The 144,179-nt window shown below is 39.3% G+C and overlaps 1 long non-coding RNA gene across 9 annotated transcripts; it reads right to left on the reverse strand.

Annotated features, from left to right (window-relative positions):
- Nucleotides 1–12,820: 12,820 nt before the first annotated feature.
- Nucleotides 12,821–88,084, reverse strand: LOC115802468 (uncharacterized). Of its 9 annotated transcripts, XR_016388670.1 has the most exons (6): nt 87,436–88,079; nt 79,888–80,058; nt 77,076–78,262; nt 69,629–75,629; nt 35,964–39,893; nt 12,821–33,441 (listed from the first exon to the last, which is right to left on the reverse strand). It is a non-coding gene; the product is annotated as an uncharacterized LOC115802468 (long non-coding RNA). The 9 variants fall into 9 exon arrangements; XR_016388671.1 differs by lacking the exon at nt 35,964–39,893 and having other exon boundaries at nt 87,436–88,072; XR_016388672.1 differs by lacking the exons at nt 12,821–33,441; nt 35,964–39,893 and having other exon boundaries at nt 54,992–71,028; nt 75,518–75,629; nt 87,436–88,072.
- Nucleotides 88,085–144,179: the final 56,095 nt, after the last annotated feature.

A 144,179-nucleotide genomic window follows, 5' to 3' on the forward strand; every position in this document is an offset into this window, starting at 1 on the left:
CTTGTTTTCTCATTATAACGTTTACAGACAAAATACTGTCCATGAGTAACCTCAACCTGGAAACAAGCTAGCAGTTTGTCAAAGGGAAAGGGATAATTGAACCAGGTATACTTATACAACAGAGTATTACTCAGTAATAAAAAGGGACAAACTTCTGAGCACCAAAAACCAAGGTGGACAAACTGCTACAGCCTCAATTGCCAAGGCAGTGGCCCTCAGTGCACAAAAGGAAAAGCCTCAGCCCACACCAAGCTCCAGCTCAATCCCATTTGCCAAGGCAGTGGCCACGCCCCAGTCCATGTCCACATGATCTCCTGTCCTCCTGCCAAAGCCACTGGATACAAGTAGTCTGCATAAGGATGTGCCTACAGAAGAACATGCCTTCAAGATCAAGAGAAGTAATGGTTTTGCCTAATTCATAGAGATAACACAGAAAATCAAACAAAATGGTAAGACAGAGGAATATGTTCCAAATAATACCACAGGGGGGAAAATAAAACTTAATGAATTGGACATAAAATAAAGAGTTCTAAACAATGGTCCAAAAAATGCTTTCCAAACTGAGGAAAAGAATACAGAAACACAGTGAGAACTTCAACACTAAATTAAAAAATATAGAAAAGAACTGATCAGAGCTGAAGAATACAATAACTGAAATAAAAAATACACCAGAGAGAATCAACATCAGACTAGGTGGCATAGAAGAATGCATAAGTGTCCTGAAAGACAAAATATTGGAAATCACCCAATCAGAACAGCAAACAGAAAAAAGAATTTCAAGAAAATGAGGATAGAGAAAGGGCTTTCTGAGACACCATCACACATACTAACACTCACATTACAGGAGTCCCAGAAGAAGACAGTGAGAAAGGGGAAGAAAGCATATTTGATGAAATAATGGCTGAAAATTTCCCCAACCTAGGGAAGGAAACAGATATCCAGGAAGAAGAAGCACAGAGAATTCCAAACAAATAAACCCAAAGAGGTCCACACCAAGACATATCAAAATTAAAATGAAAAAAAAAATTAGAGAAAAATGTATAGGCAGCAAGAGAAAAGCAAAGAGTTACAAACAAAGTAACCCTCATAAGATTGTCAGCTGATTTTTCAGCAGAAATTTTGTAAGCCAGAAGGGAGGTGCACAATATATATAAAGTGCTGAAAGAAAAAAAAAAAAACTACAACCAAAAATACTCTACTTGGTAAGGTTATCATTCAGAATTAAAGGAGAGGTAAAGAGTTTCCCAGACAAGCAAAATCTAAAACAATTCATCACCATCAAACTAACCTTACATGAAATGTTAAAGGGTCACTTTTCAGTGAAAAACAAAAGGTTTTAATAAGAAATAAGAAAATATATGAAGGAAAAAAATCTCACTGGTAAAGGCAAACATATAGTAAACTCAGTGGATCAACCACTTAAAAATCTAATATCAAGGTTAAAAGACAAAAGTCATAAAACCAACTCTATAATAAGTAGTTAAGGGATACACAAAGGGTATAAAATATGATGTCAAAACATAAAATGTCATGGGGTTAGTAAAAATGTAGAGCTTTTAGAATTTGTTCAAACATAAAAGCTGTCAGTTTAAAACAAAAATATATATATATTATATATATACACTAATATATACATATATTAAGTTGATATATATGCTCTATGATAACCAAAAACCAGAAGCCTACATAGAACACAGAAAACAAAGAAAAAGGAACCTAAACGTAACACAAAAGAAAATTCTCAAACCACAAGGGTAGTGACTAAAAGAGGAAGAAAAGAACAGAGAAGAACTACAAAAACAATAAGAAAACAAGTAATAAAATGGTAGTATGTACATACCTATCAATAATCATTTTAAATGTCAATGGACTAAATGCCCTATCAAAAGACATAAAGTGCTGAATGGATTAAAAGAAAAAAAAATGCCTGTCCACTACCTACAGCTGATTCACTTCAGAACTAAAAACACAGGAAGACTGAAAGTAAAGGGAAGGAAAAAGATTCTACATTAATGGAAACAAAAAGCTGAGTGGCGATACTCTTATAAGACAAGTATACTTTAAAGCAGACTATAAAAGAAGACAAGAAGGGCATTACATAATGACAAGTGGGTCAATCTAAGAAGAGCATTCATTGACATATATATACCTAACATAGGAGCACCTAAATATATAAAGTAAATATTAACATGGATAAAGAGAAAAATTGACAGTAATACAATAATAGTAGGGGACTGTAATATGCCACTTACATCAAAAGATAGGTCATCCAGACAAAATCAATAAGGAAACATTGGTCATAAATGATGTGCTAGCCTAGATAGAGTTCATAGATGTCCACAGAATGTTCCATCCTGGAACAGCAGAATAAGAATACACATTCTTTCCAGGTGCACATGGAACATTCCCCAGGAGAGATCACATGCTAGGCCACAAAAGAAGTTTCAGTAAATTTAAGAAGGATGAAATCATATCAAGCATCTTTTCCCACCAAAATGGTATGAAACTAGAAATCAATTATAGGAAGAAAATTGGAAAAAAAACACAAACATGTGGAGACTAAACCAGATGCTACTAAAAAAATAATGGATCAATAAATAAATCAAATAAGAAATTTAAAAATACCTTGAAATGAATGAAAATAAAAAGGCAACTTTCTAAAATCTATGGGATAGAGAAAAAGCAGTTCAAAGAGGGAAATTCATAGTGATACGGAACTATCTCAAGAAACAAGAAAAATTTCAAATTAACAGTCTGACTTTACACCTAAAGGAATTAGAAAAAGAAGAACAAAGCCCAAAGTTAGTAGAAAAAGCAAATAATAATGATCATAGCAAAAATAAATGAACTATAGATTTAAAATAAGATCAATGAAACTAAGAGCATGTTTTTTAAAAAGATAGACAAAATTGCTAAATCTTCATCCAGACTCATGAAGGAAAAAGGAGAGAGGACTGAAATTAGTAAAATTAAAAATAGAAGAGGAGAAGTTACAATGATATCACAGAAATATAAACAATCATAACAGAATACTGCAAAAATTGTATGCTAAGGAAATTGTACAACCTAGAAGAAATGGATAAATTCCTAGAAACATAAAATCTTCCAAGACTGAATCAGAAAAAATAGAAAACCTGAAAAAACCAATTACTAGTAATGAAATCAAATCAGTATTAAAAAAAAAAGCTCCCCCTCAAAAAAGTCCCAGGACTAGATATCTTCACAGGTGAATTCCACGAAACACTTAAAAAAGAATTAATATCTATCTTTCTGAAGTTATTCCAAAATATTGAAGAGGAAAAGATACTTTCAAACTCATTGTATGAGGCAGCATTGCCCTGATACCAAAACTAGACAGCTATAAAGAAGAATGAATTGTTGCCATTTGTGACAACATGTATGGACTTAGAGGGTATCATACTAAGTGAAATAAGTCTGATAGAGAAAGACAAATACTGTATGTTTTCATTTACATGTGGAATCTAAAAAACAAATAAAATGAACAACTATAACAAAACAGAAACTGACTCACAGATACAAATATTCCAGAGCAGATGGGGGTGGGGGAATGGGTGAAATAGGTGAAGGAGATTAAGGGGTACTAACTACCAATTATAAAATAAATAAGTCACAGGGATGTAATGTACAGCACAGTGAATATACTCAATAATACTGTAATGACTTTTATGGTGCATAAGCTATAAAAATATCTAATCACTATGTATACCTGAAACTATTATAATGTTGTAAGTCAACTGTACATCAATAAAAAAATTTCTACCTAGTGTATGATTCCATACATATGAATGGAATCTAGAAAAGGCAAACTTATAGGAACAGAAAGAAGGTCAGTTGTTGCTAGATACTGTAAATTGGGAGAGGAGATGCTAATAGAAGGATAATATAAAGGGATTTGTAGAACAGTTCTGTATTGTACTGTAGGGGTGGAGAGATGGCTATATGAATTCAACATAATCCTTAGAACTTTATAGTTTAAAGAGTAAATTTTCCTGCAAGTGAAAAATAAAAAGTCTCCAAAAATCAGCCAGGAGTTTTGGGTAACCCAAGGTGGAATACAGAATGTGATTGTTGGATTGCACAGAGTGGAAAAAAACTAAGGAGAATGAAAACAAAATGCAAGTTGTTACTTGAATTGGATAAAATTACAAGAAAAACTGGGAAGATCCAAGTAAAGTCTGTAGTTTAGTCATTAGTAGTGTATTGATGTTAATTCCTTACTTTTAACATCTGCACCATGGTTATAAAATATGTCAGTAGTAGGGAAGCATATTGGAACTCTATGTACTATCTTTATATCTTTTTTATAAGCAAAATTATTTCAAAATAAAACATTAAAAATAATCAACTTTTTTGATAGAGTATGACTCCAGAAAATCTTTCTAAAACAAAATTATATAAATGATTTTTCAACAAGCATTTGTTTTGATACAGCTATCGACACTTCCATAAATGTATTTTAGAAATATCCACAAAATATTGGAAAAGGATTATTTTTCCACTTACACCTGTCATGAATTACGGTACAAAAATTATAAAGGTAATTTTAGGGGTTTTCTTAATGTTTAAAATATTTTCTATGATTTTCAGACAAAAATATTTTCTGTGATTTTTCAGACAAATTCATAAGCATATATTTCAGATAACGCATGCATCTCACTCTAGTCAGAGCATTAACTACATAATTTGAGTTTTACAATGATCACTTTCACTCCTCCTCCTGTGTACATTCTTGACATGAGTTTGTTTTGTGAAAAGTAATCTTATTGGTTCAAATGACTTGTGTTAATCTGCAAAACCAGCCCTAATTTTGTGCACTATGTCATAGCTTGAATATTTCATCTTGAAATATGAATTGCTTTCTACAACTTAATAGACAAGTGAGAGTGTTTCTGTCTGAAAACCAATAAGTTTCATGATGAAAGACAAGTTGTGTGTAAGAACTATTTGTCTCTTCACTAAGCTGAAGGAAAGCAAATTGATTTTCTTGGTCTTAATATGATTGGAAATTATAGCAGGATTATTAATTACTCTCTTAAATTCACGTGTGATCCTGTGGCAAGGGCTTTCTCTATATACTGATAGGGGTTATTTTCCATCACTTTTTTTTAACATTTGAAATTTAAAATTCTAGTTTTTCAGCACTGGTGCACGATGGTTCAACAAAAGAAAACGGAGGGGATGAAGAGAGAAAGAACACAATGTAAACTCTTAATCAAAATTACGGATTCTTATTAATAATAATACTAATAACTGACATTAATTTTAAACAAACATTAAATTTCTAGGTAGTGTTCTAACATACACATATTATCTCAATCATACCTCATAAAAACCATGTCAGGTAGGTTCTACAATCATTTCACCTTACAAATTGGAAATTTGAAGTATAAGATATTAAATAATTTGGCAAAGGGTAAATAGATGAAAGAAGCAGAACTTGGGTTCAGAACTGGGGATCCATGTTATAGGGATATAATATACCAATATAATAAACTAAGAATGTTATTTTCCATGAATATCATTCCTTTTTTCCTTAGTAATTCACCAAATTACTACTTCTAGTAGCTGACAGCTCTTTAGTATACAGGTAGGAATTTATAGTAGGGTATGTGGGAACATGGATCCCTGGTTCTGCATAATTATAGAAATAACTATAGAAAATATAGAAATTATATATATAATGCATATTATATTATAACATATAAATAATAGTTAACATAATAATATATCTAAAAATATGTGCTCAGTAATTATGTTGTTATTTTACATATTACCAGAAGTTTGCATACCACCACTGGGAAAGACATTTTTAGGCATTGGGAAGCAATAGAACTATTTGAGTAAGATGTGAAAGGAATAAAGTTTTGTTTTGTGAAAAAATAAGTTGATGGTGTTTACCAAGAGAATTAAAAGGGGAGGAGAGCATAAAAAGACTGAACCAATAAGTAGGCTAATGAAGGATTCCAACTTTGATTGACAAAACCTTGAATTAGTGAGGCAGCAGGCAGAATGGAAAGGCTGAATGAATACACAAGACATGACTGATAAAGGATGCACATAACTTTGGACTGGAATATGATGGGAGAGGGCAGTGAAATTATGTTGCCCAGAATGATATTGAAATTCCAAGCCTAGAATAAGAAAAGGATGATATCTGTAACAAATACACAGTCCATTTGAGAGATCCAAGGGTACATGATGAAATATTTGATGACTGACTAAGATGGTATAAATAGGAAAAATGCAGGTAACAAAGCAAACCTGGGATAGTGACTTGGTAGCTACTCACTTGGAGGTGGGACTGTACTCCAAAAGTTATTCTGACACTTGTTAAAAAAAGGTAAGACAGATTTATTCAAGGTTATTACAATAGGGGAGAAAGATTGAACTTGCCTCTGAATACAGCAAATTCCCTAAATATGTTTAGGGAATTTATAGCTAATGAGTAGAGTGAGTGAGTCAGTGGATAGAAAATTACTAAGAGGAACTAAATAAGTATCAAGGATAGAAGGATTCTTGCTAAAGGCAGATCTTGACTTAGATATCAAGGGTAAGGAATGAGGGGGACTTCCCTGGCGATCCAGTGGTTGGGACTTTGCCTTCCAATGCAGGGGGTGTGGGTTCGATCCCTGGTCGGGGAACTAAGATCCCACATGCCTCGCGGCCAAAAAACCAAAACATAAAACAGAAGCAATATTGTAACAAATTCAATAAAGATTTTAAAAATGGTCCACATCAAAAAAAGTCTTAAAAAAAGAAAAGGGTAGGGGATGAGGAACTTGATTGGATATCAAAAGCAGGGTATTCTTCTTAAAATTACTTAGCAGAGGGCTTCCCAGGTGGCGCAGTGGTTGAGAGTCCGCCTGCCGATGCAGGGGACACGGGTTCATGCCCCGGTCCGGGAAGATCCCACATGCCACGGAGCGGCTGGGCCCGTGAGCCATGGCCGCTGAGCCTGCGCGTCCGGAGCCTGTGCTCTGCAATGGGAGAGGCCACAACAGTGAGAGGCCTGCGTACCAAAAAAAAAAAAAAATTACTTAGCAGTATTCTTTGCTAACACTAGCCTTAGAAGGCCAGGGGAAGAGAAGCAGGTCAAGGCTGAGACCCAGCCAAGAAAGCTCAAAAGAATGTAACAAAGTTTGGTCAAGAATGGAGTCTTTGTCAATATTTGAAGCCTTTGGAATGAATGAGTCTGCTATGGGAGATCATGTGCAAAAAAAAAGTGCCTATAAGAAGTCGAAATAAAGTAACATATACATAGAAAAATAATGCTTACATATTAGCAGATTTGGAGTAAAATGAGTTGACTGGTATAGAATCATCATGAATACTAAAGGAGAAATAGGTAATGATTAGCAGTACAAATTAATGAATAAGGCTTAGAACATCCCAATAAAGAATGAAGAAAAATAAAGCAAATTCAATATGAGATTTGAAACTTCAAGAGAAATGATTCAGTTTTAGTAAAGAAAGGCAGGTGCTAAAGTTAGAAATTGATCTGTGCACAACTCAATGCCAGATACAATAGGGAATACAATTTTCAATCCTATGATTTTGTATAATTAAGGTCCTTGGAAATCTTCTATCTTACATGTACTCTTTCCTTCTCCTGTCCCTCTTACATTTTCAATTGTAGACACATTTTGTGTTTTTTATGTTGTTTTCTCTGCCAGAATTTTTTCAGTTTCCTACCCTCATCCATACCCTCCCAGTGAGCCCCTACTCATCCTTTGAGATACAAGTCAAATATCAGCTTTTCTGTGACAGCTGTGCTGTTCCCTCATATAGTATTAACCTTTACCACCTCTACCATTTCCGAGGACACAGTTCACAGTCCAATTTTAACATTATTATTTATTGACTTTCTTAACTATCCTATTACTGTGAATTTTTCAAGAACTGACTCAGGAACATGCTTCCTTGATCATTTATAAAGATCATAAATAAAGATGACAGAGTTTGAATCAAATCAGCTACTCACTGAGTTTTTGGTGAATAAATAATACTGAAGAGCAAGTTGTGAAACAGACAGTAGTGGGTATCCCCTTTGCCTTAGTAACTGTCACTCTGGGAAAAGGAGATTTTGACTATCTGTGTTTTCCAGAGAAATATAAAACTTTCTTAAACCATCAGGTGGCTGGATAAACAGTAAAGGTTGGATAACTAAGGGAATGTCAATTTGGAACATATAACCATTAACCAATGGATCCCAATTATCCACAGATCATTAAATTTCATTTGTAGAAGCTAATTTATTCACATCATCTATTAAGTCATATCTCTTCTCACACATATAGGTCATAGTCAGAAAAATATATTCAGAATTGACAACTCAAGTAATAAGATATTTGGTGAAAGTTTATATCTTGTGGATATATGTATGCATAAACTGCTTATGATACAAAGGCTTTGGGGCACTTGAAATTTAAATTTTAGAGTTATAATAATATTAATTTTATGGTTCAATATTTATTAACAAGTTTTATTATGGAAGAGGAGTGTCACCCAAAAATGACCAAGATTTATTCAGACATTATATTATAGGAGGTAATAGTGATTCAGTCTTCCCTGGCTTTAGAATCTCAACATCAGATATAGGTGGGCACGTCTGGCTTACTACATCATCATATTACCTGGAAATTTTACTCTCTGAAGACGTTAAAAAGCTTATTAGAGATGACTTGAGGGACTTCCCTGGTGGTCCAGTGCTTAAGACTCCCGCTTCCACTGCAGGGGACACGGGTTTGATCCCTGGTTGGGGAACAAAGATCCCGCATGCCACGTGGTGGCCAAAAGAGAAAAAAATGAGAGACGATTTGAAAGTTAATTACCCAGTATGGGTTAAAATATATTTAGTTTTATTAAACTGTATATAGGTACACAAATTATACCTTATGCGTTTGTAGCAATAACATTATCTGACAATCACATTATCTGGCAATCTCTCTCACTATAGTCAAATCCTTAACTGAGAATAACTCTTTTTTCCCTTCCCAAAAAACTTGCTTCTCACTAACCACTGCTACACTGTTGAATCTCATGGAATCATCGCCTAATAATGCTCCTCAATAGAATGTATATTTCCTAAATACAGAGGTTTTGCATATTTTAGACACTTCTATAATATATCCCCAGCTTGCAGAATATTGCCCTACCAATGCTAGCTTCTCAATAAATACTGTTCCAATAAATATTTATTAAATAATTTACATCTTACCTCTGTTTATGGTTGATCATTTAGTTTATATTGACCCATTCTGTGCATTTGTTGATAAAATAATTATCAAGAATTCTCATTACTCTCAAATGATTCAGTAGGAAGTATTTAAAATAACATGTCCTAAACCCATACTTCTCTTGCTGTACTTCTCTTCCTTTTTACCAATGTACATACTGATGAAAATTCAGCAACTTTCTTCAGTAATATTCAGGTGAGAACAAGCTTTACCAAAGCACTGCAGAATGCCTTCCCTTGGGTCTTCTTCAGCACAGAGGTTTTGCATATCACCCAGCTTTAGCTGGAAGACAAAAACTCATAAATTAAGGAATGTTTTAAAGATCTGCCCCTACTCCTCAAAAGTCTTTTTATAGAGTGTTTTCCTCTGACTTACTGTCAAAATTCACTTCCACATGTTTTGGCTGCTATAGAAGAGTTAAGAACTGTGAATCCCTGGCTTGCTGGGGTTTTGCTACTGAACTGGGTCACAATTTTACTTTTTATTAGCATAATCTCCCGCCTCTTCAGAAAACTCTTTTGTATCTTAGCATAGAGCTCTCAACATGTCCATCTGCAAATGCTTCTCTGTCTTGGCTTTATCTGTCAGGACAATTCACTCAGTGGTTAATTGGCATTTGGTTTGGTTTGGTTTTTCTCCCAGTGTTGGATAATCTCCTTTAAGGCAGCAGTATTTTTCCTGTCCTTCTCTCCAAAAATGAAATGTATCATTTTGAATCCTAAATCTCAGTCCTCTTGCCTTAGGATGGTATTAGCAGCTTTTGTTTTGCAACACTGGAAACAAACATTGTCCCATATCAACGAGACAACCTCTGATCTTCCTCTGGTTTTTGTGGGAAAGGGTAGCTCATCCAAGTGATAGGCATCCACAGAAGGTGCAAATGAACAAACACTTCAGGAAAAAGTGAGCTTCTTTGAGATTAGAACATAATGCTGGCTTGCAGTGTATAGTGTTTGCAAGAGTGGTGGAGATGTCAAGTCTATTTGCAAATAGCTCTGCTACGCTTGTTTGTGTGTGAGAGGAGGAATCTGGGATGAGGGGTGATTCCTACCTAATATTCTGAAGTAAAATAAAACCCTAGATAACATGACTAGAAGCCTTGAATAAATTTCCCTGTACCCTAGCTTGGCAGGAGGTAAATGGTCCATTTCCCTCAAATCACCTTTAAACATCTAAATAATGACTGTTTTAAATTGAAACTGGAGAGTTCTTCCCAAATGTTAGAGACTGCTTAGTCTTTCTGGAATTGGTGTAGTCCCAGTAAAAGAAAAATTGTCACTAGTACCCCATCTGTTTTCCAAATGTCTACAATTGGATTATCTGCTACTCTCCCTGACAATTACTAAATTCGGGGTTGAATTTATTTAGTTTAGGAAAACGTGGCATTCTTGCTGAAGTTCATGGAACACTTTCATACCTCTCACACTTTTATTGGAGGGGAACCCTCCATTAACTTGAAAATTGTTATGTTTCTCTCTCAGCCATGTTCGCATTTTTAGGTATTTGAAATCATCTTTGTTTTATATGTTCACACAGTTTCATAAACTTACTTACAAACATGCCTACTCTTTGCCAATCCATATTCTGACCTGGTTCCTGATTAAACATTAGCATAACTCAATTCTTAACATGTTGGTATGCTAATCTTTAAGACTAAAATTTGTTCTAATATAGTAATATTTTATTGTAATCTATTATGTTAACTTGATATTAATTACAATTTAACCACTATTAAAATTTAAATTATAGTAGAGCACAATTTAGGAGTATTATTTACTCCTTCACATCCCTCAGCCTCACTGAGTCATATCTGTTATCCCTCTGGTATCCAACAGACACTCATTGAAGCAGCTCTGAGAAAGGTCCTGTTTGAAGACAGAAAGCACTAATCAATAGAAAGAAATTAGACATGCTGGAAAGGGCAGAGATGGTGTGCATATACAGAATTTCATCAAGGGTCAGGAAGAGAAACTAGAATACATTTTGAAATACAATGGGTATTCAAAAAGATATCGCAATTTTTTTTTTGGTATCCCCATTTTTTGCAGCTTAACGGAGCTGAGAAAACTGAGCTATGACGAAAGATAGGAATAGCATTTCAAAACCCTTGCATGAGGAGGACTGATATGTGAAGTTGGTCAAAGATAGCTATATGGACCCACTGAGTCAAAACTCTGTGTGTGTGTGTGTGTGTGCGTGCACGCGTGCACACGCACGTGTATGTGCGCCCGCTGGAGTAGATTGAGCACATAAATATCTTCACCAGGAACAATAAAAACGTCTGAATAAAATACTGGAAAACATGTTTGAAGAAATTAGAACAGGAAAAGGGCATTAACGGAAAACTGCTGAAATCCAAATAGGTTGGACTTTACTTTGTAATAATGTACAATTGTTAGATTCTTAACTTTGACAACTGTACTTTAGTAATATAAGATGATAATGTTAGAGGAAAACATGCAACTGTATTAAAGGTATATAGGGACTCTTTGTACTATCTTTGCAAATTTTCTGTAAATCTAAATTTTTTCCAAAGAAAAAGTTTATTTTAAAATAAAATGTACACCTGTATAAAGGTAAAAAGCAGAAGGTAGACATGTAAAAAAAATAGAATAGGAAAAGAGCTAAAAACCTTCTTAAAATTTTTTGATGAGAAAGCAATAGGGAGCAGGTGCCACCTCCAGGCGCTTTTGTGACATGAGTTCAGTTTCTATAAAGCACAAGACGGGCAAGATCTCATGGGGTAGTTAAAGTGATGTTTGGTGCACTGTAGAAGACAAAAGGGAAAGGGTGGGGGAGTGAGTGGGTTGACACTCAGCTTTCTTACAGAGCTGCCCCACTTGAACACTGTCCATGAGAGATGGAAACAGTGGGAGTGACTGTTAAGGTTCAAAATTATACAGACATAAGCTCTGCTGGCAATACCTATGTTCTAAAGCCCCAAGAAGACATATGAGAAACCGAACCTGTGCTACTGCTGTGTATGTGTCCCTTACTCTGGTGTCTTTTCCTCTAGCAAAATCAACCCTAAAGTAAAAGAGACCATCTCAATCTCCAATCACATGGAAAATAACTTGGACCAGCTGTGTTTGCTCACTTATGTTTATGCAGTAAGATGTAAGTTAGCCCACCCAAATCTTCCTCAGCAAGGGAATGGTTAAATAAAGTATGCTACATCCATACAATGAGTTCTATACAACAATTTACTAAAAATAGAGATGCAAGTTGATATTTATTGATATGGAGAAATATTCACAGTATATTACTGTGTGAAAAATGCAAAAGACTATGTATCTTATATATAATGCAAACAAATATATACATATAACATAAAGAAAAATCATGTACATATATATGAAAAAAAACTTGGAAGGAGGTACTATAAAAGGTTAATAGCACTTATCTCCAGATAAATGGGTGATTTTTACTTTCTTCTTTAAACTTTTAGTATTGTATACATTTTTAGAAATGGTATATCTTACTTCAGTAATTAGGAAAGAGTCAATTTATTTCCATTTTGAAACAAAATTGTAAGTTTTCTTTAAGTTAGACAATTTTTAGGTCACTTCAGATTCAGAGCTCATGTGATCTGGCAGTACTTCTGGTGATAGGACAGGAAAAGATGATGGTGATGAGTGATATGGGATTTTTCTCTCTGGATGATCCATGTGACATGCAGAGTTACTGTCCTCTGATGCCCACAAAGCTTTGTCTGACTTTTTGTAGGGAGCTGTAAAAAAATGTGAAGCAGCTGAAAAGGATAGAAAAGGAGATGTGCATGAATTTTAACAGAGGAGTTTTCTTTTCTGTGTTTGTCCATTCTCTTAGGAAAAGACCAAGACTACAGAGCCTTTCATTTTTCTCCAGGACAAGTGAAGTGGGAGCCTCCCATTAACAAGTTGGACATATTTATAGGAATACTGACTTATATGGGGAAATAAGCACTTCCAGGACCATGAGAAGCTGCCACTTTTCCAAGTCTGTCCCATCAGGAATATAGACTGATGTTATGGCTTGTTGATTTATGCTGGTACTTTTCCCTGGAGCCACAGCCAGACCCCGGCATGTGGGATTCCATTTATGGCCAAGTCACGGGCACTGTATACATTACTCAGATTTATATTAGAACATTATGGCTTTGGGATAGATAGGATAGATAGACAGATAGATAGATAGATAGATTGATAGATTGATTGATAGATAGATAGATGTTGGAATTAGAAAATAAAAACAAAAGTTCAATTATTTCTCTTAGGAAAAAATGACTTATTTTTTCCAAGCAAATAAATGAGCAGCTAGCATTTCAGTTTGTCTTGTTAGAGGGAAGTTTTGTGTTCCAAGATTATAGGGCAGTCATAAGTCTTCCTAACCCTGTGTCTAGACTCAGGGGAGAATATACAAATGGAGGAAATGCATAAAATTAGCAAGTGAAAGGAGAATTTGTAATACGGGAGAGTATACCCGAGAGCAACTGCTTGTGGGTTACATACTTATGTGAAAAGATAACAGACGTGGTGCTCATTAGGGAAGAGAATATAAAATACAATGTGAAGAGTTCATGCAGTAGAGAGGGCGTATGTGGGTCATTAACAATGACCCCTCTTAAGAAGACATTTAGAACCAAAATCCATTATACTTAGTAAAGTATATTTAAATTATACTTAGTAATATGTATTACTACTTATAATTTACATTATACTTAGTAAAGTATATTTACATTATACTTTCCTGGGTTAAGTGTTTCTTGATGTGATTCAGGAAAATGGAGGAAGTCTCTGTGCTACCCTATGGTGACAAATGGGCATTGATGGCAACAACCATACCAAGAAGAATGGAACTCTGGATTTAGCATCAGGGAAAGTTTACCACAGTAAAGACTACTCAACTCAGGTTTACCAGAGTTCACCTCTATCCTCTAGATGTTTGGTCCCAGATTCTTCATTTCTATGGAAAAATAATGGGATCCAATCTCTAGAGAGAGGTGTAAGAGTTGAAGGAATTCCTGGTGTAACTTCTTTAATTTTTTCTTTTAACTATAGTGGCAGCCTGGAAACTGATTCCCCAACTCAAATATCTCAAGTAGACATTTCATTCACCACACTTCAGTGGCCACCCACGCACAATGCTACATGTAAAACTTTATTGTTCAGCCAATGGTTATTGTTCCTGAAGCAATAGAAGTGAGATTGCCAAAAAGCACAAATTTAGTTAATGTTTCTGATTCTTGGTTGGTTTACAAGAGAAGAAATAAATCTAATAAACAAACATAATTTTAAATGTTCAGTATAAACACAAGCAAAGTAAGGCATCATCAAGGATGTATTATGTCTATTAAATGTTAAAATTTTAAATGGTGTTACATACAGGTGGTGAGAATACAGAAATGACTTCTCTTTTGCATCCTGCCATTGGTGCTGCGAGTAGAAACCATTTGACAACAGATAGTGAAATACATCACACATATTAAAGTGCTCTTATTTTTTGACCAAATAATTGCACTGCTGAAAATATTCCTTAAGAAGCTAAGAAATAGCCAGACATATGAAATTTTAAAAATAGATTTATGCTGATAAAAGTTGTCACAGTATTTAGCTTTGTGGTGTAGTGATGGATGGACAACAGGAGGTCTTTGAGGGTGTTGGAAATGTTCTATGTATTGACCTGGCTCCTGGTTAAATAGGTTTGTTTAATTTGTGAAATTTTGAGCCATGCACTCATAACATGTGTACTGCTCTGTAACCATGATACATTTCAGTAAAACATTTATTTCAAAATAAATTCTTCACAGTTTTTTAAAGTATAAAACTCCAGGCTCAGTTTATTCAACTGCACAGTTTGGGTCATGAGTATTATTATGAAATGTTCTAGAGATAATTTGACCAAACCCCACTGTAAAAGAGGAAAGATTCAGGTAGAGAACATCTCTAAGAACTAAACTCAAATCCAAGCCTCCATGTTTCTGAGCTTGTTCCACTTCAGCAGGACATATACTCAGTCAACAAGTTTTTATTATGTACCTATGATGGGACAGGCACTCTGCTACATGTTGGGCATACAATATCAACAAAATAAAACATCATCAACAAAAGAGAAGTCTGAGCTCTTGTAGAGCTTATATTCTAGTTGACATGTCAAAATACATTACTGAGTCCAAAAACCCAATGTGTTGTAATAGTGGAACTGATCTTTCTTCCCTTCCTTTATCCCCACTCTTTCCTGCTGGCCTGGGCCAAGGTCATGAGGGCTAGAGCTGGATCATTAATTTTATATGAAATAACATACCTGAGAATGGTGGAGGATAAGATAGAAACTAATTCTCTGATACCATGTTTCAACACATTAGACCTGGGTAACTACCTTTTGACATGTTTTACTTACTTGAAAGTGAAATAAAATTCTATCTTATATAGGACATTGCTCCTTTGGATTTTAGTCACTGATAGTTATAAATATTCAAACACAACAACTTTGTGAGAAATTGTACCATTTTTAAATGACATCCAAGGGCATCCAGAGAACCTGTTGGCCACTTAAAGTCCTATTTCCTATTGCAGAACTCAAAGGCACTTATAGCTACTATTCAGCCCATATACACAATGTGTTTATGTAGATCAACGCAAAGTTCAGTTCAAGGAAATAGATGAGAACATGCATACCCTATATCTCAGTCCTGACAAAGGATTGATGTTACCTTCTTTCCATATACATGTATATACACATGTATCAATGCTACAGCAGATGTAGAGAATCTGAATCAATCACAGGAGAGAAAATTCCTGTTTTCCCCCATTCATCCTAGTTATTTCTCTTCCTAAACCTGATATTGGTAAACATAATCTGATTATATCTGAAATATTTCACATCACAATCTATTCCATAATGAATACACCAAAACATAATCAGTTTAGTTGCTTACACTTAACCCAATTTATGCTTTCAACATTAAAAAAAGACACACATAAAAATGGTAGTATTTCACATTATAAGATGCTGTCTAAATTTCTTGCTCTCCGTTTTAAAATTGAACAGTAAAAGAATATGAGAAAGAAGTAGCCTGGGAACCAACTCGTATCTATTTTGAACTAATTTCAGACTCAAGAAAAAGCACATTTATTGAAAGCTAAGAAATCCAGATTTGTAATTAACTTTGGTTTGCTTTCTGTCACTGTTGACAAATCAGCATTGGCTATGTGTCTAAAAGCTGGTTATATGTTTATCTCAAAGAACTAATTTGCAAAGATGTTTCAGGCTTTCCTTTTCAAGAATGTCATGGTCCGTGATTAACTTTGCACTTTCTCATGATACATCCTTTCTTTGTATTTTAATTATATTAAATAACTGGACTCAAGGAGCAAAGTGCAAATTTAGAGAGAGCATTAGAAATACCCAGCAAATATAGCTTGTTTTCTGTTTATAAGAAGAGATTCATAATACTATGTGTAAAGATAATTCCTATTTACTTCTTTTTTTTTTTAACTAAAGAAGAAAGAAAGCAAACTTGCTGAGTGTAAAAGCTAATAAAGATAAAGATAAAACTTTGTTATGGACATTCATAGCCTTGGTCAGTTACCACCAGCACAGAGATAAATTTCTGCCATAGAAATTTCTCTGGCTGATTTCCAGGAACTGCTGCCCCCAAAATAAGGGCTAAAGATTAAAACCCAATGCCTCCAGGGCTGTTGGAAATCTAACTTTAAAAAGAGATGCAGTTTTAAATTCAATTTTCTCATCTGTGAAATGATGGAGTAGGACAAGATAATTGTAAGATTGTACTCTTTTGAGAGTATATTAATATATTTTGTTTAGGACAATAATCTAGAGGTGGGGAAAATATATATAATGAAATTTTCATCTAACTGGTAAGACATCTCAATTGTTTTCCTTTAGTAGCATGTTACTGCTCGGTTCATTTAAATAATACATAACTGAGAGAAGTCCAGTTAAAGATGGTAAGTTAATATGTTTTATTTCATTTCTCTCCAGCAAAAAACAATTAAGAGGACCAACTACATCTGTAAAGAAGCAACGATATAACCTCAATTCCCAAAACAACAAGAAAAGGGAAAAATTATTTATCGTCAATAAAACAAAGAAATAGCCTGAAATCCCAAGCAACAGCACAAAACTCTGGTGCACACTTTTCTATTGCTGTATGGTGAAATCTAGATCAAAATGAAAACAAAAAAGCACATTTAAAAGCCAACATATATCTCTACAGATCTTGATCAGAAAACAGCTTTCTCTATATTAAGTCCCACACACCTCTAAGATCTATTAAAATATCTTATCTTAATCAGAGTGACAAGGTACAAGAGTGTGAACAGGCTATGAAGAGGAGGAGATCACCTTGGTAGACTCAGTTCAACTCCATTAAATTTCAGGGAATGTCAACTGGAGGAGGAGACATGATGAAGTGTCATGGGCTCTGCTGTGGAGAATGAGAGTGCAGCCTCAGAATTTACATAAAACTTTGAAAGCCATATTAGAAAGAACAGTAAAATTTAATAAATGTGATTGAATACAGGTAAGAAAAAATAAAACAAAAAACAAGCATAAAGTAAGAACAGAACAAAATTATATAAAACACTATGAGACTGATATATGAATACTGAACATTCCTAATGAAATGTAAATATCACATGGAATATATTTTTAAAAATCAAAGCTATAGAAGATTTTGACATACAATCATAATTTTATTTGGATATTGAAAGACAATACTGTGTGTTCTAAAGAAAATTATTCAAAGTTTCAAAACAATGTAATCTGGTAATATAAAAAAGCAGAAAATAGTTGAAAATCAAGACAGGAAAGTCATGAATGGGAAAAAAATACAGCTTGGCATCAGACTTTTCCACAGCGATACAGTGTGGCAGAAAATATTGCCAAATGACCACAAATATATGTTAGTTCTTCTTGAAATTGAAAGTAAACTTTAATGATTACTAAATAAGGAAATTCAGCCAACCAAAAGATGACTCAAAGAACTTAGCAATGGAGAAGGTTTTGCAAAAGTAACTGGGAATAATGCACTTATTTAATTGTAAAGCTAAAACTAGACACTTTGTGAAATTATAAAATATAAATGTCATAAACACTTATAAATAATAAACCTGCAATTCAAACAATATATCTTGATTACATACACATATATTAAATATTTTAAAATTTAGATGTAGAGAAGGAATGTTGAATTAAATATAATATTATTTTTTTCCATTTTTAGTAGAAACTTACTAACATATGCCTACCTTTAAAAAATATAGCTGGAGGGCTTCCCTGGTAGTGCAGTGGTTGAGAGTCCACCTGCTGATGCAGGGGACACGGGTTCGTGCCCCGGTCCGGGAAGACCCCACATGCCGTGGAGCGGCTAGGCCCGTGAGCCATGGCTGCTGAGCCTGTGCTCCAAAACGGGAGAGACCACAACAGTGAGAGGTCCGCGTACCCCCCCCAAAAAAAAAAAAAATATATATATATATATATATATGGAAAAGTATAATTTCAAACCTTTGTATTTTATAACTATAATTTTATGATTATATCTCTCTTATTTAAAATATTTAGAAATTAGTTCTATTTCACTTTTCCTTTTTGAAAATTCAAATAAAGTATGTCATTTCAATAAAATAGTACCATATATACTATACTTTGAGTACCATATAGTATGAATGTGAATTTTGATGTTCTCAGTATTGTAAGACAGAAAAGTACTGTAATATAGTATCCTAAGGATCCTATGGAAACAAAGAAATAAGAAGTTAATACTTCCTGATTGTTCAAAAAATGCTTCTTGGAAAAGATAATAATATGAATCTTGAAAAAATAAAAGGGGTCATAATCCAGGGGTGTGGGGACATGAAAACATTTTATAAATTCTCACAAAGGGTAATATTTATATATTATGTAGAGGATATGAAAATACCACCATGCTCTATTTTGGTCACAAATAAAACAAACAGATAAACTCAAAAAGAGTCTTACTTGAGCTGCTAGTATCCTCCCACTTGAGCCATGGGACAGTGGAAGTGATGGCAGATGAGATTGAGATAGACCCATCTTCTCTTCCCTCTGGAGTTTCCTTTCATCAGCTTCCAACCCCCCCCCAAATTTGCACTGTAACGATCCCTTTCCTTTGGGGGAAACTTTGGGTCTGTTGGGGACCTGTCCTGGCTGTTGACAAAGAATCTCTCCCCCTACTCCAAACACACGCACCTGGCCTCCTCCACTCCGAAGTGAGCACGTCCCCGCCCCCTGGTGGCCAGGGCAGGGAGGGTGCAGCTGACCCTGCAAAGAAGGAGGTGGCCCCATGGAGAAGTCTGGACCATTGCTCAGGCTACCAAACTATCCCATGACCTCTGTACCCTTGTTTATAACTGCAGTCTCTTTTGTTTTTCTGGATGAGAAGGAAACAGAGTTGGAACTTAAATAACTATAATGAAAGGTGAATGGATTTTGAGCTTTCCCTGTGTCCTGTGGGCCCAGCTGAGCACTTTGCATGAAGATGCCCATGGTGGCCCTGGGCCTGAGCATTTGCCCACCTGCGGGGCTGACCATTGTCTGCCCTGAGCTTCCCTCCACTCGCTGAACGCACCACTAGGGCTGGGAGGGGCCTTTCAGAGTGCCTTAACATCTGTTGATCATTTTTTCCCGAGGAAAACTAGTTAAGAAAACCGAACCCTTCCCTCTCCTTTGTTTACCAGACGACTAATTTCAGAACCGCAGGTTGTCCTGTGAGCACTATCCTGGCTCATTCAGACCCTGTACCGAGAGACGAGCCACTCAGTATTTAGGAGATGTCTGCACCTTTGTTCCTAAATTTGACTATTAACAATACGCATATACTAAAAAACAAAAAACAAAAACGTGATGGAGCTACGTTCTATCAGTGTCTTTTCCAGAAGGAGAAAAGAGACTGGATTGCCTTGTAGTTCCCCCCACCCCACCCCCAATGGGGGGTAGCATGAGGCGCAGGAGGTCGCTGTGCTTGATTAACTTTGCATTTGGTGTGCTTGTCTTTCCCCTTGCACGTGGATGCAGTTGTGGACGAGGACCCCAGGTGTACAGCCTGCAGCTTCAGGGCCTCCTCCCCAGCTCCATCCCGGATGTCAGGGTGTTGGGTGACTGCAGGATTGGAGCTCCAGGAAGGTAAAAACCAGCTGCTGGGTTTTATTTCTCCCCCGTGAAAATTCATTCTTCAGTGTTTGTGTTTGGGTGTGGACAGGGGGAGGCTGGTCTGACAGAACCGGTAGGGAGGGGGACCTGGGAATCCTCACTGTGAGTACTGGTGTGCCCAGCCCTGACCTGTCCCCGCTTAATTGCTGGAAATGAAGATTTCTTCAACTGCATTAAAATATCTGGGTCAGTGACATTGCCACAGATGCTGGTATATTCTGCAGAAGCAGCACCCAAAAGACCTTTCAGCAGGCTTATGGGCCAGTCCTCTCCACTCTACCCTGGTTTTTCTACTATCTCTGGCTCAAGGGGATGTTAGTTCCTCACGTGCTTCAAGACTCCTCCCAGTCCGAGCTTCACTCAGTCGCCTGTATGACTATTCCAGCACTCTGGATAGTTCCCTTATCAGCATACCTTAATGCTCACAGTGTGTGTGACAGAGGATGCTCATTGCCTGTCCTCAAATTCATTCTCCCCTTCTTCCCAAATAACAGAATGTTGCCTTCCAGAATAATTATGATATATGGCAAAATTAGCACTGAGATATAAGCAATAGTTTCTTATGAAATTTCCAGGAAGTCTCTTTGGTGGGGAGGGCTACTCCCTTTTCATTATACCTGCTCCTAAAATTTCTGTGTCCAAAATGCTGAAGGATAGGCTGAGCCCAAGCATGGGTTTTGGACCCCAAGGTAACACATTAAGGATAGTATATAGCAAAAAGAAAGGAAACTTGGTAGCATTATGATTAGGGAACCACATTTCTAGCCCTGGATTGCCACAGCTCTCTTAGGAAAGAGAAACTCTAAAAGCCATTATGGAAGGGATTCTGTGAAGTGCAGCAGAACATAATCTTAAACATGGATATTTTACTGATGTTTATTTCAAAAGTCTTTCTATCCACATTAATTTAGAAATATTCTTTGTTAATAAGGAAATAGAAATTATAATATATAAATTTTATCAATTCTTATATGTCTCATATTTTCATATTCTTATAATGTATTTAAAAATTTTTTCAACTAAGAAAGACCCTTTAAAAATCAAAGTTGAGAAATATTTGACATCATGTTTTGGTAACTTATTGATTAAAACTCTTCATATCCTCCGTGTTGCATGTTCAGGCAGATGTAACCCAGATGTACAATAATTTTCTCAGGTTGACAGCCTTTGAGATCAGTACCAAGGTTAAGACAAACACATAGATGGCTGGGCTTCCACAATAAATCCAATTAAAGCAGGCATAGTATAACTGTATAATTCTGTTATACAGTTGATGGGATGGGAGAAGAGCCAGTGGTATCTAGAAAAGGATGATATGGCAAGGGATTTAGTGTTTCCTAAAAATGTCCAGATAAAGCTGCTCATTGAAGACTTTGTTACTCAATCCCCATCTTAGGTTTTCTCTTCCTCTGTCTTTATTATGCAGAGTATATTTTTCTATAAGAGACCTGGCACCACTATCAAAGTATTATATCAGCAAAGCCAATGTCTCCCTATAGAAATATATCTTCCAAGCTTTTAAGGTAATAATTATTGTCAGAAGGGTGATGAGTGATGTACTAAGTTAAATAATCAACGAAAGTTATGAGAAAGCATTCCATGTGTGTTATAGGATCTTTCTTCTTCCTAAAAAAATAGTAAGAGATATGGGATGCTCTAAGGAAAGGTCTTGTAAAGCTTTCCTAAGATTAAGAATGATTCAAATTTTCCTTTGTATATGTGGGAAACCTACATAAAACTCCTAAATGCTAAGTTCCCAGAAAGACTGCTGCTGGGAACTGTCCTTTTGAAACCTTTCCTACCTCATCACAGAGCCTATGAATATATACATATATATATATATTCCCCTTAAATCTATTGCTTTTTATAGCTTCCACCTTTAAAACTTTGAAGAGTGAGGCATAGTCCCTCTTAGTGCATCCCTATTTTATAGCCTTAACAATATTCGATTTGAATTTACTTTGCTAGTCACTATAGAAAAACAGATGGGGTAAAAAATGAGCTTAGGTAAGTTATAAAAGTTTATGTGCTCTTATATTATCTGAAACTTTCCCTAGGCTTTTATCTTTGGCTTCCTTGATTGATGGTAATTGCAGCTTCGTTGACTTCCCATTCTCTATTTTTGTTAATGGAATCACCATGCTCTGAGAAGTACAAGCTACATAGAGCAGCTCTGGAGGAAGAGATGCAGAGATGCCTTCGAGAGAAAAAGAGACAAAGCAGCAGCAAGGCAAGGGACCTGTCAGTGAAAAAGACTCCTTGAGTTGGAGGTGAATCCTCCAGTCCCAGTTTCCTGCTCACTCCCTGTTGACGAGAAAAGAACTGCCCAAGCAAGACCTTTCCAAACTCCTCAACCACAAATTCACAAGGAGAATAAAATTTTTGTTTTAAGCCATTAGGTTTGGGGACAGATTTTTACACAGAAATAGAAAATGAGAACAAGATGGTTACTTAACCTCTTGGTACACGTTTCCTCTACTGTAATATGTAGGTGGATAATAATACCTATATCATAATGTTATTGTATTAAATAAGATTCATAATATTGTACATGCACATATGGAGAGAGGGAAATAAAAGTTTGGGAGTTTTTAAAAAATCTGTTATATATGCCGACTATAACTATGATAATTTTGTTGCTATCATATTAAACATCCCATTAAAAAGACCAGTTTCCTCAGTGGTGTGATAATGAATGAAGTGATAATACAAACCTATTTACATTGACAGCCTACTGTAATTAACTTTGGAATTTGAGGCATTTCCAGACTGGTGAGCAGAGTTATGTGTGGTAAGTAATGACTTTTTTCAGTTTGTTCATTTTTTAATACTTAAAGAAGGAAAAGTTGAATCCAACTTGGTTTCGCAAGAAATTAAATTTTCATAATCATCTTAATATCCATAATTTATAAATTGTATTAATATTTTTAATTGTTTTATTTTTGTCAGGGTTAAAGAACCCTTCAGAAAGCTTCCTAATTTGTTTACTATTTCAAGTTGTTCATTCCTAATAACATGAGGGCATTAGAGACATAAACAAGAATTTCAAACAAATCAACTATCCAACTAAGGAATTAAACAGCCAGTGGGAAGCATAAGATTAAATATAACCAAAGTAAGAAAATAACTTGTTCTGATTGGTAAGAAAAAAGCCATTTTAAAAAATAGTAACAACAAAAATAATTTTATTAGTGCTTTTTTCACTTTATAGAAATAGTGGTAGTAAAATATGCAATGTATTTATGTTCCTTATAAAGCATTTAATATCTTAATTCAATTGTACTTTTCTTATTTGACATATAGATAAAAGAAGAATAGCATTTTAAATGTCAGGATAGGTAGGATCAGAAGATTAAACTAAGGTCTTTTTTGTGCAAAAGAATCTAGGCAGAGTTAACAGACTAGGACTGGAAATGGGGGAGGGAATTACACAAAGTGTTTAAAAAAATAGCTTGTTACAAGCTATAATATCAAAACCAGACTGGAGTTTAGAATAAATCTTCAGATGGCTATGTTGATGACTTAATGGTCAATGTGGTTGGATACACAATAGTTAACAATAATTCCAAAAGTTTCAAATTATTCTACCTAAATATTTATTTATCTGAATAATGTGTTCAATATGAATCACTTTGCCGTACACCTGAAAGTAACACAATATCGTAAATCAACTATACTCCAACATAAAATAAAAATTAAATAAAAAAATACATCCCCCAAAATAGTGACATAATATCTCAATATGCTTAGGGTAAGCTGTTAAAGTGAGAATATAATATTGATAGTATTACATGCAATAACATGGCAGTGATGCAGGGATGGAAATTTCCTCAAATGACTGAATATACTCATTAAGTCACAACCTGTGCAAACTGAATTCTCTATGTGTGGAACATTCTTGGCTCGGATATCCATATGACTTAAGCTACAACTTCATTGTGCCTCTGGTTCTCTTTATCAGGATAAACTAAGTTATTCGGTGGTAAAAATGAACCCACAAATTTTACTGCCTCAGTCTAGTAATGATACTTGATATGTGCAATCATTTTCTATTTCTAGTATTCATCACTTAATCCCATCTAACTATAATAGGAGAGTAATGGACTAATTGATTAACATTACTGTTTTTTATGTAATTTTCTTGTTTGCTGACCAAATATTCCATGATTTATTTTCTTCCACATTTAGAACACTCAATTTATTTCCAATGGAGATAAGCCAAAAGTCCAGTCAGGCATCAAATCCATACTGAAACTCAGGATCTAAGTGTTATGTGTGGTAATCTCTACATCCAGTCCACTTGAATTTCCTATATACCAAAAAATAATAAAATAAAATAAATCTTAAAAGAAGGCGGGATGTGGTATGTATGTGTGCATGAGAGAGAAAGAGAGAGAGAGAAGAATGGGAGATACCCAGCAATTACTCTAACAATTATGAGTGTCCCTTACCCTGGAAATGTGAACTGTTTCTTGATTAAGCATTAAGTTTGCTCCCTGGAATAATTACCCCTTCCACTGTTAATGTGGCCTCTTATACTTTCTTTCTTTTCCATTTATTAGCTTTGGTCATGTCTGATATGTGTTTGAGGAATATACTTTCCTTGGGAGCCACACAGTTTTCCCAGTCCTTTCCCTGCTTTAGAAAATTTGAGATCTCTAGGGTCATTTTTTCTTCTTTGCTAATAATCTCTTTCTTGTAATTTTTTACCATAGCTGTCAACAGCAACTGTTTCAGCTTATAGGGTTACCATAACAAAATCCACAGATTGGGTGGCTTAAACAACAGAAATTTATTTTCTCACCATTCTGGAGGCTAGAAGTCCAAGATTAAGGTGTCATCAGGTTTGATTTCTCCTGAGGCCTCTCTTCTTGTCTTGGAGATGGCTGCCTTCCCACTGGGTCCTCATATAGCTTTTTCTCGGTGCTCCAGCATCTCTGTTGTCTCTTTCTCTTCTTATAAGGACACCAGTCTTATTGAATTAGGACACCACCCTTATGACCTCACTTAACTTCAATTATCTCTTTAAAGTCCCTATCTCCAAATGCGAGTCACTTTGGTGATTAGGACTTCAACATAGGAATTTTAGGGGGACACAATTCAGTCTATAATGGCAACCAACATATACTACTATCATTCCATTTTTCAACCTCTTTGTCTAAAAATATAATTTTCTTGAGTACATGATCTGCCTCCCAAAGAATTTCAGGAGAGTTTCACTAGATATTTTGTATTTTAAAAAATTGATTGCCATCTTTCCAGCCTCTTATATTGAGTTCCTCAATAACATTGGTGACCTCTAAGATGCCACCATCCTTTGGGTAACAATTCCTGTATTGGTCTGTGTAGACTAGTTATATAATGGTAACAAATTGACACTCAAATCTCAATAAGTTAACACCACAAAATCTGTATCTCATTTATTTTACATGTTGTTATTTGGGGACTGGAGACTGAAGGGAGAGGTAGTGTGTCTAATGCACGCAGTCTCATGAAGGAACCACCACAAGAAAAGAATATGTATCTTCCTCAAATGGCATAGCAGAGGGAGACAGATACTAAAGAATTATGAGTAAGTTTTATACTACCTCAGCATAGAAGTGAGTTATTATGATTTCTACTCATATCTTATTAGCCAAAGATAGTCATACATCCTCCCATGTAAGGGAAACATAAGGTGGTGAATAAAATATTTGCAAAACATTAGTAATAAAATTTAAATCTTGGAAATCAAAAGAGTACTCCATGTCCTCCAATGTTATATTTGAGTATTGTTGTTTAACAAGCATACCTAGGAATTATTTGATTTCATAGGAGAATTTTTCTGTTTGACTTTATTTCCTATTTGATTAGAGCCAAAACTCAGTTATGTTCCACATTAACTTGTAGAGTTCCCTTCAGAAAAAAATAATCTCAATAGTGGTGTTTTACTGCCATATGGGATATTATTCAATGCTATCTAGCCTAAGAGTTTTTTTAACATTTATCATTTTCAAAAATATTTTTTGGAACCAACTTTAGCATCTTCCTGATTCCCCCTCTAATTGTGTTGGATAAAAATAATTGACATGTTATATGAGTCATGTTTTTATCATTTTTGTCAAGATACTTTGAAAGGATTTACTGTCTCTATTGAAACATTACCTGATTGGAGAGATATCCTCTAACACTGCAAATGTTTTACTTCTTTGCATAAAACTTATGCCATCTGACTGATCAGAATTTATATATACTGACTGGTCATCCTCTAATATAATAGATATACCATAAGAGTAGTGACTCTTCCTGTTTTCTAAAACTGTATATCCCTTGATTAGAAGAGCGTTTGTCATATAGGAGGTACTCAATAAATACTTGTGGTTTTAAGGAAATCATTCAGTAACTCAGAAGACAAGCCTATAATTTAAGCTTTGCTATATGAATTTTAGTGTAATACAGCAACAGCAGGTCTAAATTTCAATATCTTCTTTAATATCTTGAAAGTTGAATTTTTGAAAGTAAAAGAAATGAAAACAAAAGTTATCCATGTTCAATGGCCTAGGCAGACATGTATTTTACAATATCTCACAATACCATATACAGACTGTCCAGAAATGCTCCGAAGTTCACTAATGTAATATCTAAACATTAGCTTGACTAACTGATGACTCTTATCAAGATTGTTCAATGTGTGTTTCCTCACTTTCTAAGATTAGGTTTTTTTTAATATTGAAACTTTATGCTCTTAAGATTTATGACTTCATTAAAGTTTATCCAGGTTTTTAACTGAGAAAAGAGTATATAAAATTTATTGTAAAGATTGTCTCTTATATAGTTGGCTTTGACATGAGGTACTAATTTCTAAGCCTTTATCAACTCTACAAAATGAATTCTGTAGAACAATGTTTTACTTGCACAAACAGGCAACAAAGAACTCATTTCTCCAGCTGCCTTAACTTGTCCTCCTGCCACAATAAATCTTTGTGTTCTACAGGGACTCGTTTATCCCTTGCTCTTCTTCATTTATGTTGATACGCTTTCAAATTCATGCCGACCTGCTTAGAGTCTTGTTTTGAGGATGACACATTTCTTATTTTTGCTGAGAAGAGTGTAAGAAGGATTAATATAGTCCTGCATTCAAAATTAATGTAGTCACATGCCAAAAACTGGCTAGAGGTGCCCCTCAACTTTTCAGTAACCACTTATGAAACTTGGACACCATAATATTCACATAAATATTTCCAAGCAACGTAATATCCATGGGAGCTCATGAATTTAAAATTTTCTCAGCTATTTCTTTTAAGGAACTTATACTTTGTATTTATCTCCCTGACTTTCCTAATAATCATATTTCATGGTTGACAGGAAAACTGCCATGTTGCTCTATAAACACACTGATTTTCACTTTCACCTATGGCAAGTAAGGTAAATGTTTAAGATACTGCCAACTTTACATTATATAATGGATTTTCCATGGACAAAATGAAATTGGAAAGTTCTCAACTACTCAAACACATTGAAATAGGCAATTTTTTTTTTAGGGAAAAATTGAAGGGATACCCACTAGAAAATATCTTACAAGAAGTGGCTATTAAATTGAATTCAATTCACATATATATCAGTTTAATTCAACAAATAATTATTAGAATTTATGGTTTTATAACATTTACTTATACATTTTACATATTATATGGGATAATAATCCAAGGACCTTTCCATGACACACAATATCAGTCATGATATAAAGTTTACCCACCTCTCCAGTTTATTCTCCTTCTAATGACCTCATTTTATCTTGCTGTACTCCTCTTTAGAGCCCCTAAATAATCTGTCTTCTTTCATGTCGAAGACTTTTACATAATACTACTCTCTAAAGAGCATGCCTTCCCTCCATCTTTTATCTGATTCATACCTGTTTGATTTTCAGGACTCATCTGGGAAACTTTTATTCACTGTCCAGACTGAGTTAAGTGTTTTTCTTCTGTGCTCAATCATCACCATATACATGTCTTCATAGAAGGATTTTGTATGTCACATTGTAACTTGTTATCCCAGGTAGATTCTTCTATCCTTGAAAGCAGTGGCTGCACACTGTATTTAACACATTTCTTTATTCAGTATTTTGGGGACTCATTTTCTATGTGAAGTTCTTAAGTGGGAGAGAGATATTTGCAAGGCTGTATGAAAAAGTTCAACCCAAGCACCAAAAGATTCACCAAAGTTAATGACAAAGAATAGAACTAGAATAGAATATTTCCCATTTCATTGGTTAAAAAAAAAAAAGTTGCCTGCTTTTGGTAAAGATCCAATGACCATGAAAATGTGGAGCAATTCTTTACAATAAAATTTAAAGGAAGTTTAAATGGATGCAAATGACAGGGAAAAACTAGGGGGGGAATGATATGTGATATATTAAAAAAACAAGGTCATATGTTTATCCTTAAGCCAGCTTCTTTCACTATTGAGTTTAGTACTATATGGTTTGTGGTCGGAGCAAAAAGAATTTGGTTGCAATACAATCAAAAGTTGCAATCAGAGTTTAGTTTTGCTTTCCCATTTGTCTGATAAACTTAGTTTAGTAAACTAAGTTCACTATATTGTCTCTGCGAATCGGGGGATCATTAGTAAATTCTTGCCCCAGTTTAGGCATTTAAAAATGCTCGCAGAGAGTATGATTCAATGAACTGAATAAATGATTCAGATGATGAATTTTGTTCTTAACCTTCAAGATCATGCTGCCTTCCCACTAATCAAGGCTAAGTAAATCTTACTATATGTGAAGATTAAATTGTTGAGATTGGGTTTTAGGTACTGAAAACATATTGTCCCTACTGTAAGGTATGTGAAGTGGGTCTGTGAAGCCAGACCATGAATTAATAATAAATAGAAATGAGACAGGTGATGACCAGGATGAATGTCACATTCCCCTCAGCCTAACTAAACATTAGACAGGTTTCTTCCTGACTATAGGTCCCAACCTCCCTTTCCTTAGAGAATTTACTTTAGAAAACTTGCAAGTCTTTCTTTGCCTCTTTGAGATGTAAATCTTCTTTCAGCCTCCTGCCAGGGGTTTTACAACCCAGGAATGTCTTCATCCAGGACCTTGGAGTCACCCTTTGAAATGTAATTATTGAGAAAGATAGGGTCTCTGTCTTCCAATATCTACGGGGGCGGGGCGGGTGGGGGGTGGTGGAATAGAAACCTAACTTTGATAAGCACCAAGCACCAATTAGCAAACACAGATGGCCTACTCACATTGACCAACCCTCCTTTTTCTGTTAGGGAACCACAGCATTTAAAAATCCCCCTGCCTTTTGTGTCAGTGAGATTGAGCTTAATCTCTCTCTCCTATCGCAATAGTCTTAAATAAAGTCTTCCTTGCCTGTTTAATTTGTCTGGAACAATTTTTCTTTTACAGTGATGATATTTGCATTGCGTCTGTACTATCAATCTTCCAAACGCAGCTTCTTAATACGACGATAAATGTAGAATATCTTTTGCTGATTACACCACTGAAACACAAGTTTCAACTATAATGATCAATTATTTCTAATACTACATAAATTATAAAATCAGTATGCTCATTGTTATAAATTAATATATGCTTCCTGAAAAGAAATATCATAATCTAATGTTCTGCTAACACAGTCTATGATGACATTGAACGACCATGATGACAATTATATTGTAAGTTCATAGAGAGATATAACAAAATTTTAAATGACCTAAAATGAAACCCTTATCAAATACATATAGAAGGAAACCAATGAAAATTATTTAGAATTTACTATAGTCCAGATTCATGTAATTTTCTTAATTATACTTCAATGATATGAATTTGACATAAAAATGTTTAATAAGATATTAAATATGGCCTTGGATATTTTATAGACTATGACATTTTCTACAATGAAATCACTGGCTTTTGATAATCTGGAGCTTACTTGCAATGTTGCTTATTGCAATTCCTTTCCATTGGCAATATTTTCATTCAGTGTTTCCTGGAAAAATAAATCTCTCTGTAGTAACTTTCAGATTTCATATTACATTTCCCCCTATTTTTCCTCTCTATATTAAATATTTTGTTGAAATATAAGTTTGTATTACCTCAGAGGTATATTAATCACAACAAGAAAATTCTATTTTTATTTATCATACTATTATTTTAACTTCTTAGGAAAAAATATTTTGGAATGATTTCAATATTTATCCAATATAAACTAAGATTGTTGAGTATCAGGACCCTGAGAAACCTTACAAGTAATCAGTCTCAGATATTTGCCAACATTTACATATTGTTTTCCCCAAGAAACATTGTCAGATTCTCTGTTGAGAGTACATATACCCAAAACAGCAATACCAAGAGAAAATATAGGTTACAAAGACTAAAATTCTCTGTGCTCCTTTTCTAGTCACATTTAACCTTCCAAGTTATCTTCATCATCATATTGACCTTTTCAAAGGCACTTGCTCTTCCCCCTCTTATTTCACCTCTGCTAGGATTTTATTCACATCACTGTTCAATGATTTTTAATTTTCATTCTTTACTTTGGAACAGTCTCTTCACCCCTCTGACAGACATGTTCAAAAGTGTCTAAATGGATACACTTTTAACCTTTTATTGCTCTCAAGTGGATGTCCCATTTTCCTTCACCTCATGACCAAACCTCATGAAAAGAAGCCTAAGCACTCTGCCTCACTTCCCTGCCTCTTCCCATGTATCTCTATATGAGAATCCTTCCCTCTCACAACACTCTAATTAATACTTTATCTTTTAAAAAATGTACACCACAATCACTCTCTCGAAGGACACTAACATACTCTGAAATGTCAAATGCAATGCCTCTTTCACTGCCTATATCCTACCTGGGGAAGCTTGACAATTTGGGTCAAGGAATTAAATTTCTAATTCTCACATTTCCATTTCAAGGAAATAACCTCCTAATATTTTCCAAAGAGGGTACTAATTGCCAACATTGTTTGCTTCCCGTTGCTAGTCACCATTCACTTAATTCTGCTTTTTACACATTTTAACTCCTTAAATTTAATTGCCATATCATTCTTCTTCCTCTGCCAGTAATTTACAATGTAAATTTTATATTGTCTCATAGATATATATTCTTCTTGATATACAGAGGCTTCGTGTGTTTATTTTCTTCCTTTTCCCCCTTCACCAAAATAATATGCTATTGCTTAATTATAGTCCCTGTCAGGAACTTCAACCTTCTTCTTTCATGTTAGTAGATTTTATTGTACTTCTCCTAAATTACAAAATGAAAAGTTGGTTATTTCTCCAAATTTAGTTTCTTCAATTTGATATTTTTCATTAGATATAAGTGGTGGAAGTTTTCATTTTTATTCCAAAATGACACATTTGTGTAGAAACTGCTGCTAAAAATCAAGATATTATTATATAGGATAAACGTGTTTGAGTTATCTGTACTGTGGAGTCATAGCATCTCTGAGAAATTCCAATGTTTATCTACATTCTTCGAATGTGTTGCCCATTACCTTAATGCATCCTTTAACTCTCTCTGTGTCTGCAAGCTATCTTAAGGCTCCTAGTTCCATGGTTGCTTCAAGGTTTTACATGTGTAAATAGGTGAAATGCACATCTAAAATATTAACCTATGTTTTTGTGTATTTTTCATTCCCTAGAAACATTTTTTCTATTCCACTGTAAACTCTCAAGCTGGTAACTGCTTCAGGGTGTTACCTTAAAGGCTTATGGCAGACTAAAGGATTAGGCTGCATTCTTTCTAGCTGCTGTCTTTGAAAGAACCAAGTTCTTAACTTTAATTAGGAAGATTTTAAGAAATAAAGGATAAGACAAAGCATTTATGGACATAGAAAATATCTCTGAAGAAGCAAAATTACTCCTATATTTTCATTCTATTGGTGATAATCCAAAAAATAATTCCTCAGATTAGATACACAAGGATAAAAAAGTTTTTAGAGACTCCAGCATTATGTCTGGGTGATGAGACTGGGCAGCAGCACTGGAGGGAGAGCAGAACCTAAAGAGGAAGCTAGGTTGGCTTGCAAAAGAGTCTCTGCAAAATTACTCTATAGCAGCAGCAGGTTTTAGATGTTAATATTCCTAAAGATTGAGTCAACACATACACTAACAATAACACATGATTTTATAGACATACATACTCATCCCCTATTCCACTTCACTCCATTTCCCCAAACTTGACATGATCCAGACCAAGGAGTATCCCCCCAAAATAGGATTTACATTATCTTTAAAGTAGATAGAATGGAGGCAGGAATTGTGCCTAATCATAGACAACGAAGAAATTATCTTTATTTTAGTCTTTGGATGGAAATTCATTTATGCCACATGCTTACTTCCTTGAAAATATGACCTCTTTTTCTTAAGCTACTTCATCTCCATGATTCATAGAGTAAATATCTTAGGTATCTTTTAGGTAAACTTTGCAAAATCATTAAGAGGATCTTGACTCCATCTGATTTCAACTTAAATTTGAGCTGCAATTGTAAATGTGTGCATGTGTGCATATGTGTATAATCTCACTTTACTTTCAAGATAGCCATGTGAGGTACATATGAATGGTCCCGTGTGGCATGTACTGTAACCAAATCTCAGGGATTCTAAATGGTTTATACAAGTAGTAATTTTGGAGGGAGGATTCAACCCTGACTCTATAACAAAACACTCCATATGTTTCATTAAGTCTATGGCAGCACAAATACTTTAAATAATTCATGCATTTTAAAAAGTCAAGTTAACTGTGAAGACTTGTCCACTGCCTGAGGGCAGCAGCTGCCCCTCCTTCAACTGGATGGTGGTACACAGTTTGCATTTCCCATGAACTCTGTGTGAGCAAGCACAGCTGGTCAGCTGGCATCCTCAAGACTGATGTGTAATCCCCCAAGCAGCTGATGCCCATGCTTAGGCTACCTCCTTCCTCTTCCTGAAAGGTCACTGTTATCCATGCCTTGGAAAAAAGAGGGGCACAGCAAGTGTACAGCATCCTCTTCCTACAACACAATCCAGGAGAAGTCCCTGCGTGCGATGAAAGGAAAATGAAATTACACCAGGACAAGATACATGTGGGCTCCCAACCACAACAAGAAATCAAGAGAGGCTAAGGGCATTTCCCTAAGCCCTTTGCTCTACACGAATTATTTAGATTTCCTTTAGAAAAAGTTTCATTTTGTAGAGGATTACTTTTGACGTGTTATTTTTTCTTTCAACTAATTATAGTGGTAAGGGAAAAATCCATCATTAATAAGAATTCATATCATAAATTCTCTCAGCAGTAGTATTTTAATTGTTAATGTATCATAGCTAAAAGATTGTTAAGATACATCACAAGTGACCAGGAAATCCAAGGTGACAATTAAAATGCTTAGATAATTGTAATGCGTACACACACATACATATAAACACTTACAATCCCCCCGCCTCACACACATAAAACATTTAGAGCTGAAAAGAGCAAAACTGTCCCTAAAGCAGTTATTTATTAAAAGCAGAAGGTATGTCAAAGGCCAGTTGTAGCTTAACTGCCATTTTGGTGGAGTGATAAGCTGTTTTGCATGTGTGAAAACTGTTGCCTTTCAAATGTAATTATGCAGTTAAAGTTACAACAGATAAAATAACAGATATAAAACAACTGAATAAAAAAGGTCTGTTTCTTTATATGTTATGTAATATAATTCTTTTTCAGTATCTATATACCTAAAAATTAAAATATGAGACATAAATTTGATGATTACAATTCTCCTTTTGTTTTAATAAACTTTGAATTTTAACAAAGTTGTAGATTTACAGACAGATTTACAGAGTGTTTCTGTATACTCCTCACCTAGTTTACTCTTTTGTTAGCAGCTTTTATTACTAAGGAGAAGTTGTTAAAACTAACCAACGTTGGTACATTATTCTTAACTAAATTCTGAACTTCATTTGCTAGTTTGTCCATTAATGTCCCTTTTCTATATCCCTTCCAGGATACCACACTGCATTACAGGTAGTGTTTGGCAGGTTTTTCGACTATGAAGTTACTGGAAGCCACTACTCTATCCTCACACTCTACAAACCTTTGCATATTTTAGTCTTTGAAATCGAGTCACTGAGTACAGCCCGCACTAGCAGAGTGGGGGAGGATTTAGCACCACTGCCTGTAGGGGGATTGCCAACATCAATTTTTTGGAATACTTCTCTATGGAAGATTGATCTCTTCTCTCATATTTATTTATTTATTCAGTTATTTATATCAGTGTAGATTCATGGATATTTATTTTATACTTTGCGTTATAATTCACTTCACTATAAATGTTATTAAAAACAAATATTATTAATTTTGTTGCTCAAATTGTTTCACTCTTGGCCATTGGAAGCTCTTTCAGTTTTACTCTTGTGTCCCTTTCACATGTCCTTCCATTGTTCTTTAAATATCATGTCCATATTTTTTGCCACAATAAGATACTTTGATCTTATCTTGTATTTTCCCTGGTAAAGCCCTAAATCCAACCAGTATTCCAAGAAGCTTTGGCTCATTTTGTTAGAGAATGGTGTTTGAAACTAAGTTCTGGACATTGGTTTTACTCATGGCTGCCGGGATGTTCAGTCCTTTTTTCTTATCCTCATCAATTTTTTAATTAATGTAGTTGATCTATGATGGTAAATTATTGTTTTAATCTGAAACTGTAAATGGCAGAGGGTAATTAATATGTATTTAGAGACATTGAAAGTGGAAAGTGAATTTAAACTATTTTGTGCAATGGTCCAATTCATTTAATTATTACTTCACTTATAGTTAGTGTGAGGTTCTCCCCATCAAAAAAATATTGGACTCAAAATTAAAGTATGTAACTTCGAGTCTCAGATTCTGTTCTCTTGAAAACTACATCACTTGAGCAGCCAAAGAGTTACTGAGGGAATTACAGTTTATCCAGTTGAATATTTCTAGTTTATAAAGTGTTAAGTGTGGGTAGGAGAGGTTACTTGCACAGTCATGGCCACGGGCCAGGTTATTGCAAAAATGAGACTGGATTTTAGGCCATATAGGTTCTTATTTACTTTACTTGTCACAAAACAAAACAGCACCTAAATCCACTTTTCTGACATTATAGATGATGTTAACTCTACTGCCTACATTTTAGAGTTGTTTTAAGAACAAATATTGAATGAATAAAAATTCATATTAATGCAATATTCAACTATAAGATAATTACTCTCCTTATATCAAAACGTTGGTTTATACATCCAAAATGAATGAGAAAATTAAAATGCGTGGAGTGACAAATATGCTCCAAGGATTTTATATGCATCATTTAATCTACTTCAAGAAAGTGTGATTATCATCATTTTACAAATATGCAATTTTCAAGACAGAGATTTTAATTAACTTATGCAGGGTCATTCCTCTGGTAAGCTGCAGTAAACCAAACTCAGATTTTTCCCACTTCAAAACTTTCATTCTCTGCATTACTCCAAGATTCTCATTTCCTTTCTTTAGGATATGTGGTATAGAAAGAGCTTAATGGTAGTAATCTTTCTACTTTCAATAAACCACATCTTACTTTTTTATTGCTTATTCATCATATTTGCTCGTATTGTAGTTATTTATGAGCAAATTTCATCTCTCTTTGTCAATTATCTGCTCCTTACAGGCACTTCTTCATTATACTGAGGACATGGTAAGTGACTGTTGGAATAAATACATGTTCTTCCCTACAAAAAGAAAAGAAGCAAGTAAATTAAAGTGAAATAAAGTCCCAAGCTGACTTTTTTTGCTTAGTTAATTGTTCATGAAAACGTAGGAAATTTCTGATTTAGTGGATCCTTTGGCAAAGAAGGTTTAGATCACTTAAATGCTAATACAATTTTTAAAATGAACTCTCAGTTATTACTATGCATATTGTTTGAATCAGGATATTCTGGCTAAATACAGCTGAAAGCCAATTGAAGTTTGGTAAAATGATACTAACAGAAACCCCAGAACTGGGCAGTCTCGGGGCTCTGTGACACATCTGTGATGGCTTCAAGGACCTGGGTTCTTGCCTGCTCTGTTCATCACTCCCTTGAATTCCATCCCCAGGTTTGTCACCTAGTGTTTAAAAGATCACTGCATCAGCTTCAAGTTCTGGATCATCTCACATGATAATATTCAAGACAGTAAAAGGTGGTGGCAAAAACAAAGAGTTTTCTCCCTATATAGCTCTCCTTTTCATCAGGAAAATAATCGTTCTAAACATCTTTCAGTTGTCTTCCTCTTACATCTTATTGGTGAAAACTGGGTTTTTCTAAAACAATGACTAGTAAAAGGGAATATGATTAGCTGAAGTGGAACAGTTCACATCCAAGATTGGGCATACTGTTATACAAACAAAAGCAAAATCATGCTAGCAAGGAAGAAGGCATGATTGCTATGGGATAGTGATCCAACAATGCTTGCCACAAGTGTATCCAGGCTATAAATCCCATCTACATTGTCAAAGGATACAGCTGAGGCCAAGAAGCAAAGTGACAATTAGAGAGCTGGCGTGGCTATAGAAGTGAGCAGAGAGCTAAGTTCCAATATCCCAGGCTGTGGTCTGGCTTACCCAAGATACTAGTGTTCTCTGATAGGTTTGATGATGTTTCTCCTCAGGAAAATGGTGGCAACACCCCAGTTCTAGAGCAAGATTATGGTGATTGAGCAGTAGGTGACCCGAGTTAAAACACAACAACATTGTAAATCAACTATGCTTCAATTTTTAAAAAAAAAAGGAAAAGTGAGGGGAAAAAAACCCAACACGAATTTAGCCTGCAGCTGGACCTAAAGGTTGAAGAATGGACAGCTACAAAAAGAGGGATATTTAATTCTGGCCATCTATCAGGGCCCTACTCAAGAGTACTAGATGGACCCCATGTCCTCAACGAGCACCAACTAAATCTGAAAAAAAAATTCCTAGGTACTCACTGAATATGGGGACAAGATTATACAGCAGCATAGCTGGAAGACAGGTTACCAGATGTGAAGTCAGAGACACTGTGCTTTTAAGGCTTGTAAACTTGTAAATCACTGGGTTATCCTACTAATAAATGTGGAGAGCCTTTCTCCCCAAAATACATTCTTGGTTTTGATTTTCTCACGTATTGTGTGGGGTTGTGTTACTAAGCTGAATGGTTCTATTACCTGTAGTAAAACAAGGCTAGTCCCAAGAATAATGACACATTTCACAGAATAGTTATCTTACTTGGTATTAATGAATATTAGATACTATACACGTATATGAGCTTATTTATTCTGTCCAACAATTTGTGAGGTGGCTTTTACTATCTCTATTCTTTAATTGAAGAAAATGAGACCCAGAACATAAATAGTCCCAAGGTCAAACTGTAAGCAATGAGGCCCCTGTTCTGTTGAATTCCAAAGCCTGTGCTTTAACCCAGACACCATACACTTCGTATTTACAGCTTGTCAAGCTCTGATTTACAGGAGTTGTAGTTTCTTATTCTACTAGAACTTAATGGAATCTGCTAATGAATCTAATGGCTTAAAAACCAGACAGACCATGTGTTAGAGGACTGTAGAAGGCTGTGTAGATAGCTGCTGTCCTGTAAGGTCTAGCAAGCAGTTGACTTCACCCTACTTAGATACTCTCTAGAAAGATCATCTCAAAAACATGGAAGTTTTGCAAATTTCTGTGAGCAGAAAGAACAAACCTGAACTGTCATTTTGAGTGGAATTCAGAATTGTTCGGTAGAGCCCAAAATGAAATGTGTGTGTCTCATTTAAAGAAGGACCTGAAATATCATATTTAATCAGCACTTTTTAAGCAGATGGTTACAGTGCTAGGCAGAAAAGCATGTCTTAATTTATAGGTATCTTTCAGTAGAGAAAAATATACCTAAAATGTTAAATTATTTTTCTATATCAATTGTATGAATGTGAAATAGTTCCTGGGTACCAGTCTTATACTCCAAATTTGAAACACACAAAAGGGACAGAAAAAATTGAAAAGTGCTTAGAGAAAAGATGATCTCAGCTAAAGGTAGAATGGTAAATTTTGCAAAGCAGCATTTTAAACATGAATTTGTGAATGTGTCTACCAGAAATTCAAATTAGCTGTCCCATTTCATGAGTCTGCAAGTGTCAGGTTTCAGAGAAGCATATGTCAAATTTTGAAGAATGGAATGAACTAAAGAAATTGTAACTACACAAGAAATACTAAACTATTAATACATATGTGAAATATTTTATTACAATTCTAATTATCCATAAATTATTAAGTATAAGAACATAATTAAATGAAATAAAAAATATCCTATAGAAAACATTCATTATTTTCAAAAAGTTTGATATTTGCTATCCAAATATTTCATAAAAGAAGGAAAATTATTTTTAGGAATTGTTTATAATCCCTGGAAGTAAAAGTACCTATGAAATAATAGTATAAGTTTTTAAAATAATTTTACATGGAATTATTACAGGGAAGCAGCTTCTTCTCTTGACCTTGAAATGAAAGGCAATAATAATCAGAATAATAACTACATATTAAGTACTTTCTATGGGCTGGATGTTTTCTAAAGGAGATGATGAATTTCTTAAGTATATGACCTTTGTTCAGTAATGTTAGAGATTGTGTTAGTTATATATGATAACAATAGCTAGCTATTACTTATTAATTTAAGCATTTTAAACAGATTTTCTCTAATAACTAACACTATCCTTGTAAGTATTATTATTGAATCCACTTTATAGATTAGGAAATTGACATTTAATGGGATTGCAAAGTGTACCCAAACTAAGTAGTAGAGAATATGATTCCAGCATTCCACACCCTATAAATTAAACGATTAAGCCATATAGCTATTTATATCACTTGATTTGAAGATGAACCACTCAAAATCTAGGGTTAGACAGCTATCTGAGAGACAAATTTAAAGACAGGCTAAACCTGGTATATATTCACAGAGAGTTTTTAATTTATATTAAGACAAATATTTGTCATGAAATGAAATGCAGAAGTTTTATGAATTTATAGGCCAAAACAGAGTATTTAAAATAACAAAATGTGTGCTTTAACCCCCTATACACACTGTGGTAACAAATTAAATTTCTGCCATTATCAGAATAATTTTAGTAGCTGGTAGAAAGCTCAGGAAATGGTTATTAAAGCACTTCACCCCCCAAAATCTAACTTCACTTGTATCCTCATAGGGCCTAAAATCTCCATTCTAAGTCACTTTTTTAAGGCAGTGATGGTCATAATTAAAATTCAATTTAGCAAAAACAATATTTTAGATGGAATTGTATTTAGGACTATGGATCTAAAATACAGTGAACTTAGTAGTGCCCTAAGTTTAAGTCTGGGGATTCTTTATCCTATGTACATTCACTCACTTACCTGGTGATTTGATCCAGTCTCAAAGTTAAATATGAGAAATAGGCAGATGATCCCCAGATTTATATCTTTAGTCCAGATTTCTGCACTTAAATATAGATTCACAGCCAATGTGTAATTCTACATAGAAGGCAAAAGATGGCTCTAAATAAACAGGCACACAACTGATTTTCTGATCTTTCACCCCCCACCACCAATTTTCTTTTCTCACAGTGTTTCTCCATCTCACCTTTTGAAAACTTATACTCAGTATCTCAGACCAAAAGAACCCTGGAGGTTGGGTAAGGGTTACATTTAATTTCTTTCTCTCTTTCTCATACACAAACCACCCTTAGATATACATTCTATTTCTCCTCCAAATGAATCAGAATACTCCAACTTCATTTTCAATACATATCCAGAAACTGACTGCTTCTCCCTACTTCCACCATCTTCTGTCATCCTCATTAATATAATAGCATCCTATTCTATGTCCCTGACAGAAGAACCAGAGTAATGTTATTCAAGCATAAATCAGATTTTTTTTATCTGGTCAAATTCCTTCAATTGCTTTTCCCTTTGCTAAAAGCATAAGACAAAGTATACAAGTGGATCCTGTTGTATATTTTCTATCCCAGCCCTAGAATCAACCATTTCTGCAAAGAGCTGGCTCTTTTTAATAGAAAGCAAAATTTGAATGCTGCGTGTGTTCATTGCTACTACAGTGTCATTGCTTCTAGGCTTTCTCGGTAGACAGGGCTAGAAAATATCTGGATTCTAATATATCGTTAAATTAAGATATTATTAACATATATTTTAATTTTATATGTAGAGAGAGAGAGAGAGAGAGAGAGAGAGAGAGAGAGTAAACCATGTTTATACATGGGTACACATGAATCCTAGAGAATGACACAGGGAAATTAGTGAGTTTATAGCAGCAAAAGATATAGGAGCAGGCAAGGTTGATGTCTATTTATAATAATCTTGGGAAACCATGGGGTATTAAATGGATTTCTCATATCTGAGAGCAAAGAGTGGTATCTAGGTAGGAGGAAACCCATAACAATGTGGGATGTACCCTTTTAACACATATTAACCTTAAGAAAACTGACTGATTATGCTAACTTGGGAATGTTGCTCTGAATCTAGGCGACATACCCTTGCTAACACTTAACATGGTGAAATACTTTTTTCACTTGTTCATTACACTCCTTTTAAAGGCTCGTGAGATTGGGCCCTACCAAATAATTCAGAATAGTCAACTTCTTCTTAAAGTCACTTAGTAACCTTAACTCCATCTGCAAAGTACCTTCACGGAATTACCTACATTAGTGTTTGATGGAATAACCAGAGGATGGAAACGTGGGTGGGGAGGTGGGGGAAGGAGAGTCATTATCAATCTGCCTACCAAATATTTCAAATGACCCTATTCCAGTTCTGGTCAGAGATCATTGCCCCAAGCATTGACACCTGACAAAAAAGAGCAGCACATGTAAATAGTGATCAGCATCTTAAGACTTTTCATCTATCACCTGGTAATAAAACCTTAGCCAATAATCACCTATGTTTCATCCTTTCCAACAAAGTTTAAGTTGAATCTAATTGTGAGAAAACAAACAAACCATATGGAGAGCATTTTGACAAACAACTGGCTTGGACTCTTTAAAATTCATTATCATGGAAGAAAATGAAAATGGCTTGGTACTCATCTCAATTAAAGGAAACTAAAGAGACAAGCATTGATTAGAATGTTCTCTCTGTTCCATTAAAATACATTACGTGTGGGTGGGACAGATTGTCTCTTTGGTTCATAGTTCTTTGGATCAAGAGACTCATTTCACAGAAATATATCCATGTGAATGGGAGAAAAAGAGTATGGAATACAGGTATGCCCCACTCTTCTAAAGTTCAATTTATGCCACTTTACTTTTACAAAAGAACTACATTGGTATCTGTTTTCACTAATGGAAAGAAATCCAAAGAGGAGTTTAGCTTTTATGAAAAAAAGTTAATTGCTTTATAACCTCTGTTTTCAGAAAATAGTATTAATTTGGGAAGAATGCCTGATAATTATTGAAATTAAATTATTAAAATTATTTTAATTTTTGTATGTATCTACACCTCCTCAAATAATATTTTAACATTATAATTTTAAACCCTAAAATGAAATCTTTGTTATATATCATTAATTTTTAAATGACACTTTAAATCTCTGACTAACCTGTTAGTTGATATCTAGAATTTTCTAGAAGAGAATAGAGTTCAGTCTTCAAGCAGAGATACCCTATAAAATATTTTCCTGTTTATTTCATATTTATTAATTTCCCTTGAATATATTTCCACAAATGCATCTTAAGTATTTCCTACATCTTGAATATATCCTATCTGTCATAATATATTTTCAAACAAGAAATTTTGGTGGGGGCTTGAGATATTAATTCTCATATTTATTCTGAAATTTTTATCTATTCATTTAGACCCTGACTGTCTCTATTGCTATGTGAGCACTTCATTTGATATATTTAAAGTGAACATGAGAAGCAGAGAAAAATAGTTACAAATAAGTCAATATTTTGAACATGCCTTTTTTCTAATTTTAAATTACCCATCAACTAATGTATGACTTTAAGTCTGTATAACTTTAAACTTATATGATGTGGAATTTAGTAAAGAATCAGGACAAGCTGTATTTCTAGTTAATCAATTTCTACTATGCTGAAGAAGCAGAACTATTTCAAATGAAGTACCAGAAAAATTAAGTTATATTAAATCCCCTAATATTCCAAAAATCTAACGTACAATATTAAGTTCTTTTGGTCTCTCACCAAAGCTTTAAAAATATAACAATTCTTACTGTATTTAATTTCCTACTCTTCTATAAGGATACGTATTTATTCCAAATTCTGCCATTGTGTCTTTTTATTCTACGATGAATTTTCATAAATTAAGGAAGAGAATTTCACTACACACTTAGGTAAACACAATGCTGGTATTTAAAATCAGGCAACATTTGCATGAGTTAAGGTGAAAATTATCATGGTGATAATGAAGATGATAATAACGTTGATTCTGCTGCTGTTACTGCCATTTGTTACAGTTACTACTACTACTAATACTACTTTATCACTGCATTCTCTTCTTTTTTTTTTTTTTTTGCGGTACGCGGGCCTCTCACTGTCGTGGCCTCTCCCGTTGCGGAGCTCACGGACCCAGCCGCTGCGCGGCATGTGGGATCTTCTCGGACCGGGGCATGAACCAGCGTCCCCTGCGTTAGCAGGCGGACTCTCAACCACTGCGCCACCAGGGAAGCCCTGCATTCTCTTCTTAACTCTAAAATTGAACTTTGTATTAAAATCCCTAAATGGTAAAAATGAAACCAATACCAAAATGAAAGGAAAAAAGAGAAAAAGAAGAAATAAGGAAGGATAAAAGAGAAAAGAGGTACAGGGAGACAGAAGGAAGATGACTGTATCAGTGATAAACTGGGCTTAAGAAAACATTTATATAGACCTACAAGATGGCAGAGGAGTAAGACGTGAAGATCAACTCCCTCCCCACAAATACATCAAAAATACATCTACATGTGGAATAACTCCTACAGAACACCTACTGAACACTGGCAGAAGACCTCAGACTTCCAAAAAGGCAAGAAAATCCCCACATATGTGGGTAAGGCAAAAGAAAGAGAAACAAAAGAATAGGGATGGGACCTGCACCTATGGGAGGGAGCTGTGAAGGGGGAAACGTTTCCACACACAAGGAATCCCTCTCACTGGTAGGGAGCATGGTGGGGGAAGCTTTGGAGCTACAGAGGAGAGCGCAGCTACAGGGGTGCGGAGGGCAAAGCTGAGAGATTCCTGCATAGAGGAATGGTGCCAACCAGTACTCACCAACCTGAGACAGTTTTCTGCTCACCTGCTGGGGCAGGTGGGGATTGGAAGTTGAGGCTCGGGCTTCATAGGGCAGACCCCAAAGAGAGGACTGGGGTTGGCTTCATGAAGACAGCCTGAAGGGATCTAATGCACCACAGCTAGCTGGGAGGGAGTCCGGGAAAAGTCTGGATGTGCAGGAGAGGCAAGAGACCATTGTTGCGGGGTACACAAGGAGAGGGGCTTCCTGCTCTGTGTGCCCACAGGTGGCAGAGCACCACCTAAGCAAGCTCCAGAGATGGGCACAAGCAGTGGCTATCATCTCGGACCCCAGAGGCAGGCACAGACCGCTACTGCTGCGAATGCTGCCCCCAAAGATACTGTGCACAAACGCAGGTCACTACCCACACCTTGTGTGAGCCTGTGCAGCACACCACTGCCAGGGTCCTGTCGTCCAGGGTCAACTTCCCTGGGAGTTGAACATTGCAACGTCATGCTGGGCTCTGCCACCACAGGCATGCCCCACATTCCAATTGTGACTACCATACCCTTCCCTCTCCCTGGCCTGAGTGAGCAAGAGAGCCCTAATCAGCCACTGCTTTAACCCCCTCCTGTCTGGTTGGGAACAGACGCCTGAGGGTGGCCTACATGCAGAGGTGGGGCCAAAACCAATGCTGAACCCCAGGAGCTGTGCGAACAAAGAAGAGAAAGGGAAATCTCTCTGTGCAGCCTCAGGAACAGTGGGTTAAATCCCTGCAATCAGCTTGGTAAACACTGCATGTGTGTAATACCTGAATAGACAATCAGTGTTCCCAAAGTTGAGGCAGTGGACTTTGGGGGAAACTGTAGACTTGGGGTTTGCTTTCTGCATTTGATTTGTTTTCAGTTTTATGTTTAGTTTAGTTTTTAGTGTCTGTTTTCATATGTGGGTTTATTTATTGGTTTGGTTGCTCTCTTCCTTTTTTTTTTTTTTCTCTTTTTTCTGAGTGTGTGTGTGTGTTTCTTTCTGTGATTTTGCCATTTAATTTTGCTTTTACCATTTGTCTTGGGGTTCTGTCTGTTCGCTTTTTTTTTTTCATTTTGTGAGCGTGTGTGTATATGTTTCTTTGTGTGATTTTCTGTTTAGTCTTGCTTTTACCATTTCTCTCGGGGTTCAGTCTGTACTTTTTTTTTTTTCTTTTTGTGAGTGTGTATATGTATGTTTCTTTGTGTGACTTTCTCTGTTTAGTTTTGTTTTTACCATTTGTTTTGGAGTTCTTTCTGTTTGGTTTTATTTTATTTTATTTTTCCTTTTCTTCTATGCCTTGCATCTGACAGGGTCTTGGTACTCCGGCCGGGTGTTGGGCCTGAGCCAGTGAAGCGAGAGAGCCGAGTCCAGGACACCAGACAGACTCATGGATCACCAGAGACCTCACCAAGAGGTCTCTGGTGATTCACGTAATATTAATCGGTGAGGGGTCCCCAGAGATCTCCGTCTTAACACTAAGATGCAGCTCCACCCAATGGACAGCAAGCTCCAGTGCTGCATGCCCCATGCCAAACAACTAGCAAGACAGGAACACAACACCACCCATTAGCAGAGAGGCTGCCTAAAGTCATACTAAGTTCACAGACACCCCACAACACCACCAGACATGGCCCTGCCAACCAGAGGGACAAGATCCAGCCCAACCCACCAGAACATGGGCACCATTCCCCTCGCCAGGAAGCCTACACAAGCCACTGAACCAACCTCACCCACTGGGGGCAGACACCAGAAATAAGAGGAATGATGAATGTGCAGCCTTGCAAAAAGGAGACCCCAGGGCTTCCCTGGTGGTGCAGTGGTTGAGAGTCTGCCTGCCGATGCAGGAGGCATGGGTTCATGCCCCAGTCTGGGAAGATCCCACATGCCGCAGAGTGGCTGGGCCCATGAGCCATGGCCGCTGAGCCTGCACGTCCGGAGCCTGTGCTCCACAAGGGGAGAGGCCACAACAGTGAGAGGCCTGAATACCGCAAAAAAAAAAAAAAAAAAGGAGACCCCAAACACATTAAGTTAAACAAAATGAGAAGACAGAGAAATATGCAACAGATGAAGGAGCAAGGTAAAAACCCAACAGATCAAACAAATGAAGAGGAAATAGGCAGTCTACCTGAAAAAGAATTCAGAGTAATGATAGTAAAGATGATCCAAAATCTTGGAAATAGAACAGAAAATACAAGAAACATTTAACAAGGACATAGAAGAAATCAAGAGCAAACAAACAATGATGAACAACACAATAAGTGAAATTAAAAACACTGTAGAAGGAATCAATAGCAGAAAAAATGAGGCAGACGAATGGATAAGTGAGCTGGAAGATAGAATAGTGGAAATAGTGGAAATAAATGCAGAAGAGAAGAATAAACTAAAAAGAATGAAAAGAAATGAAGACAGTCTTAGAGGCCTATGACTCAACATTAAATGCACCAACATTCGAAGTATAAGGGTCCAAGAAGAAGAAGAGGAAAAGAAAGGGTCTGAGAAAATATAAGAAGAGATTATAGTCAAAAACTTCCCTAATATAGGAAAGAAAACAATCAAGTCCAGGAAGTGCAGAGAGTCCCATACAGGATAAACCCAAGGAGAAACATGCCAAGACACATATTAATCAAACTATCAAAAATTAAATACAAAGATAAAATATTAAAAGCAGCAAGGGAAAAGCAAAAAATAAACATACAAGAGAATCCCCATAAGCTTAACAGCTGATCTCTCAGCAGAAACTCTGCAAGACAGAAGGGAGTGGCAAGACATATTTAAAGTGATGAAAGGGAACCTACATCCTACAACCAAGATTACACTACCCAGCAAGGATCTCATTCAAATTCAACGGAGAAATTAAAACCTTTACAGACAAACAAGAGTGAAGAGAACTCAGCAACACCAAACCAGATTCACAACAAATGCTAAAGGAATTTCTCTAGGAGGGAAACACAAAAGAAGGAAAAGACCTACAATAACAAACCCAAAACAATTAAGAAAATGGTAATAAGAACATACATATCAATAATTACCTTAAATGTAAATGTATTAAGTTATCCAACCAAAACACACAGACTGGCTGGATGGGTACACAAAAAAGACCTGTATATATGCTGTCTACAAGAGACCCACTTCAGACCTAGGGACACACACAGACTGAAAGTGAGGGGATAGAAAAAGTTATTCCATGCAAATTCAAGTCAAAAGAAAGCTGGAGTAGCAATTCTCAGGCAAAATAGACTTTAATATAAAGACTATTACAAGAGACAAAGAAGGACACTACAAACTGATCAAGGGATCAATCCAAGAAGATAGAACAATTGTAAATATTTATGCAACCAACATAGGAGCACCTCAATACTTAAGGCAAATGTAACAGCCATAAAAGGGAAAATCAACAGTAACACAATAATAGTAGGGGACTTTAACACCTCACTTTCACCAATGGCCAGATCATCCAAAATGTAAATAAATAAGAAAACACAAGCTTCAAATGACACATTAAACAAGATGGACTTAAGTGATATTTATAGGGCATTCCAACCAAAACAACAGAGTGCACTTTCTTCTAAAGTACACATGGAACATTCCCCAGGATAGATCATATATTGGGTCACAAATCAAGCCTTGGTAAATTTAAGAAAACTGAAATTGTATCAAGTATCTTTTCCGACCACAACGCTATGAGACTAGATATCAATTACAGGAAAAAAACTGTAAAAAATACAAACACATGGAGACTAAACCATACGCTACTAAATAACCAAGAAATCACTGAAGAAGTCAGAGGTAATCAAAAAATACCTAGGGCTTCCCTGGTGGCACAGTGGTTGAGAGTCCACCTGCCGATGCAGGGGACATGGATTCGTGCCCAAGTCTGGGAAGATCCCACATGCTGTGGAGCGGCTGGGCCCATGAGCCATGGTCACTGAGCCTGCTCGTCTGGAGCCTGTGCTCCACAACGGAAGAGGCCACAACAGTAAGAGGCCCACATACAGCAAAAAAAAAAAAAAAAAAAAAAAAAAATACCTAGAGAAAAATGACAATGAAAACACAATGACAAAACCTATGGGATGCAGCAAAAGCAGTTCTAAGAGGGAAGTTTACATCAATGAAATCCTACCTCACGAAACAAGAAAAATCTCAAATAAACCCCCTCACCTTACACCTAAAACAATTAGAGAAAGAAGAACAAAAACCCCCAAAGTTAACAGAAGGAAGGAAATCATAAAGATCGGATCAGAAATAAATGAAAACTAAATGAAGGAAATAACAGCAAAGGTCAATAAAAGTAAAAACTGGTTCTTTGAGAAGATAAACAAAATTGGTAAACCATTAGCCAGACACATCAACAAAAGAAGGGGCAAGGCTCAAATCAACAGAAATAGAAATGAAAAAGGAGAAGTAACAACTGACCCCACAGAAATACAAAGGATCATGAGAGACTACTACAAGCAACTATATGCCGATGAAATGGACAACCTAGAAGAAATGGACAAATTCTTAGAAAAGTACAACCTTCCAAGACTGAACCAGGAAGCAATAGAAAATATAAACAGACAAATCATAAGCACTGAAACTGAAATTCTGATTAAAAGTCTTCCAACAAACAAAGGCTCAGGACCAGATGGCTTCACAGGTGAATTCTATCAAACATTTAGAGAAGAACTACCACCCATCCTTCTCAAACTCTTCCAAAATGTAGCAGAGGGGTAAACACTCCCAAACTCATTCTACAAGGCCACCATCACCCTATACCAAAACCAGACAAAGAAGTCACAAAGAAAGAAATCTACAGGTCAATATCACTGATGAACATAGATGCAAAAATCCTCAACAAAATACTAACAAATAGGATCCAAGCACATTGAAAGGATCATACAACATGTTTAAGTGGGGTTTATCCCAGGTATGATATTCTTCAAAATATGCAAATCAAGCAATGTGAAACACCATATTAACAAATTGAAGGAGAAAAACCATATGCTAATCAGAAAAGATGCAGAAAAATCTTTCAACAAAATTCACACCCATTTATGATAAAAACTCTCCAGAAACTGGCATAGAAGGAACCTACCTCAACATAATAAAGGCTATATATGAAAAACCCACAGCCAAAATCTTTCTCAATGGTGAAAAACTGAAACCATTTCCTCTAAGATGAGGAACAAAACAAGGGTGCCCACTCTCACCACTATTATCTGACATAATTTTGGAAATTTTAGCCACTGCAATCAGAGAAGAAAAAGAAATCCATATCAGAAAAGAAGAAGTAGGGCTTCCCTGGTGGCACAGTGGTTAAGAATCCTCCTGCCAATGCACTGGACATGGGTTCGAGCCCTGGTCAGGGAAGATCCCACATGCCATGGATCAGGTAGACCTATGCGCCACAAATACTGAGCCTGTGCTCAAGAGCCCTTGAGCCACAACTGCTGAGCCCATGTGCCACAACTACAGAAGCCCATGTGCCTAGAGCCTGTGCTCTGAAACAAGAGGGGCCACCACAGTGAGAAGCCTGTACGCTGCAACGAAAGAGTAGCCCCTGCTCCCTGCAACTAGAGAAAGCCTGCAAACAGCAATGAAAACCCAATGCAGCCAAAAATAAACAAATTAATTAATTTAAAAAAACAAAGTGAAACTCACTTTTTAGCAAATGACATGATACTGTACACAGAGAATTCTAAAGATGCTACCAGAAAACTAGTAGAGCTAATCAATGAATTTGGTAAAGCAGCAGGATACATATTAATGCACAAATTGCTTGCATTCCTATAACTAATAACAAAAAATCTTAAAGAGAAATTGAGGAAACACTCTCATTTACCATTGCAAGAAAAAGAATAAAATACCTAGGAATAAACCTACCTAAGGAGACAAAAGAACTCTATGCAGAAAAATATAAGTCACTGATGAAAGAAATCAAAGACAATACAAACAGATGGAGAGATATACCATGTTCTTGGATTGGAAGAATCAACATTGTGAAAATGACTGCACTACCCAAAGCAATCTACAGACTCAAGGCAATCCCTATCAATCTACCAATGGCATTTTTCACAGCACCAGAACAAAAAGTTTTACAGTTTGTATGAAAACACAAAAGGCCCCAAATAACCAAAGCAATCTTGAGAAAGAAAAATGGAGCTGGAGGAATCAGTCACCCTCACTTCAGACTATACTACAAAGCTACAGTGATCAAGACAGAGTCTGCAGTGTGTGTATCATTGGAAACTGAAAAAATTTTTGTTGGTTTTATTAACGTGATAGGTTTCTAGGGAGGGCCTACTAAATAACTATGTCTAGTTTCACAGTTACAAATAAATTACAATGTAACTTTGAATAAATTAAACTCAACATAAAGGAAGGATACTGATAGTTGCTACTACCCCTTCCTTGAGGGGCTCTTGTAAAGCACTGAATAAAGTAGCAGAGGTTTATATGCATGCATATATTTTCAATGATATTTGTACACACTTAAAAAGAACTCTACAGAATGCATTATAAAAACCTTGATGCTGTGTGTCCCTAGTTCCCAGCTCTCTCATTAAAACTATTTAAATGAACAAAATGTTATCTATTAGGATAGCTATCAGAGTACTCCAAATACTGCTGCTTGCAGTACCCTGTCCCAACCATTTGCCTTCCTCTTCCCATTAGTCCTTAATTCAGAAACCCCAGAGATTTGTTCATTAATTTATGAACATATTTCTTCATTCAGCCAAGAAAATTGATTGATCCCTTACGAAATTTCAGGCACCCTTCTTCAGTATGTTTTATAGGCATGTTCAGGAAACACAGCAGTGATTAACACAGATGAATATAGCCTCTCTCGAGCTGAGGGGAGAGACAAAAGTAAAGAAGCAAATATAAAATCATAAATATAAATACGTAAATAAAAATTGAATAAATGGGTAGAATAACTAGTATATCAGGTAAGTGCTGGAGAAAAACAGCAAGCAGGGAAGGGAGATGGAGATTGTTACCTGGTAGAAAGAGGCTGCGATCTGAAATTAAGTGATCACTGAGGGCTTTCTAGGGAAGATAAAATTTAAGAGGGAACCTAAGGCTGTGAGAGGGAGCAAGGTGCATATCTGGGAAGTGAGTAGTACAAGCAGAGGGAACAGTCAGATGGAAAGGCAATGAGGCAAGAGTGGGTTTGGAGTATCCAAGGAGCAGAAAGGATGTAAGTGTGTGGAAAACAGAGGGAGCAAAGTGGAGAGGAGAAGGAAACAGTCAAGAGGCCCAGATTTCTAGGGCTGTGGAGGCACTTTGAGGACTTTGCTTTTCCTGTGAAGAAGCCATTGAAGAGTCTAGAGTGACATGATCTGACTTACGTTTTAACAGGATCTCTCTGGATGTCATGATGATTAGAGACTGCAGGAGAATAAGGACAAGCCCCAGAAGACCAATAGTTGATTCAAAAAAGTGATTTACTCAAACATCGTCCCCCTCCTTAGTGAAGACGCAGAGCAGGGATCGGCAAATACTGGCCACAAATCAAATCAGGCTCTCAGCCTGGAACTGTGTGACTGAGAGCTAATAATGGTTCTCATGTTCAGAAAGTTTGTTGAAGAAGAAAGAGGAGGAGAAGTTACAGAAACTGTATGTGTCCCACAGAGCCTAAGATATTTAAAATCCAGAAAATGCTTTCCAACACCTGATGGAAGGCATCTGGCTGGTAGGAGGTCCTCAGCAAAATTTGGAAGAGGAATACATGAGTCAGTTAGTTCCTGAAAACACTGTAAAGTGATAGGTGTCAAGAAACATTTATGCCTTCACCCTTAACCTTCACAAATGATGCCATTTCCATTGAGCTACTGAAAAGTATAATCTGGCTCTCAAAACAATAAACCAGAAGGCATTTTCTCACATAAGCAAGGTCATAAACAACTGTCAGCTAAAGTTGAAATAGCAACAAATCAAATAATGACAAAAAACATTTTTATAGATTTTTAAAACTTACAAAGTATTTTCATGTCCATTATCTAATTTAATCCTCAAATCAACGCCATGAGATAGTTATTATTTTCCCATTAGAAATGAGCACATATTAAATGCTTAGTGATTGCTCAAGAAAAGCTGAAATCTTGAGTGTTACATCTATTAATGCCAAGGTTGGGTGTTTTCCCATGGGAACATTGGATGCTAAAATCACCAGGGATTTTCAGCTCATGATGGCAGACTAGGAAATATATTTACTTTCCGTTCCTCCTGAAACAATATTTAAATAAAACTGTAGAAATACCAAAAGTAATCAACCAATAAAAGCCAAGACATTGTGGAAGTCATCAACCACAGAAAGATTTCAACACATTAGAGAAGACAAACAATGAAATGGAGGGGCCATGAATAAAATAATGAAGAAAAGATTACCCTAAGTAGGGTCTGCACAAAGCCAGTCAGCTTTTGCTGAGCTCTGGTTATAGTAAAGGGCAGAGGAAAGAAGAGGGGCTGAAAACAAGGAGACAAAAGTAATTTTAGGAAAAACAGTTCATTTAATGAGCTCCAGGGAACAGTCAGCCTGCTGCCATACTCACTCATGTATTACAGTGGATTGTTGGTAAGCAAGACAAGAAAACAGGGAACAAACAAAGAAAAATCAAGACACTGTTTCTTACTGAACTCTTCTCAAATGAGATCAGGAAATTATGGTTCAATGCCATAGCTGTAAATCATTTCTGTTCCTGGAGAGGTGAGAAAGGGCTTATAATATTTACCCTTTTTTTTCAGACAGAATTTAGGTCTGAGCAAAAGCTTTTGTGTCCTCCAACCTCAAAGTTTATTGGGGATGGAAGTCCAAATTTGCTTTGACATACCATAAACAGAACCTCATGAGCAGAGGGTCAAACTACTTTTGGAATATATGAATTATGCCCAGTGTAATTTTAAATAGATTTTAAACAAAAATATATAAATTTTTACAGATCTATATGATTCTGGGTTCTGAAACTTCTACATGTTACATGCCTGATATATAACACACAATGTCAGTCCCAGGAGAGAGAAAACACTCCAATGAAGCAAGCCAAAGAAACAAGATTCGAACAAGGTAAAGTGATGTGTAGACCAAGAACAGGATTTTTCAATTCTTTCCTGTCATGCTGTAGCTTCCAGCTCATGAATAACAACACGTTTCCCTTGTCCTAGACACACAAGAGTATGTCTCCTCTCTGGGGCATAAGAAGCTCTAGAGTTACATATGTGTAGTAAAAAGTGGACCCAGCTGGCATACTCACAATGACCAAATTGTGTTGATCGTACTTTATTTTAAACCAATACATCGCTCCATGCTGAAGTTGCAATAAATGATATAGTTGCTTTCTAGACATGAATGAGATGCCTTACTGGATACACTCCAGGAAGGCCAGAGAAACTGGCTTCTAATCCATACAGAATAATTCATTGATGAATTCCTTTCAGGATAGCCCATGATTTATCTAGAATATAAGCTTTACATACCTGGATCCTTCAAACTAGACCAAAGGGAAAAATCTAGGCTGCAAGCCTCAATTAGAAATGTGGGATGGTGCTATGCTGACAACTGGTGGTCCCTGACCTATCTTCTGAGATTAGAACCCAGTGTGGTGGATGACCAATTCACACGTTGAACAAAAGAACACCTCCTGCAGGGAAGTGTATGTGTTCATTACAGGTATGGCACATAGGGATAAGTATCATAAGGACTTCAAGAAAAAAAGAAAAAGTAACACACGAAGCATATATGATAAGGAGGCACCAGAGTCCAGAGCACGAGCTCTGGAATCACACAGGCTTGCTTCAAATCCTGGCTAAGCCACTACCATCTATATACCCTGAAGAACAGTCGAAGGTTTAAATGTTGTTTTAACAAATTTCAAAAAACAAGTGAAGAAAGAACCTATCTGCCAGGAAGGGACATCGTGGGGTGCAGCATCCAGTCGGGTCAGGGCTCTGCATCCCCTGCTCAGAAACCTTCACCGCCTGGCTCATGGTGATGCTGGCAGCTCAGCAGTCATGGAGAAGATGCTCCTGTCTCCATGGCTCGCACACAAGCTGGGGAGGTCCACGGAGGAGGCGGGCCACAGCCTGGAAAGCTCTGGGTGCATCCTGCACTCACCTCTGAGTAGGCTCTGGTCTCTGGGCCCTGTTGCGGGGAAGGGCTGGCCGATACATACCCAGGGCTGAGGGCCCTGCAGAGCCGGTGCCCAGGCAGGGTGAGTTCTGGAGAAGAAGGCTTCCACAGTCCCCAACAGTCTCCACATGGTGTCCCATACGGTGCCAAACCCCTGCCACCCACAGCGAGAAGTCCCAGCTGCTAGAAAGTCCAGAAGGGCTCGGGCTCTTTGCCCTTGGGCCGGATTCCTCCAGGGGCTGGGATTGTGTGGGGCCCCCAGCCCACCCCCTGACCCGCCAGCCCTTGCTCTGTGACACGTACAATGGAATGTCAAGACCCAGGCTGAGCTGTCCAGTGTCCAGTGCGTGCTAGACCTCGAGAACAGTTAGAAGCTAGGGAGAAGTTCTCCCGCTTTCACTCTCTTTTCTCAGATCAGGCAGACAGCACATCTCACACTGAAGCTATGGACACCACACCTCCTTCCGAGGCTACTTTTTCCATTCTGCCCCTCTTTTCCCTTTCCATTCTGCCCCTCTTTTCCCCAGCCCCCCTTTTACGGCTTATGCCTGTATCGGTGTTTCAGCAGGCAGCAGCTCTGACACCAAAGATATGGACACCACAACTCCTTCCCAGGCTGTCATTTTCCAGTCTGCCCCATCTCCAAGTAGAACCACTACCTATTTCACACGGCTGTTCCTAGTTCTGGGAACACACAACTCACTTGTAGCAATGCCTCAGCCCATGCCTCGACTCATTTACCTGCAATGCTGGCCAACAGATAGACCAACGCTTCAAAGTTATGACAGAAAGTTGAGTAAGTTATACGCTTGGAATTGCATTTATTATTATTAACAAGCACAATTGTAATGCTTAGACTATAACAAGTAATATTCTAAGTGCTTAGCAAATATTAACTCACTTAATCCTCATAATGTCAACCTTATAGGTAGGGAATATTCATAATATTCACCTTTTTGGGGGGAAACTGAGGCCCAGAGGGGTTGAATAGCTTGCCTAATGCCACACAGTAAGTAGGGCACAGAAACCCAGCATGAAAACCAGACCGTCTAGACGTTCATCACTTTGCTGTGTCACCTTATTAGATGTTGTGGTTAGGGAAGGGACTAAACTGACAAGACTCTGAACTAGAGAGGGGAGAAATGAGAAAATGACTGATCCTAGAAACTAGAGAGGATTTCAGCTCAGAAATTTCTGGTGATGAGACCCGGAAGAACAAGAACTTGGTTGGAATATTAACTTGGGGTAGTATCTGAATCCATTGAGAAATGTTTTTTTTTTTTTTTTTTAATTTAGAAAGGCCAGTTGGATGAAGATTAATGAAAAAAAAAGGAGAAAGGAAAAGAGGAAGGTGCCTTAAGTGAGACATAACCACTTCCCTCTAAGTACTAGGGGTAGGGTCTGTGGGAAAGGATGGAGCTCTCTCTACAGGTTTGTCACCAGGATGAACAAGGAGAAACATGGCAACCATTGTACTGGTTTTGATGATCTCTCAAAATCAAGACTTCAGTTTCCAAGAACTACCTACGGTAGCATACCTACCATGTGCCAGACATGCCACCAAGTGTGTTTCCAGTCACACATTTTAATTGGAGAAATAGTTCCTATGAGGTACGCATTAGTTCCCTATGGCTGCTGTAAAAAATTACTACAAAAATGCTTGCTTCAAACAACACACACTCGTTCTTTTATGGTTCTGGAAGACAGACTTCCAAAACCAGTTTCTCTGGGCTGGAATCATGAGTTGACAAGGCCATCCATCCTCCTTCTAGAGGCTCTAAGGGAGAATCTGTTTCCTTGCCAGCATTCCTTGACTTCTGGCCACATCAATCCAACCCCAACTTCATCATCACATTCTCTTTGGAGTAAAAACTCCCTCTGCCTCTCTCTTACGAGAACACCAGTGGTTACATCTGGGTCCATCCAGGTAGTCCAGAAGAATCTCCCCATCTCAAAACCGTTACTTACATCCCATTGGCAAAGTCCCTTCTGCCATTTAAGGCGACATTCACAGTTCTGGGAATTAGAAGGTGGACATTTGGGGGCAATGGTATTATTCAGTCTACTACAAGGTAGATACTATTATCTTTCTCAGATGTAGAAAATGACGTTTAGGGAAGTAATTTGTCTCAGTCTACAATTTCCAGAGTAGAGATTTAAATTCTGCCACTGAGACTTTAGGACACACTCTAAACAACTTTAACCTGTGGCCTTAATTACTGCATACTCCTTGGTTAAGAGTCACACTTAGGTATCAAGACCCAACTGAATATAACACAAGTACTGTCTCCTCTTTCACTATGTTTGCCTGGTGTATTTATGAATCTTGCCCAGAGCAGAAGAGTTCAGAAAATTGTAATGCACGTTTACTTAGAGAAAGCATTTACTGTTTGATGTGCACGGAGTAAATGAAAGCTATTTAAAATAAAATAAAATATGCCACCAAATCATCAAGTGTCACACAGAGGTAACCCAGTGGGAGTCTTGAGGAGAATAAAATGATCTCCAATAGTGCAGATGAGAAAAGTTTCACTAAAGGCAGGTGTAGTTCAGCCAAGTCCTACAGCACAGAAGTAGGAATTTAGATATTACCAAATGGGAAAAAAGACATTTTAGGCATGGGAAAGAGTTTAATGCAGAATGGTTGAGAAATATGCATTAGACCTTTCTAAATCAAATGGCTTATTAAGTCAGTAAATCAGATTTAGTCAGTCAAACTAGCTTTAGCTGATTACTTATCCAGGGCATAGCTGTTCAGAGTCATTTTTGTCATAGAACAGTAAATAAAATTGTTGAACTATAGCTTTAGGCTTGCTAAGTGAAATAGATTGCTCTAGATGATTTTGAAGTGACTTACTTGGTACTATTCACGAAATTGGGGGTTAACACCTGCTTAAGACAACATAGAGAATTGATCTAAAATAGTACTTGAAGTAGTTACTGTGTAAAGTATCTGTTCAGTAGCTAATGGTAAATGGATGTTTATAATCCCCATTGGACAACCAACCTCTTTTTTTGCAAATGGTAACGTGAATTGCTGTTGCATAAACTATAGTAATGACCGCCTATCTAATTTGTTGTCCAAACCAGAAATCTTCTAACACAGGTCTCCTAATACAAATAAGCACGAAGGTAACACACACTGGGTGTCTCCCATGTGTGTGTGCATGCATCTATATCTCACTGAACCCCCATAACAGCCCCCAAAACAGGGACTCTGAGTGTCCCCATGCTGCTGGTGGAGAAACAGGCACAGGAAGGTTCAATAGTCTATCTACCTAAGATCACACAGAGGGTGGGAGAGCCCGTTTTTAAACCATCTGCCTCTAATTCCAGGTGCCAGGAGCCAGACTCAGCCTAAAGGCCTCTTCTGCTCGTCTGGAGGTGAAACCATGTGTAAGGATTAGTCAAATTCTGTCTTCACTCATCAAGGTAGCTTGAACACTTGCACATACTCCAAGTAGCATGTAGCATAAGCAATAAGATGTTTGCCCCGGGTATTGTCCAGGAACTTGGAATCAGCTGTGTCTAGTTAGGCTGAGCTGGTTAAGACTGCAGAGGACCACCGATCTTCCACCTGGGCAAGTGCCTTTTGACCTCCTGCCATCAGAGGGCCGAGAACTCCAGCCTGAGAATGTGCTGAGCCCCGTAGCCTAGTTACGCCAGCTCAGAACAATGAGGAGCACACCTTTTCCCAATCACCTTTCATCGTGCTCCCCATGCCTCATACTGCCCTGCTTCTTTATCCTTTATCCCACAGATACCCCAAGCCCCTTGCCTTTGGGGAGGCGGATTTGAGACCTATTGTCACGTCACTTCCTCACTTGGCTGCCTTGTGAATAAACCTCCTCTTTGCAGCAAATCTCAGCATGTCAGTGTTTTGGCTTGCTGCGCCTCAGACAAAGTGGTTGGGAGCAGTGGTACAGGTCCCTCGCCTGTGAGGGAAGCTGGTTCTTAGTAGTCACGTTGCGGATGTTTTCTCCTCCCGGGGGGCAGACGTCCTGCTCTTCCAGAAAGAAGGGAGAAAGGCAGGAGCTGGACCATTGCTCTCAGGGTCACCGTCACCTAGGAGCTCGTTAGAAGCACAGAATCCAGGCCCCACCCAGAACTACTGAATAACAGCCTGCATTTAACAAGATCCACAAGAGAGGCATACCCATATTAACGTTGGAGAGGCACCAAGTTGGAGTCCACGTAGCTCATCCCTAGGGTCATCCTCTTCTCCGCAGCTAATGAAAACGAAGCTAAGATTCCTCCTGAGCCTACTCTGCCTCAGTCACCTGGATATCACATGAGCTCATTTAATCCTCCCCAGAACCTGCAAATGAGACTGAGGGTCAGAGTGGTCAAGCACTCAAGGGTCCATAAAAGAACATGGCCAAGGCTCACTGGAGCCCAGGCCTCCAAAGAAGAAGGCCCCTGAGCAGAGCATGGCACCACAGCAGCGCAAACCATGGGCCTGGAGGGTAGGCGAGGGTCCCCACGCAGAGTTCACACCATTCGACAGATGCCCACAACAGACCACAAGGCAATATGAGAAGTAAGTTCTGATTGTGGAATCTTTGAATTTTAAGATTTAAAGAAAAAAATCTGTTTTTGGGGGCTGGTTAAAACAGTTCTACCATGGAGTAAAGAGAGGGCATCTCAAGGCCCCTTCTGAACTTAGAATTTAATGCCTATTTATTGAGAAACGCTCCGTGCATTTGCTCAGTCCTAAGTCAAGATGAAGTTCTCTGTGCCCTAGAAGCTTAGGTTCTAAAAAGGCCACAGAAATGGGTGAGACCTAAAAAATGTCAGAACAATGCAACGGCCTTAATCAGGCTATCTTTGCTTTGCTTTGCTTATAAGTCACTGACTTTAAACTGAATATGGTGTCATGCCTTTACTTTTCTTGAAGTTTTTTTTTTTAAAGATCATATAAAGATTTTCTTCCATGGTAAGACTTTCATATTGTATTTTTCTTAAAATGGAGTGTGGTACATTTACCCTCCATCAGATGATTGCTTATAACTCACCTTGCTTTATTAAGAATACCGCTAGAGGCTTCTATGCCCCTACTAAGAAAAATTTATTTTCAGGATCATTCAAACCAATGAAAATCCAAGTTTACAGAGCACAAGATAATGAAAATTCTCTCGACTGGCATCTTTTACTACTTTTAATCTGTTAACAGACCCTAAGTGTCTTAGATGAAAGGTACTGTAGCGGGAATTGCCATCGTTAGCAGCATTCCATACAGGGAACTGTTGATTCTTCCAATTTCTCAAAAATTTGGACACTTTGACTGCCTCTATAACATCTCTAGGGTGTGTGAAAGAAAAAAAAGAGGGCTGTACAATGTATTTCTCAAAATATACACAGAAATAGTTTGCACATACAAACAGGGAAACCTTATAAATAATGTATAGGGAGCAATGTAATGTCGATAACGGAACTACTCATTTCGAAAGACAACACTGTCACCAAGTGACCCCTCACCAAAACTGACTGGGAATTTTTAGGGGCCGCCAAACCAGAGGTGGAGATTTATAGGAACCTGGGATGTTTGAAAAATGGTTTTGGACGACCTCCTCGAGGAAGGCACCAAGCGCCATCCCAAATTGCAAAAATGGCTCCAGGTCGACTCCTTGTGTCCTCACTCTTTGCAATGTGACATTCCAACTTCTCCCATCAAGAGGCAGAGTTGATTTCCCCACCCTTGAAGTTAGGTGACTTGCCATGGCCAATAGGAGGCAGCAGAGACGATGGTGTGCCAGCTCAGAGCTAGGTCCCACGATGCTTCTACTCTCCCTCTCGGAGCCCTGCTACCCCCATGAGCACAAGCCCCAGTTACTAGCTGGGGCATAAGAGGTATGTGGCTGGCCCAGTCAGGCCCCCGGCCCGGCTACAGCCAGCCCCCAGCTGACCCCACAGGTGTAGCAGCAATTCCAGCCATGATAAGCAGGGTTGTGATGAAGAATTAAGAGCATAACAGTATGCTATAATTTATAAACCACTCTGTCAACCTACAACATTATTTTTCAAAAGCATTTTTGTTATTCTGAATCCCTGCGTGGACATATTGAAAACAGCACTCCAATGATTGTTGGAGAGCAAAGGATGCAATCTGAAATAGAGAGTAAAATATATTAGTTTATCCAGATTCACGTATTTGTATAAATTACTAGAAAATCGTCTGAAGAAAAACAGACATAAAAGAAGAAAACAGTCCAAAGAACACGGGTAAAGAAATATGTCTATTTAACACCAACTAGTACATCAAAACATGTAATGGAAAGTATATGTTTGGTTCTCTGCATAATGTTGTATAATTTTCATCACAAAAGCATTATTGATTTGTACATTCTTGGAAGAAAACAAAGCATTAAGATTATCTGCTGGTGTGAAAACTGGCCCCTATACACAGAGGGCAATGAGAGACTGAAGAAAGAGGCAGCCTGCCCCAGGCTAGTCAGTGGCAGTTTTAACAAGCAAGGGAACCTGCTTACAAGGCTTGCCTTTGTCAGCCGAAAGACGAATAGATCTCAGCACCCACCCGGCAGAATCTTGAGTTTACAGAGCGACCTTAACAGGGTTCAGTCACGTATACTGTCCACATGGTCTCAAGAACACATTACTCTCTCAAGGCTGAGTTTTAGAAAATGGTTCCCACTGTGGAAACGGTGGGCAGAATGTATATTCCAAGGTCAGGGGAGGGGGTTATGCCCTCTCAATGGCCTCCTCTGACATTTCAGCAAGGAAGGATGCCAGAGAAGAAAGCCTAGGGCAGAAACCACTCAACTTGTTATCACGAATGCCAGGGGAACCCAAGTAAGTGGATATACAACCCTGCGTAGGCCCTGGAAGTAGGAAGCATTTGGGGACTACACCTGGGCTGGTACTGACCCCCCTCCCCAAAGGGACAAGGAGAGCAGAAACCTGGATGGGGTCAAGAGAGAGAACAAAGAAAGGCAAGGCTGGATATGGAGCAACGTGTGGATCCTGGAGCATGTGTCTCAGAACTGCCGGGGCTCTGCAGATCAGCTGCATCCCCATTATCCTTGACCCTCATTGGTATAATTAACTCAGGGTGGGCGCATCCCGGCTGCCAAGTCACTTCCACCTGTCCATGGAGTTGACAGTTACTTGCTCACAGTGAACCAACCTCCGTGGGCCTAACAGCTACTGCAGGAGGCAGTAGTAGAGAACAAGGTGACGACAACCACCAGATACGAAGTAGGAAGAGACGCTCAGCGTTCTGACTGGGTGGATTGATGGTGTGGGGTTAAGTCTGCAGAGCTAAAGGGGCCAGATGTAGAAAAGGGAAGGGGAATCATGAGGATATGGTCAAGCCCCATCGTATGGATATTTCATCCATATGTTGTATGCAAATTCCATTAAATTTGCTCTGAATGAAAATGAGAGAAAAAAATTATCCTTTAAAACATGTCAGTGACTTTATTTACCATCTCATTTGATGAGCTCATAGTCCAGGTTAAGAGGGAAATGGGAGCTCTGAGTCTGTCATTTCTCAGGAAGTCTCAAGCTTCAGAGGACACTAATAGCCAAACTACCTCACCTTTTGCACTTTTCAAGCAACGTTATTCCTAAGTGCGAGTCACCCTCTTCATCGGGTTCTCCAAGAAACAGCAATCTCTCCCAATGAGATAGGAAAAATGGGCTACTTTGGTTTTTTGGAAAAATGGGCTACTTTGGTTTTTTGAGGCACAATATGTAGTTCTCCAAAATGGTACCTGCCTGGGGGATTTTTCAAGAAAATTAACCAGCAGTGGTGATTTGTTTGTCTTCACATAACGTATGACCCAGATGTGCTGAGAAATAAGAAAAGGACGAACGAATCAAGGACAGCTGATACAAGGAGGCAAGGGGCAACTTCCACAGCCTACGTGGAAAGCTACAGGAAGGGAACATCCAGCTGGTGGGAGCTGAAGACAGGGGCCAGTCCTCCTTGGGCTCGGGATGCCATCCTCTCTTCCTACATCTTCATGCTCTCCTTCTCTGTTGGCCCCTCCCAGCCAGATTAAAGAGCCACAAGGAAATGCCCTCCTCCATTCTATTCTCCTGTCATTCATCCACCCCACCCTTCTTTCCCTTTGCCATCAATTTCTTGACTTGCCCCCCAATGCTCCCTTCTCTTCTACACTGCGATCTGGTTTCTGTCCCGCTACTCTCATGAAACTGATCTCCTTGAAGCCCCTGATGATTTCTCTGTTGACAAGTCCAGGGGACTACTTCTCAATCCTTATCTATGTAACCGCCAAGCTGAGTTAGAACTTAAACAACGTCTCTGTCTTGAAAATCTCTTCCCTTGTCTTCTGCGCCACCCAACCCTCCTGACAGTTTCCTGTCTCTTGGTACCCTCCCAGTGTCTTGCTGAGCTGATCTTCCTTGGGGTAATTCTCGGGGCTGTGTATTAGGCTCTCTGCTCTTCATCCTCTATGCCATCTCTCTGAAGGACCTCATCCTCTCCCTTAGTTTCAATTACGAGCTAAGTCTGTCTCCATCTAAGACCACTCTCTGCACCTTTCAATCTATATATGACTTCCTGTAAAACGTCTCCATTTAAATGTCTCATAAGGCACCTCAAGTCCAACACGTCCATATTACTGAATGTCCACTCAGAAAAACACCCCGTGACAGGTTGTTCAATACGACAAATTTCATATGGTGATGAAACAGCTAAAAAGCCAAATGGGATGGTGAGACATCCCAGAGAGTCACAGCAGAGGAAATCACACCCACCCCACTGCTGGGCTGGGGGGCAAAGAAGGAAGTGGTGTTGCCACAGCTGTCAGGCAGGAGCTGGAGGCACAGAGGGAGTGGCTTCGTGGTGGGGCAGCCACTCAGAGCAAAGCGGCCACCAGCCCTGCTGCAGCTGCCCGAACAGAGAGCGGAAGGCAAGGGGAAAATATGTTGGCTTCTCCCATCCCCCTGCCCTCCAACCTCTGGCCAATGTTTTCCATTGGCTGAACGTACCTCGAAGAGTTGGCGAGGAGATCTGGTCGATGGGGTTTGCAGGATCAGCCCTGTGACACGGAGCAGAGCAGTGGAAAGGCAGGGAGCCGGTCTGAGGCAAACAGGCAAATTGCAGAGCGGTATCCACTTCTCCCTACCTCTCCTGTCCCACTGAGTGGAACCATCTTCACGCGCGACCTTTCTCTTCCCTCATCTCCCACATCTACCCATCCATGCTCTAAGTAGCTCATCCATTCCTCTCTCTTCCTCACAGTCACCGCCATCACTCACTATCGTTACTGCAGCAAGCACCGCTCTGCCTTCTCCTGTCTCCAGACTCCCTCTTCTAATCAGTCACTACACTCCAGCCAGAAGGATTTTTCTCAAATGCGTATCTTACGTCACTCTGCCGCTTCAAGTCCTACAATGGCTGGCCCGTTGTACTTAGGATCCAGTCCACATTCCATGGCAGGACTTCATCGTGTCTCCAGTCTCCCCTCCCCTGACATACTCCTCCACCCTCCACATTCCCACACCCTGAACCTCAGGCCCCTCAATTTCCTGGGGCACCTCTCAAGTCAGGGCATTCACACGTGCTATTCTCTGTCTTCACATAGCCCTCCCCTATCCCGCACCTCTTCTGAATTAACCCCTCCTGGTCCTCCTCACCTCTGTTCCCTTGCACCCAACACTTTCCCCGGTGGTAGGGTTATCAGATTTAACAAATAAACCACGCAAGTTTAACCGGGTGTCCTGTATTTTATCTGCAACCCTACCTGATAGGCACTTGTCCCAGAGTGTGACAATTGCATGTGGACATTTTAATTTCCCTACTAGCCTCCAAATCGCTTAAGGATAATGATCTTGTCAATACAATTCCCCATTTTGCTAACTAACTAGGTAAGGTTGAATGAATGGATCAGTGACTTGCGGATAGGAGTTTTACTTGAAATCGTATAGAACTAGACTTCAGCCCTAAACAGGAGAGATGATTAAGAGACTAAAGGGAGGCTAGTGACAATTATTCACCCAAGTGGAGGCTCCTAGGTTAGTTCTGGGCCAGCCTCTCAGGGTGTAAGAGAAGAACTTGGAGGTGGAAACTGTACACTAAAGGGAAATGACCAGAAGGTATGACTGGAAACGATTATTTAAAGCTTTCAGCCTGCACAAAGCTAACAGACTAACTTCAGCTGGTTTGGGGATTGCTCTGGCTCAGTTCTGAGTCCTTCACACAGCTGGAAAGTTTATGCTCCTGCTGCTGGGGTTAAAACAGTGGAAAAGGCCAGAAGGGTGATGCCAAGGATCATCGTACACTTTTTACCTTGCGATGGTTTCCTAATAGAAAGCTTAAATCTTGCTATTTTCAGACCCGGTACCCAAGGACAAGTACGCAACAAATATGAGAAAAGTGAGAAAGGTGGAAGAAAGGAAAATTAGAGCACACCATCTAAAGAGGCAGCCTCTACTGGCTGCAGACAAACCTCCATGCTGAAATGCAGGCCCAAATTTTCTCCCCCTTCAAGAAAAGACGGGAAACAAGATGTTAAGGCTTCAACTCATGATTTTTTTTTAACGTGCCCATTAAGTCAATAAGTATTAAATGGTTCAAAATGAACACAACTATAAGTTTATTACTCCGTGCGGGCTTCCAACACTGTACCGTGGAATCGACATGTGTCTCCAGGCTGAGATTCCCCTCAACTTGCAAACCTCAGGCAGATGCTGATTCAAATCCCAGAAGGCTCTAGTTGAATAGCAACGTCTGACCTGCTCTGCGGAATCTAGGGAACCATTTGCTAATTTGCTCTGGGGCGAAATCTTCTATCAATATCAATCAGGCATGAATGTAGATAATTTCCCCATGCTATCAATATAGTCATCTATATGTTTAGTCAACATTTATTGAATATTGCATAGGTAACGTTTGGTGGTCAGTAAACAGTGGAGAGAGGCCCAGAAAAAAAGGGGGTACACTCAGGCTTGAAATCCAGCAGGTACACGCCTCTGCTGCCATACCAGTTATTTATATACTTATCTACTACTTCCATCCTAGTTGGTTAAGTCTCTGCCCCAGCCCTAGCCCTGTGGGCCTCAGACGCCAGCAGTGGGCCACTCATCTGTGGCCACCTAGGGCAAGGTGGTGCTTTCCTGTAGTCATCCTCCTTTGGCCACTTGTAATTTTGCCCTCTTTAGGGTACCATACTGGTTGCTCAATATTTTGAGCATCACACACCAAGTCTCCTAAGAGAAAGTAAAGTGATAAATGTTCCCCCAAATGCTCATGTGGCTTTTGTCTCTCCCTAACCTCTTTTCTTGATTAACTCCTGCTCAACCATTCAGATCTCAACTCAAAGGTCACTTCCCATTTCGCCATCTGGACTGTGTCTCCCTGACATTTACTCTCACAGCTCTGTTCTTTCACTTCATATCTTGTATCCATTTGCTTATTTGTTTGTCTGCCTCCCTGATGAAGCTATAAGCTCCATAAGGGCAACAAAAATCAGAACTGATTTGGCAAACTGCACAGGCTTCTATATGGTTTACGTGGGATTGGCCACCTACCCAGCTCCAAGGATGGGTCCTATTGTATTCCAGCCAGTTAGCATGTCCCTTCCTCCAGGTCCTACTCATTGGCACAGGAACGAGAACCTGACCTAAGGCAGCCCAAGCAGAGTGAGGCTGGACACACTGGCGAGGAAAGCAGAGCTAAAGACCTGTTCTGAAGAGGCAATGTCACCAATGTGGTTATCATGAAGCATGACATGAAGGGGGACAAAGATGCAGAATTCCAGAAAGCTGGCTCCAAAGAATACACAACATGGGCCTCTGGAGTAAACCAGATCTGGGCTGGCCTTTGTCTTTGGACTGTTCAGTTACATCAAGCAATATTTTTTTTTTTTTTTTTTTTTGCTTTAGCCAGTTGGGACCAAGGTTTCTATGTATTGTGACCAACAAAATCCTAACTGATATATCTTGCCCCCGAAAACACAAGAACCTTGCTCATGGAAGACACCATATCTTGAACAATATGCCACTGGGAGAACTGGAGATGGCTTAATGGGGGAGGCGACTGGGTAACATCAGCCGGAGCCTTAATTTGAACATAGTTCTTTAGAAAATATGTTAGACTGCCCTCGATTTAAATTCATCAGAAATTCAGGAGTATTTTCCCCAGTGTGTTTTACAGCAGAATTGTTCCTACCTGAGGTTATTAACCTGCTCACCTGTCATTTCCTAAGAACTCCTAAAGATTTCTGCTTCAACCCCTGGACTTTCAACCTAAAGAACCTATGGTTTTAAACTGGGGAAAGGGAACAAGAAAGAATGATTCAGCCTCTAGCCGCTTTTTACTCTGCTGGATAACATCATTATTCTTTTCCCCCAGAATGACCTGTAACTTCCTACATTTCTTACGTTTCAACTTCAAGTTTCATTTCTCGGGATGCCTACAGCTTTTCACCTGGCTAGATGGAAGCCAAGATTGTACTTTTCTCTTCGGGGCTATTCTGCTGGGCTAGACTGGCCAGTTGTGGCTCCCGCAGCCTGTAGACCGGGGCCTGCATCCTTATCTCCCCTTCCCCTCTCTCTACGCGGTCAGCAGACTAGCATCCGTTCACTCACTTGAGGCATTCAAAGGTCAAGGTTTGCGCTCAGTGAGTATCATCCAGCTATCTGTGCGCCAGACAACAGTGACTATCCTTTGTCCTGGTATGAATGCAGTTGCTCACCGTTTTCCAAACACTTTCACACATATGTAAAGAAGAGTCTGGGAGCCCTCCAAGATTTTAAATTTTAGTTAAAAATGAAATTATATAGTAAGCTTTTGAAAAATTAAAACATCCACATATGTGAGATTGTACCTCTGCCTTTACTGTAGGCTGTTTGCGAAATTCAGGAAGCCCTGTCTTTCCATTCATGAAACAGATAGTCGTTGAGCACCTCCTAAGGGCAAGGCAGGATGCCAGGTGATGGAGGTGGAGAAACAGGGCTTGTTTCTTGCTCTGATGGGGAAGGCACGTAAGCAGACACCCTCGGCACAGGAAAACACAGAATGGAGGTGCTGTGATGGGATAAAAGGGTCACGCTTATAAGAACAAAGGAAAAGTGCATCCTTCCAATGCAGGAGACACAAACAAGGTCAGGAGGTTGGCAGGTGTCTTGAAGGAACGTCAGTCTTGCTGAGTGGGGGCAGAAACTCCAGGCTTACCCGACGTAGCATGGGCATATATGCTTGCCACATTCCAAGAACCAGAAACACAAGAAAGACGAAGCCAGACCAGACACCACAAAGCTGTGACCGTTGGGCTCAGAAGTCTGGGATTTTTATGAACCAAGGAGGAGCATGAAGGGGAAGTGATGGTCCAACTGGCTGTGCTGGTAGGGGCAGGTGGGGGCAGATGAGGCTGCTGAAATGATCCGCTGAGGGATGACAGAGCTGGCGGTGGCAATGGGAATGGAAATAAGTGGAGATTCAAGAGATCTGGGGCCGGTACAAACCACAGGGACTTGTAACCATCATATGAATGGATGAGGAAGGAGGCAAAATAGACTCTGAGCACTATTATATGTGAACACTCGGATGGCATCCATGGACTGGCCGGCTTTTGCTGTTGAAATATTTACTGTGTTTAAACAGTCACATCCTGCACTGAGCCCTTGTTTTAAGCTCTTCAAACATCACTGAGATAAGTGGGGGAGTTATTTCAATCCTCCATTTTACAGATGAGAGAACCAAGACTGGCAAGGTTTAGCCCTAAGCAGGAAACCCAACTAACCCAGCTAATTGGTGCAGAGCTGGGACGAAAGATCAGTATAGTCCTCATTACACAATCCAACGAAACACGAAGATAGCTCAAAACTGTCCTAGTGGCATGTTTCCAGCCTAAGTGGGACAAAGTTCATACAACTTTATACCGTGAGCTGTGTTGTAAGGTGGTTTGTTGATAATGTCCATTCCAAAAGCCAACGGAAAGGTACCAGTATGCTGAATCATTAAAAACATGGATGTGCAGAACTCAAGTCTTACACCTTTCTGAACAAAATACCCTTCACGGATGCTAGTTTTAGACTCAAGTTTTCCCAGCATAAAGTTTTAAAAAGAACAATCTGTCTAAAAAGCATGTAAAGAAATTCATTGACAAAGGTTTAGATGTTTTAGGACTTTAATGTCCTTCACACGGTCAACATAAAATACTGACAATGGATGAACAGTAGGGGAAAAGACTCTTCAGCAAAGATCTTCCCGAACTCAAGGCATTACTGGTCAAACACCAGAAAGAGAACAGTCACGTGAAGAAACAGTAAGGGAATTTAACACAGATTTTTAGTTTAACAGCATAACTGAAAAACAAAACCAACCAACCAACCAACCAACCAACCAACCAACCAACCATTCCTCTACCCACTGAAAGGAAAGTAAAAGTGAATCAGGGAGCTCCTAAATCTTGTGAAGCAGCTTAAAAAGGGAGAGGGGAGGGGTAATGGGAGGCACACAACTGTTGAGAACATAACACTCTAATGCACAAGGTCAGGGATCCTAACAAATTCTCAAAGCCTCAACATATACCAACAAGAACCGTATTATTAGAAATATAAAGGCACAGAGATATAAATGCATAGAGATATAAACTATTTGGTATTAAAAACAGACCTTGCTATATAAACATATAGTAAGTCACTTTTATCGCTTTATGAGAATAACCGTATAAAGAAAGTCCAGAAGACCCCACTGCTGTCATCTTGCAAAGGATCAAAATTCAGCACCTATAGGGCCCCACCCACCCTCCATGCTGTGTGTCTGTTTGTCTCTAAAAACAACAACCTGCAATTTGCATATACTTAAACCCACAGGCAGCTTTGAATATGAGATCTAGGCAGAAAAAGTAGTAGCAAAGAGAACAGTAGCTAGAATTTGGTAGAAAAGCAAGAGAAGACTTTTTAAAAGCTTCCAGTTCAAGTTAGAATTAAGGTTAAGTTTCAACAGCTTGGGATAGCTGTGGATGTTTTGCTGTTCTCTGGAAAAAGAAGAAAATCTATCATAAGTATGTTCATTCGAGAAAAATACTGTTTGTTTAGGTTTTTTTAGACATGCCCAAGTGACTTTCAATTTTGTACACTCTTCAAGGGCAGAGTGTATATTGGTTAGGATGTGCTCATAGCTGGTGCATCTCCAAAAAATGCTTCATGAAGGCTGGCAGCTTCTGACATCTTCGATGGTGACAGCCTTATGCAGAGAGGCCCGAATCCCTCCCATGGACCCAGAAGAACCACCGATGCAGCCGTTAAGAACAGGAACATCTGGTTGAGCATCAGGACGACCCTCCTTCCCGTCACCAGCTCCTGCGAGAGTCAAGGCACCTGAGGCCATCGTGTCCAACCTCCCACCTGAAAGCCCCCGCAGGTGTCCAGGAGCATCACACATCTCAGTCATTAGAAAATTCCTTTCCAACGCAGTGAAGGACCGACACGCTCACAGGTAACCTAGGTTAGTTCAACTCTTCGATGAGCCTGCCGTGCGGGGAGCAGGGAGCGGGCAGCTATTCTCATGCGTGAGAACGTACATTTTTCATGGAGCTGACAGATTTAACTACTGTCTCTGATGTTCGGGGGAGCAGCAGTGTCTGTTCTTACACTGAACAGGCTGTGCCAGCTGCACCAGAGATGGGATGGCACCCTTTGTGCTGTCAGAGCAGAGATTTTCAAAGGTAATTTTGACAAAAGCTCCTAGGAGCTGTGGCCCCCACCCCATGCTCCCGGCCGTGGAATCGCACTAAGGGGCCTGTAAGCAGCAGCAGGAGCACCCCTGTAACAAACGGTCTTTCCCAACTAGTTACAATAACTGCTACCCCAGGATGGGCAGGCTCCTAGATGTGTCTCCTTCAGCGTCTGAAAACTAAACCAATTCTCTGACAAGCTTCTGGATGGGACATGTACTCACCTATGCCCTTTCAGGGAGATCATATTGAGTTCAAGAGCTTTGTCGAGAAATCTTTTTTCTAAAGCATCATCTCCTTTGATGTTGCCAATGTGGAATGGAATATTCATCTTGCTTCTATTCTGGGGCTCCACTGGACATCTGAAAAACATGTTTCTTCTTCCAGCTATTTTTCTGCAATGTGCAACTTCCATTAACACAGCAACAGAAAAGTTTTAAAAACCATTTTCCAGATGCAAACAAGAGATTAAAAAAAAGATCTGTGACAGGACATTTATAATTTACTTAGGATGACCACTCTTGCACATGGAACAGTGAGTTAACATTCTCTTATACGACTCAGACTCAATTTCCAAGAGCCTCAGTTTCCTCATCTGAATATTAGGAATAATAATATCTCCATTTCATACTAGTTATGATAGTTCAGTGGTACAACATATATGAAGCTTCCAACCCATGGCAGCCACACAGCAATGTGAATGACCCTTTCTCTACAAGGCTGCAGAGAAAAAAAATAAGTTGGTCCGAATAGTGGTGGTAAGATTTAAAAATAATGAGCAGCAGCTTTCAAAGCACTTAAAACACTGTATTGTCCCAAGCTGTGTGACCTTGAACAAGTTACTAAATCTCTCTGTTGTGCCTCTCTGATGTGAGGACTAAATGGCCACAAATTCTCTGCAGCCCTCCCAGAAAGAGGTGGGGTCTTGTGCTCCTCGCCTTTTGAATCTGGGCTGGCCTTGTGGCCTTGCTTTGACCAAGAGACTGCAACAGGAGTGACGCTGTGCATCTTCCAAGCTGAGTCCTCAAGGGGCATGTGGCTTCTATACCTGCCCTCTTGAAACATCACTGCCATGTAAGCAAGCCCGAGATAGCCTGCTAGAAATAAAAGGCCCAGCCAACAACCAGTCAGCACCAGCTGCCAGACAGATGAAGGGGGTCATTTAGACTCTAGGTGGATCACCAGATGACTTTGATTGAATAAGTGATCTCAGATGAGACCAGCAGAAGAAACCACCCCGTTGAGCCCAGCCCCACCTGCTGACTGAAAAGAATCCTGAGCCAAGGAAATGGCTGTGGTTTTAAGTCCCTGTCATGAAGTGTTCTATGATGCAAAAGGAGATAACTGATGGAATTCAGATCAGCGTCTGGAACACATTCAATGCTATGTAAACATCTACTGAAGTCAATAAATTTGTCTTTTCATTCTCCGCACCTTGCACAGGGCTCATACAGACTCTCAAAAATGAATGAGTCAGGCTTCCCTGGTGGCGCAGTGGTTGGGGGTCCGCCGGCTGATGCAGGGGGCGCGGGTTCGTGCCCTGGTCCGGGAGGATCCCACATGCCACGGAGCGGCTGGGCCCATGGGCCGTGGCCGTTGGGTCTGCGCGTCCGGAGCCTGTGCTCTGCAACGGGAGAGACTGCGGCATTGAGGGGCCCGCGTACCACACACACACAAAAAATGAATGAGTCAAGTTTCATCTAGGATACGTTAGTATTTGACTTCAGTTTCTGATTTGGAAAGTGAGCAAGCCAAAATTATCTTCCACTGACAACCAAAGGAGACAAACAGAAGAAGAGCTGACATGCTATTCTGGATAACAAGGAAAATATGTAATAACTCTCTCCATTTTCTCAAACACATCCTATCTTATTCTTCCACTTCTAAACGGTGGGATTCATTAAAATTAAACAGCAAAGGGCTTCCCTAGTGGCGCAGTGGCTGAGAGTGCCTGCCAATGCAGGGGACATGGGTTCGTGCCCCGGTCCGAGAAGATCCCACATGCCGCGAAGCGGCTGGGCCCGTGAGCCATGGCTGCTGAGCCTGCACGTCCGTGGCCTGTGCTCCCCAATGGGAGAGGCCACAACAGTGAGAGGCCCGCGTAACGCAAATTAAATAAATAAATAAAAAAAAAATAAAAATTTAGTGTCTACCCTCTTTGATATTCTGCTGCCTCAGGCTCCCCAGGTGACAGTCCAATCATAGAGCTGGAGCAGCAAAAAGGACACATGATTTAAGGGGAAAAATATTAAAAGGGGGAAGACTTAGGAACCTGGATTTACAAAGAATCTGTATTTACAGTCATCCCCCGCACATTTATCCAACCTACTGTGAACGTAGATAGTATCATCACATCAACAGTGTCATAACAACTAGAAATTGAAGATTAAATGTGCACGGTGCCCGAGAGTGTCCCTGCTGTGGAGCTGAGGGAAGGAAGAAAAAGGTGAAGGGGAATCAGCTGCTCCCAACCTAGCAAGACGGCTGTGGAGGGAATTCAAATTCCACAGGACAAGCACTGTGGAAGCACACAGCTGAGCAAGTACCTCTGCCTGAGGGAAGATTGATGGTTTCAGACGAAGGGAGGTGGGAGGGGTCAGGACAGGGGGAGACAAAGGAATGGCATCTGGCAGACAGCTGTCTCTGCCAAGGCACAGGGGACAACAGCAAGTTCTCTGCAGCACCTGGGGTGCTGGGTGCCTGGCTGGGGGCAGGACTGCAGACAGCAGAGGGCCCTGTGGACACGCTCTCCTGGGAACTGGATCGATCGGATCCTGGAGCAACGAGGAGCAATCAGGTCTGCACAACAAGGAGTTGTGCCTTTTAGAAAAAGCACTAGGACATAGGGGCTGAAGGGTGGGGACACTGGGGGAGAGGCCTGCTGGAAAGCTCCCACAAAGAACTTTCTAGGTCAACAGAATTAGGGCTCGTGACCAAGACAGGGACACTGGGGAGTTTCAAGCTTGGGCAGTAAATGCAAATGCCAATAGGGACCCAACGGTCATATAAATGAGTATAACAGGCCCAACATGACAGACTCAGCACAAACTCCCTACGTTACCTGTTAACTGTGAGGGCCCTTTCTTTACTTCCACAGAGAAACAGTCTCCCTTTTGCTTGAAACATACGGCCCTCCCAGTCTGTTTCTCCCACTTTCAGAGACACGGGGATTATGAAATAAGACATCTGGCTTTAAATCATCTTCCCATGTTCCAGTAAGGGCTCAAATTGTGTGTTTTAAAACCTGTGAGCCACGCCGAGCACTGCCGTGGGCTGTGCTGGGCCACCGCTCCCAGGCGTTATCACTAAATCCCAGAGCAAGGGCAGTGCCTGTGGCCTGAATGAGTTGGGGGGCAGGGAGAAGGTGCCAGGCTGACAGAGCCCTACCAGGGGCCCGGGTGGGCGTGGAAGCAGCGGGTAATCCTGGGACTACAAAGCTTCCAGGACAGACTCTGAGCAGCGTTCCCCAGGGAGTCTATCAGGGAAGCTGATAAGGATGGTTGTGACTGGAAAAGCAGTGCCACAGTCAGTCCTAGAAATTTAGGAAATCCTGAATTAACAGGGCTACATGGGTTTCTTGACTCAACTTCCTAGAGCGTCTCAAGAGCTCCGGTGAATCGTGAACTCCCAAGAGGATAATTCATACAGGAACAGAGTTTTCCCCAAGTGCATGTGGCTGAAAAACCCACGGCATCTCTGGGATGAGTATTCTAGAATGCCCACTGAGAAACCCCGGGACTCCCCAAGGTAACAGAGGGTTGTGTGTGAGGGCAAAGGCACCACCTCAGCGCGAAACAGCATCTCACAAAGGTGGTGAGGGTTAGGAGGGCGCAAGAAAACTGCAGGCAGTTGGCAAGCGATGACAAGATGCTCATTTCAGTGGTGTCTGCTCCAAAAGACAAACCAGAAACAGGAAGGGCACGAAAAGTGCATCCTGTGGTGAGAGAAGCCCACAAAGGAGTCACTAGGCCTCTCCTGACTGCCTAACTTTTAAATAAAAAATTAACTCTAAATTTGCACACGATTAGGAAAACTAGAGTAAATATATAAAGATCTATTCCCTTCCATAGAGGTGGTTGCCATTAACAGCCTTTTGTGCATTTTCAGGATCAGATACACAAATGTGTATACGTGTATATATGCATGTTTCCATATGTACATATATACATATATAGTATTTACAAATACAAGCACTGTGGGTTTCTAAGTGGAATAATAGACATGTCCTTTTCTACACCTGCTCTTTTTCCTTTTAACCTGATGATATATCAGGTCATAATCCCAGTTTGCTCACAGACCTTCCCCGTTCTCCACACACACGTTACTCCATACCACGGATGGATCCTAATTTCCTTCACCAGACCCCTCCTGAAAGACATCCGGGTTGTCTCTAGATTTTCCCCATTACATAAGTATCCCTCATTGGACTTGCGGGTGCCTGATTTTATGCACACTTCTGTGCAAGGCAGAGTACTGGCAGAGGGCAGGTGCCTAGAAGTAAAAGTCTTTGGACAAAGAGCAAGAGAGTTTTGAACTTTGATGGACGCTGCAAACCTTGCTCCAAAATTGAACACATTTATTACACTTAACATAGGCAAAATGTGCTTGTTCCCTCGTCTACACCAGATGTTATCAGTCTTTAGAATTTCTGCCCATCAGATGGGAAGAAAATCCCATGATTTTAATCTGCATTTCCTAAAGAAGTTGGCCCCTCTTCATTTGTCTAGTAGTCAGCTGTACTTCTGAGTTGTTTGCTCATACAGGTAGAAACCAGCCCCTGCCTTTTTAAAATTTGGTTATCCTTTTTCATTTATTTGTGGGTTCTTCTCTATATCAACAGTAACCTTTATATGTTAATATACTACCAAACTTTTGTGTCTGTCATTTTGTTTTGTTTACGTCTTGAACTGTAGAAGAGTTTTAAATTTTCATGTAATTAAATATCTTTTACTTTATGGCTTCTGAGTTTTATGGCTTACTTAGGAAGGCTTCTGTACTCCCTGCACTTACACAGAAATTCTCTCCTGTATTTTATATTTGCTTCTTGCATTTAGTTGCATTTGCACCTTTTCGACTGACTAGAATTTGTGTATGCTGTGATGCAAATATCTAATTTCTGTTTAAATGAATTATCAATGCTTCAATCAGTCAATTAGACAAAAAGTCAAGTTAGACTGTAAAATTGTCTAAGTTAAAATACAATTCTCAAGTAAACAGGGACCAGTTTCTGGACTCTTCCACCAATCCGTCTTTCCCTCTGTCAGTGGCTTTATATGTTAATAGATCATATATTAACATTATATTTTATTAATGTTAACATATATGTTTAAAATGTTTCATCTATCCTTTTGCACTAACTTTTTCAGGTGAACACTGAACTGACTTCTAGATTTTTACTAATTTTTGTGACTATTGCAAATGGGATGTTTCCTTGCTTTTTAGTGTTATTTCTGGAGAATGGGAAAGTAACTGACTTTTACATATTTAGACACAACTGATCAAAATTCTGAACATGATCCTTTCTAGTTTTTCCACTGATTCCTGCATTTGGGAAAAAACAGTCATTATCGTCTGTGATTTTTGTTGTTTCCTTAGTAAAGGCCCTGGAACCGGCCTTCCCCCCGACTCTCCCGATGTTCTTTTCCTGCCTGATCCCACTTCCCCGCTGCGCCTGACCCTAACCTGTCTGCGCTGCTGTAAAACACTGTTTGTTCACAGGGTTGTGATGACAAAAAAGTGTATTCATATCTGTAAAGCACCAAGGGCTCTGCCTACTTGATTTTGGGGTTGTCACTAGACACATCACATGCTTCCCTCTCTTTCCTAAGGCCTGGACCCCACAAGAAAGGGAGAAAAGGTGACCTCATATCTGGATATGGATTTTGTCACTTCACGAGCTTTATCATATTAAAATTAATATCTAATACATATTAAACACTATGTGTTAGGAACATCCTAGGTGTGTTCCATAAGAACCACAAATAATATTAACAGCTAACCGTTAAGGAAATAATTAACCATTAAGTAATAACCATTAAGGCTGTTTTAATTTTAGCACACTGGATATATAAGGGGTATAAGTTCTAGTAGCATTTAAAAAAAGAAAGAGTTACCAATTCTAATAGTAGCTTTTCCTTTTCGACCACTTCCCAAAATTATAGTTCTCTTTTTCTGCCTAGCAGCTTTGCATGTTTCCTTCACCGATGGAGAAGTTATCTACTGGTACTGAGAAAGCAATGATAAATATGCCATTTAAGTTACAGGTAATTTAGGAGGGTTTGATCTTCATTGGAAATTAAGATATTTTAAGTTAATAAAAGGTCTTCAATATGCATTTCTAGGAAGCTAAATTAAAGCATCACACAACATTTTCAAAAACAGAAAAGCCATTTCATTTGACTAAAAACTTAGTTTTAAGATGGCAGAAAGTACCTTGATAATTTTCTTTTAAGAAGGAAAGAAAAACAAGCCATTAAAGAGTAATTCTTCTGAGAGAATTAAAACATATTATATACCTCTGACTTGGCACTCCTTCCATTCTGGAGACCTTTTTTGATAACTGTTTTCATCACAGAATGATTTAAAGTAAATTAAATTGAAATTAGAGTAATTATTTCCCAATGAGTGGCTAGTGCCATTTAAAACCAAAAGCCAACTAATTATTGCTTTTCCCATAAATTTAAGTATGAAATCTACATTATGTAATTATACACTTATCTCCCCCTTTGTGTATTCTAATTTCTTCCTCAGAAACCTGAGATGCCATCTTGCAGACTGCCTCCAGTGGCTACTATTTTGGCAGCAGCAAAGGTCAACTTTAAACATTTTGCATCTAAAGTGGCTTTGGATACCTTTGGATAAAAAGTACAGTCTGAGCACTGTCCAGACACTTAGATACCTAAAGGGCATCTAAGATAACAAACCAAAGTCCTGATATTCCCTCAAAAGCTGCTCCTCCCATCAGCCCCCTTCTTCTAAGTGGTACCACCCAGTTGCACACATAATCATCAACGACTTGTCTCCTTGTTACTATTCCCTTCATACCCCACATCTAATCTATCGGCAAGCCTTGTTAGATACACCCTCAAAACACAACCTGAATTCAACCACTTTTCACTTGCTGCAAAGTTCCAACCTAACCTAGGCCATAAACATCTCTTATTTGGACCCCTGTGATAGTCTCCTAACTGGTCTCCCTGTTTCTCTTCTTTATCCCCCCAAGTCTATTCTCTATACCAGGTCATCTTATTCAGATACTATTTGGATCATGCCTTTTTCCACTTCAAAACCTTCTACTCATATAGAATAATCCACATCTTTACTCTGGCCTGCAAGACTTTACAAGAGCAGACCCCTGGCTAGTTTCTTGACCTCATGTCATACCACATCTTCTTCACTCAGTACTCTGGCCATGTTGGCCTCCTTGCTTTTCCTTAAATACTCCACCCATCTACATGCCTGCATACGCATTGCCTCCTTGTCCTGGAATGTGCTTATTCCAGTTCTTCCATGGCTTGCTCCTCTCTTCATTCAGGTCTCCGTTCAAATGCCACTTCTCCAGTGAAGCTGTCCCCTAACAAACCTATTCAATGGAGTCCTACCTGCCCCCGCTCACTCTCTTTACATTAAGATATTTTTGCACCTCCTACTATCTAAAATTATATTACTTACCTGTTTACTCATTTCTATCTGAACTCCTTCACTAGAATGTAAGCTCCACGAGGGCAAGACTTTTGTGTGTCTGGTTCACTGCTTTATCCCTAGTGCCTAAACCTGTATCTGGCACACAGAAGATATTAAAAAAATTACTTGTGAATCTGACAAATGAATAAAGTACTCTTTGCAAGAATTCAGAGGTTGCACAAGAAAGAAATAATGCTCTTGGTGGAAGCAGGTTTAGTATCTAGGTCCACCTCTGTTCAGAGTAGGGATAAGAACAATTTACAAGTATAACTCACTTTAATTAGTAAATTACCTGCTAAAAACATAAGTGCAACACTAGAAAAGTACAGTTGACTCTTGAACAACATGGGTTTAAACCTCGCAGGTCCACTGACACACGGGTATTTTTCAACAAATATGTACTATCGTCCTACACGATCCAAGGTTGGTTGAATCCACAGATGCGGACTATAAACTTATACCCAGATTTTCAACTGCGTAGGGGTCGGCACCGCTAACCCCACGTTGTTCATGGGTCAACTGTATACAATGAGGAAAGTTAAACACATTAAGTTTTAAAAACTGTCAATACATGAACAAATTCTTTTTGTTTTGCTATGTGTTAATCAATTTTTAAAAAGTGACCACATACCAACAAGTGGATGTTTTCTTACATCCAGAAAGAGCAGAGTTCTGTTGGTTTCAAGGGCCTTTAGTAAAGCCTTTGCTCCTTCACTGGTGAGGCCACACTACTGCAGGTCAAGTGTTTTTGATGAAAGACAAAAGGTCACTTAGTAACTCTACAGATTTAACATATAGACAACTCTCATTTTCTCACGTGTGGAAGAGTCCTGCCCAAGACAATTCACCGCAGGTTTGTAATTTTGGGTATGGAAAAACAAAAGAAACGTATACGCACACACGTAATGCATAATCCAATTTAAAAACCTCTTCTTGGATGTGCAATGATAACCCTGGCTTTAGTACCAATAAATCATCCAACATATTTTACAATTACAGAACTGAAGAATAACTGTATATATAACCTGTGAGCAAAAAGCATCACAAAATGAACCTCAGTTCATAATTAGCAAGGGCGGCAGTGGCACGTAAACCTCACAAGCAAAACCTGGTGGAACTCAGAAATGCACTGCATTCTTTTGATCACGATCTTCAGCTCCAAATCACACTTGAAACTAGTTAAAAGGGGAAAACAAAATAGAAGAAATGTAATAACTGTTAGTTTTAGAGCAAAAAAGACAAGTCTAAGAGGATACAAATAATAACAAATTTAAACAATGTGTGAATAGAGAATACATACTAATAACAAATTCAAGCAATGTGTGAATAGAGAATACATACTAAAAACCTATCATGAAAGTATGATGGCCAAGAACTCTCGCGGTAAAAGGTCAGACAAAAACCAGAACAAATGATCATGACTTCTAGTAGTTCTGGGGCTGAACAACCTACTCATTTAAACAAAAGGGATCATCACAAAAGCACAGGTATTAAAAACTATTACATGAAAGGAAACTAACATGAGTCATTTATTTAAGTGTTGAGTGGACCATCACATTAAAATAACTGGAGTCTTTCAACACCTCATGACATACAGAAATAGCAAGTCAGACGTATGGATCTGACAGGATATGATACAGCCCCTACAAACTCTCACTACAGAAGAATGGACACACGGTGTAATTAACCAACTAGCCAAATGAATACAAACAGCCAGTAAACCTCACCAGGAAATCAAATGAATACAAAATAAAACAAAATGTGGTTATTCTCCTATCAGATTAAGCCAAGATTCTGTAAGAAAAGTCTTCAAAATGTCTATACCCTTTTGATACAACAACTCTCTTTCTAAGAATTTAACCAAAAGAAATAGTCAGAGATATAGGTAGGGATATATATCAGAGTACAATTTGTAACTGAAAAACTGGACAAAGCTTATACACAAGAAAGGATAAGCTATGTGCACTGTGGCATATTCATATAATGGAATACTGAACAATCACAAAAAATGATGCAGGAGATGCAAATTTACTGACTTGCTAAAATGCTCCTACTAAATTAACTGAAAAATGTTATAAGATTTGGAGTAATCCTACTTGCATAGAAAATGGAGAGGTACTCATTTTTGTAGTTTTATATTTTTTTACAAGTGCTGCAAGCCAGTGTTTGTGAGAGGCAGGCTTCACATCCACTGTTGGGGTATACTACAGATTGGCATAGCATTTCTGGATGGTAATTTGGCCATGTGTATCAAAAGTCTTAAAAATATGTCACACTCAGGTCATTCTACTTCTAGTTCCTTATTCTACAGAAGTAATCCCGATGGACACAGAGATGTATACACAATGTATTCACAATGTTTCTGACAGGGAAAAACAAACTGTCTAAATCTAATGGCAAAGAATTGATTAAACTATGGGACATCAATATGATGCTATACTACATGATACATCATTAAATGAAAAAAGCAGGAATATGAAATAGCAAGTATACTACAATTTTATTTTTGTAATCCCTAAGTGTACAAAATATATTCATAGAAAAAAAAAGACTGAAAGTATATACACCAAAATGAACAGTGATTATGTCTGGGTATTAAGATTATAGGTAATTGTTCTCTTGTAACTCTGCATTTTCTACAATGAATATATGCAACTCATAGAGAAAGTTGACAAGCAAAATAAAACCTATCAGAAAAATGAGGCTTTAAAAAAAATTCCTATCACAACAGTATCATGCCAAAAGCTAAGCATGTATCATATTAAAAATTCAATTATTTTCAATTTTAGAATTTACTTACAAGCCACAAATCCTCACTAAGAGATTCTGCAAAAGCACTTGCACCCATGTCACCAATGAGCATGTCGCAGTTCAGAGTGATGCGCCTCAAACCAGCCATACAGTCAAGATCAGGTCTCCTGGAATGAAGACTCTCAGCCCAGGTTTCCTCGTGCCTTCTGGTAGTCTGATACTTCAAAGATTTAATGGGACAAAATTAAGATGCTTCAATAAGGAAACAGGGTGTGCCTACTGAGTATGGCTTATTATGTCAGAGGTTTACACACACACGTATCAAGCATATGTGCCAGGAGAATCAAGCTGAGAAATTAAACAGTCAGTTCTGCTTCACGAGTCCAGTGACCCACATTCTAGTCCGTCAGTGATTAGATTCCAGTCACTGGATGACCTGTTTCTGAACAGTTATGTAAAGTTGGACAACTCAATTACAGTCAATGAATTATTTTCCTGATCTTCTAAGTCAGGGAATTGGTTCTAAATTCTATCATTGCTGAGGCTCTAAATGTCATCATTCTGTCCTCCACTGGTCTCCAAACACCTGACTGGGCAACCCATAAGAAAACTTTTTAATATGCATCTTATTTATTAACAAATTATATACACAAAGTTCTACACATATAATGTATGTACATTATAAACCACACAGATATTTTAAAAATGATACAAAGGCAAATAGGTTCTAATATTTTCTTTTCCTAAATCTAAGGCATTATTTTATTATTATTATTATTTTTAAATATTTATTTGGCCGTGCCGGATCTTTACTTGCGGCATGCCGGATCTTTTAGTTGTGGCATGCGGGCTCTTAGTTACAGCATGCATGTGGGATCTAGTTCCTTGAGCAGGGATCGAACCTGGGCCCCCTACATTGGGAGCGCAGAGTCTTAACTGTTGGACTGCCAGGGAAGTCCAAGGCATTATTTTAAAAACTATTACAAAATAGATCTCACATGTTACCTAGGGTATGCACACAAACTTTAGAGGCCTGGACTATGCAGAGCCAGTTTGATGTGCCTTGGGAAAATAATGGTTTGACATTTAACCACAAGTACTGTCTTAAAGACATTCAATTCTTTATATTCATAAAATAAATTATGGTAATAGGGAACACTGACTTTAAATGAAAAAAGTCTTATTACATTCTTGAAAAAATAAAAGACTCAAAGTGCCTTTGACACTCTAAAACGAAAATCATTAGTGTCATTTTTCTATTAACAATAACTTATAAAAGCTGCAAGCAGAAATAACAGCAATCACTTACACAGTGCTTATTATGTGCCAGGCACTATTTATACAAATTAGTTCATTTAAACCTCATAATGAGGCACAGAGATTAAGTGATTTGTCCATGGTCACTAGCTGTGAAATGGGAGAAAGGGAATTTGAACCTAGGCCATTTCGGCACCCAAGTTCTTGACTGTTTTCAACTGCAGGGGTCAATGCATTTGCCCTGTATAGGCTCAAAGAATTTTTCAATTTTTAAAATCTAAATTTAAACATTTCCAGCTTTGCGGGCTACACAGTTTCTGTTGCAACTACTCAACTAGGGTGAAAGTAGCCATGGCTACCATGTAAACAATGGGTGCGACTATGTTCCAAAAACACTTTCTAAACAATGGGTGCGACTATGTTCCAAAAAAACTTTCTAAACAATGGGTGCGACTATGTTCCAAAAACACTTTCTAAACAATGGGTGCGACTATGTTCCAAAAAAACTTTCTTTACCGGGCAACAGGCTGGATCTGGCCCACCAGCCATAGTTTACCTATCCCTGATCTGCACCATCAAACTATTAAAAAGGCTTCATGTCAAATTATTAAATACCTTTAGGCCTAAATACAGTCATTATAACCACTGTAAAGTTGGTAAGGCATTATTTTAAAAACTGTATTTACAAATTGCTGATGTAGTGATTTTATTAGTTTATAAACTACAGCAGCTAATAAACACTTGATTCATTTAAGTCCTGAAGACTATAATGGCATAGTTTTTTGACAGTATCACAATCAATGTTTTCAGTAACTAAAACTACATAAAAATATTATTATGTATTATATATTAAATCTCTTATTTCTAAAATTAAGTGGACTATCTTTACTAAATGGTAGAATCCCAAACTGAAAACTGGTCATATTCTTTCAACAAAACGAAAGCTGCATTCACAGGTATCAAAAGACAAAAATTAACTGCCATTTGTACCAATATATTAATGTGCTTCAATCACATATGTTTTCATGAAAGTTCAAACATAAAAACATCACCTTTAAGATCTTGGCCATGTGATCTGCTCCCTGCCATGTCAGATTACACCCCGTGACGTTTACTGTCTTAAGAGCGATAGAGTTCTTTACACCTTGACAAATAACAGAAAAAAACACACACACACACACACATACACAATAAGATGAAGAGCCTATACATTTGTCAACCTTGACTTATTTGCTTTTCTTGAGTCAATTGGAGGTTTATAGCCACATTCTTAAAATCATTAACTACAATCTTCCCAAACAGGCAATTGACGAACAGATGCATTCTAAAACTTGTCAGTAACAAAGTGTTATTCCAGTTAACAGCAGCAGTTTAATTCTATTTAGATACTAAAACTGAATACACTGAACACTGCAAACTTTATTCCCAACCACTCAGTAAAATACTACATACCTTTTCAGACATAGGAAAAAAAAGAAAAACCTAAAAAGCATAAGACTCTTCCTATTTCCATTTCCAATGATACATGCCAATCTTGATGATCAATCAGCAATGTAAATGTCAACTATAAACCCAGTATTTTATTAGGTGCTATGCAGTATACTAGAGCAATAGAAGAGAGAGAACCTCAAACCCTCTGTTCCCTCAAACTGAAGGCAGGCTTCCTGACCCCTCCAGACCACTACTGGACACAAGGAACACACACTAATATTTCAGGACCCCAACTTGCAGTCACCTGCTTTGTGATTACTTCCATGACACCCCCCCACTAACACCACTGAGTTTGCTGCTCTTACGGGACGTTACATATATTTCCTATTTTAACACATACCACAGTTTATTATAATTATGACTGCAGATACATGTTCTAACAATTTAAAGATCATCATGACTTTTTTGCTCTTTACATCTTGCTATTTCCCTTCCCATAATGTTTCTTGAAGAGAAACATTAAAATACAGACAAACACAAAAAACAGAAAATATACAAAATGTGTGGTTTGTGGCTTCACACAAACTTAAGTAAAATTAGTTCTGACAGTATCCAGCATGACAAACTTCCATGGTACAAATGAGAATGGTCCAAGGTTTGAGCAGGCACAGGAGACAATCCAGGCATGAACAACACCAAGAAAAGGTAGACAGGAAGTAACATGGTGTGTAGGAAATCACGAGACCAGTCTGATGGGAAGAGACTTAAACAAGACTGAAACTCACTTTCTAAACCTCCATCTCCAAGTGGACAACTCGCAACACACAGGTGCACCAAAGTGGCCGATTTATTCAATCCATTTAATGGGGAGAACAAGTTTAAAATTTTATTGGTTTAGTTTGCCCCAAAAACAACTATCAAATGTTGGCAGGACACAATGAAGGCTTACCTTTGTTAACATAGTTAAGTCTTTCTCTCTCACAACTACCCCACTTAACTCCAGTTCCTTAGCGCACACGACGCACTTACACAGCATTTAAGAGCTTTACACAACTAGAAGGTCACATCTTTATTTCTAATCGCAGGAACACGACTTCTGTAAACTTTATTTCTGTCACAACCTAAACCAAAATTATTGTAAAATGAGTGATTTAAACCATATATTTTATCATGATTAAAAAGCATCTAAAGGGCTTCCCTGGTGGCGCAGTGGTTGAGAGTCCGCCTGCCGACGCAGGGGACACAGGATCGTGCCCCGGTTCGGGAGGATCCCACATGCCACGGAGCGGCTGGGCCCGTGAGCCATGGCCGCTGAGCTTGTGCGTCCGGAGCCTGTGCTCCGCGGCGGGAGAGACCACAGCTGTGAAAGGCCCGCGTACCGCAAAAAAAAAAAAAAAAAAAAAGCATCTAAATAAAAAACAAAGCATCTATTCTGTGCTAAGGATTAGAAACGACTCCTGCCCTTAAAGCCTTCATTAAGGAGGAAGATATATAAAATCAAAATTTCAACCACATGAGATAAATAAACATAACTTTTATGCACAGAGGTTCCTATGGAGGCAAAAACTTATGTCTAAGTGACGGCTTCATGATAACCCTGAAGTACAATCTAGAAAGATGAGAGTATGCAGAGTTGGAGTACAATGTGCATTAACTGCACAGGGAGTATCTGTGCAAAGACACTCAAGCCTGACACCTGCTGGGCACATTAAATACTGCAGGTGGGGATGACTAAAGGCCAGGGGTCAAAGTGTGAGAAGAGACAGAAAAGAAAGTAGAGATGCTGGCCGAAGCAAGCCTGGGAGAGAGCATGGCTTGTATCCCACAGGTGATGAGGCCTGGGGCTACCACTGGCTCAGTAAGGGTGCCTCCGCTGATTAGAAAAAGGCACCCCGCTGCTGAAGGACCAATTAGATAAAGGGAGTGATCACAAAAAGCTCCCCTTCCTCAGGGCCAAAGAGCCCCATGAGGCTTGGCCGAGCACAGTTCAGACTACACGCCTCTGTGCAGAGCACACGCTGGGAGGCTAGTATGCACTAACTCTGTGTGGGCAAGCCATTAGCAGCATTATTTTAAGCGTATGTTTTTACGTTAGAAGATCACTTAAACTGAGTAGGCAGATAAACAGAGGAACGGAGTCCAGGGGCCGTGAAACCACCCAGGAGCTTCTGCCATAGTCCGGGCAAAATGTAATAGGGATGAAGAAGCAAATTTAGGAGGAGGCCAAAATCTACAAGCTAGCCCCACTGGATGCAAGACATAAAGGAAGTTCAGTGAAGGAACTCTGAAGAGAATGGGCTCAACAATAAATTTTTGTTACATTCAATGTAAAATATGTGGCAAAATTAAGTACAGTGGCCTTTCAGGTCCCTTCCAGCTGTAATTTCTTTTGATTTCTAACTTATTACTCTGCTTAAGTAAAGTCCCTTCAGAGGTACAGAACAGTTCCTACACCTGAATGGGATGCAAAGAATAATCTGACTTCTCTTCACCAAGGGGATGAGTGGAGCTGTCCTTGCAGAAGAGATAACAGATGGTGTGAACCCCAGATCCTAGAAAAAGTCCAGGCACACGGTAAGTATTCAGCTTTTTGAAAACAAATGAACAATCATTTCCTGTCCTAAATCTTCACACCCTTCCTCTGCTGGCTACTTTCTCTCAGCTTATAAACATCCTCAAATATACTCACTTAAGAGAGGCCCACGCACCGCGATGAAGAGTGGCCCCCACTTGCCGCAACTAGAGAAAGCCCTCGCACAGAAACGAACACCCAACACAGCCATAAATATATAAATAAAATTTTAAAAATAATATATATACATACACTCACTTAAAAAGCTCTCAGACCCATGATTCTTTGTATCGTCTTGTGGGTAACCTAAGTATCTCCCATGCCTTCAAACACCTGTCCTCCCAAAAAGCCCAGATCTGAAACTTGGGCCCAGACCCGTCTACCAGGCCCCTCTATATCACTAAAGATCAAGTAAGATCCTCTCCCCACCCTCAATCCCTTCCTACTGTGCTCTGTATCTCACAAAAAGATGCAGCTGTAAACTGTCACCCAAGCTTGCTGCCCTTCCTTTTCTAGCTGGTCACCAGGCCCCACCCATTCTCTCTCGGATCTCCAAAATGCAGTCCAACCTTTTATAACTTAAGTGGGACCTTTAGATTACAATTCACCCTGCACCCAATCAACTGCCTTCCACATGGAGGTCCGAATGAGCCTCTAAACCAGAAGTCCATCTTATTGTTTATTAGGGTTTCCCACAGCCTTCAGGATAAACATCCAAACTTCTGACAGGACAAACAAGGCCCCTTTATGTTTGTCCCCACTAGGTTACCAGTATCAATTCTCATTTCTTTCCCAAACCCTGAGTTACAGTCCTGTATATTAGTTTTGCCATATTTTCTTATATTTCTCAACCTTTGACACACTGCTCCCTCCTGCCACCCCAGGAGGTTCTACTATCCTTAGAAAGGATGGCACCTCCTCCAAGAAGCCTACCCTGAACTTTCCCTGTTAAGATTCTGTGCTCTGCAAAGGAGAAAGGTGGCGGGGAGGGATAAATTAGGAGTTTGGGATTAACATATACACACGGCTATATATAAAATATGTAATCAACAAGGACCTACTGCATAGCACAGGGAACTCTACTCCATATCCTATAATAACCTGCACGGGAAAAGAATCTGAAAAAGAATGGATATATGTATAACTGAATAACTTTGCTGTACACCTAAAACAAACACGATATTGTAAATCAACTATACTCTAATATAAAATAAAAATTAAATTAAAAAACAAAAAGATTCTGTGCTCTGCAGCACCAGAACTCACTTCTTCCAGAGCACTGACTACTGTGCTTGTGTTTACCTGCTGCCCAGTAGAAGGGGAGATTACCTAGAGCAGAAGCATCATCTCCAGCAGCCCTTGGTTCTAACAACTCATTCAAGTGCCAGGATACGTTACACACATAACCTGCTTAATTAATTGTAAGAACCCTCAGAAAGAGTGGTTTTTAATGTCATTTTACAAGTGTGGGGATTGCAGTTCAAAAGTAACCTGCACAGGCCACAGAGAGCATAAGCCCTGGAATTCAAACCCTAAGCTGCCTTCACACCGGTGCTCTTTCTACTATATGATATGACTATTGAAAAAAAGACTTTGGGGGGCCTCCCTGGTGGCGCAGTGGTTGATAATCTGCCTGACAATGCAGGGGACACGGGTTTGAGCCCTGGTCTGGGAAGATCCCACATGCCGCGGAGCAACTAGACCCGTGAGCCACAACTACTGAGCCTGCGCGTCTGGAGCTTGTGCTCCACAACAGGAGAGGCCGCGACAGTGAGAGTCCCGCGCACTGCGATGAAGAGTGGCCCCTGCTCGCCGCAACCAGAGAAAGCCCTCGCACAGAAACGAAGACCCAACGCACCTAAATAAATAAATAAAACGAATTTATAAAAAAAATATATATTTTTTATCCTGAGAACTGTTTTAATGGAAAGGAAATGAAGCTGGGATATATCAATTTCCTAATCGCTTTGGTCTGTACCAGGCAAAGTCATTCAACACACCAGGTAACATCTGTGCAACCATTAACGATGCTCCAAACTGTGCTAAGTGTTCTACATTGTAGAGTCTAGAAGCATTAACACAGTGCATCCTTGTAACCGCCACGGAGAGTGGGTCCTGTTAAGCCCATGCTACAGATGAGTACACTGAGACCTAGAAGCCTTAAGGCACTCGGCCGGGGTCACCGAGCTGGCAGGAGTCCTAGGCCGCACGCCCTGTCTAGTGCACGCACACCCGGGCACTGGGCACCGGTTCTAGTGCCCAGCCTCCACCTTGCACCATCTAAAACCCCGCTTCGCAGCACCCACACGACAGCCCCTGGAAGCGGGTACTACAAACCTGTCTCGCCCAGCTGTGGCTGGAAGAAGCTCTGGATACAGATCAAGGGCAGAGGGTGCTCAGGAGCGGCACCCAGTCAACCCCGTGGAAGCGGTCGGCGTTAAGTCCAGCAGGCCCTCCCGCAGGCAGAGGCACTGAGTCCTGCAGCGCGCACAGGTCTTCACAGCGCGGGAAGAAGTCAGCTGCTGTGTCGCAGCGCAGCTTCACCGAGTGATCACGGCCCGAGCGCGGCTTCGGGGACGCTGGCTGTGGACACGATGCCCACACCCGCCTGAGGTCCCCGGCTCGCCTCCCGGCCCCTCGGGCGCTCACCGCCCGGCGGCTGCGGCCCCGCAGCGTGCGCAGGACCCGCGTCGCAGCCAGACGACGTAGGGCCACAAGCCCCAGCTAGACCAGCCCCTCCATGCCGCGCTCCCGCGCCGGCTCCCGCGCCGGCTCCCGCGCCGCCTCCCGCGGCGAATCGCCGGCCCTTGGCGCCAGCCTCATAGCCCTCCGCGCGCGGGGATACTGTTCAAACCTGCGGGCGGCTCCGTGGGGGCGGGGCTCGAGGACGACTGCGCGCTCGCCGTGCTTCCGCACGCAGCCCCGCCTCACATGGGAACGCTGCCTGAGGAGCAGGGGCGGGAGCTTTGAGATTAGGGCAGCGCGAAAGGTAGGAGGTGTGGAGAATTTGGGATTTACAAAAAGCGTTTGCTGACTCATCCAGTGAGACATGGTTGTATCAACGCATTTTAAAAGTAGTAAAACTCCCAATAAATGTCTGTGCTCGCCCCGCCCAGGAGAGAGCGTGCACTCCGTGAGGGACACATGAGAGGCTGAGTGAACGTCTGCCTGTGGTCCCTTACCTGGTGCAAGGGTGTGTGAATTTCTGCGGAGAGCTCTTAATTTCTGTAGTTTCTGCTGACTTGACACGGTGGTTGGCAAATGGTGACGTATTCCATGCATTCACGACATGATCGTGGTTACTAATAATTACTTTGTTCTCTCTGTGCATGTCTGTGTCCTAATATTTTCTTTTTATAAAAACACCAGTCATATTGGAATAGAGCCCACCCATTTGACCTCATTTGACCTCAATTACCTATTTAAGGGCCTTATCTCCAAATACAGGCATATTACGAGGTATTGGGGGTTAAGACTTCCACATATTAACTTGAGCAGGACACAATTCAGCTGATAATAGAAGGTAAGAGTAATTTAAGCAAGTAACTATTTTTTAAAGTGAGTTCCTTAAAGATATGAATTTACTCAAGAAGAACAAGAAGAAGTTACATAACACTATATGTTATACAAAGATATTAAATTAATCATCATAACATCCTGTGAGATGGGCATCAAATTAGACTAAGCAAGATTAAGCAACTTATCCAGAATTGTATAGTTGGTACTTTCCAGAATTTAAACCAGACATTTTCCCAGTTCCATTCTACATTATATCTTCCTTTCATTATTTGAAATGAATTTTGAGTCTTCATTTTGCTTAGTTTCTGAAGTTATATGGGGATAGAATGGAGTTGGATATTTTCAGTGACATTCACACATAGGGAAGGAAATTGAGTCCAGAAGCTTCCGTGATGTTTCCATGGAGAACGCTAACAACAGAACCAGAAACACTGTTATCCTTTTGATTCAGTCATCTTTCGTAACACACCACAAGAATTAATTTTAAGAAGCCCAATGTTTTCCAAACTTCCACCAACGGGCTCTCTGGGGTCCTCTAATAATATCTAAGAGACTTCTTAGTTTCACATTCCAAGCCACTTAAGACCAGGAGTTCTGATTGTTCTTTGTGAGAAAATCAAGTGACAATCATAGCTCGTAATTTAGGATGGTTTCTTCAGGGCCCAGGCAAAACCTAATACACAGTAATAATCATTGTTAATTGCATCTTTGACAATGATTAATCGGGTATCAAAGAGTTCTATAAATTGGGAGAAATTATGATCAAAGAGAAACATAGGCCACAGATGCTCAATTATTTATGAGTTTAACTTTGGTTAAGCTAATTTTCCTTCTTCTAGACAATTTCCAATTCATCTCTGCAAAGAGACCAGAATAACCACCTTCCAATACAAGATGTATTGTGTTCCTTTAATTAAGAGCCTACAGTGACTTCGATATTCACTCCACAAAGTTTTGCTATGAGAGAAAAGGAGCCATTATATTTTGTCTTGAATTAGATATGCCACCGTACTTGACTTAGCTCATCTTACTGGAAGCACGTTGTGGGCAGATCCTACAGTCTTGTCTTATTACATCCTCTACAGAATAAAACCAAGGGAATCACACATAGTTACAGCTGGAAAAACACTTGTTCTGGGTTGATATTTTTAGCCTTTACCACCAAGACTTTATCACCAAGACCTATCTTTAGAGTCTCTAAACAGAAGACCTTCTTGCCTTCCGTTTTCACATTGACTAGGAATGTAAAGGGAAGAACTGAGAAGTAGCCGTAGTCTGCTAGCAGCCAACCCACATAACCCATCTACGGAGATACTGTTTCTTTCAAAAGATATAAACCTAAGAGGAAGTCCTAGAGTTTGTAACCATTATGCATAATAAAATTCCATGAAAACCTAGAAATCCAGATGCAGATCAGTAACATATTGGTTAAATAAGCTGTTATGTTCATGCAATGGACAAGTGTACAGACATTAAGAAGAACGAGATACTCTTTTCTATGAGCTTCTCTTTTCACTGAACTCATCAGTGCTGCAAAGACAATGTTACATAATACTTTTTCTTTAAAATTATATCAGGCATCTTCATCTTGTCCTGTATTTATTGCCAGTGTTACTAAAGTTTATCATTTACCTCTTTCTCTTTTAGATATATAATTTCGTCTTACTATGGAAGCATTCATCAATCCCTATTTTACTATTTCATTTAAATTAGAAATGAATATTGAATTTTATAAAATATCTTTGGGGGATATTTCAAGTGATTGTATAGTTTTGTTCCCTTTTGACCTTGTTATATGGTAAATTATATTTTGTTATTTTATATTATGCTATTTATTATATATGGTATTATGTTTACTAATTACATTTATTATATTATAATTACATTATAATTAAAGTAGCATTTTGTTTCAGATAGACAAAACAACCAGTGGGATAGGAAACATCTTAAAATTAGATGCAAGAGCATAAGGGATTTGAGATTAAAATAAAATGGACATTTTGGGTCAGTAGCAAAACTTATTCAACAAAAGTGGGAAAATATGGCTATCATTACTAAATTCTAGATACAGCAACTAGTTAAAAGTAAAAAAATAATGAAACTCTAAAAGTATCAGAAACCTGGTAGACTTGAAATAAATTATTCATGAGGCACACCTTACTAAGATTCAAAGAAAAAAGGATACATTTAATTATATAAGAATTAAAATTTTCCTCATGGCAGAATGCACTACAAAGGTCAGAAAACAAGCAAAAGAAATTGGGAAATATATTTAGAAATAGATATGCTTTCTTTACAACTTTTGAGAGAAGCACATGCTTTTTTCTCCTTTAACCTGTTATGTGGGTATTAATCTATAATGTAAGTGCATGGTTCCTTTCCTTCAACGTGTAATGTGAGATTTAATTTATATGGTAAGTGCATGCTTCCTTTCCTTTCATCTGTAGTGTGAGTGTCAGTATAGGGCACTGTTTCCAAGCGCAGACTTTGGATGTTCCTGTACTGGTCCCATCACTGACCATTCACAAAAACTTGCAAATGTTACTTTACTTTTCTGGGGGTTAGAGTCTTACCTAAGAAATGGAAGGAAAATAGAACCTTCCCCCAGGGATAATAGAAGGCTTAAAGGAGTAAATATGTAAGTGACTTAGCACAGTGCCTAGTACAAGAGAGATCAATATAAGTACTTATCAATTTTTTAAAGAGACAGATAAAAGAAATAAAATGTGGTGTTTTCAATCTATTGATATATATTCTTGACATTAAACTACCTTTTCATTCATTGGATGACCTAACTTGCTCATGCTTTTTCTTACTCTAGTGAACTTGGGTAGCTAATATCGTAGATCAAAATTTTTGCTTTTATACTTACAAGTAAATTTGACCTGTAAATTTCTTTTTCCTTACAGTCCTAATCTATTGTCAGTATTAGGATTATATAGACTTCATAAGATGAATAAAGGAGCATTCTTCCTTTGCTACTTTCTAGAAGTTTTTCTTTATTAATACTGATGTTATCTGTTTAATAGAAGTTTGATAGAATTCCCCATCCAAACGATCTGGGTGGGTCTGTTATTTTCTTGGTGAAAGATTGTAAACTATTGACTTAATTCCTTTACTGGTGAAAGAACTCCAGCTATATATTTCTTCTTGTGTCAGTTTTGGTAAACTCTAGGAGCCAGGAAATTGTCCACTTTACATAAATGTTCAAATTTACTGGCATTTCATATGTTCTCTGCTATAACATTGTCCTGATTCTTTCTGTGTATTATTTACTTTTGTTTTTGTTTTGCTTAATCAAAGTGTGTTTTTAAAATATTTTCAAAGAATATTTTTTGACTTACTAAATCACCTCAATTTTATACTTTTTTCTGTTTTATTAAGTTCTGCTCATATCTTTGTTATCTATTTTTTCTATGTTCTGAGGGTTTATTGTTTTGCTCTTCTGATGTCAATTAAAACACTTGGTTATTAATTTTAAGAAATCTTTTTAGTTATAAATAGTTGAACTTTTTCAAGATTCCAGCTTAGTTGTAAGTATCTAAGGGTCAGCTCCTCCACATTGTTGCTGGCCTAAGGCTTACTTCACCCTACAGCAATGTATATATTGACATTTTTTCCCCTTGACTTTCTGTGTTTTGCTACTTCACACTTTTCTTTGGAGAGAAGCCCTCTGAAATATCCTTTAGTTATTTTACAGCCAATAAGTCTTTAAAATATGTGTATTTTTTTAAGAGAAATGTACTTATATAATTAGGCAGAAAATCTGATTTGCCTTATTTTTAAAAACAGCATAATTTCACTCTTCTCCATGATTAATCTGCTGTTTTACACAACCTTTGAGTTTTTAGCTTTATCAATGACATGGACTTTAAAAATATTTTAAAGATCCTACCCAGTCTTTTAAAACATCCTTGTTCCTTTTTTCAGTTCTAGTTTTATGTATATTTTCTGCCTTGCACCTGATCATTCCAACATTCAATGGATGGCCTTGGGAATCTAATTCTGGTATTGATTGTTTTTGCTGATTCTCTCCCATTGTAGCTGATTTCTTCATTATTGTGTAAATTTAGATCATGAGCTCATGTTTAGCTAAACTTTTTCTGTGGGAAGGCTATAGGCCTGGGTTGAAGGTCTACCTCTCCAGAGAGTGTTTAGTTCTGTGTTTGGAATACCACCGATCTGGGAGCATTTTAAGGTAATTTCTTACCTTCTGTTTGCAAGACCACAAATAAATTTGCAACACAAACACGGTGAACACAGATCTGGGATTCAGAATTCTCAAGATTTCCTACCTGTTTCCTACCCAGAGCAGAGGCCAAGAGAATTTGGTCTTAGTCTCCCTTTGCCAGCAGATACATTTTTTACTGGCACACCCTTTCATTAAAGGTGAAGCTAGGGATAGATAGATTTAGTTCTAACTTCCCATCTAGTAGGGATGGAGCCTTATCTCCTGCCTCCCATGTGGTCATGGCCATTTTAACAACAAGTCTCTATGGCAGGTCAGGTGTGTCATTAAACTACGGCCTTTATTCCAAATCCAGACAGCTGCCTATTTTTTATGGCCTATGAGCTATGAATAATGTTCACATTTTAACTGGTAATATTTTAAATGGTTACTTAAGTACCTAAATAATATGCTCAATTTTGCCTCTTTGGTCCACAAAGCCTAAAATATTTGCCATTTGGCTCCATAAAAACAGGATTGCGAGCTTCTGTTCTAAGCTATCAAGATCTTCAATCCACTCTTAATATAGCTATAACTCTTACACATGTTCCCCCCCCTTCTTTCAGGGGTCCTGGAAATTTCTACTGCACACTTCAAAAATCAGACTTGCACTTAAAAATAAGTTGTTTACATTTAACCTAGCATACCTAACTCTTTTCTTTTAGGAGAGTTTTTCAAGTAGTTTTGCCCACCATATTCTTCAGAGCTTCATTAATAATCGCAAAAAATTAAAACAACTTAACATTCAACAAATGGGAATTGTTCATAACAATTACAGAAGCACATACAGTAGAAAACTATAATCTGTTATTGAAACAGTGAGACATAACTAGTTTTATTTTTCGAGAACTGTTTATTTAGGTCTCTTTTGTTTAAATAAGTCTATTTGTGTATATGTATGTATATAATCATGTATTTATATACACATACATTATTTATATGATATATTTATATAAATATGTGAAATACATACCTATACACATACCTTTTTTTTTTTTTCTTCTTTGCTGTACCCGGGCCTCTTACTGCTGTGGCCTCTCCCGTTGCGGAGCACAGGCTCCGGACGCGCAGGCTCAGCCGCCGTGGCTCACGGACCCAGCCGCTCCTCGGCATGTGGGATCTTCCCGGACCGGGGCACGAACCCGTGTCCACTGCATCGGCAGGGGGACTCTCAACCACCACGCCACCAGGGAAGCCCTACACATACCTTTGATTTATAAATTTATACATACACAGGAATATAATTATATATATCATATATTTATATACATTGAACTGAAAACGGGTAGTATACATATATATTGTGTATAAATGTGTGTATATGTGCATGTGTAGAAAAACAGGTTGAGCGATATGTAAGCATGATTTAGACAGGGTTCAAGATTTTAAAAGTAGTTATGTGTAGGTAGTGAGATTATGGCCCATTTGATTTAAATTATTGCATATTTTTACATCAATTGTTACGAACAGATTCCTCCATAAATAAAATTATAAATAGTTATACATACTTGTATGTGTAATGTATAATTAAAATATATATACTTTATATAAGTATTATATTTATATAATATACTTGTCTTATAATAATACATTATGTATTGTGTTATATAGAATACTTTAAATATAATGTAGTATATCAGATAATAATAATTATATATTTATATATTATGTAATTGTTTTATAATCAATATTGCATGATATATTATTATAGTGAACATATTAAACATATAAATATATTGCATTAGTCATATATTTTGTGTACAATATATGCTATGCAAAAATATATGTTAATATAAAACATAATTGTTATACACTAATTTAAACAGTAATATATTACATTTATACACCAATATAATATTTAATATTGGTATATGTATATTATATTTAATATATACATAGCTAATGGTCTTTAAAGCCATCTGCTACAAGAAGTAGAATGAGACCAGGAGTATGGCCAAAGCAAATTCTAAAACTATTAGATTATTTATATTCATTTATATGTCATTTTCCTGGAATCTGCGTCTGGCTATTAGAGAGCACACACAGCAAAATCACGATAAAGTGCCCAGGAGGACATGGGACCCTTTATTTACTGGGACCTCAAAGGAAACATAGTGCTACTCAGTCCCCCATCAAAGAGCTAAGAGCAAATCTTGAAGCACCCAGTAAAAGCCAATTCAAACAAAAAAACTTTTCCACTTAAACTTGAAAAAGTTAAGTTCCCAAGCGACCCCCTACATCAACCACCGGAGCTCATTTGGCAGTAAAAACAATAACATTCAGCAGACAACAAGAAATCTAAAACAATAGTTGTTTTAACAAAAAACAAATCCAACAGCTAATTAGTGTCTTTCCAAGGCAGTGGGAAGTGGACAGAAGACCTTATAGGAAAGATAAAAAGAAGAGGAAAAGGAAAATAAAAGTTTCCAGTTTGACAATCAAACTGTCTTCTACATCCATTTCATCCCAAGACCACCAAGCCAATGTGGAGGCTTTTTCCTCCTTCCCTTTTCTTTTCATGAGACTGATCACAACCAGCACTGCAGAGTCCATTAAATTAAGAAATGCTGTTGCATACATGTGTGAATGAGCTGTGAGTAAAGTACTGAAGTAGAGGAGACATAAATGGAAACGTCCTAATGAATGTCCATGTGGCTGAGCAGGAAGGTAACCTGTCATAGATGTGCTAAAGAAGAAGAGTTGGGTTTTATTTTATTTACTTTTCCCTGGACTCTGTTGAATGACTGTCATCGACAAGTTCAGGCTACTTTTTGCTGAGGATTAATGCACTGAGAGAGCTGAGAGAACACTGAATAGTAGAGCTGTCTTCTTCTTGACCAGTTCACCTTACTTTCCCAAACTCAAAGTCTTTCCCTATTTCTTTCTCCTTTTTATTGTAGTAAAATGAACATAACATAAAATTCACCATTTTGATCATTTTACAATTCACTGTACCATTCAGTGGAATATAGTAATGTCACAATGCTGTGAAACTGTCACCACTGCCTAGTTGCAAAACATTTTCATCACCCCAAAAGGAAACCTACAACCATTTTAAGCAGTCATTCCCTATTTCCGTCTCTTCCAAATCCCTGGCAACCACTAATGTATAATATTTTCCATGTGTATGGATTTGCCATTGCTGGACATTTCGTATAATTGGAACCATACAATATGTGGCCTTTCGTGTCTGATTTCTTTCACTTAGTTGCATCCATGATGTAACATGTATCAGTAATCCATTCACTTTTGTGGCTGAATTCCCTGATCCTGTTTTCTTCATACTGTTTGAATACAAACTTTAAAATATGTTGAGGGTGAAGCTCTGTTTTAATGGCACATCTATGAGGCCAATTCATTTAAAGAAGGTGAAAATGGAGATATTGTTGTGAAATGATAATCGTTGAGAAGCCTCAGCTAATTTGATAATGAAAAGTTTGGGAAATGTTGCAAAAAATTATTTGCTTTATAAAAGCCTTTTAAACAAGGATTCAGGAGATTGTCTTTTTCTTGAGGTAACTTAAATAGGTAGAAGAAAATAACTGTCCTTTAAAACAGATTTTAAAAGGATTCTATTTATTCTTAATAGACGAACGGGGGTACAGGTTGTTCATATCCAATATGGACTCCCTATCCAAACACTGTTTATCATTCTAGCCACCACTATCGAATTATATTTCTTGAGAGTAATGCAGCTTAATTCCTGCATATTACTTTTTAAAATTCATCTATCAAGTCCATTAATACAGTATAAACAAGAGAAGTTCATGTTTCAGTGCAGTTCAAATATCAGGTATAAAGAACCCCCCAGTAAGGAAAAGAATCCTATATCTTTTGCCAGAATGTGGTCAGCTCTGTGGTGTTTTGCTAGCCGAAAGACTCTTTTATTCTTAAGAAAATAGAGGTTGTCTAATAGGGATGAAAGGCAAAAAAATTTAAGTACTTGTTTGTGTTAAAAACAGTGCTAGGCTATCTCATACTCTATATCAGTCAAGGCTCACCATTTTACATATGTGAAAAGCGAAATTAAAAGTGTTTTAGTAACTTACTAAAAGGCATGCAACCACTAAGTTCAAGCAAGAATTCAATCCCAAACCTGTCACACTGAAGTTTGAGCTAATAGTGAGATTAATAAAAATAGCACTAAATTAAAAGTTCAGAGGTATTTTTTATTTCGTACTCTTTCACTAACCCTCTTTGGAGATAAATCATTTCATTTATATGGGCCTTAGTTTTCACAACTATAATAGTTGGAAGCTTGACTAGGTGACCTCTATGTAGTCTTCCAATTCTAAAATGTTCCATTAATTTGGATTCCTACAATAATTGCCATTGCAGTATATGCATGCTGCCACCAAGTAGCAGTAGAGAGTACTAGTTCCTTTTTTAACCCTAGTGGGGAGTGCATTTTGACATCAGACTTATCTGTGAATAGTACAACCTGTTAATATAACTATAAAATAACAGAATAATATGGTATTATTCCCTGTAAAGCAGAAGCTTTACATTTTCTATGAATCTTATCAGAATCACCTGTAGGTTTTTAAACATAGAGGAAATCCAGAACCCATTGAATGAGGATTTCCAGAGATGGAACTTGGGTATCTGGATGTTTGGGCTCCCATCATTTGTATATTTTATTTTATTTTATTTTTTGCCTATGTACAACATTTGTCACATCCTCTTGAATCTTTAGCAATTTCTGTTTGTTTTAAAAGTTTCAAATATTCCATAATCTTCTCCTACTTTTCATAAGGTGTATCTGTTATTTTTATTCACTCTTGTGCTTCTCATGGTTAAAACTTCTTTTTTTCATTTTTTGGGGGGGCCCTACCTCATGCCTTGCAGGATCTTAGTTCCCTGACCAGGGATTGAACCCCAGGCCCCCAGTAGTGAAAGCGCCAAGTCCTAACCACTGGACCACCAGGGAATTCCCAAGACTTCTTTTTTAAATGACTTTTTTTCCCACTCTAATTCATTCCTGGGATCAGTTTCATGTGGGAACATTAAACGAACCTTGCATTACTAGAATAAAGCCACTTTGATTGTGATATATTACTGTTTTACATACCATGGATACAGTTTGTGCTTTTGTTTACAAATTTTGCATACATGTTCAAAAGAGAAACTGGCCTATGATTCTATTCTTGTAATATTATTTTTAGTTTTGATCTGAAGCTTATGTTTGCCTTATAAAATTTTTGAGCAATATATTATTTTATGTTTCCTGGAAGGATTTTATGTAAGATTACCAATATTTCTTCCCTAAATATTTGGAAGAATTTACTTGGAAAGCCATTTATCCCTGGAAATCATTTTCTGTAAAGGTACTTCATTATACAAACAACTTTTTAAGTAGATATAGATTTTTTAGATGTTTCTTTTCTTGGGTTATTCTTGTTAGGTTGCATGTTTTAAGAATTTGTCATTTTGGATGAATTTTCAAATTTATAAATATAAAATTATAATTTTAACAGCTTTATTAGGATGTAATTTACATACCATAATTTAACTCTTTAATGTATACAATTTAGTGGTTCTTAGTGTAACCACTAAAAGATGTGTGTAACCATCACAACAATCCAACTTTAGATTTCTGTCCCCTCACAAAGAAACCCATTACACATTAACAATGTTTTTTGATTCTGTCAACCCTCTCAGCTCTAGGCAACCACTAATCTCCTTTCTGTCTCTACAGATTTGCTATTATGGGCATTTCATATAAATGTGACCATACAATATGTTATGTTTTGAGAGTGGCTGCTTTTCTTTACATAATGCTTTCATGGTTCATCCATGTTGTAACATGGATCAATATTTCATACCTTTTTATAGCTGAATGCTATTCTATTGTACGGATATTCCACATTTTGTTTATTCATTTGTCAGATTGACATTTGAATTTTTTCCACCTTTTGTTTTCAGAAATATGCTTCTATGAACATTCACGTACAAGCTTTTGTGCAGACATAAGTTTTTATTTCCCTTAGGTATATATTTAGTAGTGGAACTGCTGGATCATAGGGTAACTCTATGTTTAACATTTGCAGGAACTGTCAAGCTGTTTTGTAAAATGGCCACACATTTTGTAAAATGGCTCAGACTGTACTTTCTATCCAAAGGTATCCAAAGCCACCTTAGATGCAAAATGTTCAAAGTAGTCCTTTGCTGCTGCCAAAATCGTAGCCACTGGAGGCAGTCTGCAAGATGGCATCTTAGGTTTCTGAGGAAGAAATTAGAATACACAAAGGGGGAAATAAGTGTACAATTACATAATGTAGATTTCATATTTAATTTTATGGGAAAAGCAATAATTAGTTGGCTTTTGGTTTTAAATGGAAATAGCCACTCATTGGGAAATAATTATTCTAATTTCAATTTATTTTACTTTAAATCATTCTGTGATGAAAACAGTTATCAAAAAAGGTCTCCAGAATGGAAGGAGTGCCAAGTCAAAGGTATATCACATGTTTTAATTCTCTCGGAAGAATTTCTCTTTAATGGCTTGTTTTTCCTTCCTTCTTAAAAGAAAATTATCAAGCTACTTTCTGCCATCTTAAAACTAAGTTTTTAGTCAAATGAAATGGCTTTTCTGTTTTTGAAAATGTTCTGTGATGCTTTAATTTAGCTTCCCAGAAATGCAGATTGAAGACCTTTTATTAACTTAAAATATCTTAATTTCCAATGAAGATCAAACCCTCCTAAATTACCTGAAACTTAAATGGCATATTTATCATTTCTGTCTCAGTACCAGTGGATAACTTCTCCATCGGTGAAGGAACCATGCAAAGCTGCTAGACAGAAACAGAAAACTATAATTTTGGGAAGTGGTTGAAAAGGGAAAGCTACTATTAGAATTGGTAACTCTTCCTATTTTTTAATGCTACTAGAACTTATACCCCTGATATATCCGATGTGCTAAAATTAAAACAGCCTTAATGGTTATTCCTTAATGGTTAATTATTTCCTTAACAGTTAGCTGTCAATATTATTTGTGTTTCTTATGGAACGCATCTAGGATGTTCCTGACAAATAGTGTTTAATATGTATTAGATATTAATTTTAATCTGATAAAGTTCTTGAAGTGACAAAATCCATATCCAGATACGAGGTCACCTTTTCTCCCTTTCATGTGGGGTCCAGGCCTTAGGAAAGAGAAGGATGCATGTGATGTGTCTAGTGACAACCCCAGAATAAAATAAATTAGGCAGAGCCCTTGGCACTTTACAGATATGAATACATTTTATTGTCATCACAACCCTGTGAGCAGACAGTGTTTTACAGCAGCGCAGACAGGTTAGGGTCAGGTGCAGCGGGGAAGTGGGATCAGGCAGGAAAAGAACATGGGGAGAGTTGGGGGGAGGCCGGTTCCAGGGCCTTTACTAAGGAAACAACAAAAATCACAGATGATAATGACTGCTTTTTCCAAATGCAGGAATCAGTGAAAAAACTAGATATGATCATGTTCAGAATTTTGATCAGTTGTGTCTAAATATGTAAAAGTCAGTTACTTTCCCATTCTCCAGAAATAACACTAAAAAACAAGGAAAGATCCCATTTGCAATAGTCACAAAAATTAGTAAATGTCTAGAAGTCAGTTCAGTGTTCACCTGAAAAAGTTAGTGCAAAAGGATAGATGAAACATTTTAAACATATATGTTAACATTAATAAAATATAATGTTAACATATGATCTATTAACATATAAAGCCACTGACAGAGGGAAAGACAGATTAATGGAAAAGTCCAGAAACTGGTCCCTGTTTACTTGAGAATTGTATTTTAACTTAGACAATTTTACAGTCTAACTTGACTTTTTGTCTAATTGACTGATTGAAGCATTGATAATTCATTTAAACAGAAATTAGATATTTGCATCACAGCATACACAAATTCTAGTCAGTCGAAAAGGTGCAAATGCAACTAAATGCAAGAAGCAAATATAAAATACAGGAGAGAATTTCTGTGTAAGTGCAGGGAGTACAGAAGCCTTCCTAAGTAAGCCATAAAACTCAGAAGCCATAAAGTAAAAGATATTTAATTACATGAAAATTTAAAACAGTTCAAGACGTAAATAAAACAAAATGACAGACACAAAAGTTTGGTAGTATATTAACATATAAAGGTTACTGTTGATATAGAGAAGAACCCACAAATAAATGAAAAAGGATAATCAAATTTTAAAAAGGCAGGGGCTGGTTTCTACCTGTATGAGCAAACAACTCAGAAGAAGCACAGCTGGCTACTAGACAAATGAAGAGGGGCCAACTTCTTTAGGAAATGCAGATTAAAATCATGGGATTTTCTTCCCATCTGATGGGCAGAAATTCTAAAGACTGATAACATCTGGTGTAGACGAGGGAACAAGCACACTTTGCCTATGTTAAGTGTAATAAATGTGTTCAATTTTGGAGCGAGGTTTGCAGCGTCCATCAAAGTTCAAAACTCTCTTGCTCTTTGTCCAAAGACTTTTACTTCTAGGCACCTGCCCTCTGCCAGTACTCTGCCTTGCACAGAAGTGTGCATAAAATCAGGCACCCGCAAGTCCAATGAGGGATACTTATGTAATGGGGAAAATCTAGAGACAACCCGGATGTCTTTCAGGAGGGGTCTGATGAAGGAAATTAGGATCCATCCGTGGTATGGAGTAAGGTGTGTGTGGAGAACGGGGAAGGTCTGTGAGCAAACTGGGAAGATGACCTGATACGTCATCAGGTCAAAAGGAAAAAGAGCAAGTGTAGAAAAGGACATGTCTATTATTCCACTTAGAAACCCACAGTGTTTGTATTTGTAAATACTATATATGTATATATGTACATGTGGAAACACGCATATATACACGTATACACATTTGTGTATCTGATCCTGAAAATGTACAAAAGGCTGTTAATGGCAACCACCTCTATGGAAGGGAATAGATCTTTATATATTTACTCTAGTTTTCCTAATCGTGTGCAAATTTAGAGTTAATTTTTTATTTAAAAGTTAGGCAGTCAGGAGAGGCCTAGTGACTCCTTTGTGGGCTTCTCTCACCACAGGATGCACTTTTCGTGCCCTTTCTGTTTCTGGTTTGTCTTTTGGAGCAGACACCACTGAAACGAGCGTCTTGTCATCACTTGCCAACTGCCTGCAGTTTTCTTGCGCCATCCTAACCCTCACCACCTTTGTGAGATGCTGTTTCGCGCTGAGGTGGTGCCTTTGCCCTCACACACAACCCTCTGTTACCTTGGGGAGTCCCGGGGTTTCTCAGTGGGCATTCTAGAATACTCATCCCAGAGATGCAGTGGGTTTTTCAGCCACAAGCATTTGGGGAAAACGCTGTTCCTGTATGAATTATCGTCTCGGGAATTCACGATTCACCGGAGCTCTTGAGACGCTCTAGGAAGTTGAGTCAAGAAACACTTGTAGCCCTGTTAGTTCAGGATTTCCTAAATTTCTAGGACTGACTGTGGCACTGCTTTTCCAGTCACAACCATCCTTATCAGCTTCCCTGATAGACTCCCTGGGGAACGCTGCTCAGACTCTGGCCTGGAAGCTTTGTAGTCCCAGGATTACCCGCTGCTTCCACACCCACCCGGCCCCCTGGTAGGGCTCTGTCAGCCTGGCACCTTCTCCCTGCCCCCCAACTCATTCAGGCCACAAGCCCTGCCCTTGCTCTGGGATTTAGTGATAACTCCTGGGAGCGGTGGCCCAGCACAGCCTATGGCAGTGTTCGGTGTGGCTCACAGGGTTTAAAACACACAATTTGAGCCCTTACTGGAACATGGGAAGATGATTTAAAGCCAGATGTCTTATTTCATAATCCCCGTGTCTCTGAAAGTGGGAGAAACAGACTGGGAGGGCCGTATGTTTCAAGCAAAAGGGAGACTGTTTCTCTGTGGAAGTAAAGAAAGGGCCCTCACAGTTAACAGGTAACGTAGGGAGTTTGTGCTGAGTCTGTCATGTTGGGCCTGTTATACTCATTTATATGACCGTTGGGTCCCTATTGGCATTTGCATTTACTGCCCAAGCTTGAAACTCCCCAGTGTCCCTGTCTTGGTCACGAGCCCTAATTCTGTTGACCTAGAAAGTTCTTTGTGGGAGCTTTCCAGCAGGCCTCTCCCCCAGTGTCCCCACCCTTCAGCCCCTATGTCCTAGTGCTTTTACTAAAAGGCACAACTCCTTGTTGTGCAGACCTGATTGCTCCTCGTTGCTCCAAGATCCGATCGATCCAGTTCCCAGGAAAGCCTGTCCGCAGGGCCCTCTGCTGTCTGCAGTCCTGCCCCCAGCCAGGCACCCAGCACCCCAGGTGCTGCAGAGAACTTGCTGGTGTCACCCGTGCCTTGGCAGAGACAGCTCTCTGTCAGATGCCATTCCTTTGTCTCCCCCTGTCCTGACCCCTCCCACCTCCCTTCGTCTGAAACCATCAATCTTCCCTCAGGCAGAGGTAATTGCTCAGCTCTGTGCTTCCACAGTGCTTGTCCTTTGGAATTTGAATTCCCTCCACAGCCGTCTTGCTAGGTTGGGAGCAGCTGATTCCCCTTCACCTTTTTCTTCCTTCCCTCAGCTCCACAGCAGGGACACTCTCGGGCACCGTGCAAATTTAATCTTCAATTTCTAGTTGTTATGACACTGTTGCTGTGATGATACCATCTACGTTCACAGTAGGATGGGTAATTGTGCGGGGGATGACTGTAAATACAGATTCTTTGTAAATCCAGGTTCCTAATTCTTCCCTCTTTTAATATTTTTCCGCTTAAATCACGTGTCCTTTTTGTTGCTCCAGCTCTATGATTGGACTGTCACCTGGGGAGCCTGAGGCAGCAGAATATCAAAGAGGGTAGACACTAAATTTTTAATGTAAATGTTAACCAGGATACCTACTAGCTGTGAAAAGGGGGCCCCAGAATTCAGCCTCAAAGCCTATTACCAGATAGCTGGTTTCCCTGCTTGCGTCTCTTCTGTCTGTCGACGTGCACTTGACTCCTATTAACTTTAACAGGAATTATATGTGTGCCCTGAGGGGCGAGCATAGCTTTTAATGGGGGCTTCCTCACACTGCTTTTTTTGCTGATTACTTTTAATGAACCCCACCCTGTAGAAGTGGAATAATAAGACAGGATGTGCTTGAGAAAATGGAGAGAGTTATTACATATTTTCCTTGTAATCCAGAATAACATGTCAGCTCTTCTGTTTGTCTCCTTTGGTTGTCAGTGGAAGGTAATTTTGGCTTGCTCACTTTCCAAATCAGAAACTGAAGTCAAATACTAACGTATCCTAGATGAAACAAGACCCATTCATTTTTGAGAGTCTGTATGAGCCCTGTGCAAGGTGCGGAGAATGAAAAGACAAATTTATTGACTTCAGTAGATGTTTACATAGCATTGAATGTGTTCCAGACGCTGATCTGAATTCCATCAGTTATCTCCTTTTGCATCATAGAACACTTCATGACAGGGACTTAAAACCACAGCCATTTCCTTGACTCAGGATTCTTTTCAGTCAGCAGGTGGGGCTGGGCTCAGCGGGGTGGTTTCTTCTGCTGGTCTCATCTGAGATCACTTACTCAACCAAAGTCATCTGGTGATCCACCTAGAGTCTAAATGGCCACCCTCATCTGTCTGGCAGCTGGTGCTGGCTAGCTGTTGGCTGGGCCTATTATTTCCAGCAGGCTAGCTTGGGATTGCTTACATGGCAGTGATGTTTTAAGAGGGCAGGTATAGAAGCCACATGCCCCTTGAGGACTCAGCTTGGAAGATGCACAGCGTCACTCCTGTTGCAGTCTCTTGGTCAAAGCAAGGCCACAAGGCCAGCCCAGATTCAAAATGTGTGGAGTACAAGACCCCACCTCTTGCTGGGAGGGCTGCAGAGAATTTGTGGCCATTTAGTCCTCACATCAGAGAGGCACAACAGAGAGATTTAGTAACTTGTTCAAGGTCACACAGCTTGGGACAATATAGTGTTTTAAGTGCTTTGAAAGCTGCTGCTCATTATTTTTAAATCTTACCACCACCATTCGGACCAACTTATTTTTTTTCTCTGCAGCCTTGTAGAGAAAGGGTCATTCACATTGCTGTGTGGCTGTCATGGGTTGGAAGCTTCATATATGTTATACCACTGAACTGTCATAACTAGTATGAAATGGAGATATTATTATTATTCCTAATATTCAGATGAGGAAACTGAGGCTCTTGGAAATTAAGTATGAGTCGTATAAGAGAATGTTAACTCACTGTTCCATATGCAAGAGTGGTCTCCCTAAGTAAATTATAAATGTCCTGTCACAGATCTTTTTTTTAATCTCTTGTTTGCATCTGGAAAATGGCTTTTAAAACTTTTCTGTTGCTGTGTTAATGGAAGTTGCACATTGCAGAAAAATAGCTGGAAGAAGAAACATGTTTTTCAGATGTCCAGTGGAGCCCCAGAATAGAAGCAAGATGAATATTCCATTCCACATTGGCAACATCAAAGGAGATGATGCTTTAGAAAAAAGATTTCTCGACAAAGCTCTTGAACTCAATATGATCTCCCTGAAAGGGCATAGGTGAGTACATGTCCCATCCAGAAGCTTGTCAGAGAATTGGTTTAGTTTTCAGACGCTGAAGGAGACACATCTAGGAGCCTGCCCATCCTGGGGTAGCAGTTATTGTAACTAGTTGGGAAAGACCGTTTGTTACAGGGGTGCTCCTGCTGCTGCTTACAGGCCCCTTAGTGCGATTCCACGGCCGGGAGCATGGGGTGGGGGCCACAGCTCCTAGGAGCTTTTGTCAAAATTACCTTTGAAAATCTCTGCTCTGACAGCACAAAGGGTGCCATCCCATCTCTGGTGCAGCTGGCACAGCCTGTTCAGTGTAAGAACAGACACTGCTGCTCCCCCGAACATCAGAGACAGTAGTCAAATCTGTCAGCTCCATGAAAAATGTACGTTCTCACGCATGAGAATAGCTGCCCGCTCCCTGCTCCCCGCACGGCAGGCTCATCGAAGAGTTGAGCTAACCTAGGTTACCTGTGAGCGTGTCGGTCCTTCACTGCGTTGGAAAGGAATTTTCTAATGACTGAGATGTGTGACGCTCCTGGCCACCTGCGGGGGCTTTCAGGTGGGAGGCTGGACACGATGGCCTCAGGTGCCGTGACTCTCGCAGGAGCTGGTGACGGGAAGGAGGGTCGTCCTGATGCTCAACCAGATGTTCCTGTTCTTAACGGCTGCATCGGTGGTTCTTCTGGGTCCATGGGAGGGATTCGGGCCTCTCTGCATAAGGCTGTCACCATCGAAGATGTCAGAAGCTGCCAGCCTTCATCAAGCATTTTTTGGAGATGCACCAGCTATGAGCACATCCTAACCAATATACACTCTGCCCCTGAAGAGTGTACAAAATTGAAAGTCACTTGGACATGTCTTAAAAAAACTAAACAAACACAGTATTTTTCTCGAATGAACATACTTATGACAGATTTTCTTCTTTTTCCAGAGAACAGCAAAACATCCACAGCTATCCCAAGCTGCTGAAACTTAACCTTAATTCTAACTTGAACTGAAAGCTTTTAAAAAGTCTTCTCTTGCTTTTCTACCAAATTCTAGCAACTGTTCTCTTTGCTACAACTTTTTCTGCCTAGATCTCATATTCAAAGCTGCCTATGGGTTTAAGTATATGCAAATTGCAAGTTGTTGTTTTTAGAGACAGACACACAGCATGGAGGGTGGGTGGGGTCCTATAGGTGCTGAATTTTGATCCTTTGCAAGATGACAGCAGTGGGGTCTTCTGGACTTTCTTTATACGGTTATTCTCATAAAGCGATAAAAGTGACCTACTATATGTTTATATAGCAAGGTCTGTTTTTAATACCAAATAGTTTATATCTCTATGCATTTATATCTCTGTGCCTTTATATTTCTAATAATACGATTCTTGTTGGTATATGTTGAGACTTTGAGAATTTGTTAGGATCCCTGACCTTGTGCATTAGAGTGTTATGTTCTCAACAGTTGTGTGCCTCCCATTTCCCCTCCCCTCTCCCTTTTTAAGCTGCTTCACAAGATTTAGAAGCTCCCTGATTCACTTTTACTTTCCTTTCAGTGGGTAGAGGAATGGTTGGTTGGTTGGTTGGTTGGTTGGTTGGTTGGTTGGTTTTGTTTTTCAGTTATGCTGTTAAACTAAAAATCTGTGTTAAATTCCCTTACTGTTTCTTCACATGACTGTTCTCTTTCTGGTGTTTGACCAGTGATGCCGTGAGCTCAGGAAGATCTTTGCTGAAGAGTCTTTTCCCCTACTGTTCATCCATTGTCAGTGTTTTATGTTGACCGTGTGAATGACATTAAAGTCCTAAAACATCTAAACCTTTGTCAATGAATTTCTTTACATGTTTTTAGACAGATTGTTCTTTTAAAAAGTTTATGCTGGGAAAACTTGAGTCTAAAACTAGCATCCGTGAAGGGTATTTTGTTCAGAAAGGTGTAAGACTTGAGTTCTGCACATCCATGTTTTTAATGATTCAGCATACTGGTACCTTTCCGTTGGCTTTTGGAATGGACATTATCAACAAACCACCTTACAACACAGCTCACGGTATAAAGTTGTATGAACTTTGTCCCACTTAGGCTGGAAACATGCCACTAGGACAGTTTTGAGCTATCTTCGTGTTTCGTTGGATTGTGTAATGAGGACTATACTGATCTTTCGTCCCAGCTCTGCACCAATTAGTTGGGTTAGTTGGGTTTCCTGCTTAGGGCTAAACCTTGCCAGTCTTGGTTCTCTCATCTGTAAAATGAAGGATTGAAATAACTCCCCCACGTATCTCAGGGATGTTTGAAGAGCTTAAAACAAGGGCTCAGTGCAGGATGTGACTGTTTAAACACAGTAAATATTTCAACTGGCAAAAGCCGGCCAGTCCATGGATGCCATCCGAGTGTTCACATATAATAGTGCTCAGAGTCTATTTTGCCTCCTTCCTCATCCATTCATATGATGGTTACAAGTCCCTGTGGTTTGTACCGGCCCCAGATCTCTTGAATCTCCACTTATTTCCATTCCCATTGCCACCGCCAGCTCTGTCATCCCTCAGCGGATCATTTCAGCAGCCTCATCTGCCCCCACCTGCCCCTACCAGCACAGCCAGTTGGACCATCACTTCCCCTTCATGCTCCTCCTTGGTTCATAAAAATCCCAGACTTCTGAGCCCAACGGTCACAGCTTTGTGGTGTCTGGCCTGGCTTCGTCTTTCTTGTGTTTCTGGTTCTTGGAATGTGGCAAGCATATATGCCCATGCTACGTCGGGTAAGCCTGGAGTTTCTGCCCCCACTCAGCAAGACTGACGTTCCTTCAAGACACCTGCCAACCTCCTGACCTTGTTTGTGTCTCCTGCATTGGAAGGATGCACTTTTCCTTTGTTCTTATAAGCGTGACCCTTTTATCCCATCACAGCACCTCCATTCTGTGTCTTCCTGTGCCGAGGGTGTCTGCTTACGTGCCTTCCCCATCAGAGCAAGGAACAAGCCCTGTTTCTCCACCTCCATCACCTGGCATCCTGCCTTGCTCTTAGGAGGTGCTCAACGACTATCTGTTTCATGAATGGAAAGGCAGGGCTTCCTGAATTTCGCAAACAGCCTACAGTAAAGGCAGAGGTACAACCTCACATACGTGGATGTTTTAATTTTTCAAAAGCTTACTATATAATTTCATTTTTAACTAAAATTTAAAATCTTGGAGGGCTCCCAGACTCTTCTTTACATATGTGTGAAAGTGTTTGGAAAACGGTGAGCAACTGCATTCATACCAGGACAAAGGGTAGTCACTGTTGTCTGGAGCACAGATCGTTGGAAGATACTCACTGAGCGCAAACCTTGACCTTTGAATGTCTCAAGTGAGTGAACGGACGTCAGTCTGCTGACCACGTGGAGAGAGGGGAAGGGGAGATAAGGATGCAGGCCCCGGGTCTATAGGCTGCGGGAGCCACAACTGGCCAGTCTTTAAGTTTAAAAGCAAAGTGGACAGACAGGTGTCTTTCAGGCCTTGGGAAATCTGTGTAAACCTTGGTGGCCTCATGTTCCTTCTGATCCTCTGGAGTGTCTTCCTTCTTCTCCCAAACTGTTTTTGTTTATTTTTCTCTTTCAAAATTTGACAACACATAATCATGTTAATATCACCTAAGTGAGAAAAAACAGATTTGTTCCCACGTTGCTTATGTTTACCTGCACACACTGCTTCATCCCCAGCACTGTGGCTCTGTTCTTTGCCTGCACAAGAAACAAAATTGTTCTGTTCTATTCTAGTCTATGTTTATCTAAACATCTTATGCTGTCTCATCACAACTTAGCAGATGTTGGAAGGTTTGGCAGGCCCTTAGGTGAAGTATGTGATGTAACAAATAATTAGTCCCTTTTTTCCCCTTTAGAGCTTAAGGAGCCACTAAGACCCCATAAAATGGACAAGACCCATTGATAGATGTCCAGCTCTGCCTAAGGCCCTTACAGGTCTGGACTTGTATCACTCTGGGATTAATGTTTCTTGTATCATGTTCTTTGGAAGGAAAATAAAATGAGGAAGAATTTTCTCACATTTGGTCCGAATGAACATAATTAAAAAGTAAAATCCTACTGCATCTGCAAAGAAATCAATCACTTTACTTGCAAAGAAGATTCCCTGCCTCTGTTAGTAATTGGGCTCTTGGTAATTTAGAATCAGAATCCATGACAGCTTGTGATGAATTGGCTCCTTTTGGGCTAAAGAAGGTAAGAAGTTCTAATTACCCCTGGAGTATTCCAGAGTGGCTGGAAAAGCTTGATCAAAGAGATATTGGGAGAGATCTAGAAAAGCTAGTAGTGAGCAAAGATTCATTGAATTTCTTTTTAAGAATCTAAAGAATAAAATATTTCATTTGTTGTGACAAAAACAAGAGCCGGTGATATTTGAAATCCCAGAGCAAATTAGATTTTCTAAGAAAATAGGGAACTGGGCCTATGAGAAAAAGTTTACGTACCCAGAAGTCCTATAGTTAGGTTATAGAAATTGGCCTTGCTTACTTGTTAGCACATGGGAATACTGACAGCCTTGCGCCTCACTTGGGGAAAAGTACGGAATTCATACTTTGAGCGTTTAAATGTATAAGTAATTGGCGCTAAGTTTAAGGCAGTCCAAAATGTTTTATTCAAATGAAAGCATAATTTAAGTTAGTAGAAATGTACTCGGGGTCCTAATGAATGAATCTACTGACCCAATCCCTTTTGGTATCCTAGGCTTTGTTTCTCTTCAGATTGCCAACAATACCTGAAGAATAGGCTGGATTTTAGGTGGATGCATTTTATTTTGAATGGTGTGTGTTGATTTTATATATCTATATAGATGTAGATATATAGTTATAGATATAACTTCAAACTGAAAGAAAAGTTGCAAGATTAGTACAAAGAACTCTTGTATGTGCTTTACCTCGATTCACCAATTATTAATATTTAGCTTTATTTGCTTTGGCATTCACTATCTCTCCATATATACATGTTTTTTTCTCCTGAACCCCTTAAGGGTAAGGAGACATTGTGCCCTTTTCCCTGGAAATAGTGATTATTTCCTAAGTGAAACAACATTTTCTTACCAAACCACAGCACAGTGGTCTAAGTCAGAAATTTAACATTGATACTGTTCACTGATCTACCATCTATATTTAAATTTTGTCACTTATTCCAGTAACATCCTTAATGGCTAATTTTTTCAGGCCAGGAACCAGTGTACAATCATGCATTGCGCTTAGTTCTCATGTCACTTTGGTCTAAATATGAAATAATTCTTCAGCCTCTTTGTTCTTCATATTATTGAGAGTTTGTGGCGAGTATAGGCTGTTGTTGTGTAGAATGATCCTCATTCTGGGTTTGTCCTCTGTTTCCTCATGGTTGTTTCATGTTATGTGCTTTGGATGGGGTTCCACAGAGGTGATGGTGAGTCTCTCTGTGCATCCTTACCAGAGCCCCCTGATGGTCATCTGTCTCATTAGCATCTTGGTTAAGGTGGTGCCCACGAACTCTCTCCACTGTCAAGTTATTATTTGTCTCTTTTAGCTAATAAGTAATTTATGGAGAGATATTTTGAGACTCAAAATATTCTGTTCTTCATCAAACTTTTGAATTACATACTGGTCCATAGAACCAGCAATTCAGGTGGTTTTATTTGAGGAAGAAGGTGAAGTGATTCTTAATGCTTACTTTCCACTAGTAGTTTTACAAGCCACTCTTCTCTCTCCCAAAGGAAAAAAAATTCCTAAAATATAAGCAGCGGAGGTGTGCAGAACAGTTCAGTGACAAAAGGCAACCGTTGGAGGATATATATTCCAGGAGCTCTGAGAGTAACAAACATATTTTGACAATGTGAATAGTATGGGCAAGTGTGCTTTTTGGTGAATCAGGGAAGGAGGAAAAGAATCCCCTGATCATGATATAGGGACCAACTTGCACACTTTTCCTTCCCTGTCTAGTCAAGTTTGTTTATTTCTCAATAGTTGTAGAAGTACAGCACTTTGGCCACACAGACCTTTAATCTAATAACCAGATCATGAACCACATAGCCTGATTATGTTTTAAAAGATGTGATATATATAAAAACCTGAAGTTAAAGTTGTTTCTAATGACTCTAGCCCAGCAGAATAGCCCCGAAGAGAAAAGTAAAATCTTGGCTTCCATCTAGCCAGGTGAAAAGCTGTAGGCATCCCGAGAAATGAAACTTGAAGTTGAAACGTAAGAAATGTAGGAAGTTACAGGTCATTCTGGGGGAAAAGAATAATGATGCTATCCAGCAGAGTAAAAAGCGGCTAGAGGCTGAATCATTCTTTCTTGTTCCCTTTCCCCAGTTTAAAACCATAGGTTCTTTAGGTTGAAAGTCCAGGGGTTGAAGCAGAAATCTTTAGGAGTTCTTAGGAAATGACAGGTGAGCAGGTTAATAACCTCAGGTAGGAACAATTCTGCTGTAAAACACACTGGGGAAAATACTCCTGAATTTCTGATGAATTTAAATCGAGGGTAGTCTAACATATTTTCTAAAGAACTATGTTCAAATTAAGGCTCCGGCTGATGTTACCCAGTCGCCTCCCCCATTAAGCCATCTCCAGTTCTCCCAATGGCATATTGTTCAAGATATGGTGTCTTCCATGAGCAAGGTTCTTGTGTTTTCGGGGGCAAGATATATCAGTTAGGATTTTGTTGGTCACAATACATAGAAACCTTGGTCCCAACTGGCTAAAGCAAAAAAAAAAAAAAAAAATTATTGCTTAATGTAACTGAACAGTACAAAGACAAGCTCCAGCCCAGATCTGGTTTACTCCAGAAGCCCATGTTGTGTATTCTTTGGAGCCAGCTTTCTGGAATTCTGCGACTTTGTCCTCCTTCATGTCATGCTTCATGATAACCAGATTGGGGACATTGCCTCTTCAGAACAGGTCTTTAGCTCTGCTTTCCTCGCCAGAGTGTCCAGCCTCACTCTGCTTGGGCTGCCTTAGGTCAGGTTCTCGTTCCTATGCCAATGAGTAAGACCTGGAGGAAGGGACATGCTAGCTGGCTGGAATACAACAGGACCCATCCTTGGAGCTGGGTAGGTGGCCAATCCCACGTAAACCATATAGAAGCCTGTGCAGTTTGCCAAATCAGTTCTGACTTTTGTTGCCCTTATGGAGCTTATAGCTTCATCAGGGAGGCAGACAAACAAATAAGCAAATGGATACAAGATATGAAGTGAAAGAACAGAGCTGTGAGAGTAAATGTCAGGGAGACACAGTCCAGATGGCGAAATGGGAAGTGACCTTTGAGTTGAGATCTGAATGGTTGAGCAGGAGTTAATCAAGAAAAGAGGTTACGGAGAGACAAAAGCCACATGAGCATTTGGGGGAACATTTATCACTTTACTTTCTCTTAAGAGCATTGGTGTGTGATGCTCAAAATATTGAACAACTAGTATGGTACCCTAAAGAGGGCAAAATTACAAGTGGCCAAAGGAGGATGACTACAGGAAAGCACCACCTTGCCATAGGTGGCCACAGATGAGTGGCCCACTGCTGGCGTCTGAGGCCCACAGGGCTAGGGCTGGGGCAGAGACTGTTAACCAACTAGGATGGAAGTAGTAGATAAGTATATAAATAACTGGTATGGCAGCAGAGGCGTGTACCTGCTGGATTTCAAGCCTGAGTGTACCCCCTTTTTTTCTGGGCCTCTCTCCACTGTTTACTGACCACCAAACGTTACCTATGCAATATTCAATAAATGTTGACTAAACATATAGATGACTATATTGATAGCATGGGGAAATTATCTACATTCATGCCTGATTGATATTGATAGAAGATTTCGCCCCAGAGCAAATTAGCAAATGGTTCCCTAGATTCCGCAGAGCAGGTCAGACGTTGATTTTCAACTAGAGCCTTCTGGGATTTGAATCAGCATCTGCCTGAGGTTTGCAAGTTGAGGGGAATCTCAGCCTGGAGACACATGTCGATTCCACGGTACAGTGTTGGAAGCCCGCACGGAGTAATAAACTTATAGTTGTGTTCTTTTTGAACCATTTAATACTTATTGACTTAATGGGCACGTTAAAAAAAAATCATGAGATGAAGCCTTAACATCTTGTTTCCCGTCTTTTCTTGAAGGGGGAGAAAATTTGGGCCTGCATTTCAGCATGGAGGTGTGTCTGCAGCCAGTAGAGGCTGCCTCTTTAGATGGTGTGCTCTAATTTTCCTTTCTTCCACCTTTCTCACTTTTCTCATATTTGTTGCGTACTTGTCCTTGGGTACCAGGTCTGAAAATAGCAAGATTTAAGCTTTCTATTAGGAAACCATCGCAAGGTAAAAAGAGTACGATGATCCTTGGCATCACCCTTCTGGCCTTTTCCACTGTTTTAACCCCAGCAGCAGGAGTATAAACTTTCCAGCTGTGTGAAGGATGCATAACTGAGCCAGAGCAATCTCCAAACCAGCTGAAGTTAGTCTGTTAACTTTGTGCGGCTGAAAGCTTTAAATAATCATTTCCAGGCATACCTTCTGGTCATTTCCCTTTAGTGTACAGTTTCCACCTCCAAGTTCTTCTCTTACACCCTGAGAAGCTGGCCCAGAACTAACCTAGGAGCCTCCACTTGGGTGAGTAATTGTCATTAGCCTCCCTTTAGTCTCTTAAGCATCTCTCCTGTTTAGGGCTGAAGTCTAGTTCTATACGATTTCAAGTAAAACTCCTATCTGCAAGTCACTGATCCATTCATCCAACCTTATCTAGTTAGTTAGCAAAACGGGGAATCGTATTGACAAGATCATTATCCTTAAGCGATTTGGAGGCTAGTAGGGAAATTAAAATGTCCACATGCAATTGTCATACTCTGGGACAAGTGCCTATCTGGTAGGGTTGCAGATAAAATACAGGACACCCGGTTAAACTTGCATGGTTCATTTCTTAAATCTGATAACCCTACCACCGGGGAAAGTGTGGGGTGCAAGGGAACACAGGCGAGGTGGACAAGGGAAGTCTTCCTAGAAGCTCTGCCACTGAGGCCAAAACGAGAGGGGTTAACTCAGAAGAGGTGCAGGATAGGGGAGGGCTATGTGAAGACAGAGAATAGCACGTGTGAATGCCCTGACTTGAGAGGTGCCCCAGGAAATTGAGGGGCCTGAGGTTCAGGGTGTGGGAATGTGGAGGGTGGAGGAGTATGTCAGGGGAGGGGAGACTGGAGACACGATGAAGTCCTGCCATGGAATGTGGACTGGATCCTAAGTACAACGGGCCAGCCATTGTAGGACTTGAAGCGGCAGAGTGACGTAAGATACGCATTTGAGAAAAATCCTTCTGGCTGGAGTGTAGTGACTGATTAGAAGAGGGAGTCTGGAGACAGGAGAAGGCAGAGCGGTGCTTGCTGCAGTAACGATAGTGAGTGATGGCGGTGACTGTGAGGAAGAGAGAGGAATGGATGAGCTACTTAGAGGATGGATGGGTAGATGTGGGAGATGAGGGAAGAGAAAGGTCGTGCATGAAGATGGTTCCACTCAGTGGGACAGGAGAGGTAGGGAGAAGTGGATACCGCTCTGCAATTTGCCTGTTTGCCTCAGACCGGCTCCCTGCCTTTCCACTGCTCTGCTCCATGTCACAGGGCTGATCCTGCAAACCCCATCGACCAGATCTCCTCGCCAACTCTTCGAGGTACGTTCAGCCAATGGAAAACATTGGCCAGAAGTTGGAGGGCAGAGGGATGGGAGAAGCCAACGTATTTTTCCCTCGCCCTCCGCTCTCTGTTCGGGCAGCTGCAGCAGGGCTGGTGGCCGCTTTGCTCTGAGTGGCTGCCCCACCACGAAGCCACTCCCTCTGTGCTTCCAGCTCCTGCCTGACAGCTGTGGCAATACCACTTCCTTCTTTGCCCCCCAGCCCAGCAGTGGAGTGGGTGTGATTTCCTCTGCTGTGACTCTCTGGGATGTCTCACCATCCCATTTGGCCTTTTAGCTTTTTTATCACCATATGAAATTTGTCGTATTGAACAACCTGTCACGGGGTGTTTTTCTGAGTGGACATTCAGTAATATGGACGTGTTGGATTTGAGGTGCCTTATGGGACATTTAAATGGAGACGTTTTACAGGAAGTCATATATAGATTGAAAGGTGCAGAGAGTGGTCTTAGATGGAGACAGACTTTTCTGGTAATTGAAACTAGGGGAGAGGATGAGGTCCTTCAGGGAGATGGCATAGCGGATGAAGAGCAGAGAGCCTAATACAGAGCCCCGATAAATACCCCAAGGAAGATCAGCTCAGCAAGACACTGGTAAGGTGCCGAGACAGAGAAAATTGTCAGGAGGGTTGGGTGGCGCAGAGGCCAAGGGAAGAGATTTTCAAGACCGAGACGTTGTTTAAGATCTAGCTCAGCTTGGCAGTCACATAGATAAGGATTGAGAAGTAGTCCCCTGGACTTGTCAACAGAGAAATCATCAGGGGCTTCAAGGAGATCAGTTTCATGAGAGTAGTGGGGCAGACACCAGATCGCAGTGTACATGGGAGGGGAGCAATGGGGGGCAAGTCAAGAAATTGATGGCAAAGGAAAAGAAGGGAGGGGTAGATATAAGGAGAGGAGAATAGAATGGAGGAGGGCATTTCCTTGTGGCTTTTTAATCTGGCAGGGAGGGGCCAACAGGGAAGGAGACCGTGAAGATGTAAGAAGAGAGGATGGCATCCTGAGCCCAAGGAGGACTGGCCCCTGTCTTCAGCTCCCACCAGCTGGATGTTCCCTTTCTCTAGCTTTCCATGTAGGCTGTGGAAGTTGCCCCTTGCCTCCTTGGATCAGCTGCCCTTTATTTGTTCATCCTTTTCTTATTTCTCAGCACATCTTGGTCATACGTTAAGTGAAGGCAAACAAATCACCACCGCTGGTTAATTTTCTTGAAAAACCTCCCAGGCAGGTACCATTTTGGAGAACTACATATTGTGCCTCAAAAAGCCAAAGTAGCCCATTTTTCCTCTTACTGGAAGAGATTGCTGTTTCTTGGAGAACCCGATGAAGAGGGTGACTCGCACTTAGGAATAACGTTGCTTGAAAAGTGCAAAAGGAGAGGTAGTTTGGCTATGAGGGGCCTCTGAGACCTGAGACTTCCTGAGAGATGGCAGACTCAGAGCTCCCATTTCCCTCTGACCCTGGGCTATGAGCTCATCAAATGAGACGGCAAATAAAGTCACTGACATGGTTTAAAGCATAATTTTGTTCTCTCTTTTTCATTCAGAGCAAATTTAATGGAATTTGCATACAACATATGGATGAAATATCCATACGATGGGGCTTGAACATATCCTCATGATTCCCCTTCCCTTTTCTACATCTGGCCCCTTTAGCTCTGCAGACTTAACCCCACACCATCAATCCACCCAGTCGGTCCACCTAGCGTCTGTTCCTCCTTCACTTCTGGTCGTTGTCGTCACCTTGTTCTCCACTACCGCCTCCTGCAGTAGCTGTTAGGTCCAGGGAGGTTGGTTCACTGTGAGCAAGTAACTGTCAACTCCATGGACAGGTGGAAGTGACTTGGCAGCCGGGATGCGCCCACCCTGAGTTAATTATACCAATGAGGGTCAAGGAGAATGGGGATACAGCTGGTCTGCAGAGCCCCGGCAGTTCTGAGACACAAGCTCCTGCATCCACATGTTGCTCCATATCCAGCCTTGCCTTTCTTTGTTCTCTCTCTTGACTGCATCCATCTTTCTGCTCTCCTTGTCCCTTTGGGGAGGGGGGTCAGTACCAGCCCAGGTGTAGTCCCCAAATACTTCAAACTTCCAAGCCCTACGTAAGCTTGTATATCCAGTTGCTTGGGTTCCCCTGGCATTCGTGATAACAAGTTGAGTGGTTTCTGCCCTAGGCTCTCTTTTCTGGCATCCTTCCTTGCTGAAATGTCAGAGGAGGCCATTGAGAGGGCATAACTGCCAGTTGACCCAAGAGCTGGACCCGGGCAATCAGAGACTCCTCACCCCCTCCCCTGACCTTGGAATATACATTATACCCACCGTTCCCACAGTGGGAACCATTTTCAAGAACTCAACCTTGACAGAGTAATGTATTCTTGAAACCATGTGGACAGTATATGTGAGTATATACCTGTTAAGGTCTCTGTGTAAACTCAAGATCTTGGCGGGTGGGTGCTGAGATCTATTCGTCTTTCAGCTGACAAAGGCAAGCCTTGTAAGCAGGTTCCCTTGCTTGTTAAAACTGCCACTGACTAGTCTGGAGCGGGTTGCCTCTTTCTTCAGTCTCTCATTGCCCTCTGTGTATAGGGGTCAGTCTTCACACCAGCAGATAATCTTAATGCTTTGTTTTCTTCCAAGTATGTACAAATCAAATAATGCTTTTGTGATGAAAATTATACAACATTATACAGAGAACCAAACATATACTTTCCATTACATCTTTGATGTACTAGTTGGTGTTAAATTGACATATTTCTTCACCCGTGTTCTTTGGACTGATTTCTTCATTCATGTCTGTCTTTCTTCAGATGATTTTCTAGTAATTTATACAAATACGTGAATCTGGATAAACTAATATATTTTACTCTCCATTTCAGATTGCATCCTTTGCTCTCCAACAATCATTGGAGTGCTGTTTTCAATATGTCCATGCAGGGATTCAAAATAACAAAAATGCTTTTGAAAAATAATGTCGTAGGTTGACAGAGTGGTTTATAAATTATAGAATATGCTTATGCTCTTAATTCTTCATCACAACCCTGCTTATCATGGCTGGAATTGCTGCTACACCTGTGGGGTCAGCTGGGGGCTGGCTGTAGCCGGGCCGGGGGCCTGACTGGGCCAGCCACATACCTCCTATGCCCCAGCTAGTAACTGGGGCTTGTGCTCATGGGGGTAGCAGGGCTCCGAGAGGGAGAGTAGAAGCATCGTGGGACCTAGCTCTGAGCTGGCACACCATCGTCTCTGCTGCCTCCTATTGGCCATGGCAAGTCACCTAACTTCAAGGGTGGGGAAATCAACTCTGCCTCTTGATGGGAGAAGTTGGAATGTCACATTGCAAAGAGTGAGGACACAAGGAGTCGACCTGGAGCCATTTTTGCAATTTGGGATGGCGCTTGGTGCCTTCCTCAAGGAGGTCGTCCAAAACCATTTTTCAAACATCCCAGGTTCCTATAAATCTCCACCTCTGGTTTGGCGGCCCCTAAAAATTCCCAGTCAGTTTTGGTGAGGGGACACTTGGTGACAGTGTTGTCTTTCAAAATGTGTAGTTCTGTTATCGACATTACATTTCTCCCCATACATTATTTATAAGGTTTCCCTGTTTGTATGTGCAAACTATTTCTGTGTATATTTTGAGAAATACATTGTACAGGCCTCTTTTTTTTCTTTCACACACCCTACAGAGGTTATAGAGACAGTCAAAGTGTCCAAATTTTTGAGAAATTGGAACAATCAAGAGTTACCTGTATGGAATGCTGTTAACGATGGCAATTCCCGTTACAGTACCTTTCATCTGAGACACTTAGGGTCTGTTAACAGATTAAAAATAGTAAAAGATGCTGGTCGAGAGAATTTTCATTATCCTGCGCTCTGTAAACTTGGATTGTCATTGGTGTGAATGATCCTGAAAATGCATTTTTATTACTACATGCATCGAAGCCTCTAGCGGTATTCTTAATAAAGCAAGGTGAGTTATAAGCAATCTGAGTTATAAGCAATCATCTGATGGGGGGTAAATGTACCACAATCCATTTTAAGCAAAATTCAATATAAAATTCTTACCATGGAAGAAAATCTTTATATGATCTTTTTAAAAAAAAAACTTCAAGAAAAATAAAGACATGACACCATATTCAGTTTAAAGTCAGTGACTTATAAGCAAAGCAAAGTAAAGACAGTCTGATTAAGGCAGTTGCATTGTTCTGGAATTTTTTGGGTCTCACCCATTTCTGTGGGCTTTTTAGAACCTAAGCTTCTAGGGCACAGACAACTTCATCTTGACTTAGGACTGTGCAAATGCACAGAGCATTTCTCAATAAATAGGCATTAAATTCTAAGTCCAGAAGGGGCCTTGAGATGCCCTCTCTTTACTCCTTGGTAGAACTGTTTTAACCAGCCCCCAAAAACAGATTTTTTCCCTTAAATCTCAAAATTCAGAGATTCTACAATCAGAACTTACTTCTCATACTCCCTTGTGGTCTGCTGTGGGCATCTGTCGAATGGTGTGAACTCTGCGTGGGGACCCTCGTCTACACTCCAGGCCCACGGTTTGGGCTGCTGTGGTGCCATGCTGTGCTCAGGGGCCTTCTTCTTTGGAGGCCTGGGCTCCAGTGAGCCGTGGTCATGTTCTTTTATGGACCCTTGGGTGCTTGACCACTCTGACCCTCAGTCTCATTTGCAGGTTCTGGGGAGGATTAAATGAGCTCATGTAATATCCAGGTGACGGAGGTAGAGTAGGCTCGGGATGAATCTTTGCTTCATTTTCATTAGCTGCGGAGAAGACGATGACAGCTTGGTGCCTCTCCAACCTTAATATGGGTATGCCTCTCTTGTGGGTCTTGTTAAATGCAGGCTGGTATTCAGTAGTTCTGGGTGGGGCCTGGATTCTGTGCTTCTAACGAGCTCCTAGGTGATGGTGACCCTGAGAGCTATGGTCCAGCTCCTGCCTTTCTCCCTTCTTTCTGGAAGAGCAGGACGTCTGCCCCCCGGGAGGAGAAAACATCCGCAACGTGACTACTAGGAACCAGCTTCCCTCACAGGCAAGGGACCTGTACCACTGCTCCCAACCATTTTGTCTGAGACGCAGCAAGCCAAAACACTGAGATGCTGAGATTTGCTGCAAAGAGGAGGTTTATTCACAAGGCAGCCAAGTGAGGAAGTGACGTGACAATAGGTCTCAAATCCACCTCCCCAAAGGCAAGGGGCTTGGGGTATCTGTGGGATAAAGAGTAAAGAAACAGGGCAGTATGAGGCATGGGGAGCACGAGGAAAGGTGATTGGGAAAAGGTGTGCTCATCATTGTTCTGAGCTGGCGTAACTAGGCTGCGGGGCTCAGCACATTCTCAGGCTGGAGTTCTCGGCCCTCTGATGGCAGGAGGTCAAAAGGCACTTGCCCAGGTGGAAGATCGGTGGTCCTCTCCACTCTAAACCAGCTCAGCCTAACTAAACACAGCTGATTCCAAGTTCCTGGACAATCCTGGGGCAAACATCTTATTGCTTATGCTACATGCTACTTGGAGGACGTGCAAGTGTTCAAGCTACCTTGATGAGTGAAGACAGGATTTGACTAATTCTTACACATGGTTTCACCTCCATACGAGCAGAAGAGGCCTGTAGGCTGAATCTGGCACCTGGCACCTGTAATTGGAGGCAGATGGTTTTAAAATGGGCTCTCCCACCCTCTGTGTGATCTTAGGTAGATAGACTATTGAACCTTCCTGTGCCTGTTTCTCCACCAGCAGCATGGGGACACTCAGAGTCCCTGTTTTGGGGGCTGTTATGGGGGTTCAGTGAGATATAGATGCATGCACAGGCACATGTGAGACACCCAGTGTGTGTTACCTTCGTGTTTATTTTTATTAGGAGACCAGTTACCATTTGCAAAAAATCAGTTGTTTGTCCAATGGGGATTATAAACATCCGTTTACCATTAGCTACTGAACAGATACTTTACATAGTAACTACTTCAAGTATTATTTAAGATCAATTCTCTATGTTGTCTTAAGCAGGTGTTAACACCCAATTTTGTGAATACTACCAAGTAAGTCACTTCAAAATCATCTAGAGCAATCTATTTCACTTAGCAAGCCTAAAGCTATAGTTCAACAATTTAATTTACTGTTCTATGACAAAAATGACTCTGAACAGCTATGCCCTGGATAAGTAATCAGCTAAAGCTAGTTTGACTGACTAAATCTGATTTACTGGGTTAATAAGCAAGTTGATTTAGAAAGGTCTAATGCATATTTCTCATCCATTCTGCATTAAACTGTTTCCCATGTCTTAAATGTCTTTTTTCCCATTTGGTAATATCTAAATTCCTACTTCTGTGCTGTAGGGCTTGGCTGAACTATGCCTGCCTTTAGTGAAACTTTTCTCACCTGCACTATTGGAGATCATTTTAGTCTCCTCAAGACTCCCACTGGGTTACCTCTGTGTGACACTTGATGATTTGGTGGCATATTTTATTTTATTTTAAATAGCTTTCATTTACTCCGTGCACATCAAACAGTAAATGCTTTCTCTAAGTAAACGTGCATTACAATTTTCTGAACTCTTCTGCTCTGGGCAAGATTCATAAATACACCAGGAAAACATAGTGAAAGAGGAGACAGTACTTGTGTTATATTCAATTGGGTCTTGATACCTAAGTGTGACTCTTAACCAAGGATTATGCAGTAATTAAGGCCACAGGTTAAAGTTGTTTAGAGTGTGTCCTAAAGTCTCAGTGGCAGAATTTAAATCTCTACTCTGGAAATTGTAGACCTGAGACAAATTACTTCCCTAAACTTCATTTCCTACGTCTGAGAAAGATAATAGTATTTACCTTGTAGTAGACTGAATAATACCGTTGCCACCAAATGTCCACCTTCTAATCACCAGAACCTGTGAATGTCACCTTAAATGGCAGAAGGGACTTTGCCAATGGGATGAAAGTAAGGATTTTGAGATGGGGAGATTCTTCTGGACTACCTGGATGGACCCAGTTGTAACCACTGGTGTTCTCATAAGAGAGAGGCAGAGGGAGTTTTTACTCCAAAGAGAATGTGATGATGAAGTTGGGGTTGGATTGATGTGGCCAGAAGTCAAGGGATGCTGGCAAGGAAACAGATTCTCCCTTAGAGCCTCTAGAAGGAGGATGGATGGCCTTGTCAACTCCTGGTTCCAGCCTAGGGAAACTGGTTTTGGAACTCTGTCTTCCAGAACCATAAGAGAATAAGTGTGTTTTGTTTGAAGCAAGCACATTTGTAGTAATTTTTTATAGCAGCCATAGGGAACTAATGCGTACCTCATAGGAACTATTTCTCCAATTAAAATGTGTGACTGGAAACACACTTGGTGGCATGTCTGACACATGGTAGGTATGCTACCGTAGGTAGTCCTTGGAAACTGAAGCCTTGATTTTGAGGGATCATCAAAACCAGTACAATGGTTGCCATGTTTCTCCTTGTTCATCCTGGTGACAAACCTGTAGAGAGCGCTTCATCCTTTCCTACAGGACGCCCACCCCTAGTACTTAGAGGGAAGAGGTTATGTCTCACTTAAGGCACCTTCCTCTTTTCCTTTCTACTTTTTTTTCAATTAATCTTCATCCAAATGGCCTTTGTAAATTAAAAAAAAAAAAAAACAAAACCATTTCTCAATGGATTCAGATACTACCCCAAATTAATATTCCAACCAAGTTCTTGTTCTTCCGGGTCTCATCACCAGAAATTTCTGAGCTGAAATCCTCTCTAGTTTCTAGGATCAGTCATTTTCTCATTTCTCCCCTCTCTAGTTCAGAGTCTTGTCAGTTTAGTCCCTTCTCTAACCACAACATCTAATAAGGTGACACAGCAAAGTGATGAACGTCTAGACGGTCTGGTTCTCATGCTGGGTTTCTGCGCCCTACTTACTGTGTGGCATTAGACAAGCTATTCAACCCCTCTGCGCCTCAGTTTCCCCCAAAAAAGGTGAATATTATGAATATTACCTACCTATCGTGTTTCCATTTTGAGGATTAAGTGAGTTAATATTTGCTAAGCACTTAGAATATTACTTGTTATAGTCTAAGCACTACAATTGTGCTTGTTAATACTAATAAATGCAATTCCAAGCATATAACTTACTCAACTTTCTGTCATAACTTTGAAGTGTTGGTCTATCTGTTGGCCAGCATTGCAGGTAAATGAGTCGAGGCATGGGCTGAGGCATTGCTACAAGTGAGTGGTGTGTTCCCAGAACTAGGAACAGCCGTGTGAAATGGGTAGTGATTCTACTTGGAGATGGGGCAGACTGGAAAATGACAGCCTGGGAAGGAGTTGTGGTGTCCATATCTTTGGTGTCAGAGCTGCTGCCTGCTGAAGCACTGATACCGGTCTAAGCCGTAAATGGGGGGCTGGGGAAAAGAGGGGCAGAATGGAAAGGGAAAACAGGGGCAGAATAGAAAAAGATAGCCTGGGAAGGAGGTGTGGTGTCCATAGCTGCGGGGTTTGATGTGCTGCCTGCTGAAGCACCGATGACCCCCGAAGCCGTAAATGGGGGCCCGGGGAAAAGAGGGGCAGAATGGAAAGGGAAAACAGGGACAGAATGAAAAAAGGTAACCTTGGAAAGAGGTGTGGTGTCCATAGCCTCGGGGTGAGATGTGCTGCCTGCCTGATCTGAGAAAAGAGAGTGAAAGTGGGAGAACTTCTCCCTAGCTTCTAACTGTTCTCGAGGTCTAGCACACACTGGACACTGGACAGCTCAGCCTGGGTCTTGACATTCCACTGTACGTGTCACAGAGCAAGGGCAGGCAGGTCAGGGGGTGGGCTGGGGGCCCCATGCAAGCCCAGCCCCTGGAGAAACCGGCCCAAGGGCAAAGAGCCCGACCCCTTCTGGCCTTTCTAGCAGCTGGGATTTCTTGCTGTGGGTGGCAGGGGTTTGACACCGGATGGGCCACCATGCGGAGACTGTTGGGGACTGTGGAAGCCTTCTTCTCCAGAGCTCACCCTGCCTGGGCACTGGCTCTGCTGGCCCCTCAGCTCTGGGTATGTGTCGGCCAGCCCTTCCCTGCAACAGGGCCCAGAGACCAGAGCCTGCTGAGAGGTGAGTGCAGGAGGCACCCAGAGCTTTCCAGGCTGTGGCCCGCCTCCTCCATGGACCTCCCCAGCTTGTCTGTGAGCCATGGAGACAGGAGCATCTTCTCCAGGGCTGCTGAGCTGCTGGCATCACCATGAGCCAGGCAGTGAAGATTTTTGAGCAGGGGATGCAGAGCCCTAACCCAACTGGATGCTGCACCCCACGATGTCCCTTCCTGGCAGATAGGTTCTTTCTTCACTTATTTTTCAAAATTTGGTAAAACAACATTTAAACTTTCAACTGTTCTTCAGGGTATACAGATGGTAGTGGCTTAGCTGGGATTTGAAGCAAGCCTGTTTGATTCCAGAGCTCGTGCTCTGGACTCTGGTGCCTCCTTATCATATATGCTTCATGTGATACTTTTTCTTTTTTTCTTGAAGTCCTTATGATACTTAGCCCTATGTGCCAAACCTGTAATGAACAGATACACTGCCCTGCAGGAGGTGTTCTTTTGTTCAACGCGTGAATTGGTCATCCACCACACTGGGTTTTAATCTCAGAAGATAGGTCAGGGACCACCAGTTGTCAGCATAGCACCATCCCACATTTCTAATTGAGGCTTGCAGCCTAGAATTTTCCCTTTGGTCTAGTTTGAAGGATCCAGGTATGTAAAGCTTATATTCTAGATAAATCATGGGCTATCCTGAAAGGAATTCATCAATGAATTATTCTGTATGGATTAGAAGCCAGTTTCTCTGGCCTTCCTGGAGTATACCCAGTATGGCATCTCATTCATGTCTAGAAAGCAAGTATATCATTTATTGCAACTTCAGCATGGAGCAATGTATTGGTTTAAAATAAAGTTTGATCAACACAATTTGGTCATTGTGAGTATGCCGGCTGGGTCCACACTTTACTACACATATGTAACTCTAGAGCTTCTTATGCCCCGGAGAGGAGACATACTCTCGTGTGTCTAAGACAAGGGAAACATGTGTTGTTATTCAGGAGCTGGAAGCTACATCATGACAGGAAAGAATTGAAAAATCCTGTTCTTGGTCTACACATCACTTTACCTTGTTCGAACCTTGTTTCTTTGGCTTGCTTCATTGGAGTGTTTTCTCTCTCCTGGGACTGACATTTTGTGTTACATATCAGGCATGTAACATGTAGAAGTTTCAGAACCCAGAATCATATAGATCTGTAAAAATTTATATATTTTTGTTTAAAATCTGTTTAAAATAACACTGGGCATAATTCATATATTCCAAAAGTAGTTTGACCCTCTGCTCATGAGATTCTGTTTATGGTATGTCAAAGCAAATTTGGACTTCCATCCCCAATAAACTTTGAAGTTGGAGGACATAAAAGCTTTTGCTCAAACCTAAATTCTGTCTGAAAAAAAAGGGTAAATATTATAAGCCCTTTCTAACCTCTCCAGGAGCAGAAATGATTCACAACTATGGCATTGAACCATAAGTTCTTGATCTAATTTGAGAAGAGTTCAGTAAGAAACAATGTCTTGATTTTTGTTTCTTTTGTTTCTTCCTTGTTTTCTTGTCTTGCTTACCAATAATCCACTGTAATACATGAGTGAGTATGGCAGCAGGCTGACTGTTCCCTGGAGCTCATTAAATGAACTGTTTTTCCTAAAATGACTTTGTCTCCTTGTTTTCAGCCCCTCTTCTTTCCTCTGCCCTTTACTATAACCAGAGCTCAGCAAAAGCTGACTGGCTTTGTGCAGACCCTACTTAGGGTAATCTTTTCTTCATTATTTTATTCATGGCCCCTCCATTTCATTGTTTGCCTTCTCAAAATGTGTTGAAATCTTTCTGTGGTTGATGACTTCCACAATATCTTGGTTTTTATTGGTTGATTACTTTTGGTATTTCTACAGTTTTATTTAAATATTGTTTCAGGAGGACCAGAAAGTAAATATATTTCCTAGTCTGCCATCTTGAGCTGAAAATCCCTGGTGATTTTAGCATTCAATGTTCCCATGGGAAAACACCCATCCTTGGCATTAATAGAGGTAACACTCAAGATTTCAGCTTTTCTTGAGCAATCACTAAGCATTTAATATGTGCTCATTTCTAATGGGAAAATAATAACTATCTCATGGCATTGATTTGTGGATTAAATTAGATAATGAACATGAAAATGCTTTGTAAGGTTTAAAAATCTATAAAAATGTTTTTGTTATTATTTGATTTGTTGCTATTTCATCTTTAGCTGACAGTTGTTTATGACCTTGCTTATGTGAGAAAATGCCTTCTGGTTTATTGTTTTGAAAGCCAGATTATACTTTTCAATAGCTCAATGGAAATGGCATCATTTGTGAAGGTTAAGGGTGAAGGCATAAATGTTTCTTGACACCTATCACTTTACAGTGTTTTCAGGAACTAACTGACTCATGCATTCCTCTTCCAAATTTTGCTGAGGACCTCCTACCAGCCAGATGCCTTCCATCAGGTGTTGGAAAGCATTTTCTGGATTTTAAATATCTTAGGCTCTGTGGGCCATATTCAGTTTCTGTAACTTCTCCTCCTCTTTCTTCTTCAACAAACTTTCTGAACATGAGAATCATTAGTAGCTCACAGTCACACAGTTCCAGGCTTAGCGCCTGATTTGATTTGTGACCAGTATTTGCCAATCCCTGCTCTGCGTCCTCACTGAGGAGGAGGTGCATGTTTGAATAAATCACTTCTTTGAATCAATTATTGGTCTTCTGGGGCTTGTCCTTATTCTCCTGCAGTTTCTAATCGTCATGGCATCCAGAGAGATCCTGTTAAAACATAAGTCAGATTATGTCACTCTAGTCTCTTCAATGGCTTCTTCACAGGAAAAGCAAAGTCCTCAAAGTGCCTTCACAGCCCTAGAAATCTGGGCCTCTTGACTGTTTCCTTCTCTCTCCACTTTGCTCCCTCTGTTTTCCACACACTTACATCCTTTCTGCTCCTTGGATACTCCAAACCCACTCTTGCCTCATTGCCTTTCCAACTGACTGTTCCCCCTGCTTGTACTATTCACTTCCCAGATATGCACCTTGCTCCCTCTCACAGCCTTAGGTTCCCTCTTAAATTTTATCTTCCCTAGAAAGCCCTCAGTGATCACTTAGTTTCAGATCACAGCCTCCTTCTACCAGCTAACAATCTCCATCTCCCTTCCCTGCTTGCTGTTTTTCTCCAGCACTTACCTGATATACTAGTTATTCTACCCATTTATTCAATTTTTATTTACGTATTTATATTTATGATTTTATATTTGCTTCTTTACTTTTGTCTCTCCCCTCAGCTCGAGAGAGGCTATATTCATCTGTGTTAATCACTGCTGTGTTTCCTGAACATGCCTATAAAACATACTGAAGAAGGGTGCCTGAAATTTTGTAAGGGATCAATCAATTTTCTTTGCTGAATGAAGAAATATGTTCATAAATTAATGAACAAATCTCTCGGGTTTCTGAATTAAGGACTAATGGGAAGAAGAAGGCAAATTGTTGGAACAGGGTACTGCAAGAAGTAGTATTTGGAGTACTCTGATAGCTATCCTAATAGATAACATTTTGTTCATTTAAATAGTTTTAATGAGAGAGCTGGGAACTAGGGACACACAGCATCAAGGTTTTTATAATGCATTCTGTAGAGTTCTTTTTAAGTGTATGCAAATATCATTGAAAATATATGCATGCATATAAATCTCTGTTACTTTATTCAGTGCTTTATAAGAGCCCCTCAAGGAAGGGGTAGTAGCAACTATCAGTATCCTTCCTTTATGATGAGCTTAATTTATTCAAAGTTACATTGTAATTTATTTGTAACTGTGAAACTAGACTTAGTTATTTAGTAGACCCTCCCTAGAAACCTATGACGTTAATAAAACCAACAAAAATGTGTTCCGTTTCCAATGATACACACATTACAGACTCAATTATATGTCACCCATTTTAATGAAGGGAAGAAGTGATTTAACAAATACAGAGCAAACAGAATATGAAATTTTGTCCTCCATTAATATTAGTAATGGATAAAGTGGGCTCCAACGCCTTCAAGGTAGCTTGAGAACATCACCTCTGTGTCATGGGCAGGGGGATGCTCTGCCAGGATGTCTTTCTCTGTCACTGAGAAAATTTTCCATAATCTATAATGATACTTACTGAAACAGATATGGGGCATTTGGGTAATTAGGAATCCGTAGGCATATTTTTCCGGGAGCCTTGACTACAAAATGAAGATAGTAGATTTGGGCACTTTCAGCTACGAAGAAGTTGTTTGGGTATTCATCTTTATGCCGAATGAAGTAAGCTTATTTCATCTCTGTAGCTTCCCATATACCATTTTTCCACCTCTGTTTTGTGTTTGGAAAGACATTTAGAAATTAAAACTCAAGTTAAAAAGTGAGTGACGTGCTTCCCTGGTGGCCCAGTGGTTGAGAGTCCGCCTGCCGATGCAGGGGACACGGGTTCGAGTCCCGGTCCAAAAAGATCTCACATGCCGTGGAGCGGCTAGGCCCGTGAACCATGGCCGCTGAGCCTGCGCGTCCGGAGCCTGTGCTCCACAACGGGAGAGGCCACAACAGTGAGAGGCCCGCGTACCGCAAAAAAAACCCAAAACAAAACAAAAGTGAGTGACAACTTAAATGATATATGGAATATTTTGCTGGCCTACAAGTGCATGCAGAATTAAATATGACCCAGTTGAAATGTTAATTTTATTTTAATGTGTATATTGGGGTGGAGTCTTAAAGGTGCCAGAAAACAAGCATTCACCCATCCTGTTTGTAACTGCAGCACACAGACACCTTCAGTTACCGGTTCTGTTCATTCCACATAATCATCTTGAGAAAACATACGGTTTTTTATGTACCTGGTATATATCTTAATTAGTTTGAAGAATTTCCCAAATATCTGTTAATATGTAGCTCTCCAATTCCAATCTTGCCACGTCCTGTACCGGTGACACAGCACATAGGAGTTTTATTTCTCTTTCTTTCTCTGGGTTGTTCAGAACCCAACGAAAGAACAATGGAATGGCATCAAAGAGATCAGGGTTCTTGACTCAGATTTACCATAAAATAATACTGTCCTCTTGGGAAAACTATAGTTATTCTAGGCCCCTTTCCTTTTCTTTACTTTGACAGAGCTGCACTAGATGACCCCAAGTAACACTGCACTCTTTGCAATAGTAGCTTAGATGTTATTGGTTTTCTGAAGCAAATGAAGACAATGACACAGGAAACTGTGCAACATCTCTGTAACTATGTTTTCTTAGAGTTGCCTCCATTTTACAGATGATAAGATGGCTGAGCACAGAAGTAGATGTTTTGACCAGAGGTTCCAGAGTAGATGGAACTGAACCACAACTTTCCTTCTTTCCTGAAGCTCACTTAGCCAAAACATAGGTTTCTGAATATTAAGCTGTAAAGCATATTATCAGTATGCTTTAAAAGAAGTGGTTCTTCTAGGATTTCTAATTAATAGCAGGAGGTTTTGAAATTCTTAAAAGATCATCTAATTTTGTGAGATTTACAGCTCTATTTTCCTGTCAAGCAAGTTGTATTAGTGCCAGACAATCATCTGAGCTTCTGGATGCTTCTCTGAACCTCTTGAATTTTTCTTCTTGCTATCTGAAATTCATGCCAGATAAGCCTTTTTCTAGAGAGTATGTACAGTCCTGTCTGTTTTCATAGAAGAAAGCAATGCAGTGAGTCAGGACGGGGGTTAAGCCCTCATTCTCAGAGTGGTATTGAGTTCCTGGTGAAATACAATCATCATTTCCGCAGAATAGAAAAGCAATTATCTCAAGTTTTTAATGCCATTAACTATTTATACATTTACGTATAATACATATATTTATTGTACCTACGAGTTGTGTTCTCCTTGGGAAGTACAAAGCTATTTGAGACATAGGTTGTTCACAGTATTTGTTTTCCCACAAATACTGTGACCCTTTGAGCAGGAAGGTCTATATTTTACTAACATCTAGAACAAGCAGCTAACACGGTGTCTAAGATGTAGTCAATAAATATGAAATAGATAAATGAACACATATTTAAGGAAGGGCCAGGACAAGAACAAATAGAAAATTTTTGTTTTTAGGTCACAAAGCCACAACAGACATAAAAATGATACAGACAAGTACTACTCACTGTGCTATACACCTGAAACTGACACGACATTGTAAATCAACTATACTTCAATTAAAAAACAAACAAACAGACAACAACAACAAAAAAAACCCAAAGAGGTCATAGAAGTTCTTATGAGATTCCAGAAGAGAAGAGAAGCCAAATGAGGATGGGAGAGAAGGCTTTTCAATCAGTTCAGAGGAAAAGTCACAGAGGAACTAGCGTTTGATCTGAATTTGAGATTAAGATTAAGATGAATTAATCTTAATTAATTAAGATTGCAACATAGGGATATTACAGATGAACGTAATCACATAAACTTACTATACTGAAACTTGCAGAGGTTATGAGTGTTGTTCAAGATCCCAAAGCAAGTGCATTGTGGAATCAGAATTTTAAGTGAGGCCTAATGAACTAAAAACAAACGAACACAGAAACAAGCCCTTCCTGTGATACTACGTTGCCCTTGAAGTCGTTTTTCTGGTGGGTTGGTAGAAACTGGTTCCAGTGTTTCTTGCAGGAATGACGAGTTCTGTCCCCCCGCGGCCCCCGAGCCCCGAGTTGATCCTCAAAGTTTCCTTTAGAATGGACTTGCTAAAATGCAGACATGCAAGTATTCATGACGCCTGTGTCCAATCATTTCTCCTGCCATTACCTACTTCACTTCTGGATTATATGAACAATTCACTGTCTTCATTTATGCTTTTCCCTCCTCCAAGTATATCTTTCTCCCTATGGGACACCTGGGAAACCCACTTCATTTTACAAAACTCAATTTACATATTATGTCTTTTGTGCAGTCTTCTTTTTAGTGTTGTGATCACACGCTCCTTTTGCTACCCTTGCACTTCTGCATGCCTGATTGCTGCACTCGCTACACTGTATTGTGATTGTATTTTTTACATATCTCTGTGTTCTCCTGGGCAACGTTCCTTGGGGCCAGGGACTACCTTTTTTCATCTATTGATGTTGCCTTAGCATGTTACTTGTTGTGAAGTAGTTAGTAATAAAAATGAGATTTGATTAAATTAAAAATTGTTATGTATATATTACTTATTCTCACTTTACAGATGTAACAGGAAAAAGTATTAATGTTGGTGCTGAAAGTTCACTTCTAGTAAATGGTGGTGGTACTTGACTCTACTTATAATATTTTCCCACTATTTTATATCTTTCTACCTGATAGCTCTTCTTTATTTCCATCTATGTTTCTTTATTACTAAACCAAGAAAAACAGGTATGAGGGTAGGGCTAGGCCATACGTGGCTGGAATAGTAAAGAAATTGTGTGTGGTTTTCATGAGAAAATCCAGAAGCATACAGGTCTGCATGTTCCCTTTGAGGCATGTGGAGGGGTCTGTTTCTGATTCCTTTTACATTGTCAATGTGGATGATCATTTTTTACTGCTGGGGTGGTGGTGGTGGGGAGTGACAGAATGTCCCTTTCCTGCTCCTGATGTTTCAGTCCTGTCAAGAGAGCTCTTAGGGTCAGTTCAGCCCTGCTTCTTTACTGACTCTGCCCCAGGGTGATCAAGTGACTTATATAGAAAGCTTGAAAAGAATTAAGTGAGCATGCTTGCCTTGACTAATTCTGTCCTCCCCCTTGAGAGTGTGAGTGAGTGTCTTCTGTTTCTCTCATTCTGTGTATTGCTAGTTAGTAAATCTGCCCAATGCTGGGGTTCCGTTATGTGATCATCTTATTGGAACTGGATTCTCAAGCCAGGGCTATCAACAGTAACAGGAATATTCGGCCCTCCATTTTTTCGCTTTTATCTTATTTCCTAATTTATTCCAAACCAAATGGAATTAAGGCATTGTACTTCCTGGAAGGTAATTAAAAGACCCTAACACTTGGTGCATTACCTGGGAACACTGAGAAATAAAGAGAAAGGAGCAGACATTTTAGAGAGCAAAATGTCCATGTGGAAGATATTTTGTTACTGTCAAGGAAGGTAGTCTAGTGCCTTGGTTCTTAATGTATGGTGGGATGTTGAGACCTTTGACTGAAAATATTTAGGTTTGTACAGTAAACTGCTGAAGCCTAGAAAAGGTTTAATGCATGCTGTGTAAGTGTCCCGTGCTTGCTGGGAGACTAATAAACTTGGAGGCTTAACACAATAGAAATGTACTATCTCAGAGTTGTAGAGACCAGAAGTGTGATATCAAGGTGTCAGCAAGGCTGCTCTCCCTACAGATGCCCTAGGGGAGATTCTATCCCTTGCCTCTTTCAACTTCTGGTGGTTGCCATCTTCTTTGGCTTGAAGCCACATCACTCTGTTTTTGTCTCTGTCATCACATCACCCCCTTACCCCCTTTCTGTGTCTGTATCTTCTCTTTTGTCTGTTTCAAATGTCCCTCTGTCCTTCTTGTATAATAAGGACAATTCTCATCCTATTTAGGACCCATCCAGATAATATAGGACGGAAATCCCATCTCAAGATCCATAATGACATTTGCAAAACTTTTTTTTTTTCAAATGAGGTAACAGTCAAGGATTAGGACATGGATATATCATCTTGGGGGCCACCATCCAACCCACTATACCAGCCGTAAGATACTGTGATTTTGGCTGATGGCTGCAGCTTATGGTGTGGGAGAGTAGCTGTTTCTTTCCAGCCACTTAGGTAAAGATCTGACATAAAGAAAAGGGGCGTTAGGGAGTTGCAGGTGACTGAGCAATACCTGGAGCAGAATGAATAAGGCACCTGGAGGGTCTTTAGTATACAGAGACCTTTACCTGGCACTTGACTTGAGAGTGTGCAGGAGTTTACAGGGCAGGAAAGTCTCAGGCAGCCGTCCACCTTGCCTTACTCTTCAGGTACAGTTTTTCCCACGCAGGCTTGACTGAGACAAAGACTCAATTGTAAGGAAAACATGTTTTGTAGAACTTGTCGGCATTAACACATATGGTCTACCATAGGCTGAAGTGACTCCCTTTACATGTGGACCAAGCTGACACTGGATTTATCAATTATGTTGGAGAAAGAAATGTTCTCTTAAAGGCAGCCACCTTTGGTCTATGCAGTTCCATAGCAGGAGGCAGTGAAATTGGCCATGGCTGCCTAGGACTTTCAAATCTACTCATCAGAACTGGAGGTGTAATGTCACTTGACAGAACCCATAATCAGGTCAGTACTGCAGTGTGAACCACAAGGTCATCAGAGAGGAAGGATAACTCAAGAGTCCATGTGTGACAGATGCTCAGGGCTGTGCACTTCACGTGGCAAATTCATAGTGACAAATCAATATCAGGCTTCAAAGATTCCTCCTGGTTCGAAGTTCGCAGGTCAGAAATTTCAGTTAAATGGCATAGACTAATGGACATCCTAGTGAGGCTAAAACGAAAGAGACTTTATGTTTCTCTCAAATGCCATTGAGTTTCTGCTTTGTTCTTTGGTCAAGTTCTGTACTGGACTCTGGGCACAAAAATGTGCCTAGTTCCTCTCTTCTAGGAGTGGGGGATTGGCTTGCTTTTGAGATTGTTTTCAAATTTTGGGGATAGTGCTGTAAAATCAAATTGTATCTTAGTAACTCTTTGGACTCTTTAAAAGCATGGTTCATGAGAGACTTGATAAACTGATAAAACAGCCAAGTCCCTGAGAGACCCACACCCGTGTCAGTGACAGAAGTCCAAGCTACAGATACTGAAGGAGGCCTCAGTCCCATTCAGGCAATGAAAGCCCTGTCACTGAGAATGAACCAAATGTACATTTGGGAGGATGGTTTATGGACATTTAAGACTTTGGATTTTTAACCCACAGTAACAAGGAAACTTGATTTCACAATTGGGCTTTAATACTTTGGGACCTTAATTCATAAGAGCGTTTAATGTGTGCTCTTTTAATTTCTCTGTGAAGAATTTGATACAGGTGTACTTTCAGATTTGCAACATTTCTATGATTTCTGAATTGTATTACTGGATGCTTTCATGTATTTAATCTTAGTTTGTCATTTAACCTCATCAACTTTCTATGGTTAGCTGTGCTGTGGATGGCTGGTAGAACAAAAAGTTGTTTCTGATCATTGGATATGAGTAGCCCTGGAGTTAATTTAAATTAAGGCAATTTCTCACCCATATCAGAGACATCTGCGATGAAACTCTAAGTTGTCCACCAGCAGTTCCCGGAGGCCACTCAAATGAGTAGCCCCATAAGAGTGTGAGAAGGACTGTCCTGATAAAGGTCTTTTCTTTTTCCTGAAGGGGGAGCCACATTCCGTTAATTACAGGCTTAAAGGCATAGTTGAGTGGGTGAAGAGATTGAAAAAAACAGGGAAGCATTAGTGACAATTTCCCTTCTCGTTCCTAATGGTACCAGCATGTGAAGGGAATTTGAGTACTATAACTTTTAACCTCCCTGCTCTTATATTCACTGACACTGGCTAGGTGAGGTGACCTACTTGACTGGCAAAGTTGGGAAGAATAACCGGCCATGCTTTGCTAAGCTCTTCTTTCCTTCATCTTGGGAGTGAGTCTGGTGAAAGAGAGACAAAAGTTCTCTGCTCCACTGTGGACATGCCCCTTTCACATGGGATTTCCTGGAACCAACTTGCTGCAATAAAGTGGGTAAGTCTGGATAATTCTAGAATTCAGTTGACAGACTCACTTGGGTGTCTCATGAAGCCCCACTTTCCAACATGGGCTCTAACAGTAAAAAGTGACATAATGTGTGGGCTCCAGTGCAAAATGAAAATATAGTGCCTCTTGTTCAAACTGCAAAGAGAAGGTGTTGTTGAAAGTATTTGCACTGGGGTGCATAGTGTCCTCCCCAAATTCATGTTCACATGGAACCTGTGAATGTGCACACGTAAATTCTTTTTTCAGATAGAATCAAGATAAGATGACATCATACTAGATTAGGGTGAGCCCTAAATGGGTTCTATGGGTTGTTCTCTCTTCTCTTTTTCATATATGTCATCTTTTTCAGCAGAAGTGTTTGGCTAATATTGGGAAGTAACACGAGTAAGAAAGGGTATGATAAGATTCCTTGGACATTCTTGTTTCTTAAAAAGCAAACTGCTTTCTTTCTGTATTAGAAGTAAGTTCAGATTCAAATGGAAAGCATGGCCTCCTGGAGCTCTTAACATCTTCACTTAGTCTTGGATGTGACCAGTAGCACAGAATTCTGGTGGAACTCAGTAAGACTCCAAATGGGTACCAAATAAGCATGTCATGGAAAGCACACCATAAGCAGGGTGAAAACTAGATGTGAATGGGACAGCAGGAATGGTAGCAGACACACATATTGCACATGCCTCCTCTGCTCATGTGTATATTTTATTGTTCCATAAACTTTACTTACAAACGTAAGTTCAAAGATAAAATCATTAAGAATTTCAAGACAGCAATAGCAGAGCATGAAACCAAGCAAGCGTGGGGCCCTTCTGAGCATGGTTCATGCAGGACTTGATCAACTGGTAAAAGAGCCAAGGCTCTGAGATACCCACACCATGTCAGTGACAGAAGTCCAAGCTACAGATATTGAAGCAGCCCTCAATGCCACTCAGGCACTGAAAGGCCTGGCACTGAAAATGAACCAAAATGTAAATTTAGGAGGATAATTTATGGACTTTTAGGACTTTGGATTTTTAACCCACAATAACAAGAAAGCTTCATTTCAAAAGAAAGTGTGAGGTCTTCAAGTTTGCTTTGGTTGTTGAGGGTCCTTTGTGGTTACATATCAATTTTGAAGTCGTTTCTTCTATTTCTGCCAAAATAGGGGATTTTGATAGGCATTGCATTAAGTCTGTAGGTAACTTTGTGTAATATGGACATTTTAACAATAGTTCATGAACGTGGGATGTCTTTCCATTTATTTATGTTTTCCTTAATTTCTTTCAATAATGCTATAGTTTTCAGTGTACAAGTCTTTCATGTCTTTGGTTAAGCTTATTCCTAAGTATTTTATTCTTTTTGATGCTATTGTAAATGGAATTGTTCTCCTAATTTCTTTTTCGGATTGTTCATTGTTAATGTGCAGAAATGCAAGTGATGTGTATATGTTGATTTCATATTCTGCAAACAAACTTTGATAAGTTGTTTTATTAGTTCTAATAAATTTTTTGTGAAATGTTTAGCATTTTCTACATCTTTTTCAATACTTTCCCTTTCAGCCTAAGTGTATCCTTAAACCTAGGGAACATTTTGACCTCCATCTTAGGCTTCCATCTTAATTCTCAACTTCTTCAGAGTCTTAGCTGGTCAGTGTTCTCCTTATTGTTTGCCACTTTGGAGAATACAACAAAATGTTGCACTCAAGGTGAGACCTCTTTTCTCTTCCACCTCTGAACCTGAATATCACTTATTACTTACTTCATTCTCTTAGAACTTACCATTCGAAGTTTAAATGGTGATCTTTCTTAAAGGAAGTCAATATGCTCACCGAATTCAAGACCTCTGGTGAGTTGTGTCAACTGTGTAGGAATCATATTAACTTGTTGGCTGTTAACCCCCCTGGAAACATTTCTAAAGTGGTGTTTGAACTTGATATTTAGGTTTATTGGACACCGCATTAAAGAGTTTAACAGAGTAAGAGTAGGCTGGTCTTTCCTAAAGCAGACTTTATCCAAGGGTGACCTTGTAGCCACCTGCATCAGGCTCATCCTCATTGAGTCATTGAGTGCCCTCAACCCCCCTAAACTGTAAACTCCTTATAGACAAGAATTATGTTTTATAGCTCTTGTTCCCCTTCCCTATACCTAAACATGCCTGGAACAGAAGGTGCCTCTATGAACAGGTGTTGCTTTACTTTAAACTACATTTAGTACATGTATATGTTCATTTCCCTCTGGGAAAGAAGGCTACATTCCACAGGATTCAAATATCAAGCCTTTAAACTTCCTTGAACCCATAGATATATAAATAATTGCATAACTATCCTCCCTCTATACAATTCTAAGATGATCATATCAAAGTATGGTCATTAATATTTTTTTTGGTTTTTGTTTTTGCGGTACGCGGGCCTCTCACTGTTGTGGCCTCTCCCGTTGTGGAGCACAGGCTCCGGACGTGCAGGCTCAGCGGCCATGGCTCACAGGCCCAGCTGCTCCGCGGCATGTGGGATCTTCCCGGACCGGGGCACGAACCCGTGTCCCCTGCATCGGCAGGCGGACTCTCAACTACAGCGCTACCAGGGAAGCCCCCATTAATTGTTTTTAATTGCAAACAGATAATAAGCAAAGTGAAAGGAACTTCTTCCACCAAAGTTAAGGCCAAAGTTCAAAAAGTCATATTAATATGGGATTTGTTACTATTCTAAATAGTAAAGAACACTGACAAGAAATATCACAGTGCTGGTTGCTATTATCATCTTTTCATTTTCCATTACAGTTGTTTATATTATCTTCATGGGATATCACTGAAGTTATCAAGGTTTCTTAATAGTCAAATTAAAAAACAAAATCCCTTGAAATGCCAATACAAAGAAAAATGAGTCAGAACATGAGAAAATGTTTTAGACAAGTTGACAACATATATTCTTTGCTCATTTCTCTTTCTGAGAGAAGTTCCATCTTATTCACACCCACATGTACAATAGACTGAATAAAATACAACCCCATCACTCAATGGTGATAAAAAAAGGAAAGACAAGCTGGTTCCAGAAAATTCCCCTATTTATTCCTAGTACCTGGTTGCATCTGGCAAAAAAGAGCTTTTTGAAATATTCTCTAAATTTTTGTATTTTATTTTATAATAATTTGCTTATTTATCTCAATGTAAATATTAAAAACGCATGAGAAATATTTTAACATTTGGCATTTGACTATTTCTATCTATTTCCTTAATGTTTCCTTTGCGTCCTATGATGACCTTTTGGGATAGACAGCACATACCACTCTCATACTCCCCAGAGTCTACAGCCCCATACACATGCAAAATAGCTTGTGGGGATGTGTTAACATACACTTGGTTGAGGCAGGAAGGCTGTAGAGTACATAGTTTTTACACCTCAACATTTTAAGTGTTTTTGGAAAGTAACCCTAGTTTGAGTGCAAGTTCCATCGATTTATCAAATGCATTTCAGGTATACCTAGGTATGTCCAGTAAAATGGTAAGGCTATATTACTGGGAGACTATTTACATGAGCAAGTGAAAAGACATCGTGAAAGAATATATTATAACCAAGAGTCAGATATAGTACGTCAATCAAATAGAATGTAGATCCCAGAAACATATCCACACATATAAGGACAATTGATTATTCAACAGAGTTGCAAAGCCAATTTCGAGGAGAAAGGATAGTCTTCTTGACAAATGGTGCCGGAAGCATATAGCACATGGATATTGTGCAGAGATAGCCATATGCAAAAGTATGACCTTTGATCCCTACTTCACACCATATAAAGAATTAACTAAATGTAGATCAAAACATAACTCTCTAAAACGTGGACAAAATCTTTTTGACCTTGGGTTAAGCAAAGATTTCCTAGAGATGACACCAAAAACAAGATCCATAAAAGAAAAAAAAGTGATAAATTGGGTTTCATCTTTGGAAGCCATTATTAATAAAAGAAAAGCCACAGGATGGAAGAAAATATTTACAAATTATATACCTGAAAAAACTTGTGTCTCTAACACGTATATAACTCTCAAAACTCAGTAATTAGAAATTTTTTTTTAAATTAACAATATGGGTAAAAATATTTTAAAAGAGATCCTGCCAAGGAGGTGTACGGATGCAAATAAGCACATGAAGTTGCTCAATGTAATCAATTATTAGCTAAATGAAAATGAAAGCCCCAGGTGATATCACTACACTGCCTAAAATTAGAAAAGTCCAACCACACCAAGTATTGGTGAGGCAGTGTAGGAGCTGCAAGTCTTTTACACTGCTAGTGGGAAGGAAAATGGTGCAGTCACTTCAGTCAACAGTTTGGATGTTTCCTTATAAGTTGAACATACACCTACCATATGATCCAGCATTTCTGCACCTAGATATTTATGTAAGAAAAATGAAAGCATATGTTCATACAAAGACTTGTACATGGATCATCACAGCATCTTTATTTTTAATAGACAGAATTGTAACATCCTCGAGCACCCATCAACAGGCGAATGAATAAACCTACTGTGGTATACTCATACAGTGAAACACTACTCAGCAAAGCAAAGTGATCAACTGTTGATACCCACAAAAATATGAATTACTCTCAAAATAATTACATTGTGAGAAAGAAGCCAGATAAAAGAGTCCTCACTGTGTGAATCCATTTATATAAATTTCTAGAAAAATGCAAACACATCTCTAATGATAGAAAGCATATCAGTGGTCACTTGGGGATGTGGAGGGGTGGAATGTGAGGGGAAAAAGGGGCTTTATGAATGAGGCATAGAAACGCTTGCAAGTGAGGATATGATCCTTTTCTTGATTGTGTTGGCAGGTCCATGGGTATATGCATATTTCAGAACTTAAATTGTGTTCTTTAAGGATGTGCAGTGTACTGTGTGTCCATTCTATTTAACAGAGCCATTAAAAAAAGCCTAGGAACAGATGTTTGTCTCAACAAATAAATGTAGCAAAGAACAGAAAAGTCAAGTACAGTATGATCTCTGTCAGTTGAATTTTCCTATAGTTTATTTCCCTCAAAAAATATATCCGAGTCCTTAAAAGAGATGGGACTCTTAATAAAAGGTAAAAAAAAACCCGGCAAAGCCATCAGCAGGGTGAGCTCCAGCTACTTTTCAACTGTGCGACACTAGGTGCACGGTGCAGACATGCTAGGATGTTTGTTCTTCCTGCCCAGTATTTTAGAGAGGATATTAAACACCCCCATTAAATGCCTGCAAGTGATGGCCAGAGTGGAGTTTGGAGAATGATGTCTGTGATCTTTAGTATGGTTGTGCCTTTGTAAAGAGTCTCACTCAGAATTTCCAGGGCAATTTTGGAGTCAACTTTTTTTTGTTTTTTGGATGATATATATGTCTAACTCACCTCAAGAATATATCCACGTAGACTTGAAGTTAGGGACCAGCTGTTGTAAATTTGTGTGGTTATCTCCTGACCTAACCTTTTAGCTTCTTTTTGTTCCTTGATTGTAGTTAAGCTTCATCTTGCCTAGGGCCTTTGTATTTGCTGTTCCCATGTTTGGAAATATTATTTTCAGAAAAATTGTCCATAAATGATTCCTTTTTATTCTTTGATACTCATCTCTTAAAGATATTTTTTTCCTTGATTGTCCTACCAGCCTAACTTAGTCCCAATTTATCAGATTACCTTACTTCTTTCACAGAATAATAATAAAAACAAATATTATCTTTGGTGTCTCTTTGTATTTAGATGAACTTCTTCCCAAAGAACTCAAGCCCCACAGTGACAGAGTTCGTTGCCTTTCTTATCCCTTATTCTGGGTCTTAGAACTGTGTCTGGCATGTAGTAAGCACTCGAGATCTGTTGACTGTGTAAAGAATATGTGAGTAGATGAACAGATTTGGAGTTATTTGAGGTCGCTCTTAATGATGGCTGGTGTTGGTGATTAAATTAAAATTGTAGGTTTTAGAGTTGGAGGTGATCTTGCTGAGTCTCACAACTACAGCAAAACTCTCCGTACTGTAGCATCCCTGACAGATGATCAAGTCTGAGCTTGAAAAACTGTGTATGAAAGACCCTAACCAGGGCAACCTCATAGCTTTCTTCAAGCAGATCACAACCTTCCATGGGAGTTTGCTGCCTATTATTCAGCTGTAATTAGGAGAAAACGGTTTGATTTACCCAGAAGCATCTTCTCTCAGTCTCCTTGTTCTAGTTCCTAGAGAATAGACAGGACAGAGTTTCCTCTAAATTACATCCTTTTGGGTTTGCATTCCTGCTTGTAATAAAATAAGCACCATGCTATGGCAAAATTCCACTTGATTGTCTGCCACTTGTTGCTACATTCCTTGTTAGTGTTTAGAAATAATTTGTCTTAATGTTCCACATTATAATTGATGGAGTACAGAAATAAAAGAGATCTTGGGGTTATGTCAGAAGCAATCAGACAGATATTTTAACTTACCCTTTTAATGCTTTTAATGCTGACACTGTGAGGAATTGAGCAGTATAATCACCGCGTTATTGCCATTGCTGAAAAAATGTATTTATGGTGAAATTTATGGTCACTTTGAAAGCATTAGCTGATGGGGGAATTGTCAGCCACATCTTAGAGCTCTGAGCATTTCTCAAAACTTAGTGATATGAAACAGCTCTGACTTTTCTTGTATTTCTGTTATGTTCAACTACTTCAGAAAAAGCCTTCTTCATATTCCTGAAATAATGATGGGCTTAGTTGAGATCCTTTTGGGTCCTAAGGGACTAACATGTGTGCATAATAGTGTTGAGTTACACAGAGCCTGGATGTTTGGCTCCAGACTGAAAGCCTCATGGAGTCGTTTTTTCACATCTGTTCACCAATGTGTATGAATGGGAGAAAACCAAAGTTCTTGTTTATTTGATCAAGGGGAGCCACACTCCTTTTACTTTTGCTGAGACAAACAAGTAAAGAGGTGTAAAATATCTGAAAAGAGCCTCTTAAGGCTTGGTAGAACGCTTAAGTAGGATGTAGAGAATATACAACAAAAAGAAAAGCAAGTGAGTTCTGCTGGCAAACTTTTTCAAGCACAGCTAACAAAATAATAATAGTAGTAACAACAATAGTAAGATTGATTTTAAAAGACTTAAGAGTGGCATGGATTCCTAACCACTCTACATGTATTAACTCCATGCCACAGCTCTGTAAAATGGGTGAGGTTATTAAGCCCTTGTTTTTCAAAGAGGAAGTGAAACACAAAGAAGTACCACTCCTGAAATCCCACCACTAATAAGTATTGGGGCTGGGGAAAAAAGATCCAGGCAAATTAATTTCAGAGTTAGTGCTCTTAACCAGTAGGTTATGTCCTACAGGTAATATTTGCACATTTTTGAAATCACTTTACAAATACTATTTTTACCCCTAAAGTACACAGGGAATACCCAGGGAAATTGGCATTATAATTATTTTTATATCTTTGCCAATAATCTGTTAACTTTTGGCAGTTCAGTATCCTTCCCCAACTTCTTAAAAATTCAGCTTACAATCCAAAAAAATAAGGGCTAGTGAAAATAAATGTCTTGTAAATCCAGTTCAAGAGAGCAACTAAACTAAGGCCCCCAAGGATGTAAAAGAGAAAGCAAAGGAAAAGAAGAGATAAGAAGCCCAAACCTTATGATTAAGCTCCACGTTGTTAGGTAAAGGGGCATTTAATTAATGCTTCTTTAATACCTTGTGCACGGAGGCATGGCTCTACAGAAGCCAAGGAGTCTCCCTTTCATCACTGACTCATGGTATGCTTCTGGCAGGGTCACTTCCTTCTTTGAGCCTCAAAGCTTTTCATCAGTACAGTGAGGGAAATGGAACAAGGTCAGCTCTCACAAGCCAGCCCTCATGTTCTCTCATGTTACCTGTGAGTCTAGGTAAGTGCCAAATGTCTTTAACATGACAGATTATATTTTTTCTTAACCATTTCTCTTCTCCTGATTTCTATGTAATTTCTAATACATAGTAGAATAGTAGAAAAGAAAACATACCACACTGAAAAGTAACTGATACACTAACTTTCCATTCTCATTTCACTGCCAATTCAGCCAAACGCCTTCTGTAGGATTCTGATGCAGACCATGAAAACACACTGTAAGTGTCCCAAAGTCTTTTCCATACTTGGTAGTCCTGTGATTTCCTTTGGCAGAACTATCTTGGACTGTCATCTGAAAATCTATCAAAAAGAAATTAATAGGAATTGATATGAATGGTATTGGAGAAAGAAATCCTTGAACTTATCTTACTGTGTGAACCTTCATCCATGTGCAAAATCAACAAGAAATTTTAAACTTTAAAGGCAACATATTCCCATGAATAGAAGGGAGAACATAACACAACTTATATACAATGCTAACATTATGTACATACACATATATACAAGTGGTCTTGAAATATATTCCCAGATATTAATTGGATTAAAGTTTGGGGGCAATAAAGCATTTTTTCTCATAGAGAACATTATCCTTTAAGGCACATACAGACATACATATCTGCCCTGCTGGCCTCTAACAGTTTCAGTTGATTCCAGTCATGTCCCCAGTTCATTTCCCCATATATTTATTCTCAGATTAGTGATTTTTGAACAGGTGTTCCTCTCTTTAGAAATATCTCTGCCATGACCGCAGAGTACTCAGATTTCTTTGTGGCATTTGGTGGCATATGATGGGGAAAGTGACGAGTGGTATGACAGGAGAGGTACAAGGTGAACCTTAGAGTAACTAAGACTTTATGCATAGTTCTTAATCCCAAAAGGAAAAGAGAAGGATAGCAGCGAAAGTCATTGGAATAAAGGACCTCTCAGATGAATCAGCATTAGGATAATCCATTGGTTACTGATGTCCAGTCGGTTTAGTTTATATAGTATTCCTGAGTGACTGCATCACTTTGTGAAAGGATCTACCTAACCATAGCTTTCTTTTGCTGGAATTAGTTTATATGGCAATAATATGCATAGAGAATGGCAATTGTGAATTCATGTCTTCCCCAAATTGAAGACACTCATTAAGGTACAAGTTTCCCCAAGACTGCAAATGATTTATCCATACTATACTAACTGAGACTGTGTTTTAGCATTCTTGTTTGTTAAAGGAGATAACAAGGCTAACTTTGAGTAGATTAATAGCAGGATACTTAGAAAATACTTTCAGGTTAAGTTTTATAAACAAAGTTCAGTGTTTACCCACCAAAAGCAAATCAGCTCATTTAGTATTGCAGGAAATGCCTTCATACTTTTTCACTGCCACTAAAGGAATTTAAAACACCTGTTGGATATATTCCCTCCTAGAATGTCATTTGTACACTTATTCCTAATAGGGCCTGTTATTTTAAATTCAAACTCATAAGGCTCAGAATTGATATTCAGTATTTTTAGTGATCACATGGTTTAGGGTTCTCAGATTTGGGCTCAGACTTGCATTTCAAGCATTGCAATCTGGGCTTGTTAAATGATTTCCTTGCAACCAGGAAAAATTGTTTATCTGAATCTA

This window comes from Delphinapterus leucas, chromosome 18, assembly GCF_059928025.1.
Source record: "Delphinapterus leucas isolate spDelLeu-1000000601 "Yukka" chromosome 18, BTC_Dleu_Yukka2, whole genome shotgun sequence".
NCBI classification, from domain to species: Eukaryota; Metazoa; Chordata; class Mammalia; order Artiodactyla; family Monodontidae; genus Delphinapterus; species Delphinapterus leucas.